Source organism: Physella acuta, unplaced genomic scaffold (assembly GCF_028476545.2).
Source record: "Physella acuta isolate Inbredline_101_S28 unplaced genomic scaffold, ASM2847654v3 ptg000670l, whole genome shotgun sequence".
NCBI classification, from domain to species: Eukaryota; Metazoa; Mollusca; class Gastropoda; family Physidae; genus Physella; species Physella acuta.
The window spans coordinates 271,529-394,737 of record NW_026732189.1 but is presented as its reverse complement, the minus strand read 5'-3'; the positions used below and the strand labels follow the sequence as shown (position 1 = coordinate 394,737).

Here is a 123,209-nt window from a genome sequence, read left to right as displayed (position 1 = left end):
AGAATTGCGTTTATTAACCCGTCATTTCTGGATGTATGAATGTATGAATGAATGGATGGATGGATGGATGGATGGATGGATGGATGGATGTGTGTCCGCAGCTTTAAGTCGTATCTCCTCCTCAACGAAGCAATATCGATGACTAGTTCCAAAAGCAATTATGTTAAGCAAGTTACGAGGATGAACATAGGCCATAAAAATTAAGGATTTCTTTCATGGATTTCCCGGAAAAGCCAAAAAACCTCGAAAAAAAGCAGTTTTCGGCCCATATCTCGGCAACCAGACCACTTAGCGACTTGAAACATGTACCAATCGATTCCTGCCATAATTTAGAACAATATTGCCGAAGAAAGTTTTCAAAAATATCCTTTCGTTCGGTCACAAATTTTTTTTTTAATTAATTAAAATTTGGACCGAATTAGTAAGCATATTGATCCAACCACACCACACGCGTCATCACGTTCAATAGCTGCGCCATCACGTTCAATGGCTGCGTCATCACATTCAGTAGGCGCGCAATGGTTTTTAGTCATGTAACTCTATTGTAAATAAAACATGTAAAATACTGGAAAAAAAATTAATAAAAAAACGTTTTAATAACTAATCAATGGTTTTACTAACCCTGCTCTTGATTTACGCTACGACAGAGCTATTTTTAGATAACATAAGGAAATTGCGCTTAAATGTCACTAGACTTTTTAATTAACTTGTTTTTTCGGTTGTCGTAAAAGGAATACATCACTTTTTAAATATTCGTTAGATTAACGTGATGGAAACGCATCACTTTTAAAATATTCGTTAGATCGGCGCTCAGAAAAACATCCGTTTTTTTCTAAACTTCACTTAGTGCATTGTTTCGAGTCATGCAGTGCAGACTGCGCATGCGTTACATCCCTGAATTCCGGGCACTTACGGTCAGCTGGATTAAATTAAAAAACTTTGCCGGATGGCTGGAGACTTAAGGCCGGGGCCGGACCCATACCGGTCTCCTTCTGCCGGGGTAGGGAGAGCTGTTCATTGTACGATACTCACAAAGCTGTTCATTGTACGATACTCACACAGCTGTTCATTGTACGATACTCACACAGCTGTTCACTGTACGATACTCACACAGCTGTTCATTGTACGATACTCACACAGCTGTTCATTGTACGATACTCACGCAGCTGTTCACTGTACGATACTCACACAGCTGTTCATTGTACGATACTCACACAGCTGTTCATTGTACGATACTCATACAGCTGTTCATTGTACGATACTCATACAGCTGTTCATTGTACGATACTCACACAGCTGTTCATTGTACGATACTCACACAGCTGTTCATTGTACGATACTCACACAGCTGTTCATTGTACGATACTCATACAGCTGTTCATTGTACGATACTCACACAGCTGTTCATTGTACGATACTCACACAGCTGTTCATTGTACGATACTCACACAGCTGTTCACTGTACGATACTCACACGGCTGTTCACTGTACGATACTCACACGGCTGTTCTTTATGAACAATTGTCTATACGTAATCTACATTCACATACATTTTATTTGTCCTTTTATAACACAAGCCTTGTCAAGAAATTAAAAAACTTTGACCTCATCAAAATGTCATCAATTTATGCAACCTCCCTCCGGCAACACAAATGTCAGGCTAATCATGCTGCACTTGTGTCGGATTAAAGGATATTCCATCTCAGTCTAATCTGTGCGGGGAAATAAATCACCTGACCGAGCATGCGGAAAATGGCCGCTAAGAAAGCTTTCAATTTTAATGAACGGTTAAAAGCAGATAAATGTAAAAAAGAAACGATTTTCTTTGAATGTTTTAAAATGTGTGTTGGGTGTATGGGATCACGTGGTAGTCTTTAAATCACAGGTCCTTAAGACAAGCAATTTACACGTAAATCAATTTGTCGATATCAAGCCCGTCCCGCCTTTCTACAATTAGGTTCATTATTTTTTTTTAAATCATAGAAGTACTTTGTTTTATACGGTTCTTGTAAAGAATGCTCGGCTTTCAACTGTGCTACTTTACCACATAGAATAGTTTTATTTGCAGATGACACTGGTATGGCTTTAGATGACCAATGCTGGGTCATCACGTGATTGGCAAGGCTTAAACTGACCCTAGAACTGTTTTAACTGAATCATGTTGAATTCAAACAGTTTTTTATACAATATTTAGTACAGCTAGAATCTCCTGTTCTGTTATTGATGGGAGAAATCACACAAGTGGTGATAGCTCAATAGTTTGAGATGACAGTTTACAGTACAAGTACCTACAGTACAATTGATACTACCACCTCGATTATTTGACTACTAGCATGGGCTGTCAATTTTCTCATGTTGTGTACGATTGTTTTGTGTGAAAAAAACTAAAGGAATCAACGCTACAATTCGACGTTATTGTGAAAATTAAAGGCAAAAATATTAGGTGTAATGTGACGCACAACAATGTAGGTAGGAGCTGTTAAAGTCGATCGTAATAAAGAAGGGTTAGAGTTTGGTTTAGTCTTAGGTTAGAAGAACGGGTTGTATTATGAATTTGGTTATGGTTTTAGCCCTTTAGAAAGAAAAGGCGAATGTATATAATATATGTTGTGTAAGCAGTGCGCTGAATCGACTTGTAAAAAGTAACATGAATTACAAAAAACCTAAGCAGCTGATAGATAATTGAAAAGATATGGTTAAATCTATGACTAAAGTATCTTAGAACAGTTTTTTATTTATACTTTTAAAATAATAAAATGTGATTTAAATGTTTGATTTTTTTCTTGATTTAAATAAAGTAGAAATACAAATAGTCAAAAAGGGACTACACTCTTACCCAGCATCTTGAGCACCGCCCTCCTCGCCCTCGACACGGCTGACTTTGACTGCTGGGTCTGTATGGAGAAGGTCGAGGACAGGGACGAACTGCGCAGGCGCATGCCGATGAGCAGGTACATCCCCGTGATGACGGCCATGGGGATGACGAAGAAGACGAAGGTGGAGATCTGGAACACGTAGTACATCCTCTGCTGCCACTGGGACGGGATGTTGCACACCACCGAGTCCCCGATGGGCTGCTGGTCCCGGGGGTCGTGCACGAAGGTGAAGACCCGGGTGTGGATGGGGTAAGGCAGGGCGCAGAGCGCGGCCAGGGTCCAGATGGTGATGATGCACTTGATGGCCCGGGACTGACGCGAGGACCGCTGCCCGCGGATGGGGTGGCAGATGGCGATGTAGCGCTCGACGGTGAAGCTGGTGATGGTCAGCACGGACGTGTAGGAGGTCGTCTCGATGATGAAGGCCTTGAAGATACAGAACGGCTCTCCGAAGTGCCAGGGGTAGGCCTCCCAGATGGAGTAGAGTTCTGGGGGCAGGGCTGGGGGTGGAGAAATGATGGGTTAGAGATGTGTTATGATGTGGGAGATAAGATGGGTTAGGGAGATGGTATGAGAGAAAAGATGGGTTAGAGATGGTGTTATGACGAGACAGATAAGATGGGTTGGAGAGATGGTATGAGAGAAAAGATGGGTTAGAGATGGTGTTATGACGAGAGAGATAAGATGGGTTAGGGAGATGGTATGAGAGAAAAGATGGGTTAGAGATGGTGTTATGACGAGACAGATAAGATGGGTTGGAGAGATGGTATGAGAGAAAAGATGGGTTAGAGATTGTAATGTCATGCTTTTAACATAATTAACTCACGGTGGCTTGAGGGAGATAACTATCTCTACCTGCAGTTTACCTAGGGGAGATAACTTTCTGAATATTTCTTTTAAACTAGGATGCATAACTCGCCACAGCCTATTTTTACTTTAGGAAGATAATTGTCTCATTAGTTTGTTCAAAACAGCGTGGATAACTCGCGATCATCTTTTACTGAAGGAGATAACTTGTCATTTAATTTAATTTGGTTAGGTAAATTTCCTCCAATCGCTTCCCTCGTCCTACTCAAAATTTGTCTCTTGCGTTTTTACGGTTCGACTTTTTGCACCAGACAAGATACCGAAGAAGAAACAATTCCGCCCTACTCTAGAGTGTTTTAAAATAATTCTGGTAATTAGTCCAGCATTTAATTACTCTAATTACACAAATATGTGTAAGTATGTTAACGCTGCTAGACGGTTGCTCAAATGCCATTAGCCTGAAATCCAATTGCCTCGTGTTAATAGCACACAAAATAATTATTTTCCAAATCAAATTTTTGACTTAATCAAATTTTATTTTTATTTAATAATGCGCATGCGTCTACATACAAAATTCAACAGACAACAAAAATGATGATTAATTTTTTTTGAATCAAATCACAGGTATATATTATATTCTTTGCTTTCTACATTTTCCTATCGACGTAATACAAATTTTGTTTGACTTTTTCTAAAACAGAACAAAAACAACAATCAAACGACATATAGTTGAGCAGTGTCTGTATGTCCGATAACACTTTACAAAAACATCAACAAAACATATACATAAGCAGTGTCCGTATGTCCCATACCACTTTACAAAAAACAACAACAAAAAACCAACAAGCAAACAACATATAGACTGTATGTCCCATATCACTGTCCCTACTCAACCAACTTTCCATTTTTTTACACTTAAAACAATTTCCATCAAGTTTTTTAAAAACCCTCTCTAATTACGTTGTATCTAACATTTGTTAAATAAATTCTCTAATCACCCAGATTAACCAGGTTTTTCCCCTCATGTTTTCCAAGTTTGATAAGTTGTTTACATTGCCAGCTAAACATCGAACCACACCAGACACCGATGTTTGGCTACATACATGCAAAAAAAAAAATATCAAAACACAAAAACTAAATTAAAATTTAATGGAACTAAACAACATCGTACCAGTTACATTCGGGAAATGTTGTGGTATAATTACATAACAAGAGTTCGCTGAAGTTTGAGACTGTCTGAGGTTTGTTTGTGGTTTTAGATTGAGTTCACGATACAATAGTTCACATTTTCTAGGTATCTACATGAAATAAAATGGCTGTTTTAGGCTTGGGCTATTTTAATAAACCAAAATAATGAAGTCAGTCATCAAAAACAACAGATCTGATCACTGATTTTTGATAGGGCAGTAATGGAATATTTGTATTGCCGACAGCATGGTAGCTACACACGTTTAAGATTCGTTTTTTTTTCTAGGTATAAAAAAATAAAATTGAGACATTATATTAGAGATCGTGGAATCATTATTAAACATAACGAGAGAAAGATAGATCAGAGAGAGAGAGAGAGAGAGGAAGAGAGAGGGAGAGAGAGATATAGAGAGAGAGGGAGAGAGAGGGAGAGATAGAGAAGGAGAGAGAGTGTGAGAGAAAGGGAGAGAGGGAGAGAGAGTGAGAGAGAGAAGATATTTTCATTTTGCTATGTGGAGTAAGGTGTTGGTAAACGTGAACATTTAAATCACAGCAATTTATTTATTTACTAAACAAAAAAATAATTATTTCATCTATTTATAATGTTAGCTTGAATCAGAACATTGCTTTAACTCACTGAAGGTAATATGACTGTCCCTTCTTGATAATAAAGATGTGAAACATTGAGACTTAACATTTATTTATTTTTAAAAGTTTGTTTACTGTTGATTAATTAGAGGTGAAATTATATACCATGAGAAGGGTGGTTTTATTGTCTACACATATTTTCGGCAACACTAAATGAGGTAGGGGTGGGTAAAATGTAACATTTTAAAATTATTTTATATGTACAAAATCAACATAATAAATAAAAACCGTTATGTTTCATGTTATTTTGATCTATAAATAATACACTGTAACAAAGTCCCCTACAAATCTTGTACATAACCAGAACACGAAACAACCATAAAACTCATTTTTTTCCAGCTTTGATTGATTTTTGTTACATGAGTAATTAGGGTTGAAAAATCCACTTATTGTCAAGGGGACGAGAACCATATGCCTGCCATATGCCTGTGTTCTAGCCATGCCCCCAGTAGTCTAGCCAATACAACAGTCTAGTTCAGCCATATGCCCGTGTTCTAGCCTTGCCCCCAGTAGTCTAGCCAATACAACAGTCTAGTTCAGCCATATGCCTGTGTTCTAGCCTTGCCCCTAGTAGTCTAGCCAATACAACAGTCTAGTTCAGCCATATGCCTGTTCTTGCCATGCCCCCAGTAGTCTAGCCAATACAACAGTCTAGTTCAGCCATATGCCCGTGATCTAGCCTTGCCCCCAGTAGTCTAGCCAATACAACAGTCTAGTTCAGCCATATGCCTGTGTTCTAGCCTTGCCCCTAGTAGTCTAGCCAATACAACAGTCTAGTTCAGCCATATGCCTGTGTTCTAGCCTTGCCCCTAGTAGTCTAGCCAATACAACAGTCTAGTTCAGCCATATGCCTGTTCTTGCCATGCCCCCAGTAGTCTAGCCAATACAACAGTCTAGTTCAGCCATATGTTCTAGCCATGCCACCAGTAGTCTAGCCAATACAACAGTCTAGTTCAGCCATATGTTCTAGCCATGCCACCAGTAGTCTAGCCAATACAACAGTCTAGTTCAGCCATATGCCCGTGTTCTAGCCTTGCCCCCAGTAGTCTAGCCAATACAACAGTCTAGTTCAGCCATATGCCTGTGTTCTAGCCTTGCCCCTAGTAGTCTAGCCAATACAACAGTCTAGTTCAGCCATATGCCTGTGTTCTAGCCATGCCCCCAGTAGTCTAGCTAATACAACAGTCTAGTTCAGCCATATGTTCTAGCCATGCCCCCAGTAGTCTAGCCAATACAACAGTCTAGTTCAGCCATATGTTCTAGCCATGCCCCCAGTAGTCTAGCCAAAACAACAGTCTAGTTCAGCCATATGCCTGTGTTCTAGCCATGCCCCCAGTAGTCTAGCTAATACAACAGTCTAGTTCAGCCATATGTTCTAGCCATGCCCCCAGTAGTCTAGCCAATACAACAGTCTAGTTCAGCCATATGTTCTAGCCATGCCCCCAGTAGTCTAGCCAATACAACAGTCTAGTTCAGCCATATGTTCTAGCCATGCCCCCAGTAGTCTAGCCAAAACAACAGTCTAGTTCAGCCATATGCCTGTGTTCTAGCCATGCCCCCAGTAGTCTAGCCAATACAACAGTCTAGTTCAGCCATATGTTCTAGCCATGCCCCCAGTAGTCTAGCCAATACCACAGTCTAGTTCAGCCATATGTTCTAGCCATGCCCCCAGTAGTCTAGCCAATACCACAGTCTAGTTCAGCCATATGCCTGTCTTCTAGCCATGCCCCAAGTAGTCTAGCCAATACAACAGTCTAGTTCAGCCATATGTTCTAGCCATGCCCCCAGTAGTCTAGCCAATACCACAGTCTAGTTCAGCCATATGCCTGTGTTCTAGCCATGCCCCCAGTAGTCTAGCCAATACCACAGTCTAGGTCAGCCATATGCCTGTGTTCTAGCAGGTGTCTAGCCAATACAACAGTCTAGTTCAGCCATATGCCTGTGTTCTAGCCATGCCCCCAGTAGTCTAGCCAATACAACAGTCTAGTTCAGCCATATGTTCTAGCCATGCCCCCAGTAGTCTAGCCAATACCACAGTCTAGTTCAGCCATATGCCTGTGTTCTAGCCATGCCCCCAGTAGTCTAGCCAATACCACAGTCTAGGTCAGCCATATGCCTGTGTTCTAGCAGGTGTCTAGCCAATACAACAGTCTAGTTCAGCCATATGCCTGTGTTCTAGCCATGCCCCCAGTAGTCTAGCCAATACAACAGTCTGATTCAGGGGAGGGAATGTGATATACTGGCCATAAAAGGGGAGAGAACTGGTAATGTAATGAACTTGTATAATTGGTCAGTATCGGCGATCGGATTTCTATGATAAAGCAAGCCTTGAGGGTGAGAGCTCCATATTTAGACGCGGGTTAGACATCGTTAATGAAATACGTAATCGTCCGGACTTTCGGTGTCCAGTAAAACATTTTTTTTATAAATATTCCAGCCTTGAAATTGTAGGGATGTAGTTAAAAATAGCTCTGACGTAAGGTTTACATTTTAATCAGCGTTTTAATATATTCATTAGGACAAGTCGGTTTTAAGTGATTTTTTTTCCAGAATGCTAATTGGAAGTAAGCTGACGTCAAGCATATCTTGTAAATTTTAATTAAATAAATAATTAGTAGGGAGGATGGATTACCGGAATGCAATTATTTTCTCTGGTACTAGAGAGATAGATAGAGAAAATGTGGTAGTGTCGTAGAGTGAACGAGTATAAACTACAACGTTTCAATACATTTATGTATTAGTCGTCATTAAGATAACCCTGAGTACACTCAGCTCTTTTAAGTACCTAACTTAATTTAAGAAAAGTAAAGCAGGTCCTGAATATAAGTGACCAAATTATACCATCGTACGCCGAGAGTATTTTTATTTAGTCTATTTTTTTTTACCTTTCTCAACAGTAAAAAAAGATAATACAATATAAAAAGTTGGATACAACAGAGAAAGACATGCATAATTTTTTGTTTTTAATTTTTTTTCTAAAAAAAAAATTATTCAGCAGAATATTTACTTCCAAACACCTAACTTCGGCTTGTGTATTATTTCTGAGATTACACCCAGCCTACGTGAAATTCATCTAAAAAACCGTGTTTAGTTATAGGAAATTCGGTATCTATTTTTAGAAACTAAACACGGACACCTCAAACTAAACTCATCTCACGTAACAGTCTGATAAGCAGAAAGTGATATCCGCAGTCAACATCACCTTCACACCCCCGGCCAACAGAATGAACTCGTCCGACTGTAACATATACTCTATAGGGAGACTCGAAGAGGAGGGGTGATATCATTTCTAAAAAATGGCACCAGCGTCCAGACGGACTCATTTCATCAATAACCATAGGCTGGGGGAGACAGATTTGAGAATGATGGGAGGTCACGATTTTAAAACAGGCTTGAGTCGGGAACTAAATTGGTGGGGGGGGGGGGGGGGGTATTGAGGTGGGGCGGGGTAGAGTCTAGCTTGAAAAGTGGTTAATCAAGTGGTTTTTTTTGTCGTTTAGGGTGGAGTGTGCTAGTGTGGTCTATGAGGGTGTCTGTGTGGTTGTGTGTGTGGTTGTGTGTGTGGTTGTTTGTGTGGTTGTTTGTGTGGTTGTCTGGATGGTTGTGTGGTTGTTTGTGTGGTTGTTTGTGTGGTTGTTTGTGAGGTGGTCTATGTGGCTGCTTATGTGGTTATCTGTGTGGCTCTTTGTGTGGTTGTCCTAGTGTGTGTCCGTGTGGTTGTCTGCGTGGTTGTCTGTGTTTTTGTATGATGAGTTACATCGTACCGTTATAAAGTCACGTGTTGCATTCTAAAAATATCTCAAATTTAGCGACAGTCTTAACATCGTTAGCTAACTTACTTTATAAAGATAATTATATATGTTATAGAAGCAAAGTATATTGATAGAAGTAAAGCATATTGATAGATGTACATCATATTAATAGAAGTAAAGCATATTGATAGAAGCAAAGTATATTGATAGAAGTAAAGCATATTGATAGAAGTAAAGCATATTGATAGATGTACAGCATATTGATAGAAGTAAAGCATATTGATTGAAGCAAAGTATATTGATAGAAGTAAAGCATATTGATAGAAGTAAAGTATATTGATAGAAGTAAAGTATATTAAAATTGACCCCACTCACTGCTATACAGCTTTTCATTTATCATTAGCGTCACAACTGTACTAAAAATATTTTCTGCAAACCCGCTACTTATTAACATAGCTAAAAACAAACCATTCCAAATAACAAACATTCTGAAACGTGATACACAAGGACATTGATATTATTTCAATCCGTGATATAACCATTACAATAGACGTGATGTAGAGCGATACCTACAGTTCCAGAAGCCGACCACAATCCTAGCAGACGACTCACGCCGTGAGTGATGCCACTTTTTGTTTGCTTTAGTAACCCATTTCCGGCCACCTCCTACAAAAAATGGCGTCTCCGACCCTCTCGATGAATATTTGATGACGAACATCACCGACACGACGAGAATTGATCTCAACACTCGCGTGTACACAGTCTACAACAAAGGGGAAGTGACGTCAGACCATTCATACTGAACACAATCAGAACAGTTATTAAAGGTTTGTATCGAAGATCTATCGCTCCTTCAGTTCTTGGAACTGATCTGTTATCTGGACTTTGCCATCTTTTAAAAATATTTTCCTAAGTCAGGAGCGTCTAGACGCAATTTAGATTTTTATGGACATAGATTAAGGAGGCAGAATAGTTTGTAAATTAGTAAGTTTCAGTCCCTGAAATTCTAGAAATATCCTAATGGCATTTAAAGTAAAACAAAATTAAAATAGCTTTTAAAAAAATAGAATTTAGCTTGAGATAGAAATGTAAAAATATCGTGCGTGACGAATTTGAGCATATTTCTGATGGGAGACATTAGGGTTTGTTCTAGAATTTTCGTTTTAAAGTCGCTCTGAGATTAATATTTTTTGTAAAATCTATTTTCAAGCGGAAAGTTCCCATCATAACATTTGATAAATATAGTAGGTGGATAAAATTGAACTTTAACCAATTGGTTATTTTCAGATATAATAAACTATACATCACATACCAAAGTAAGAGTCCTGTTCAGTTTTGTTTTTCAGTTGCAATATTTTAGTAACGTATTTTAAATTGGATTTACTGAAAATTTAAAAAGTGGTTTTGACTTACACCAATTTAAATTGTTGTGAAATAGACATGTTGAGTTTAGTATTGCAATAAAATCACATTATGACATTTGATATATTTTGTTTCTTATTTCGAGCAGTAACAGAATGATCAACATCGTGACTATTAATATAAGGGTGATACAATTAATATAAGGGTGATAAGATAAGTATAAGGGTAATACTATAAGCATAAAAAAGTGTATAAACATGTGTACAACCTATCGAATACATACCAGATACCAAACGTTTGAACACTTAATGTAATATATATATATATATATATATATATATATATATATATATATATATATATATATATATATATATATTATTTATATCAATAGAGAGAGAGAGAGAGAGAGAGAGAGAGAGAGAGGAACATAATTGAAAATAAACCGGGAGTGATCTCCCCTAAACTTTCTGGAATATTCTTATATAAAACAACAGGGGATGGGAACTCGGGCTATAGACATGATTTTTAATCCATTTTAAACACTTAAAGTTTTAAAAATAGAATAAAATCTCGTTCACAAAAGAATTGCACACCAAGTGAACGCCAAATAAAAAAGTGCATAATAGTGCGCAATATTATTAGTACTTTAAAAACTTGCATTAGTTTTTTGAGAAATCGAAAGTAGCGTAAATTACTACTTTCGGTCAACGGAAATTACTCAAAATTTAACAGAAGGTAGAGATTTAGATCTTTTACTTACATGTTAAATTTCATTTATCTATCTGAAATAGTACTCAAGTTATAGGCTTTTGAAAAATTCAAAGTAGAAAAAATACCACTTCCGGGTATCGGAAATCGCTCAAAAGTTGATACGGATCTACGATTTTGATAAAATACTTATATATGAAATTTCATCTACCTAGCTGTAACGGTACTAAAGTTATCGTGTTTACACACGGACAGACAGGCAGACAGACAGACACACAGACATACGGACAGAATTGCAAAGCCCAGTTTTTCAGACTGGATTACGCATAAAACCTCTTAATTTTGATAAATCTTAATTGATAGTTTTTGCCCGCTTAAAATACGTCCTCTTTACTTCGGATGTGATGAAGGACTCAGGTGTAATACGGTGAAAATTGTTAAAATTTCAAGTGATTTCTGTGCACGATTACAATACTTACTCTATACTTCGTGTATACGAGAAAGTAAAAACTCTGTTACCAAAGTTTGGCATGATCATTCACATTATATGTAGGGGTTTAAAATTAGGGATGATCGGTTATAAAAACTGAAACAGGTTTTTTTGTTTTTACACATTAAGTAGCCGAAGCAAATAAAAGGTGATAGGTCATTCTTAATTTATATTATGTCATTCAACAGCTATATACTCGGTTGTGAATTAAAAAGAAAATCGTAAAAAATCGATTCCAACTTGTAAACATTATTACTCATTTCCCCCAAATATGAAACATAAAGTTGCCATATTGAACCTGGAGAGCTACATTTTTTCCAACTTTAACTGGTGAGTTTGTAGAGCTGAGTACCCAAACATTAAGCACGCGACAATCGATCTACACAACCTTCCGCGGTTGTTCATAAAGGAAAGCCTCCATCCAACCGCGTCATATTAAACGTGAGTTTGTTTACTTTCATACACAGAAGATTTACAGAGCCAAACGTCAAGGTTATAACATGCCTAACACACAATTCAATATAATTGATTGTTGGATCAATTGTGAGCGTGCAGGATCAAAGATCGTGATTGTTATTTTTTTGCATTGTGGGATGGAGGTTAAAAGGCTGAACGTGTAGGGGTTTGGTTGGGACATGGTGGAGGTTGTTTGGTGACCGGGGATGTTTAATTAGGCGTGGCGTGGTTAGGTAAGGGGAACAAAACGTCATTGATTGGGGACGGTACCCGAGTATGCTGAGTCATATCTGTTGGCTCAGTGCGCCAGGGGTAGGTTAAAGGTGAGCAGCTGGGTCAACCAAGGTTACGAGAGGATGACATATTTTAAACTGTGGCTGACATGAGATAGGGTATAGGGGAATTCTGACATGAGGTGATGCAGAAGGGAGTCGTTATGATGAGCATTTTATGAAACAGCTGTAACGAGTAGGTCTTCATGGAACAGATGTAATGGGTAGGGCTACATGAAACAGCTTTACTGAGTAGGGCTACATGGAACGGCTGTAATGAGTAGAGCTACATGAAACAGCTGTAATGAGGGCTACATAGAACAGCTGTAATGAGTAGGGCTACAAGAAACAGCTGTAATGAGTAGGGCTAAATTAAACACCAGTAGTCGGTAGGGCTACAAGAAACATCTGTAATGAGTAGAGCTACATAGAACAGCTGTAATGAGTAAGGCTACATTAGCAGCTGTAATGGGTAGGGCTACAGTGAACAGATGTAATGAACAAAGCTACATAGAACAGCTGTAATCCGATGTATTGCTACAAGGGGTAGCTGTTATAAGCAGGGCTACAACTAGCATAGAACAGCCTCCATCAGCAGTGCTACATAGAACAACTAAAATCCACCCTTTAACTAGGTTAAGTACATCGTTTACTAATTACGCGATTAAATGACGATACAACTAATTTCATCGGTCGTCAAGTTTAAATGAAGTCACCACCAATCTATTAGTAATCGCGTTGACGCTACTAATTACGCATCTCATTATTTCAAACGAGTCACATTCGATTTTTTGGATGAGTTTTCTCACATCAGGTAAATGGATCAAATTTTCAGACGGTGTTGACAACGTTGGAAGCTTTTTACGCAACATTGACGTATGGTGCTTGTTTTTGTTTCTGTGACCTATTTGTGAACATGATTCCATTTCCCCAAACTCCACCACCAAAATAAAATTCCCCTCCCCCACCCTCACCTCCCCCCTCCCCCTGGACCAATCACATCAACTCGTGTAGTACCGTTTTGCATCAATTCCTACGGGCGTATATTTCTTCGGGCGACATTCGCCAGAACGATCTGCAACAAAACTACATCAGCGCCGCCCGGCCAATGCTGTCTCTGGAACCCTCCAGGTAATTGTCTGGTGCTGGCCTAGATCGACAACAAAAGTTCAACGCTCTGCTCTCTGCCAGTTCTGGTACTCCATTTCCATAACACACGCCATGATAGAATTTCTGAATAGTTTGGTTGCTGAGGACATGGGAGATAACTCGACAATTTGTCGGTCCTTTGTTGGTCCTTGGGTCCTTGCACTTTTGTGTCCGTGTACTTTCCCGGCATAGTGTCCGTGCACTTTCCCGCCATAGTGTCCGTGCACTTTCCCGTCATTGTGTCTTTCAACTTTCCCGTCATTGTGTCCGTGCACTTTCATTGTGTCCGTGCACTTTCATTGTGTCCGTGCACTTTCCCGTCAATGTGTCCGTATTTGCACTGTCCCGTTATTGTGTCCGTACACATTCATTGTGTCCGTGCACTTTCCCGTCAATGTGTCCGTCTTTGCACTGTCCCGTTATTGTGTCCGTGCACTTTCATTGTGTCCGTGCACTTTCCCGTCAATGTGTCCGTCTTTGCACTGTCCCGTTATTGTGTCCGTGCACTTTCTCGTTATTGTGTCTTTCAACTTTCCCGTCATTGTGTCTTTCAACTTTCCCGTTACTGTGTCCGTGCACTTCTCCATCATTTTGTCTGTGCACCCTCTAGGCCGTTGTCTCATTAGCCTTGTCCGGTCGTTCCACTTTCCGTAGTGCACTTTTCCTATGAGACATAACAGAAGTGGAAAAAATATTTCGCTAAACTGTAGACATTGAAGCCTGGGCTAATGGGAGTTTTAGAGAGCTGACTGGAGTCCAAAAAAATATTTCGCTAAACTGTAGACATTGAACCTAGGGCTAATGGGAGTTTTAGAGAGCTGCCTGGAGTCTAAAAAAATATTTCGGTAAAAAAAAATATTTCGCTAAACTGAAGACATTGAACCCAGGGCTAATGGGAGTTTTAGATAGCTGACTGGAGTCCAAAAAATATTTCGATAAACTGTAGACATTGAAGCCTGGGCTAATGGGAGTTTTAGAGAGCTGACTGGAGTACAAAAAAATATTTCGATACAAAAAAATATTTCGATAAACTGTAGACATTGAACCATGGGCTAATGGGAGTTTTAGAGAGCTGACTGGAGTCCAAAAAAATATTTCGCTAAACTGTAGACATTGAACCTAGGGCTAATGGGAGCTTTAGAGAGCTGACTGGAGTCCAAAAAAATATTTCGCTAAACTGTAGACATTGAACCATGGGCTAATGGGAGTTTTAGAGAGCTGACTGGAGTCCAAAAAAATATTTCGCTAAACTGTAGACATTGAACCTAGGGCTAATGGGAGTTTTAGAGAGCTGCCTGGAGTACAAAAAAATATTTCGATACAAAAAAATATTTCGCTAAACTGAAGACATTGAACCCAGGGCTAATGGGAGTTTTAGATAGCTGACTGGAGTCCAAAAAATATTTCGATAAACTGTAGACATTGAACCTAGGGCTACTGGGAGTTTTAAAGAGCTGACTGGAGTCCAGAATAAGATCTCAGCTTAAAGATTGTATTTTATTGAATAAATACCTGCCTGGGTGAACGTTTAATGTTGTATCTATGTTTTAATGTTGTATCTATGTTTTAATGTTGTATCTATGTTTTAATGTTGTATCTATGTTTTAATGTTGTATCTATGTTTTAATTTTGTATCCATATTTTAATGTTGTATCCATATTTTAATGTTGTATCCATCTTTTAATGTTGTATCCATATTTTAATGTTGTATCCATATTTTAATGTTGTATCCATATTTTAATGTTGTATCCATCTTTTAATGTTGTATCCATATTTTAATGTTGCATCCATATTTTAATGTTGTATCCATATTTTAATGTTGTATCCATCTTTTAATGTTGTATCCATATTTTAATGTTACATCCATATTTTAATGTTGTATCCATCTTTTTATGTTGTATCCATCTTTTTATGTTGTATCCATCTTTTAATGCCGCCGTCTTTAAAACAATAAAAATATACACTTGGACCTGGTGGTGAATGGTGTAGGTCAAGTATATTTACACATTTGATACATTCATAAAGTGTTCACCTGGATTATTATCTACTAATTAGTCGTGATGAAACGTATCTTACGAAAGATGGGAAAATCATGGGAAAATCATGGGAAAATCTCACTACCGGAGGTCCGGGCTTAACCCGAGAACCAATGATGACGAACTAAACCTAAACCAAACGTAAGATATCTGATATTTCAAAAACTCGATGCTAAATCTGGACGTTGACTTGCTGATATCACTATATTTCTTAGGGCGGAGTGAACAGTTGATACGGCTCTGATGACTGACAGTGAATAAAGAAGGAACGTTAATGTTGATATGCAAGTCAGAAAAAAGGATTTTTTGATAGTAAGTTGGACTTCAGAAATATAAAATTTACAATTACAGTAAAAAATAAGGATTACATTTGTTAAATACATCATCTTAATAAATTAGACGCATTTTATTGCGGGTTTTGTGAAATTAATTTCGCTTTAATTTTGAATTTTTAAAAAGTGTTTATTCATTTACCAAGATGGGTTTAGCTTGAGAAAGCAAAAAAAATACGGGATTAAATTTTTTTTTGAACAAATTAAATTTTTACTTTCATTTCCACCTTAGGCAACACTTAGCTAAATGGCATTGGGTTAACAGATTGTGTACAGAAAGACTTAATGACATTTGAAATGTCAACAGCTCTTTAACTTAGTGAAAGAATTCCGAACGACCTTGACATTTACCGATGCGGATTTTAATTAATGCCTACTGCACTCTATCCAGCTTGGCACGTCGCCTGGGGTGTTAAAACCTGGCCAGTGACGTCACTGATCGAACGTGAAGCGGGTTGGCAGGTAGTGTCAGAGTATCACTTTTGTGTTAGTATCACTTTTGTGTTAGTATCACTTTTGTGTTAGTATCACTTTTGTGTTAGTATCACTTTTGTGGTAGTATCACTTTTGTGTTAGTATCACTTTTGTGTCAGTATCTCTTTTGTGATAGAATAATATTTGTGTTAGTATCACTTTTGTGTTAGTATCACTTTTGTGATGGTGTCACTTTTGTGTTAGTATCACTTTTGTGTTAGTATCACTTTTGTGATGGTGTCACTTTTGTGTTAGTATCACTTTTGTGTCAGTATCTCTTTTGTGATAGTATAATATTTGTATTAGTATAACATTTGTGTTAGTATCACTTTTGTGTTAGTATCACTTTTGTGTTAGTATCACTTGTGTGTTAGTATCACTTGTGTTAGTATCACTTTTGTGCTAGTATCGCTTTTTGTGTTAGTATCACTTTTTGTGTTAGTAAAACCTTTGTGTTAGTATCATTTTTGTGTTAGTATCATTGTATTAGTATCACTTTTGTGTTAGTATCACTTTTTGTGGTAGTATCACTTTTTGTGTTAGTATCACTTGTGTTAGTATCACTTTTGTGCTAGTATCACTTTTTGTGTTAGTATTACTTTTTGTGTTAGTATCACTTTTGTGTTAGTATCACTTTTTGTGATAGTATAATATTTGTGTTAGTATCACTTTTGTGTTAGTATCACTTTTGTGTTAGTATCACTTTTGTGTCAGTCACTTTTGTGATAGAATAATATTTGTGTTAGTATCACTTGTGTTAGTATCACTTTTGTGCTAGTATCGCTTTTTGTGTTAGTATCACTTTTTGTGTTAGTAATACCTTTGTGTTAGTATCATTTTTGTGTTAGTATCACTTTTGTGTTAGTATCACTTTTTGTGGTAGTATAACTTTTTGTGTTAGTATCACTTGTGTTAGTATCACTTTAGTGCTAGTATCACTTTTTGTGTTAGTATCACTTTTTGTGTTAGTATCACTTTTGTGTTAGTATCACTTTTTGTGTTAGTATCTTTTTTGTGTCAGTATCTCTTTTGTGATAGTATAATATTTGTGTTAGTATCACTTTTGTGTTAGTATCAATTTTGTGCTAGTATCACTTTTGTGTCAGTATCTCTTTTGTGATAGAATAATATTTGTGTTAGTATCACTTTTGTGTCAGTATCTCTTTTGTGTCAGTATCTCTTTTGTGATAGTATAATATTTGTGTTAGTATCACTTTTGTGTTAGTATCAATTTTGTGATAGTATCACTTTTGTGTTAGTATCACTTTTGTGGTAGTATCACTGTTGTGTTAGTATCACTTTTGTGTCAGTATCTCTTTTGTGATAGAATAATATTTGTGTTAGTATCACTTTTGTGTTAGTATCACTTTTGTGTCAGTATCTCTTTTGTGATAGTATCACTTTTGTATTGGTATCACTTTTGTGTTAGCATCACTTTTGCGTTAGTATCACTTTTGTGATAGTATCACTTTTGTGTTAGTATCACTTTTGTGTTAGTATCACTTTTGTGATAGTATCACTTTTGTGTTAGTAGTGCTTCACTGTCTTTTATAAAGAACATAACTCTTCTCCACACTAAGTTTAAGTTGCTAAAGTAGACCTTTTAAAGAGATACAACCTAGAAATTATTAACCCAAAAATTGGTTATACGAACAAGTGCAATGGATGCTACAATGTCATAACTATACGTGATACAATGCAATATCTACACGCGTTGTAATATAATAAAACTACAGTGCTACAAAACAATAGCTACTTTGCTACAAATTTATAATTATTTATGAATCAATGCCATAATCTAATACTACTAAAACTCAAGTTTGTTTACATGTTTGAATATTTATTTGTTCCTTTTTTTGTTTGTTTGTTTGTTTGGCTGATCGACTATTGTGATATGTTCTACTCTATCTGGAGAGCTGTAAAATAGTATGTAGGTAGAGAATAATTTTTTAATGCAGACAGACTGTTAATCACAAATTTATTTAAAGACGTTAATTAATTTATTGATTTATTCAAACGTATATTAACCACAATTTTTTAAAAAGATTTGAAAAGCCACTAGACTCGACGGAAACAGTGACGTCACATGATGTGTTTATTTTTTTACATCGATAATGGCGGCCTATCGAAGAAGATTGTGTTCCCATTCCAATGTTTAACGCGTTCTAAAGCTAATTTTCTGTCGGCTTTAACTTTAACAATACGTCCGTTTGCTGTATTTATTACGTTCCAACACTTATATCAATTTTAAACTGTCTTTTTTCATTTAGTTTTACAATAAATTCCTCTAGATCTAAAGATCAGCTGTCGAAGGAAAGTTATGAATCTAGCCTAGATCTAGATCTAGCCTAGATCTAGGTCACTAGACTCAATGTAAATTCTAGATCTAGACTTAATGTAAATTCTACATCTAGAATCTATTTCAGGCCTTAATACATCTTGAATCTATTTCAGGCCTTAATTATTTTATATAAATCTTTGTTTGGCTAATTTAAGATAAAATTTAATTTGAAAGTTACTACTACTAGACTTAGATCTAGATTTATGCGCGTAAATCAAGTTGCATAAGGAGACTCAAAGTATAGTATAAAAATTCACTTGTGACGTCACGAGTAAATAGCTAAGTTGGTAGTGTAGCCGGCTCTCATGCGGGTGGCACAGGTTCTAGACCAATATGTCAATGATATTTTTTTTTTCAATTTTTTTTTTTTAGATGTGAATGATAAAGTTGCCTATCTGAACTTGGCAGGATACAGGGCAGGTAAAGTAGAGTTCATCTGTTTCTTTGTCCTAAGCATATGAAAGGATAGTGTGGTCAGATACATGCTCGGCTGGAATCGTTTTTTAAACGATAAAAACATGTTGTCTGAGACTTGGCGGGACACTGGGCAGGTGAAGTAGAGTTGAGTAGGTCACCTGTGACGTCAGTATGTGAAGGGATAGTCCGAAATCGGTGTTTTCAGTGTTTTAAAAGATAAAAAACATATTTTTGAATGTGGGGTCTGTTTTTTGTGACGATAAGTGACACTGCAATAGCGTAGCGAGGAGGGGGGGGGGGCGGGAGGGGAGGCGGGGGGGGGAGGGGAGGTGGAGGGGGGAAGGGGGGCGGGGGGAGGACATATGTTGGGGCGCCAAAATGGTTTGGAAAAATAAATTGAAAGTTTGAGGGGGGTTCAAATCGAAAGTTTGAGTGGGGGGGGGGGGTGCACATCAAAAGATTGAGGGGGGGGTTGCAAATCGAAATCTTGCGGGGGGGGGGGGGGAGGTTGAAATCGAAAAGTTTGTCCCCGGGCGCCGGGAAGGGTCGCTATGCCTCTGAGTGACAGACGTGATGTTTTTTGATGGATGACCCCCAGTTATCCAACGGATGACGGGTATTCTAGTTACACTTAAAACTCTTCTATATGTCGGAAAATACGGTGGGTATCTAGACGCTCCGATTTATTTAGTAAAGTTGACCCGCTTTCGAAGAGAATTAAATTACATCTATTTGGGCTCTGTATTATAAAAGGTGTTGAAAAGTACACTAATACCTACACCATGCGAAGTGTGGGGAAGTGAAAATGTCCATTTTTATAGTTGAGTAAAAAATACCAGACACAACTTAGTTACTGGACATTTCACAAGTCGACTGTTGTTGCTGCTGTGTGGATGTTACAGAAGTTCTAAAGTCTGATGTTGTCGTCATTATCTTAAAACATTACACAAGTTCTACAGTTTGGGAAAGTCGTTATTATCTTAACATTACAAAAGTTCTTTAGTCTGGTGAAGTCGTCACCATATGACCTTTACAAAAGTTCTCAAGTCGGAGGTTTTCGTTATGTCTGAACTTTATAACAGTTCTAAAGTTTAAGGTTCTCATAATGAAAGGCCGCGTTACTACAGTAGTTCAATAGCTGTAATTTAAGCAGACAGTCCCTTCACGGTTCAAACTTTACATTTCATCATGAAGCTAATTCACTGCAGATTAAAGATTAGTTTTTTTTTCTCCCGCCTTTCAACACTACAATCTTACAGCTAAAACTTTACTTTAAAAGTTTCTTTAAAAAGTTGACTTAAAAAATTAATCTAAAAATAAATCCCCCCCCCCCCCCCCCCCCGAAATCTGACTTTGAAGGCCACAAGCTGTTAGTTAGATTAAAACACAAAAACAACAACAGCCATGGTGTAGAAGTAGATCGTTGGATGTCAGTGGTAAGTGTAGTGGGTAGGTGAGGTAGAGTTTTGTATAGAGGATTATCACATCATGGAAAATGTCATATCCAGGCCAATGTCACATTCACGCAAACGTCACATTTAGGCAAATGTCACATCCTTGCTTAAGCAATATCATATCAACCCTACCATAACCTGACAATTCTTAAAACTACCAACCCTGGCATATCCTGACAATTCTTTAAACTACCAACCCTGTCATAACTGACAATTCTTATAACTACGAACCCTGTTATACCCTGGCGTACAACTAATTAGCTATGTTAAACTTGGCAGTATTAGCTCACCTAATCAAACCCACAACGGATGACAAATCAGTAACGAAACAGGTCAATTATCTGCACATATTACGTTGGCCATACAATATTGTTCTCTACAGAGATCTAATCAAACTAATGTGTCTATCAGGCGGGGCCGTTCGATACTAATTTGACCACGCCAAAAGCGGGTCATCGACCTAGGGGGAGGCCCACTTGCACTGGTCATTAGGTCATTACAGGAAGGTCATCAGTGAAAGACCTCGTCTTGTCCACACAATGTCCACACAATGTCCACACAATGTCCACACAATGTCCACACAATGTCCACACAATGTCCACACAATGTCCACACAATGTCCACACAATGTCCACACAATGTCCACACAATGTCCACACAATGTCCACACAATGTCCACACAATGAATACTTGCTGGCCGCTTTATGTGTCTCTGTTCGCAACAGGAGTGGCGGTTTTAAAAACACAAGACAACCTCAAGGACACAAAGAGTTAGGAGATAATGTATACCTGTCAGGAGTTAAACCCATGACCTATCAAAAGCTAACCCATGACCTAACAGGAGCTAAACCATGACCTATCTAAAGCAACCCATGACCTATCAGGAGCTAATCCTTGACCTATCAGGAGCTAACCTTTGACTCATCGGGAGCTAATCATTGACCCATCGGGAGCTAACCCTTGACTCATCGGGAGCTAACCCTTGAGCCATCGGGAGCTAACCCTTGACCCATCAGAAGCTAACCCTTCACCCAACGGGAGCTAACCTTTTGACGCATCATGAGCTAAGTGTTTGAAGCATTACCAACCATAAATAAAATACTTAAAAAAAAACTTTTTAAAAAACCACGTTTTTCTTGTGGACTAAAAAGTAGAAAATAACTATTTACATACATTTGATGACAAAAAACGTGGGTCGGGCAGATGGGTCGGGAAATTTGATGGTGAACGTACCCACGTTTTTTGTCATCAAATGTATGTAAATAGTTATTTTCTACTTTTTAGTCCACAAGAAAAACGTGGTTTTTTAAAAAGTTTTTTTTAAGTATTTTATTTTCTACTTTTTAGTCCACAAGAAAAACGTGGTTTTTTAAAAAGTTTTTTTTAAGTATTTTATTTTCTCCTTTTTAGTCCGTTGCTACACATGAAAAACGTGGTTTTTAAAAAAGTTTTTTATATAGTTTATTTTCTACTTTATCTAATGACTTGATTAAGTATGAATTGACTAAGTGTTTATAAATACACGGACTAAAAAAATCTTGAGCGACCAGGATTCGAACCTGGGTTGTCGCGGCCACAACGAGAAGTACTAACCACTATACGATCACGGCCAGCGCGCTCACATCGATTGGGGCCGAAGTAACTGTGTCGATAAGCCTCCAGTCTTGTCGGTATCTTTAGAAATCATGTCCTCAATTTTATGGTCCTTGGGGCGTAATTAAATTAAGCTAATTACGGTCTCTAATTGCTAGTTTTTATGATTGCATCTGAAATTGTTAGGCGAAAGTAGCATGCATGCCAAATTTCAGGTCTATAGAGCAATCAGAAGTGGGCTAATTTTCGATGTCAATTTTAACAACAAACACACGCGAAGCTGAGTTAATAAAAACGTGTTAAAAAAAACAGAAATAATATCTGAACGGCGGGACTAAAGAAATTCCCATAAACTGAACTAAATAAAATATTTTCACACAATTTCTAATTAACTGATTGACTTTAGCATAATGTCAATCCACATTTAATGACGCTCAAAATAGTATGTCTCATCACATTTCCACACACCAGTTACTATAAGGCCTGACAGGCGAACCAAATTTAGAAGGACTGTCTAGACAAATTTAATCATCCAAATTTCATATTGTTATTTAGGCATCATGTTTGATGTTTGATCTTTCCGTCAAATGTTTTTAAATCGACGATTCCATTCGTTACATCAACAGCTACTTTGGGCCTGATATTTACGTATGTCGATCATACCTGTGCAACCACAAATTTAGCTCAAAGCAGGAAACCTGGCAAGTTCTCTCATGGAGCTTAAAGAGCTAAAGGAAAAAATGCCGGTTAAATATCTGGAGATAGGAAGTGGTCAGAGATAGGAGGGAGAAGGGCAGCAACTGGGGGCATAAAGCGAGACATGAGAGATAGCAGGCAGAAGGGCAGCAACTGGGGGCAGATTGGGAGAAAAAATAATGATAATGTGATAATTGGACAATTGTGATGTGATTTTTAAGTAAACTGTGGTGTGATACTTGGAAATCTATCAACTGACAATAGTTCAATTTCGATGCGATAATAAGACCAATGTGCCATAATAACGTAGCTAGGGCCGGCGCTACCTTAATAAGTTTTGCATAGGGCGCTAAATAACCTTGCGCCGGCACTGAACATAGCAAGCTTGAAGGTTAGCATGATAAGTCATCACCTCAAATACCATAATTGCTAGAAGGTCAAGGTGAGTACGACTAGTCGTCAGTCCAAACACCAGGTCCTATACTGAGTACACGAACGTGAGTAGTGACAGACAACTCTCCTCACTTCTTCTAGCAGACGACTTCCGGTCTAGGAGGAAATGAGCCGAGTTGTATCCAAGGTCATCCTTCTTGAGAAAACGCCCTTTGATGGGAGAATCACGCATTAATTTAAGATAAGATAATTATGCCGAGGTCTAGGAAAAAAGTTTCCGCTTGGTTTCTTGGCCTTGGATTATGGATGTGAAAAAGAATCACCAGTACTCGCTAAGTCTCTTGAGATCTTACGTTATCGTCCGTGATTTAGTTATGCAATTGCGGTGGCGTCACAAGGTGGGTGACACTACCCCAGGGGGGGACACCAAAAGAAAAAATATAACTAATTTAAATGAAAATGTCAATTTCCGCCCAAGTTAGTTGCCTAATTTATTGAAGCTATTTAAAAATGGGGATGGGGGTGACACCACACTGCCAATAGCTTTAGTAAACTAAACATTAAGTCGTTGGCGGAGGGGGGGATAGACCTTCGGTTACTGTATCAAGGGTCATCAGACGTAGTTACGCCCCTTTACTAAGGGTCACCACGACGAATGGTAAATTATATCTCCCCCCCCCACCCCCACGTTTTTTGTTGGCACAAGATAAACAATGAACAAAAGGATGACCTAGATTTCAGATACTGCACTCAGTGACCTTTCTATATTAAAATATTTTTTTAACATTTTTTTTTTAAATTTTTTGTTTACAAATTTTGTGCCAGAAATTGTTTGAAGATCGAAGTTTAAGACAGTGACTGCTATTCATGTGTTGAAGCCATCGATCTCTTATGTGTGCATAACCTATTTAAATAATAGTGACTGAATGGAATAGCTAAAAAAATCGTTAGCTTAATCTTAATAAAATAAACCAAATAAACCAAATACTTTCAAAATAAACTAATTAATTATTGAAGCGTAGGATTTTGAAACCAAAACTTAAATTTGGTTTAAAAAGATTTGGGCTAATGGAGCCTTGACCTAGTTACCCTGACCAATAGAATGTATCCCTGCAGTGTTGTCATTATCTAGGTCATGAGAGCGTCTGTTTCTAGTATCATAGCACCGCGTGATACCCGCGCCCACTCACAGCATAATTTAGCAACAGTCCGATTTGTAGTGTTAACCTTTAAAAGGGTTTTTATGTATTTTTTGTTGGTACATAAAAGTGTCTTAAAGAATTCTAGTGGTGCTAGAACTAGAAATTAGCTGACCAGTGATGTGTACCTCTGTTGTTTACATCCAATCATTGCTAGAACTAGAAATTAGCTGACCAGTGATGTGTACATCTGTTGTTTACATCCAATCATTGCTAGAACTAGAAATTAGCTGACCAGTGATGTGTACATCTGTTGTTTACATCCAATCATTGCTAGAACTAGAAATTAGCTGACCAGTGATGTGTACATCTGTTGTTTACATCCAATAAGGCTGGACTCTAAGAGAGTTGCAATGTTTTGAGATTTATTTTGAGAGCAGTCATTTTTATTTTTCTTGTTTGTTCAGTTTATTTGATATTAATGAGTGATTTATATTCCACGTAACTAGATTATTTTAAAATAGAAAACCGAAAAGTATTTCTTTGACACGCAGTTTTGAAGAAGAAAAAACGAAACTGATTTGAAATGTTATTTTAAATCTAGCAGTGAACAACGAGCCACAAAAAAAAAGAAAAAAAAACCACGACCAAAAACGTTCAAGGCTACCGTAGGGTGTTTACATTGTAAATGTTGCCACGACGTAAAAATATTCGTGTTAGCTTCACTGCATTGGCAAATTTTATTACATACATTCTTCAAGTATTAAATTTCCTTAACCCTAAGTTTTTCTCTCAAGAAATGTTACCTACTCATACGAAAACGATTTTAAAAAAAGTCCTCTGTCAAATAATATTATTTCTCTAAGGAAATATGTCAGAGTCCAAATGATTTTTTAAATGTCTGTTCAGTTTTCTTGATAGTGCTATCAACAGAAAATAGCTCATTAAAAATGTTCTTTGATTTCATTAAGATTTCATTTACACAATGAAGTATATTTATATAATATTTGCTAACAGTACCACAATACTAAAACACAAAGAATAAATCCGAATTGTAAATGTATGTAAAACTCTGGAATTTCCCAAGCCAGTTTCGATTTGTCTTGTTGGATTAACTTTTCTCATTTGCGTCCCCTGACAGCGGTTCAAGTCGGGCTCTAAGATTAAAAGTATTGGGAAAAAATATTTTATACTTCTTTAAAATATCAAAAGGTGATTTATTGTTGGGTCATCGATTTTTTTACTGGAAGTTAAAAGAGGTGTGTGACGTATTGATGAAGAAGGTATAATGACATTCATTATGTGTTAAATTGAAATCTAGAATCTCGATGAAGACGAAATTGTAGCCTCAAATATCACCGTCTGATTTTGTTTAGGATGACTTGACATGACATAAATAAAACCTAGGCAGCTCAAATTTCTCGATGAAACGAATCCGAAGCTTCGTATTTCATTTTTTTTTGCTGACTTGACATAAAGCATGGCCAACCCATGCTCTTCACATAGATACACTCAGTGTATGTTAATACTAATACGTCAGTAATTCTGTTTTCAATATTTCACACATACATTCAGTGAATGGTAACTGACACATCATTAAGGTCGTATACTGCCATCAATATTTCACACAATATCGTATACAGCCATCAAAATTTCATACACTATCGTATACTTCCATTAATATTTCACATAATATCGTATACTGCCATTATACTATCGTATACTGCCATTAATATTTCACACAATATCGGATACTGAACAGAAACAGAATCAATATTTCACATAATATCGGTTACTACCATCAATATTTCACACACTATCGGAAATTCCCGCTTGCACCCTAAGAAGAAAGCTATGACACGAGACAAAGACACGAGTGCCATGCTACAAACGATGCCAGACGTGTCCTGGGTGAGCACTTGACTCACGAGCACATCCCTGTAACAAGTGTCAGACGCAAGTGCCAAAATTAGACCTGAAGTTTGAAGGCCTTGGTCGCCCACGCGCGGGTTATTTTTAAACTTTTTGATTGGGTTTTAAGTCCCCTTAGACAAATTGCCTTGACAATTACAGTAATTGTCCTCAAAATTTATTGGTATTTCTGTAGTCGACGCAATGGCGTATCGAAGATTGTTTTTTTTTTCAGGGATCGATACCTTAACCCCACCCATAACTCTAACCTTAGCACAATATTTAACTATACATTTGAATCTAACTTCCACCATAATCCTAATCCTAAGCCTAATCAGAACCCTAACTATAGCAACGATACCGTAAAAAAATCAATTGAATATTAGTTGACGCTAGCGGCTATAATAGAAGAACGTATTTACTTTAAAAGGGATTAAACTGAGGTTTAAAATTTACCATATAAAGATTTTTTTTCTCTTCGCTGAAACACACTCACTGTAATCAAGGCAAACAATCGAACGGTCTTGTCCTTTAGCCGGATCATTACCGCTGGCCGGTAAACCTGCCGGCATTTCGAATCCGGTTAACGATAAGGTTCAGTAACTCTTAGACGGCAACTGAAGGGGGAGGTAAGCGAGGCATAACCCTGGGTGACTGATGACGTTGGTGGAATGGGCAGGGGGGGGGGGGGAGTACAACATTGTTCTTGAAGGGTTTTAATGGGTCTACAGGCAAACAAATGATATCCTGGTAGTGGGGAAAGTGGGCGGAGATGGTGGTGGGGAGTGGGGGGGGGGGGGGGGGGGGGAAGGATCATTGTTAATGTTAGTCGGAAATAAAATGTACAACCAGTTGAAACTAATCCATACTTTAAGTCAAAGTCCACAACATTAGAACATACCGACCCACAATGATGGGACGGTGGAATGTGGGGCGTCGTGGTTGAACAGTAGATCGCGCGACTGCTACTCCAAATCTATCGAGTTCGAATCCCCGGGCTCGAGATTGTAGTCCCTGAGTCTACCCAGCTCTCATTGGTACCTGACTCACGTTAGCGAAATAGAGGCGGCTGGGCATAATGCTGAGGTCACAGAAACAGGCGAACTCTACTTCACCTACTGCACGAACAGTAAGGTATAGCGGGGACTTTTTACTTTATGTTAGCTAAAACAACTGAATACACAACATAAAGTAAACGGCAACCGTTTTTAAGGTGCAATCAACGAAGGGTTTTTTTTATTTGTTGTTTTTAATTATTTTTTTTTAATGTTCAGAAAAGTAGTTAAAGTTTTCAAATTATTAGAATAAAAGTTGATTTAAAGATAACGGTAGGTCATTTGTGTTTGAAAGTCGGCGTGGCGTGTTGAAAGGTGTGTAGACGGTTATATATGTTTAGAGAACAACCATGTCTTTTAACAAGGTTTGAAAAAAATAATCCTGAAAAATTTTCTCAAAAAAAAATAAACAATATTTTTTTTTAAAAGTGTCCAACTTGGCAATCCAATCAGATGATGATTTCTAATGGTGACATTTACCCCAAGTGTTGTAACTTCCGGTGGCCAGATTTTCGTAGAGAGACGATGTCTTGCTCATTTCGAGGCAATTCTCTCATTCCCAGCCCTATTCTATACAACTATATTGTGTAGCTCAAAACTAATTCAGTGTCTTCAAATGTCTTTAAGTCAGATAATTTAGTAACTTTAAGTGCCTTCTCGTGTTTCTTGTTCAATTATTTTCTTAAAACATATCTTGGCAATTGGGTTATTATGTTTAATTAAGGAGATCGAATGTAATTCCGGTTATTTTTTATCCGATAAAGTACGAACGGTTGTTTTTCCTGTCTGGACTAGACTAAGGATAATTAGGACAATCTTAACGTATAATTGATTTGTTCTAGTACTTCCTGTTATTTCTAATTACTTCTTTTGTCTTGTTCAAGAAACTGACTACAGGAAAAACAATTATTTTAAGACAAATTATGAATGTTCTTACTTTGTACATTAAGAACAAGTGCAGATGGAGCATGAGTTGTCCTGTGGTAGGTCAACCTCCCCCCCCCCCTCTCTCTCCCCCCCCCCCCCCCCCTCTCATGGTCTCATTAGGACACAATTGTTTCACTTAACCAATCAGATGGTTAAAGAGTTTATGAGCTCGTGTACGCATGCGCAACCGGCAACGTCCCAATATCCGGGTACACCCATTATTCATTGATTTTTTATCGAAAATATAAATGATTTATTTTGTTTCATAACGTCCATGAAAATAAAAACTAATTGAGAAATGTGTAAGGAGCAATTTAACCATTACATTTTTACTGTCAAGTGATGTAACTGTTGTTTTTTAAACTAAGAAATAGAATATAAAACTACTCGATAATAAACCAAAATTTTCTATTTGTTTCAGTTTTTGCGAGCTACCTAGTTGAACTCATAATATTGATCAGACAGCCTAACTTTAATTTTTAGCGAGCTACCTAGTTGAACTCATAATATAGATCAGACAGCCTAACTTTAATTTTTTGCGAGCTACCTAGTTGAACTCATAATATAGAGCAGACAGCCTAACTTTAATTTTTTGCGAGCTACCTAGTTGAACTCATAATATAGAGCAGACAGCCTAACTTTAATTTTTTGCGAGCTATCTAGTTGAACTAATATTATGGATCAGAGAACACAGCTTCAGATTTTTGCGAGCAACCTAGTTGAACTCATATTATGGATCAGAGAACACAGCTTTAGTTTTTAGCGAGCTATCTATTAGGAACTAACAGAGTGAGTCGGCTACTCGAAGATTATCACCGCGAGATCTAATTAACCGCTAATTAACCCTGTTTTACGCGAGTGATTAACCCTTTATTTACTGAATTATGTTCTGAATGAGATTTTTACTTAAACAATGGGTTACTATATTGCTTTTGGCACATTCAAAGCATATATCGAAGGAAATTTCATTTTATAAATTTTTAATGGCCCAAACAGATATTGGTACTTATAAGTACCGTCAGTAAACTAGGACATTTTTTTCAAAATTTTTTTTTTACAAAACAGGAACAAACGATACAATTTATTAACTAATAACATGGCAATCATTATAACAATCACTTTTTGTAATTTTCACACATGAATACAGCACAAAAGAATATTTTGAGTACGATTTTTACTGGATTTTCTATCGGAACACATCTTAGACCTCAAACACAGCAAAAGTAGTCGACATGTCATGCTCCCTCAATCTTGTCTGTGGTCTTTCTGGTGTAGCAACGGTTGCCGGAATGAACATGATTTTGCTGGAAGCTTCCAATAGCTAGTACAATGAGCCGCATTAACAAACAAAAGCCTAGTCATTCAGCACGCAACTACAAGTAATACTAGTATAATTGTACCCTACTAGAATGTTATGACAAGTCTACACTACAGTGCAAAGTTCATAAATAGAAGTGAGCTCAATGTGTTTAGGATAGCCGTAGTGGCCTACTCCTTTCTGTTTACTGATTAAAATTTACCATATTGATCTATACTATATGCAGAAGTATGGACTATTACTAGCCTACATGTATACATTACGTATATGCTAGTTGTTGTAGGCAAGACAGTTTAGTGCAGTAAATATAACTAACAAATTAAATCTTACAACTAGAACTAGGCTTTGGTATACAAATGAAGTAAACTAAACCTTGTAAACGAGCCTGCAACTGATACCTTTATTCTTGTTATTTTTTACTACTAGAAATTAACATGTAATTACAATATTTCTTAGGTAAACCATATGCTAAACTTCTTATAAATGTGTAAATATAATTTTTTGAGTACATTTCGATAATTAATTATCAAGACAATAATTATGTAACTCCACATAAAAAATCTGCCATTTTCTAAAAATCCTAAAAATATGACCGTGTGCCCTGACGGTACTTATAAGTCCACTTGTAAACATCGATCTAATACAAAGACAATTTGATAAAAATTGTATAACTAGAAGTTAAATGCGTTTGCCTGACTATTGAAGTTGCCAATAAAAAATATTTGGGGCTGAAAACTTGAAAAATAAGGTAAAACAAAGGGAAATCAAGAACGTATGTGAGAAATGTACAGAAAAATTGTGAACTACCGATATAGCAAGACATTGAAAATGGCGCCACACCAGTAATTTTAAAAAAACGTCGATCCATCCAACTACCGGCCACTCAGGGGAGATAATACTATTAATTACATCAATAATTTTTAAAATTTGTATTAAATTAAAAATAATACAGGCATCTAATTAAAGTGGTACTTATAAGTACCGTCAGTAGATAAAGGGTTAATGGAGTGTTTCGACCGTCGGGCTAGACGTAAAGATAGACAGGTAGGTGTTTTAACATAGAGGTGATGGGTTTTGTTATGTTTAATAACCGGTAGGTAGCAGTTAGACAGACAGGTAGTAGTTTTACAGGCAGAGTAAATATATCCAGTCTAACAGCACATCACAGAAAAATTCTGTTCGATGGTATATTAGTTTTTTGGCTAAATGCAAAGGTTGTGAATGTCAAATTTTGAGTTTAATTATGAAATGTCTTCTTTTTTTACTACACCGTGTGGAAGGTCTATTTGCCACATTATATTTTACTAAAAGCCTTATGAACTAATGGACCGTTTATAAACCTAAACATGTAGTCTATACACCTTCTTTGGACTGTATATTGTCACCTATGGACTGCCTTTGGACGAAATATGGAACATCTATGGGATGTCACTCAACATCTACGGTCATCTATCGACGTTATGGAACATCTACGGTCAACCAATGACCTATAACCGTCTATTTAATGATGTTAACTAGCAGACAAATTATTTGGTTAAGCAAGGTCCGAAAGATGACGTTATTTCTTTCGCACTGAAAGTCCTAATAGTAATATAACAGTCCCATTTTGTAACAGAAATCAGACAGCTTTGGTAAAATAGAATTCTTTCTTTCTCTCCCAACGAAAACGAGGTTTTGAAATGTTTGAGAATTTAATCTCCAACCCACCAGTTCAAACAGTTTTTCAAAGCGCGCGTTGATGGTCTACTGTACTTGAGACCTAGGGTTGGAGCGTCACTTTAGCAGCGAGGCGGGGTCGTTAACTCCAAGTTTTTGACGAACATTCACAGTCTAAGGGAAAAAATTGTTACCACTGTCTCTTATGTAGGACAGTTTTTACCAACTTGTCAGTCGGGGAAAGTTTTTTTTAAAGAAATCTTAGTGCAAGGGAGTTAACAAGTCTGGTGAGAAAAAAAATTAAACAACTTTAAACATTTAAAATTTAAATAATTTTGACACTCGAATACAATGTTTATTACAGACTTTTTTCTCCGTGGGTGGGGGGGGGGTCGGACACTGGTAAAAGAATACATATATTCTGCATAAATTCTAGTTCGTTCCGAGGTGGGGGGGGGGGGGGGGAAGACGTTCTACTTGAAAGAAACTCTGCACACAAATACACATTAACACGTGATAAAAAAGATCGCTCTAATATAATGTTGATTCACACCTGTGTTCTACATTTAACATTTTAGATCTATATAAAAGTGTAAAGGTGTAAAGGTGTAAAGGTGTAAATCTACATCCTACGTGACCAGAAAAGATCTTCGGGTTTGTTGAAGTCTCTGTTTCTTAATTGGTAAACAAGTGATTCATAATTTAGTGTGGAGAATTGGCTTCAAACTTCAACGCCTCCACACTTACGTATCGGCATCACAACATTATTCACACACACACAAAACATACGACATCACAACATTATTCACACACACAAAACATACGACATCACAACATTATTCACACACACAAAACATACGACATCACAACATTATTCACACACACAGACGCCTCACAACATCAGCCAGTTGAACATACACATCTCAACAAAATCAACACTTACAAACACATCACAACATCATCCACACGCTTAAACAACTTATAACATCACACCTCAGCCACATGCACCAACACCTCACAACATCACACACCCCCCCCTCCCCCTTTGAAGAGTTGTCTTGAAAAAATTCTGCTGGTAATGGTATAATCCAATGGTATAATCCAATGGTATAATCCAATGGTATAATCCAATGGTATAATCCAATGGTATAATCCAATGGTATAATCCAATGGTATAATCCAATGGTATAATCCAATGGTATAATCCAATGGTATAATCCAATGGTATAATCCAATGGTATAATCCAATGGTATAATCCAATGGTATAATCCAATGGTATAATCCAATGGTATAATCCAATGGTATAATCCAATGGTATAATCCAATGGTATAATCCAATGGTATAATCCAATGGTATAATCCAATGGTATAATCCAATGGTATAATCCAATGGTATAATCCAATGGTATAATCCAATGGTATAATCCAATGGTATAATTCATTCGGTTTACATAATAACATCAGAACACGGGTATTAAAAAACAAATACTTCTAGTTTTGCTATTGTCTTGTTTTTTTTACCTGGATCGAACAAGTAAAACATAGAACTATCTTGCTCGAGTAACTAGCCTTCAATTAACAGTCGCAGGTATTTGAATGTGTTGTGTGCTTAGTGAAGCGTGAAACGACTCCAGAAATCACGTGCTCCGTCAACCGTTGGATCGCTCAAACCTGTCAATACTCGCTCACACGCAACTACCTGACCTTGTTTCTTCTTCACGTGCCGATGTTAAGGCGATGGAATTTTTTGTAAAACAATGTGTAGAACTTGAGTTTTGTTTCTCAACAAACGATGCCAAGATTCCTAGTTATGTACCACACACCCGTTGAGCGTTGTGTTAGCCCATCTACTCTCACATCAGCTGTTACCAGTAACTGCATATTGTTGAGCAATGGCTGAAAGTTTCAAAAGCAATCGCCAGAATTGCAAATATTAAAAAAAACTGGCTGACATTTTATTTACAAGTAATTTATTTCAGCTTGATTAACCCTTGTACGTCTGGGAACATTTATTTCAGATTTCTGCACGTGAGTACGTATTGCGCAGTAGAGTTGCAGCATGCATCAGCTGTCAGTTTCATTGAATCCACATTTACATAGACCCGTCTGGCACAGCGGAGGAGCTGTCAATCAAACGACGGACCTCTTGGTGCTTGCCGCTTATAGACTGTCTTGTGCTTATACAGACTGTCCTTCAATTATACAGACTGTCCTTCAATTATACAGACTGTCCTTCGCTTATACAGACTGTCCTTCAATTATACAGACTGTCCTTCGCTTATAAAGACTGACCTTCGCTTATACAGTCAGTTGCCCGAGGTTTAAATCCTCCACTAGATGGACCGGGGTCTAGTCAAAAAGTTTAATTCCAATTATTTTGTTACTCTGTATAATAATATAATATAATAAGAAGACTGTAAGTAGAAAACAAAAGTAACATTTTTAAGGCTGTTTGAATAATGCTGCCCCCCATTGCATGAACTTTTAACAAAAATATTGCATAACTGTCACAACTGAGTTGAAGTCTATCTTTATATACCGCGACGACAAGACTTTGGTGTATATCGCAGAAAGAAAACAAATATTTGTAGACCAACACTATCACGTAGCGTGAAATAACTATAAGCGATAACCGTGTAACTAGGGACGCTTTTTTTTATAGTTATATAAATAGTAGTGCATTATTATATATCTAAAGAAAATAGTTTTCTCCATTTTAGTGCATTATAAAAATTTTTATTAAAAAGTTTTTTTATGAATTTTTTTTTAAATGGTACGAAATGTTACAATTAAAAAAAATGAAGAGTGGGAAAATAAATTTACTTTTCATATCTCACAAATTGAATCTTACATCATTCGCCTTTATTTTGGCAACTACAAAACTTAAAAAAATATTATTCGGGCAGATGTTGTAAAAAAAATGTTGAGACAATTATATCAAACTTATTTTACATTTTTTTTTAGGATCCTAGCTGTAGGCTGTAAGAATTTTAACATACTTTTATTAGTAAAAGAAAAATATGTAATTGAAAAAAAAATGGAAACAAGATTGAATGAAGGAAAATTGCAGTATACCAAGAAAGAAAATTAAAATGAAGGCGAGGGGGTGATGAGGAGGGAGCGAGATAAAAACAGGAAGTCAACCTTTATCAGCGTCAACCATTGTTTGATGACGTCAGTTGCAGGTTTATAGTGCAAGCTTTGGCGGCTGTACTTTTTTTTTAAATAATGGTCAATTTATTTTAAAGTAAATAACTTGTTTGTGTAATCCTTTTAATAACATCATATTTAAGTTACACATAAATCAATAGTATTACATTACATTACAGTTGTGTATTTTATGGTATTTAAACTGTCATTCTGCTTGCTAGTGTAATGCTATTTAATTCAATAAATTAAATCCGGTTCAAGTTATAGAAAATTATTTATCTTTGAAAAAAATCTGCTGAAATCTAGTTTAGACTGTCATGTCTGAGAGGGTACCTTTACAGTTACGTAACGTAACCGCCACTTTGAAATCACAGATCGTCTGCTCCCACCACGTGGGGCTAGTGACGTGCATGCACGTGAAAAGTTGAGTAAAAATTCCCCGTCATACATCGCACACAGTAAATCTACTCTCGGCAAGAAATAAAAACTCCACAGTACAAGATGGAAATCTATGAAAAGGTCATACCCGGGGCAACCCAATTTTTGTACCCCACAACCCGCCTTTCTGAAGACTTGATGAAATTTTCCAGAAGTTGAATGGGGGCAGTGTCAGAATTATATCCTCCCATGATCACACAGGGGACATTTCACAGGGGGAGAGATTTTATAGTGTACGACAGGACGCACTAAAAAGTCTGGGTAAAAACCAACTATTTGTTGGCCTTCTGCTCTAATATACGTGGTATTCTTGGCCGAATTCCTTCGATTCTAGAATATTGGGTAATCGATTCCAACATTTATGATTGATATGAGATGTTGTAGATCGGTTGTAGACCCTCGAAACTAGGTCAGTGGGGGGGGGGGGGTAGTGACGGTTGAATGTCAGAAGCTAATATCCGGGTCATAGATGTACCAATGAAATTAAGATATTATCACGTGATTAGCATCAATGGGGAGAACTGCGGCTGTTATCGCGAGAGATTTGATGGAACTAATTTCTAGAACGATTGCCAGATCAGGCGACAGACGGCAATCTTAATGAGACGTTTGTCTGGGGGATGTGGGGTCATTCACATGGCCAAATCGTGGGGCCAGTCAGATGGCCAAATCGTGGGGCCAGTCAGATGGCCAGATCGTGGGGCCAGTCAGATGGCCATATCGTGGGGTCAGTCAGATGGCCAGATCGTGGGGCCAGTCAGATGGCCAGATCGTGGGGCCAGTCAGATGGCCAGATCGTGGGGCCAGTCAGATGGCCAGATGGCCAGATAGTGGGGCCAGTCAGATGGCCAGACCGTGGGGCCAGTCAGATGGCCAGATCGTGGGGCCAGTCAGATGGCCAGATGGCCAGATAGTGGAACCAGTCAGATGGCCAGATGGCCAGATAGTGGGGTCAGTCAGATGGCCAGATAGTGGGGCCAGTCAGATGGCCAGATCATGGGGCCAGTCAGATGGCCAGACGGCCAGATAGTGGGGTCAGTCAGATGGCAGGTGGCCAGATAGTGGGGCCAGTCAGATGGCCAGATCATGGGGCCAGTCAGATGGCCAGATGGCCAGATAGTGGGGCCAGTCAGATGGCCAGATCGTGGGGCCAGTCAGATGGCCAGATCGTGGGGTCATTCACATGGCCAGATCGTGGGGTCAGTCAGATGGCCAGGTCAAGTAGCCAGTCAGATCATGGGGCCGTCAGATGGCCAAATCGTGGGGTCAGTCAGATGACCAGATCGTGGGGTCATTCAAATGGCCAGATCGTGGGGTCAGTCAGATGGCCAGATCGTGGGGCCAATCAGATGGCCCAATCGTGGGGCCAGTCAGATGGCCAGGTCAAGTGGCCCAAATCTAGGTCAAGTGCCAGAAATGGTAGTCAAGTCATTTAGACCTGAAGCTGGTATCACAGATTAGACCAAAGGACGGGAGCAAGAATCGAATACATTAGGTCAATCTATCTCTACTAGAATAATTAGGTCAATCTGCCTCCAATACTATAATTAAGTCAATCTGTCTCTAATAGAATAATTAGGTCAATATGTCTCTAATAGAAGACATCAGTTCAATATGTCTTTAATAGATTAACTCAAATTTATCCGTCTCTGATCTTATGTTCTTGATATGAGATACATTTTAGAGTTGTCTAATTATTTATTTATTTGTGTGAGACAAGTAGTGAAGAAATAACGTGGCTTCACAACGTGTTAGAAAAACTATGAGAAAGTTGACTTAATTTATCAGCTATAAACACAACGCTAACTGGGCAATGAGTCGACACATTTCCATAATAAACCTTTAATATCGCAACAAACTACATCGCCTTCACTGTAATAACTCCCCCTCATGAGAATTTAAATCTTTTTTTTTATCTAAAAATGACGCCAAGCCAATTTCCCTCGCACATTTTAACGAAAAACGTCTTTCAACAAAAACAAAATTACCTTGGGACTTTATCTTCTGAAATTACTTCCCACAATTCTACCAGAAACATCCATAAAGGTCTTCTTTCATTTGGCGAAATGTGTATCAGTACAACGTGCAGTTAATTTCATCAGACTGTTGTTTTTGTAAAGAAATTAAATTACCCTTTCTATTTTTATATTCTATGTCACACAAACAAAACGATACACTATCGTGAATATTAAATTCTACTCTCTATTTCATGCAATAGCTCTGTCTTGACAATATACAAATAGTGTTCATGTTTTCAAAACGAAAATTGTTTCACCTAAACCTGGCTATTTATAGTCACATGACGTCATGACTTGCACTTAGCGCTAGTTAATTAGTTAAAGAAGCCGAAGAAACTTAGATACAAAATGACTTGTAAATTAGCTTTTTATCAATGAGTCTTTCAGCGTGTAAGTTGCACTTACCTCTAAGGTGAGATGTATTAAGTATCTTCAAGGACTCTGTTTGATATTGGGTGTTTTTTAAAGTAGGAATTTGCCCGAATAAATAGACACCGATATAAAGAGGACTTTGATCTGAGGAGGTATAATCTCGAAGACAGGTAAATACGCCGGATACATTTTCAGGGAGATGTATCGTATGAGCAGATACATTTCCAGAGAGATGTATCGTATAAGCAGATACATTTCCAGAAATGTATCGTATAAGCAGATACATTTTCAGAGAGATGTATCGTATGAGCAGATACATTTTCAGAGAGATGTATCGTATGAGCTGATACATTTTCAATGCGATATATCGTATGAGCAGATACATTTTCACAGAGATGCATCCTATGAGCAGATATATTTTCAGAGAGATGTATTCTATGAGCAGATACATTTTCAGAGAGATGTATCGTATGAGCAGATACATTTCAGAGAGACGTATCGTATGAGCAGATACATTTCAGAAAGAAAAAATCACATGGTTAGGCACGTATTAATTCCTGCAGACACAATTGCAGACGAAATCAAAGACTATAGTATATACATAACCACATACAAAATCAGATACAATATCACAGAAAATATCAACGAAGAAATTATTGGATAAAATCATCTCTAACACTACAGACATAATTACGTAAATATCAGAGGGCTTAACTAAGAAACGTCACACGTAAATTCACGCGCTAATCATATAAACAATGGTCCAGTTACTGTAAGTACTCTAATCTCAAGTCCATGCCCACTTCTCAACTTAAAACGTCAAACGTTTTTACACGGCTTGTCTATTATACATGTACATAATTTAACTACCACCCATAACACAAACCTTAAAGCTTTACATAACTTTAAAATAAATTTTAAAAAATTGAACCGTTAAAATTGTCAAGAAGACTTAGAAAAAAACAGGGGGAGGTGATGAAAGGTAAAATACAGTCTGAAAGAACTTAACGACCCACTGTTAGCTCGCTTGACCAGCCGACTGAAAATAAAATATCTTTTGAAGCTAATGAGCAGGGGACACAGCCATTCTATGTTCAAAGATGGTTTTTGAAAAACTGGGTTTTTAGATTAAATGCGGATATTTCTGTAGAGTTTTGAGTCGTGTATAGCGTGCTTCCCTGACGTAATCCATATAGGATTAAGCTTACGTTGTATTTATAAACAAAGTTTCATCTGAAGTTCTTAAGTGGATATTTCACTCAACGTTGCTAGGCAATGACGTCATTTTCAAACAGACAAAATACATTCAATTAAAACATCACCACCTTCCCATATTAAAAATAACCCACCATATCAAACATCACCGTGTTTAAAAAACCCACCAATATTATCTTATATATGGTGGTACGTAGACAGTAGGTGGAACTATGAGGTTATCTAGCACAGCGGTTCTAAACTTGTAGTTCATGTGCCCCGGAGGTTATTAGCAGACCATTAGAGAGTACAAAAACGAGTACAAAAACAAATGAAGTGTAAATATGGAAATTATAATGAACTCTTTGAAGTCGTTTTGTTTTTACTTCAAATTTTAGCAAAGTATTAGACGAAGGCAGTGGCGGAACTAGAAAAAATGGGCCACCCCGCAAAAAATTTTTTTGGGCCCCCCATATATATATATATATATATATATATATATATATATATATATATATATATATATATATATATATATATATATATATATATATATATATAAAACAAGGTTCGCTCTCAATTTAAAAAAAAGTCCATCTGGTACACGAATAAATCAGAGGTTTTCCAACACACGAGCTGGCCCCTTTCTAAATCTAGTCCAACACACCAAACTGAGGCTTTCATCAAAACGTTACTAACCGTGTGCCCTGTTTTCCAGAAGTTGAATTAAATGTTAACAATGTCGACAGTTCATTTCTTGGATCTTAGGGCGCGGGTTTGTCCACACTACCAACTAGACACGCCAAGGCATGCTGTAAATCCCTCGGCGACGGCCCAGGTGTCAGGGAGTCACGGGGCTCTTGGAGCTACCGGTTACATTACTGCACGGGTGATGGGTGTGACACATTGTTTCTTCCGGCAGAGCTCCCCCCCCCTCCCCTCCCCCGAAAACAGTCTACCCTGGAAGAAACATTGGTGCGAGACCTAATTAGATTTAGTCATCGAGTGTAGATCTAGTAGCGAGACTTATTCCTAGTGTTGTGGGAACTTTTAAACGACTGTCTGTGGGGGCCAACTTGCTCATATGTGATGCGCTCAGGATGACACTGACGCCAGTTGTATTCAAGTAGTAACCTCATCCGCTTATGCAGGATCACGGGGCGCTAAATCACATATTTCCGTTAGGATTCCCCACTCCAATATGTACAAATGTTAGGCCTATGACAGAAACCTTTGCGGGGCTGTACTCAACAGCTTCCCAAGTTTTCATGGCGATTGGGTGAATGATGCAGTAATGCATAATAATAATAGAGAGAAAAATGTTTTTCACATGTACAACTGTATGTGGCCAGGTCACGCGTTGGATAACCTTCTGATTTAGGGGAGGGGGGATTAACAAAAAGCCAGACCCTCACACACCCCCACCTCAATGACTATTAATAATGTTCAATTAATTCTAAACGTTCTAATTAATTTCTAAATAATTATATAAAAAATAATCTTACCTGCCCTGTTTTGTGAATTAGATGTGCCTAATACTATGAAAGTAAATTAATATGTGTTGACTAGATCTAGTGCTGTCTAGTGTCTGACAAAATGTGCTGAAGTGGTGAATCGTACGGTTAGGAAGTAGTTCATAAACGATACATTGATCTACTCGATACTTGTGAGGTTGAGAAAGAGGGATGGGATAGGGGTCGGCTCGGGAAAAAAAACTTGAAAGGGACAACAAAACGCCTTGATCTATGTACGCCAGCATCGCCCATTGTAAAACTTACTCAGGGGAGATAATTTGAAGTATAGGCCTTAAAAGTTTACTGTATTTCTTGTAAAATCAAAAACAAGTAAACGTATATAAAACTGAAGTTTCTAGTATTATATTATTTTTTTTTTAAATTATTTGTACGATACAAGATAGTACAGGATACAAATTCAACCACTATCACAAACACATATTAACATTGAAAAATGTACAATGGATTTCGGGTCCCCTACCAATGCCGCAAGTAAGCACCGCGCATCATGAAAGTATTGAAAACCCACTTCATATGTAGCGGCTTTTCGTGCTATGGACTTTGTTGTTTTTTTAAAAAGAATTTTGCCGGCGACAGCGTGTGTTTGATTGTAGGGAAATAGAACTCGGCCTTGACGATGGTTAAAAAATACAACTATAAATAACTGTTTTAAATATGTAAAGAATTTGTCGACAATTTTTTAACCCCCTTTTTGGTCCCCATCCCCTGCCCCATCTGCCACAGTATACTTTGGAGGATCGGTCAAATAGTTACGTGTCCTCTATTTAGCTATCAAAGGGAGGGGGGGGGGGGCAACGAGTCAAAGAAGTCATTCAAAATTTGAAGAGTTGCCTATATTTTACACTGTAGTTTGTGTAATGGATTTTATCTTTTGCGGAAGAGCGTGGTATAGTGACTGTAAAATATAGATAATCGTACCGCAGCTACAGTGTTTTTCTTTTACAAACCAAATATTAAGGCAAAAATTAAATTCAAAATTTAAAAAAAAATAATTTTGGTCAGCCGTGGGCCCCTAAACGGCCTTCCCCCCCCCCCCCCCCCCGCGCATTGCGGGGTCTGGCGGGACTGTAGTTCCGCCCCTGTTCATCAGGTAAATGAACAACTACTGACTAGTGGCTTTAACAAAATGTGCAGAAGTGGTCAGTTTACAGTACATAGACGGTTCGTTAATCTATGCATTACATCTTATTGTAAGAGTAAGGGTGTGGTGAGGGGTAGAAGTGAGGGGTAGGGGGAGGGGGGGGGAGAGAGTTGGGAAGGGAAGGGGACAAGAAAGCGCCGATAAACATCTACATCAATAGTGCCGACTTTTTCCGATCGTCTAGAAGACCAGGATAGTCGCCTCGCCGCAACATTTCCCCAGCCCGATTTCAAAGCGTACCGGCACAGTCAAATTTCAGATGCTTCGTCTTTGAAGTTATCTATATGTCTGGCGGTCTCTCGAGCTATAGTCAGTGCATTTTTCTCAAAGACGTTTGCCGACTATCGTGTTTGTTTGTAACTGTAGAAGAAAGATAACTCGACCTCCACCTAATTTTTTTTTTTTTTTATTTTTTTTTTTTAAATTTAGCCAGGATTTTTGGGCCCCTAATTGGTCTGGGCCCCCCCGCATTGCGGGGTCTGGCGGCACTGTAGTTCCGCCCCTGGACGAAGGCCTAAAGTAAGCTGGCGGATAAGATTTAATACATAAAGGAAATAAGCTGAAGTAAATTGTTTGATTATATAATGACTTGCGGAGTTAGAGAGTGAGGATTCGTGTAATACGGTAGGGTCTTTCGTGGGTCGGGTCATGTTGAGATAGAGTGAACGGAAGCTCAGCGGTGTTGTTAAAAAACGCCAGGATTTCTCGTACATTTAACTCTTTTTCGGGAGGTACATGGGGAATATAGCTTTAGCAGCAGCTACAGTTAGAAAAGGTATACATCTTTATAGTAAACAGATTTTGCATATTTATTTATATAATTCCTATTGAGCAGACCTTTCTATTACACTGTCTTAAGATGAATATGTCGTTTTAGGCAATAGAAAACGCATATAATCGGTTCTTGCTGGAAGGATTTACTACAATAAACCATCTATGTAAAAATCAGTCAATCATTCAATAGACTATATCGTCTATGTCAGCTACATAAAACCATTCACTTTTTACGTAAGGCCGGCCTAGTCGGTCCCGTAATGTTAACTCCAAGATTGCAGAAGGCAATTTGGAAGGGACCATAACTCTTGCAACACAACAGGAAGTGAAGCCAGGATTTATTAGAGTAGAAATATTGCCAGGACATAGTGAGGTTCTGGATGGTAAGATTTACGGCTGAGTCGGGCTCAAGCCGTGGAGCGGCTGTCTGCTGAAGCTTGACGTCAAGAATTGATCGGGTGGCGCCAGAACTAAGGTTAATGCAGAAGCCGGTGGTAAGGTTAGTATAGGAGTTGGGGGTAGGTTAGTATAGGATCCGGGGTTGTGTTGTGGAAGATGGAGTAGAGGCAACGGTGAGGAGGGGGGGGGGGGGGCTACAATTGATGGACTACAACGGGCTACAACCTAATGAACGTGATGAAGCGTGTATAATAGTGCGGAATAGTTTCATGAGACAGCCTACTAATTTAAACAAAATTTTAATTAGTTATTAAAAGATTAATAAGGCAACCAATTAAGTCAAATTTAATGTGATGTTGCATTATCTTCATGTCTTGACCCACGTACCAACTATGAACCGAATCTGTCAGAAGTGCCCAAATTTTCGCTCGGGCGTTTCGATCTAGACAGAGACAGTAAGTTAAATAAAAGCTTGTAAAAACCAATAACACCTAGCAAAGTAGACTCTTGCAGTTATTTTCGTTACAAAGTTCCCCATTCATAACTGATGCCCCCCCCCCATCCACTTACATCAATTACTTGCAATTGATGAACAAAAGTTATGGTTACAAGTTTTAATCGAAACCACATCGGTCTGTGTGGTTGTTTTTTGTGTGTGTGGTAATTTCTGAAAATTGTCGGATAGCTTTTTCGTGTCATTCTGTATAATTGGAGCGTCCAGACCAGCGAAGACCATTATCATAAAGCCATTTTGTCGAGGACCCTATCGGTACAGAGATCGATCTACATGATGTAATCACGGTCTAATCTATGAACTGTATCGATTAACCAACGGTTGATATTCATTTGGTGGGATTATTCATTCAATAGTAAAGCAAGACACAAACCAGATGCATATAAACTCATACTACTTTTAATTAGGTAGAGTAAGATTTTTGCTGAGCATTGCATTGGGAAAAACCGAGAAATTCAAATGACGTCATTTAAATTTTAAAACCTTAAAAATTATTTAAAGCCATGGGATTTGAGGAATATATTAAAACTAGAATATTTTATTTTTTTATTTTTAGAGTAATGCAAATTTCATGTTTCTGATAATCTGCTAATCCCAACATAAATTTTCATTTTTTTTTTCTGTCATGACGGTGATGTTGACTCTACTACGTGTGGCTTGGTGCTAGGTGCTGGGTGCTGAGTGCTGGGATCTGGGGTGTACGTGTGAGAATGTGAGGTGAAAGAAAGGAACGGATGGGAGGGGGATATCTAGGCTCAGTAGCTTAAGACTGTGTATTTTAAATTATGCTGCTTCAGAATCGAGAGGATGCTGACTTAATATCTAACATAAATTTAGTATTGAAATTATTATACTATATAAGATAGTAGACAATTCGACTCGCATAATGTAGGCTTATATAATACTACTGATAAATGCTTCATTACATCCACGGAGGACGAGGGGGGGGGGGGGGGTTGGGGTGAAGAATAACCCTATATCTCCCGAGTTCAGCGTAACTATAAGACAACATATTCACCTCAACGCTTGCATTAACTGAGATAATAAAAAAAATATCTTATCTACATTCCTTCACTTTCGTTATCTTTCATTTTTAAACCCTTCGTTTTCTGATTTCAAACGACTAAGTAAAAAAAAAAGCAAAGTTCGTTTCAGGGACATCATGTAGCTATTTCAGCTTATTATACAGATTTTGGAATTTAGAAAATAAATAAAACGTTTTAAGAAAATAAAATGCTACTTTTCTAGACGCAACTAAGGGAAGGTAACCATCATGGAGAATATCAATCAAGCGGCGTAACTCTTACTCGGCATGTTTACTTACTCTTGCATACCAAATAAATAACGTCTGAGAGATGTCTCCTATTCAGACGATCAATGGAGAAGCATGTCAGGCTATGTTGAGAAGGAATTTCCCGCCGATTAAACAAATACAAGTTCACGTGAGTGAGATATTTCCTGTTGGCAGAAAAAAAGGGTTTCTGCACAGTAACGAAGGGAAGAATTGTATAACGATGTACGGCAAGCCGGTGTCAGAATGTCGACTTTGTTATTTCTTTAAAGTGGTTGGTAGTGCTATAAGGTTTTGTATGGAACATCGTTTTGGTCATATTTGTTTTGATCCACTTTTCGATTAAGTTACAGTAAAATATTCAGCTACTTAATATTAAATTTTGTTATGCTTCCTCTTACAAGGGGTAATAGTAATACCAGTGAATATAATCACAGATGTTTAGAATATTCAAATTTTTGTAATAAGTTCTGATAAGGCTAAACGAAGATAGCTGTTTTTAAAGTAGAATGAAAATGAAATTGAAATAACTTTTTTTTTAAAAATGATTTCAATTCAATTTTAGAAAGTAAATTTCGATATTGTGAGGAAGAGCTGATTGTTTAAAAACATATGAAAGATAATGAGAGACCTTCAGTAGACCTACTGACAAATGATAGTTAAGAGTTTGTTTTAAGTTTTCTGGTTGTGTTGGTGGTGGTGGTGGGTTATTCCCATTAGAATAATTTATGTGCACTTTAGTGTGTATTTGTGTGGTTGTTTGTGGTATGATGCTGATTAGTGTATTTGTGTGGTTGTTTGTGTGTATAATGCTGTTTAGTGTATTTGTGTGAAAATGTGTGTATATTTGTGTGTGTAGGTTATCATTGTATCATTGGCTGATCATAGACAAGCGAAAAATGACCGTTTTCACTCGTTGTGTTTGTGTGTGTGAATAATTATTTACGTGATTCTTTATTTGTACTAAAATATTCAAAGTTCGGTGCTAAAATGCCATTACCTTTTCTCAAAACCCCGAACAACTACCTCCATAAGACGATGGTATAGATTAGGACTAATGACCAGATTTGTGGTAATGGTTGGTGACGTCACTAGTCGGCATTAGTTGACCCTATTAGTGGAAATACCTTATGACGTCAAAAACATTGGCTGCTCACTAATAGGTTTCTTACGACAGTCGCACGAGAGATCTTTCTCCGCCCGAGAGATCTTTCTCCGCCCGAGAGATCTTTCTCCGCCCGAGAGATCTTTCTCCGCCTCGAGAGATCTTTCTCCACCCCAAAGATCTTTCTCCGCCCCAAAGATCTTTCTCCGCCCCAAAGATCTTTCTCCGCCCCAAAGATCTTTCTCCGCCCCAAAGATCTTTCTCCGCCCCAAAGATCTTTCTCCGCCCCAAAGATCTATCTCCGCCCCAAAGATCTATCTCCGCCCCAAAGATCTTTCTCCGCCCCAAAGATCTTTCTCCGCCCCAAAGATCTTTCTCCGCCCCAAAGATCTTTCTCCGCCCCAAAGATCTTTCTCCGCCCCAAAGATCTTTCTCCGCCCCAAAGATCTTTCTCCGCCCCAAAGATCTTTCTCCGCCCCAAAGATCTATCTCCGCCCCAAAGATCTATCTCCGCCCCAAAGATCTTTCTCCGCCCCAAAGATCTTTCTCCGCCCCAAAGATCTTTCTCCGCCCCAAAGATCTATCTCCGCCCCAAAGATCTTTCTCCGCCCCAAAGATCTTTCTCCGCCCCAAAGATCTATCTCCGCCCCAAAGATCTTTCTCCGCCCCAAAGATCTTTCTCCGCCCCAAAGATCTTTCTCCGCCCCAAAGATCTATCTCCGCCCCAAAGATCTTTCTCCGCCCCAAAGATCTATCTCCGCCCCAAAGATCTTTCTCCGCCCCAAAGATCTTTCTCCGCCCCAAAGATCTATCTCCGCCCCAAAGATCTATCTCCGCCCCAAAGATCTTTCCCCGCCCCAAAGATCTATCTCCGCCCCAAAGATCTTTCTCCGCCCCAAAGATCTTTCTCCGCCCCAAAGATCTATCTCCGCCCGAAAGATCTTTCTCCGCCCCAAAGATCTTTCTCCGCCCCAAAGATCTATCTCCGCCCCAAAGATCTTTCTCCGCCCCAAAGATCTTTCTCCGCCCCAAAGATCTATCTCCGCCCGAAAGATCTTTCTCCGCCCCAAAGATCTTTCTCCGCCCAGCCTTGCTGCCACCCTAACGAGCTCCAGACTACACATAGTGACGTAGTTGAGTGTTTGAGTGTCGCGCCGTGCCTGGAAATCACGTGATCTACACACACGTTCACACAGGAACTACATCGAGTTTTCCAGGAGAAGAGTGGCTGGTGGCGACTGTTACCATGGTTACAGTAAACACACGAAATGCGAGAAGGACTAAGTTAACTCCGCGTTTCAGTCCTAGATTCTATTTGTGATAGATAAAGTAGAGCTCACCTGTTTATCTAGCTACGTTTATGAACTGATTTGTCCAACATTCTTGAATTTTTTTCGATTGGAGTAAATCAGTGTTGTGTGGACCCAGAGAATTTTATTTGAGGACAGATTCAAACCTCAATTCAAGAACATTAAGACTGCAGCATCTTGCTCTAGCTTTTGGCCACACAGCTTGTACATTATCCAATGTCTGGTACCATTTAGCGATCTCTGCCAAACCTTTCGTCTGACACTAAAGTAGTTCTGGGACTGCTGCCGTGAATGTGGGTCTTTGTCACCATGACCTCGCCAGGGATTAGCTTACCCCACGTCACGAGCCCATCTGTTGTTGTCTGCTGAATGTAACCCTATGAGTGGTGTTAACCTTCTGAGGTTACTCGAACTGAGATCAAACAGGACGTGACGTCACATGATGGTCACGTGAGGTGGCCACGAGTTTAACACAAAGGGGGGGGGGATATTACCGATTTGTTTTTTATTATTCTGAACTATAAATAAAGCAAATAATTTAAAAAAAATATAGAATCCGCAACGCGTAATGTTGAACGGTATTTGCTTCAGGGGCGGAACTACAGTGCCGCCAGACCCCGCATTGCGGGGGGGCCCGGGACGTTTAGGGGCCCGCAGCCGACCATAATCAATTTTTTTACAGTTTAAAAAAAAATCTTCTTGCATTTTTGACTTGATGGATGTTTTGTAAAAAGAATACTGCAGCTGCTGTTTGATTATCTTTATTCTATAGACACCATCTCGAGTCCTCTTTCTCCTACAATCAAACATGCTGTTGTCGGCAAAATTATTTTGAAAATAAATCCATCGCGTGAAAGATACGCAAACGTTCAAACCACTTCCATGACTTATTTCCCTTTTTTTAAATAGTCAAATATGTGTGCTCTTAAGCACTATTAATAGATTTGCATTAAACAAATAAAAAGCAATTACTTCTCTTAATTATTATTTTAAAAAATACATAATAAAGAATAACAAAGCATAAAACAGAAATGTATTTAAAACTAATAATATAAATACAAAAAAACATAAAAATAAACATAGGGCGAGAAACCATTACACATACACAGCTTTCATGCTTCATATTATTTCGACTGACTTCTTCTAGTACGGCATTATAGCAAACATATTAAAACGGAGATTTTCGAAACAGACTAGATCTAATTGGGTGTTGCAGTAATACTTTGCTATATAACATGCTATTTTTCAAAAAATTATATAAATTAATTGGCAAGCGCTAAAATTATGTTTTAGCTGTCAAAAATTAAAACAAAATATTAAGTATCGATTTTTACGTGTTTTGAATTTTTTAATTCAAGATAAACTATTGAAATATTTTTTTGAAATAATTAATAATATTAATTCATTAATCCATTCCAAGTTTTGGAAAAACTTCCGCCAGGGAGAGATTAAATTTTCCAAACTAAATGAATTTTTGTTATCATGATTCCCATTGATAAAAAAAACATGGCGGCTGCTTGTTTCTTGACTTCGCTTCAACATTTTAAACTCATCATGAACTCCCAATATGCAACAAATATACACAATTTCAAGTCTATTGTGTACGTACGGTTGGGAAGTAATGTATTTGCATTCAATTCTGACTGAAAAGTTTTGTGGCGGTAAGTAAATTAATTATTTTTTAAAGTTAATGTAAGACCTAGCAAGCCTAGCCCCAGGGGACATTACTCCTACTGAACGATTTGGTAAACAGTAAACAGTAGTAAACACTTATCTAGACCGTCTAGTTCGATGACAGAATATTACCAAAAAAATAGATCTAGATCTAAAATCTAAATCTACCTGATCCTTAATATATAATATCTGTAGGCCTATATCTACTTTATTACTTTATTAACTATACTGATCCAGGTAAAATCACGATATAGCGTCGGAAATTATTGGGTAATGTTCGTTGAGTTTCGGTAACATTCGTTACTGTAAACCATAGTTTATTTGACCGGTGAAATAAAAATAAAGTCAAGTGCATTAAATTAATGTTTTAACTTAATTTACAGTTTAATTGACAGAAAATTAATAACAGATAGAAAATCTAAATATTATTAATAAACTCGAGTGTAGTAATTAATTTTTTTTTTTTTAAGAAACAGAAAAAACCTGCAGAAGATTTGCGACAACCAGCTCTTGTTCTGTTAGTAAATAAGACGATTAGATTAACTAAAGTTAAAAATAGTAAGAATAACTAGAATAATGTTTAGTAGCAGCAATAATTAGCACATACACTTAAAATAATTAGAAATACAAAATAATTAGCAAAACAGTATTTAAAATGCAACTAAAATCAATCCTTGCACATTTTAAAACATTATGTATTAAAAATAATATGGCGCCAAATAAATGATGGTTTACAGTATTTCCGGTGGTTTCCGGAACGGCTCGACAGACTACGCCATGGTTTTACTGTTTTTTACTGCTGTACAGTTCCGGAATAATAACCGACGCTATATCGTGATTTTACCCTGATCCATCTAAATAAAAAGTGACAGTACACTTCAGTACACAGTGATTAGATTTAGATTTTAGAATCTACTAGATGATTCTAGATCTAGAATCTAACTAGTCTAGCTAGATTGAATTCTAGTTCTAGATTTTAGATTCTAGTGTAAGTGTGTGTTTGTAGAGTAGAGAGCTAGTTGTAAGTTATCTAATCTATCTAGTTACTCTAGTCTAGTACTACCTATCTCAGTCTGTCTAGTCTAGTGGGGTCTAAGCTAAGGCAAGGCCTAAAAGGTGTGTAGAGTTGTAAATGTAGACTGTAGAGTTCACTAGTGTAATAGAGAGTGACTGTAGCATTGCTAGTGTCAGTGTGAGTTGTAGTAACAATCTACACAGTAATTTAGAAATTTTGTCTAGGCAGAGTCTAGGACTTTGTGTCAGTAAATATTGTAACATACACTTATTACTCTAGCCCACAATCTAGATCTAATATGGAATGTAGCAAAATGTATCTATATCCACTTATTTAGTAGGCCTTGTACCCTGATTATTAGATCTAGAGTTTAGATTTAGTAATAGAATCTAGGCTTAATGTTCAATATATATTGACCTAAAGTAGTTATAGATTTAATGGCTAGTTTTAGATTCAATTTTATTTAAAATTTTGATTATGTATAAAATGTAAACTATAATTATAAGAGAAAATTCTGAGTAGAAATATTGTGTGAACATCTATTTTTCAGATTACCTGAATTAAATCAGTGCATATAGACCTCTAGAAAGAAGCCTACACAAGTTCCAGGAAATACAAGATGAAGAGTATAAGTTGCCATTATGAAGGGATAATGTAGTCAGCACTATGCCCAGCCACTTTTTTTGCTTTCCCCAATGTCAAGTACCCATCAGAGCTGAGTGTTCTCAGGTACGTCCTACAGGGCACAGACACAAGTCCAAACCGAGATCAGAACTCGAGACTTTTGGGCTAGCAGCCAAACGCTCTAATATTCAGCCACGCCATCCCATAAGTGTAAATACATTAATCATCCCTATTTCAAGTGACATAACTAACTGGTCCTTTACAATAAATGACATAACATTTTCAATTTTCTAATTATTTATTTAAAATGTTTAACATATAAATGAAACTATTTCAATTTCATATGGCTTAATTATTACATCATCATAAACAAATAATAAAATAATACATACATGTAACAATTTAAATTCTTGGGAAAATCAAGATTACTTTCTCAAAGTTGACTGTGATCATGTAAAATGAAAAAAGGTGATATTCAATTAGCTATTTATTCTTCAGTTTTGCTTTTTTCCACAATATTGACAGGATTGCATTGTTCTTATTATTGTGAAAAGCAAACAGACTAATCTTAACAATATTATTATATATATCTAATATACATTGATTATTAATTTAATAAATGTGTACCTTGCACAACCTGATCACACATAAACCATACAATTTACATAGTGAAAAGATTTTATTTTTGTCATCCTTTGTTAAATGTACATGAAAGAATAGATCATTGTGTATTATATATACTTATAATACTTACATATTAAATTTAATAAGTATAATAGTTTGAAATATATAATTACAGACATGATGAACCATAAATATTTTATATTTCATTCCCAGGTAAATGGAACTTCATGAAAATTGAAGAAAAATTAATAACAAGTAAATGAACATTGTGTTATGGGTTGCTGCAATCACCACTTTAATGGAATTTTTCAAGGACAATTTAAATGTAGTAAAGAAATAGGGATGCCACTACAAATCTGGTGATGTCTTTTATATCTACACAAAGGAATCAGTTACTAGCTTGTGCAAGCATGAAAAAAAACATGTATAATGTAAATGTAACTGTAAGTATTCATATATATATATATATATATATATAAACATCTTAAAATGTACAGTAAATTAAGTGAATAAATTATTACACTCCAAAATTGTAATTGAGTGTTTTTGGAATGTTTAATAGTTTTGTTTCTTTTCAGTTACATTTGAACAAAGCTATGAAAGTAACATTTCTTCATGTGAATGTCCCGGAGGAGCTAACAGGTGTTCACAGACTGCTGTACAGTTTTGCCTTGTTTATTCACCAAGAAACCCCATTTACAACTTATGAAAATGCTGTTTAGGATCTGCTTTTGGTTTCTCAACGCCAGAAAGACAAGATGAAGAGTATAAGTTGCCATTATTTTAAGATATTTTATTTTAGAATATACTGATTTTGAGATAATTTTGATTTTGATGAAATTGATTGTTTAAAAAAAATCAATGTTTAAAATAAAGTCCAAATAAATAAAATATATTAGATAACATTAGGCCAATGAAACAAAACCCTCATATTTGCCATAATTATTTATATCAAACAACATAATTAAAATACTAATGTATGTAAAATTAGTTAATTGCATACAATTTTCTTTACCACATTGACAATTTGTATTTATGATGAAATTATAAGCTCATAATTATATCAAAATAATAATAAAATCACAGTACATAAGTATTACAGTAACTTTCATTGAGCAATAATATTTAACTTAGTGCATCTGTCATACATTAATCAACTGTTTTTTTTTAAATTAATATAATTTATTTCAGCAGATTCTTGTATATTATCAAAAATTATGAATACAAAAATATTCCCATATAAATAATTGTATGTAATGTTCAGATTAATACAATGCATTATATATGTAGTTCAAATGTACACCATGTATTCATGTATGTTTAATTATGCATTTGTTTAAATTGCCACCAGTGATACATACATGAAGCCTAATATATATATATATATAGGCCTATATATATATATATATATATATATATATATATATATATATATATATATATATATATATATATGTGTGTGTGTGTGTGTGTTTGTACAAAGTTAAAACATTATTTTTGTATTAGAGGAGTTTGTAGATTAACAAGACAAGCAATTAATTGAAACACAATATCTATGTGTGTTCTCATCTCGTGGGGTATGCATGTTAATATTTTAAAAACTTTAATGCGCTGAATTGCACGCTCTACATGTATCCTACATCTTGCAATACTTTTTGTACATTTTATCTCATTCTCTGTAAATTGGGGATTACTTAAAAAAGGAGGGATATTTACAGACACACCTGGGGGAAGTATATTTTGAATCAAAAATCCTTTATCGGCTAAAATTAAATCTCCTGGTTGAAAATACCTTATTACACCTGATTTGAGAAAAATTTGTTTATCTGATAATGATCCAAGAAGCATATTTGAAACAAATGAGATGTAGCCATTAGGGCAGATGCCAATTAACACCTTAAATGTGTTTTTAGATTTATAAGAGGAATATGTTGCTCTTTGCTTATCCATCTCTTTTGGGATTTCAATTTGTACTTCTGTGCAGTCAACTACCATTCTACAATTGGGATATTCTGAAAAGCTTGAAGGTGCAGCTTTTCTTACTTTATTCATACTAGGGTATGTTTTCATTAAAATATTTTTAAATAACAATTCATGCATTAAGTATGTAAATGTAAGAAAAATGTTACGTATAGTATTAATGCTGCAATTAAAAAAGAGATGACAAATGAAGATATGTGTAGTCTTGTCTTAGTTTCATTAATGTGATAAAAATCTGATCCTCTAAGGATATGGTGTTAAAATTAACTTTCCAGCCACAGTAATAATGAATGTTATCTGTAAAACGGCGAACAAGGTTACACAAAACCATAAACATATCTTTTGAATAAATACCAGTTTCCATTTTAAGTATAGATTCTGTCACATTAAGCCAACTATAAATAGGTTTTTTCAATAATTCAGATTGGAGTACTTTAATTTCTACCTTAGCTGACTCTAAAGATTTTTGAAGCATTGCATTTTGAGCTAGAAGAGACCTTTGATCAAATTTCCATTCTACTTCTTTATTACTGAAGGTAGAATTTAAAGATGGCACTGGCAAAGTATGAATAGGTATATTTTCAGATATACATGAAGATGTGTCATTAAATGGAAAATTAACAATGCATTGATAATTATTTTCATTTTGACAATATGGTGGTAGGCTTACATTTTTTTAAAATGAAGATGGATTTACAAAATTAGGGCAAATTTTCAATTTCTTTTAACTTAGATGTTTTAATGCTTGCAACACATAAACTGGAGGGAGTATGAAGTGATGTTGAAGACATTGTGGATGTATTGGAAATACAATGTAAAATGTCAGTAGCAGATGCATTGAAAAGCGGTAATAAATTAGATTTTATAGAGCTAGAAGGTACATCTTCAGGTTGGAACATCAATAAGGAAACTGGACAATTCTTCTTCTCCCCATTTATAAAAATACTTAAAAAAAACTTTTTAAAAAACCACGTTTTTCTTGTGGACTAAAAAGTAGAAAATAACTATTTACATACATTTGATGACAAAAAACGTGGGTACGTTCACCATCAAATTTCCCGACCCATCTGCCCGACCCACGTTTTTTGTCATCAAATGTATGTAAATAGTTATTTTCTACTTTTTAGTCCACAAGAAAAACGTGGTTTTTTAAAAAGTTTTTTTTAAGTATTTTATTTTCTCCTTTTTAGTCCGTTGCTACACATGAAAAACGTGGTTTTTAAAAAAGTTTTTTATATAGTTTATTTTCTACTTTATCTAATGACTTGATTAAGTATGAATTGACTAAGTGTTTATAAATACACGGACTAAAAAAATCTTGAGCGACCAGGATTCGAACCTGGGTTGTCGCGGCCACAACGCGAAGTACTAACCACTATACGATCACGGCCAGCGCGCTCACATCGATTGGGGCCGAAGTAACTGTGTCAACAAGCCTCCAGTCTTGTCGGTATCTTTAGAAATCATGTCCTCAATTTTATGGTCCTTTGGGCGTAATTAAATTAAGCTAATTACGGTCTCTAATTGCTAGTTTTTATGATTGCATCTGAAATTGTTAGGCGAAAGTAGCATGCATGCCAAATTTCAGGTCTCTAGAGCAATCAGAAGTGGGCTAATTTTCGATGTCAATTTTAACAACAAACAAATCCACACATCCACAAACGCGAAGCTGAGTTAAGAATAAAATACTCAAAAAAAACTTTTTAAAAAACCACGTTTTTCTTGTGGACTAAAAAGTAGAAAATAAATTTTTCTTTTGTGCTTCCTCGAGCTGTGCAGATTCTTGTGATGACTGACAAAAAACGTGGGTACGTTCACCATCAAATTTCCCGACCCATCTGCTGACCCACGTTTTTTGTCAGCCATCACAAGAATCTGCACAGCTCGAGGAAGCACAAAAGAAAAATTTATTTTCTACTTTTTAGTCCACAAGAAAAACGTGGTTTTTTAAAAAGTTTTTTTTGAGTATTTTATTTTCTCCTTTTTAGTCCGTTGCTACACATGAAAAACGTGTTTTTTAAAAAAGTTTTTTATATAGTTCATTTTCTACTTTATCTAATGACTTGATTAAGTATGACTTGACTAAGTGTTTATAAATACACGGACTAAAAATCTTGAGCGACCAGGATTCGAACCTGGGTTGTTGCGGCCACAACGCGAAGTACTAACCACTATACGATCACGGCCAGCGCGTTCACATCGATTGGGGTCGAAGTAACTGTGTCAATAGGCCTCCAGTCTTGTCGGTATCTTTAGAAATCATGTCCTCAATTTTATGGTCCTTGGGGCGTAATTAAATTAAGCTAATTACGGTCTCTAATTGCTAGTTTTTATGATTGCATCTGAAATTGTTAGGCGAAAGTAGCCTACATGCCAAATTTCAGATCTCTAGAGCAATCAGAAGTGGGCTAATTTTCAATGTCAATTTTAACAACAAACATCCAAACAAACAAACAAACGCGAAGCTGAGTTAAGAAAAACGTGTTAAAAACGTGTTAAAATGGCAGGAACACACTCTTGAAAATTTCGTAGGTTCTCTGTCAGGTCGACTAAATAAACATAATTTACATTCATTAACATTTGTTTAAAGCAAAGTCAATCTAATAATTTTATGAAAATTAGTAGAATATTGACATTTTACATAAAATCAACGAAGTTAATGGTTTTGACATTAGGGGTCATCCATTCATGTTGTCCACAATTTTTTTTGGATTTTGGACCCCGACCCCCCCTCCCCGTCCACAAAAATCCACTTATTTTCCTTATATAAGTCCACACGCGTCCGCAAAAGTCAATTTTTTTCTGACCCCCCCCCCCCCCCCCGCGTGAGGACGTTATAAATTGATGACCCCTCAATGTAAATAAATTCAGATGAACATCCCATGATACTCATGAGATAGAAATGGAAAGCCAAGAGAACCTGATAACTGACATCCACTTGTTTCTTAAATCAGGATTTTTACTAGCAGAAGGAAAACGAAAAAAATGACAGCCGTTTTTGCGAGTTCTATGTTTGCATCCCTCAGCGAAACACAAAACCATATTTTATAATATCTATAGTAGAATATATATAGTAGAATATATATAGTAGAATCTAACAGTCTATATTTTTAAGTCTAATTACTAATTATTAGTAATTATTCGACTACTGTGTTAGAATCTAATTTTAAAATAATGGGTCTTTGTTAATTTCAATAGCTAGCTTTCTCAATTAATCAGCAGTAGACTTTAAAGTTAGAATTTGATTGCTTTATTCACTAGCTGCTTGAGTGTCTTCCTAACATTAATGTACAAAAATTTAGATCTAAACTTTGGTCTAGTTTAAAGAGAACTTAGATCTAGATCTATTTCGATATCTTAGATCTGCAAACAAACGGTTTGTTATTGTGTTCAAAGTTTAAAAAAAAAGCGGAAGTAACTTTCTGGTTTTCTTGGCCAAAATAATAAAAATATTCAGATTTGGTTTAAAAAAACGCCAACCGGCAGGACTCCATTTGGACTCCACTGCAACAGCCTATAGCATTCACACAAATGAAGTGGTGTAACTTGTTTTTACTTTTTAATAAAAACTAGGTATTTTTTAATTTTACGTATATATATATATATATATATATATATATATATATATATATATATATATATATATATATATATATATATATATATATGGGGCCCAAAAAAATTCTATGCGGGGTGGCCCTTTTTTTCTAGTTCCGCCACTGATTTGCTTACAAGGTTCAGGTATCAATCACGCTGGAGATATCACGTGATTCCCGACTTGTAGATCACAGAACTCTGGACAGGGCGGTCTTTGAACAACAACGGAAACTTGAAGTCAGATGATTATTTTTAAACATGCCGTGCTAAATATACAACTTGGATTATTTAAAGCTAATCAAAATATCCACACCTCAAAGGATAAGTCCCAATCTTTTTATCTTTCTTATATGTTCAAAGTTCGCGTCAGATGTTATAAATTTTAAGAACAAAAGTGTGCAAATATCCTGTATCCTGTAACACCTGCAAGTGCAGGTGGGCTAAAATTATAAGAACTTGTATGTGATATATCAGATCCTTGAGACATTTCGAAGAGATAAACGCAAATCTGTGTTAATGCAATCAGTTGGATCCAAAGAATAAGCTACAAATATAACTTTTCAACCATTATAGTTAGGGATTAAAAACGTGAAAAAATAAATTAAAATCCCTTCAAGTCAAATAAAAACTAGGGAAGGGAGTGGCCTAGCGGTAGAGCGCTAGACTACTAACCCGCGTTCATATCAGTATACCGTCCCTGAGTTCACCCAGCTGAGATGGGTACCTAACTCACGATAGGGAAAGTAAAGGCGGCTGGGCATAGTGCTGACCACACTATCCCTATATATGCAGAGGCCACAGAAACGAGTGAACTCTACTTTAGTTGGCCTATAGAAAGGTTTGAAAGGAAACTTTGTGTTTTATGCAAATAAAACACCTAGACTTTGTTTTTTCTTACACGATTATTTTAGTAGTTGCCACGTTAAGACATTTAGTTTACTTGTCTCCCTTATTGTTAGCTATGTGTGCCCGTCCCCCCCCCCCCCCCACCCAACGGTCCTTCCACCGCTAATATAAGTCCTCTAAAATAACCATCCGTGCAGTACCGAAGAAAATTATTGTTCGCAAAAATAAAAAAAATTTAACCTGAGGAGCAACTCGACCAGACCAATTTAGGATATAATTGGCCAGACCTCTCAGCCCCTATAATTTTTACGCAATATGACACGCCCATTTTGAGTGGAAATCTCACTGTCTAAAGCTTTATTTAAGATGACGCACCCGATCGTGTAGAGAGAAGTCTCTTCAACCTTTATCCAAGTGTTTGGGGCTAGAAGTCGATATCTAACTATGACGCTGTATATATTTTTTTAAACTTTAATTCATACTTTTCGGTAGTAGTCATTTTTAGACATTTGGTTTACGGGTCTCAACATTTAGTCTAGCGTGAATCACTAATTGGACCCTGACACCACCCAGGGTACACCCATCACCAGTCTGGAACTACTATCTCAGTTTGAAATCTCTAATTAGCTTCGTACAACTAGTATCATAGCCAGCTTCGTACCACTAGTATCGATACCCTAGTAGTATCGTGTAAATAGCTTCGTACCACTGGTATCCTTGCCCCCGCTATATCGTGTAAATAGCTTCGTACCACTAGTATCATTGCCTCAGTAGTATTGTGTAAATAGCTTCGTACCACTAGTATCATTGGCTCAGTAGTATCGTGTAAATAGCTCCGTACCACTGGTATCGATACCCTAGTAGTATCGTTTAAATAGCTTCGTACACCTGGTATCATTACCAAGTATCGTGTACATGGTATCGTATCACCTGAAAATAAAACTTCCAGCCATTGTTTTCAATCAAATCCGTACAAATCTCCAGACTAGGATCATCTTTCCTCACGATCACAAATCTTTCAGGAATCAGGGACAGGAGGCAGATCCCCCCCCCCCCCCACCCCATCATCCATTGCGCAATCCTCTACAAAAATGAAAGGTGTTTTAGCCTAAAACCCCTCGCCCAGCGTTATCTAAATACGTCGCGTCACTAGTCTATGGATACATTCACCAGCCTGCGAGTTACATAGGGCAGACACGTAACTCCATTCACACACAGAATCATGACGTAGTTTACACAGTAGAGGCACTTTGTCTTCCATGCGATTTGGGCGCTAGTATGACGTCATAGCCACAGAAGAAAAGCACAAATATTTCATTCACATGTTTCGCCCACTACACAGAGATGCATATGACCCTAGCTTTACCTTCCCATAGAGTGTAATTTAACAAAGTGGCCAATAGTTAAAGTTTGTAATAAATGCAAGCCAAGCTTGTGAATACAATGTTTACAAATGTAGAGTTTGTGTGATCGACAGTACTCAAGGCTGAAGCCAGCAACCGACGCTTGTATGGTATTTATGTCTAGATTGATTACATCTCATCTAATATTTATGGGACAGGAATGGTCTAAATGTCAGACATTTTATCATTAGGATACAACATTCAGACCTTGGCACATTGTATCTTGATACAATATTGACAGCTGGATACAACATTCACATCCAGATACTACATTCGAAAATAGCTACAACTCAAATAATCTCCATAGCAGCACTGAGAATTTGGTTGACGATACCTTAGCACATGTAACGCTACTAGAAGAAATTCTCCACGCACGTGATCTTGGCCAAGTTTAAAATGTTAAACTCTGAAACTCACGTTTGTAACTATAATGGTGCGCGTGTCACTTGGTATTTAGTACTCGCCTGTTTGTACGCTCTAGATTACTTCAAAGCTCTAGGCGCAACTAGTAAATGCATGTGGTAAGGACAGAATTCGCGTCTTAAACAGCAAAATAGATAATGTAAGGATGTAAGGAACATCTTAATCAGCAAAATAGATAATGTAAGGAACATCTTAATCAGCAGAATAGATAATGTAAGGAACATCTTAACCAACAAAATAGATAATGTAAGGAACATCTTAACCACAAAAAAGATAAATAAAGAACATCTTAACCAGCAGAATAGATAATGTAAGGAACATCTTAATCAGCAGAATAGATAATGTAAGAAACATCTTAATCAGCAGAATAGATAATGTAAGGAACATCTTAATCAGCAGAATAGATAATGTAAGAAACATCTTAATCAGCAAAATAGATAATGTAAGGAACATCTTAATCAGTAAAATCGATAATGTAAGGATGTAAGGAACATCTTAACCAGCATAATAGATAATGTAAGGAACATCTTAATCAGCAATATCGATAATGTAAGGATGTAAGGAACATCTTAAATAGCATAATAGATAATGTAAGGAACATCTTAACCAGCAAAATAGATAATGTATAGAACATCATTTAAAAAAACGAGTGAGATAATGTAAAGAAAAATCTGTAGACAACTTGGAACAGAAGTTTTTGGCCCTGTTATCGCCCACTAGATTGGCACTCGTACAAATGACGCCATACTTCAAGTTGAAAATGAGCCTGGAAAACATTTTCTGGCAGTGAAAAAAAACAAGTAAAAAGTGTTTTTAGAGATGTGTTAACTGGTAATTTTTTATTTTCAAATGGGAGTCTAGTGCTTTGAGGGTAGATGTTGCAACATACTTACTGGGCAACATAGCTACAGCTGTCTACACGATCACATACTTTATAAACTAAATTTAAACTCAATTCTTATGAGATTGCTAGATTTTCTAACAATTATTTAGGAGGGTGACACCTGGCAAAAAAGTTCAAAATGTACAGAAGAAAAATGCTTTTTGCCAAATCCATTCATGATTAAATAAAGTTTAATAGTCTTGCAAGTACAAATCGATAATTATTACAAGGGGGCGTGGCTGACACCATGATGTTACCGCACTAACTATGGAGAAAACAACTGTATTATTAACAGACTAAAGATAAACATTGTTACTATTAAGTCGGCAGTGATTTAAGCTTATAACACATACATGTACGCGTATGCGGCATATATTTAAATTATAGACCTATGTAGGCCTGTTACAAATATATATATATATATATATATATATATATATATATATATATATATATATATATATATATATATATATATATATATATATATATATATATATACAGAGAGAGAGAGAGAGATTTAATGAGGGCATGGCCTGTACTGGAAGAATGTATTTGAAAAGAAATATAAGGTTAACAGCTTTTAATGGTTTGCGTGGGAAGCGTGGTAAAAAAAAAACGAATAGCTAACACAGTGTCGTAATATTTTGTTCAGATTTTTTTTAAATGAAAGAACGATAAGCGCCGAGGGAGTTAAGGAACCTGATATTGTAGTTACTTAATTAGACAAAAGTATGGTTACTGTTACTATGTCAGAAATGAGCGTCATCTAGTTTTCAGGACGGTGGTAAGTGAGAGTCAATGACTCTCCGACTGAGAGTCAATGACTCTTGGACTTATTACGTTCGTAAACGTCAAGCCCTACACGCACTGTAATCAAATCAATCCTTAATGTCGCCTTCTATCCAGATGATGTCATACAGTTGAGAAAAAAAAAGGATTTATTGAATTTGTGGGTGGATGGAATCTTATAAAGCTCTTTAATCATCAGAGAAAATTGCAACATGCGAGTTTATGTCAATATAAGTGGTTGGCTTTATTTTACGTTCTTTTTTTTTTAGTTTCGTTGTTTACAATTTAACTGGCAAAAATAACTTTTTATTGCGCTATTTAACTACTTCATTGAACCACCCCTGCCTACAAATTATATATTTCTTGAAAATGATTTACGTACTTTATGCCTATAACTCAATTACTTATTAAATATCAATGTATTGCTTGTTGATTAGTTTCATTGCTTCGTTCCTTTTATTTTATCTTGTAGGTCAAACACAGCTCACCTGAATAATATATGTTGACTGACAGAAGTATTCATGGCTAGAACCAATACAAATATTTTCTGCGATTGTGGCTAGAACCAATACAAATATTTATGGCTATCTTTGTTCTTGATAGCACCCAACAAACAAATTTTACTCACAGACTCTGCCCAACAAAACGATTGGTCTAAAACAATTCCATGTGAGTAGCCTATGAACTTTTCAAGTACCTGGGACATTCGCAATAAAATTATCTCCCTTTTGCCGCCATAACAGCAGAAGCCAGATTTTGTTGTGTCGTGAACAAAAGTTGTGAGACTGTGATAAACTAAAAGCCGGAAACAGAATTACGTCAAACATCAAGTTAGCAGTGAGTGTGATGTAAACTAATAGACGAAGAACAACTTTTTAAAAAAAATATTCGCTTAAAATAATCGTTAACCCTTAAATAATGGGCGGAGACTCGTCCATCATTACATTTATTTTAGTGTTTATTGTAGTTGTCTGCCCATTTTAACATAAGAGTGTAAATTATGTATTAGATCATGCACATTTATAAATATGGTGTAAAGTTAGCGTATTACCGTGAGTACATCTTCTGGGCTATTATTAATATGTATCTAGAACGATGTGTTTTTTTAATGTGCCACATGTATGTATGTTATATGTGCCTAGCATGTTTTAAGTACTACACGTATGCTGTATGAGCCAAGTATCTTGTATGTCCTTTGACCTTTGTGCACTCAAGACTATATAAATACAGATTATATATATATATATATATATATATATATATATATATATATATATATATATATATATATATATATATATATGCAGCAAATCGTGATGCACACAGATAATATAATATTCTTGTGAAATACAATGACTGCAATGCCTGTCGAAAGTATTTTTAGACACTGAATGTTTAATGACCGCAACACAATAAATAAACAGTGCAGACTATTGTTAGTAAATAATAAATGCATGCTATATTTAGACACTCTGCTCACAAGCTTAATGCCTGTGCTGTCTATAGCCGGGTCAAAAACTGTAATATGATATTACCGTTTTGCTGTTGACAAAATATAAGCTCTGTTTATAAACCAAAAAGATCTCTTAATTTTGTCATTGATCTTTTTGTAAGAAGTTGAATGTACAAACAACATTCATTACACAACATTTAAACTGTATTTTTCATTATCAATAGGCCTGTTTTCGTAAGTATTTCTTCACAGTGTAGCTTACCAGTTTTAAAAATTAGTTCCTGAAAATGTTAACATTTAGGATTCATGAAATGTGATGAAATAAAATCTCTATTGAAGGATGGCGTAATGAACAACTAAGTAAAAAAAACAAAAACAACACAATACTGACGTCACGGGAGCTAGTTAAAATAAACGTTGATAACAGAAAAGATAACAGGATGGCCAGATAAACTAAACACTAACGCAGTAGAAGGATGCGTTGCCAAGTAAGCTGCTGGTTTGGCGAATAAAATGCATGGATTTATAAATTAAGAATGACAGGCGATATAATTAATTGTCCCAAAGCTTACGGTCAAAAGATTAATGCTGGTGTGTTTGTGTAATCTGTCACAACTGTTTATGTACTACGACCTCCACGTTAACTGTTATGTTCTATGATCATCGCCCCCCCCCCCCACCATAACTGTTAAGTTCTATGCACCCCACATAAATGTTATGTTGATCTCAATTAACTGTTTGTGCTCCTCGAACCCTTTCCGTATGTATGCCCTACGATGCCATCTAACTTGTTTACTTTCTACAACACCCGTCTATTGAATATACGACCCCCGCCCAGCCTTTATATATTCTACAACCCCCGCCTAGCCTTTATATATTTAACAACCCCCGCCTAGCCTGTATTTTGTTTTGAAGACCCCCACCCTACCTCCCCTACACCAAACCTGTTTACCTTCTACGACCCCCGCCTACCAATTTTCATGTTCTGCGATCCCCACCTTATCTGCCTCTATTCAAAGACCCCCCCCCCACCACCCTCACCAAACCACTGTACGTTCTACGAATCAAGCCTAATCTCTATATGTTCTACGATCCCCATCTTATCTGCCTATATCAACGACCCTCCCCCTCTCCATCGCCGAACCTTTTTACGTTCTACGACCCCCCGCCCAACTAGTCACCGTGGCGACCGAAGGGACCCCTGGTGGGAGAGTCACCCTCACCAACCAATCGTCAGGAGACAACAAAAATCAGCTTATCCCTCTCCCCCACCCCCTCCCCCTGTCCCCGAGGAAATCTCTGTTTTCCAGCACCACCAAAACAATTAGAGCCGTGTTGATGACACGGAGTACTGTTGTCATAACTTTCTTCGTCGTAAACAGCCTGACAAATGGAGTGAGAGGGGAAAGGTGCCAACTTGTTTCTCGTCTCAGAAATTATTGATTGTCACAACTCACACAAAAAAATAACTGACGAATGATTTTTGAGGTTTGATTGAAGTTTTCATCATAAAAAAATCTACTATTTGTTCTCTAGATTTGTTGCTGTACGAATCTCTTAAATAAAATAATGTTTAAAATGAAAACAAAAGTATCAGTATTTTACTGATTTTATATACTTTTTTGACAATATGTAGAATATAAGTAAACATTTAGACACTTAACGCGAACATTTTTATAAAACTACTTAAAATTGTATAAATGATAGAAAGACCAAATCAAAATTAACAGAAGTTTTTAAATTTAAAACAAATGAACAGTACTATGATCTGATAGAAAGCCAAGAGAAAAATAACTCTTGAACATGAAGCCAGCGCTATAGATAGTACATCTTACGAAAAGAAAACTACCTATATTTGTTTTAAGACTCGCCATACAACAGAGTGAAAAACACATTAGGAACAGAAAACTACCTTAATTCCTTCAAAATACTCGCCAAACAACAAAACAAGTACACCTAATGAACAAAAAAAAAAGTAATTTTTTTTCTCAATCCTTAAAGTAAGAACACCATACGATGAGAAAAACCCCCAAAAATCTTCAGAAGACTCAATAAACAACAAATGAGAACACCATTGAAATGAGAAAACCCCCTTAAAATTTCCAAAAGACTCATCAAATAACAAAATTATAACACCATACGATGAGAAAACCCCCATAAATTTTTTTTCCAAAAGACTCGCCAAACAACAAAATGAAAACACCATACGATGAGAAAACCCCATCAAAATCTCCAAAAGACTGACCAAGCAACAAAATAGAACACTATACGATGAGAAAACCCCCTTAAAATTTCCAAAAAGACTCGCCAAACAACAAAATAAGAACACCATACGATGAGAAAACCCCCTTAAAATTTCCAAAAGACTCACCAAACAACAAAATGATAATACCATACGATGAGAAAACCCCCTTAAAATTTCCAAAAGACTCGCCAAACAACAAAATACGAACACCATATGATGAGAAAACCCCCTTAAAATTTCCAAAAGACTCGCCAAACAACAAAATAAGAACACCATACGATGAGAAAACCCCCTTAAAATTTCCAAAAGACTCACCAAACAGAAGCGTGAGTACATCAGAGACGGCCAGGCTGAAGAGGTAGTAGTTGGTCACCGTCCGCATGTAGGCGTTCCGGGCGATGACGATGCAGGTGCAGACGTTGCCGATGACGCCGGTGAGGAAGATGATGCTGTAGACGATCATCAGGACGACGACGGAGAGCATCTCCTTGCGCTTGGCGCCAAACAACTCCAGCAGGACCTTGCCGACGTCGTACGACTGGTAGGTCATGTTGTCCTGACCTGACCAGTTCAAGGACAAACCCGATGTGTTGGTGACCTTGGGGAGGTACAAGTGTTCTATATCCATCATGGTTTACCCCGGGTGGACTTAGAAGCCCGTCTACACTTGTAGATTTAGACTGAGCGGGGGTTTAGAAAGTTCCAAACGAGGCGGCATGATTGGTGTAGATTATCGTCTAGACGAATGTGCATCGCCTGTAGTCTACAGCATAAGCCTTGAGCTAGTTAACTCCATTCAGAATCTAATCACGTTCTGCGATGCCGAGCCCACATTTTAACAAGAGATTATCTTTCTTTAAAAATACAATCATGTCGAGAGATCAATTCAGCAGTGGCACCTACCCTCGTTACCGTGGTAACCAAGAAAGCTTCATGGCGTTGTTTTTTAAATCCAAAATGGCCGTTGGCTAAAATGGAATTTAATCAGTACACGTCGAATATCTGAAAAATGAGATGTGAAAAATAGATAAAATATATGATATTGAAAAAAAAATTGAACATTGCTTTCAGGATAAAATTTTAAAAATGAAAAGTGAAATAAAGCACACATTTATATCTGGAAAAAAAAACCCCATGATGATTGCTAAAAATAATGCAGAGAGAAAAACAGAAGCTCTAATGGGTGCAATTAGTTTAATTTATGTTTAATGGGAGTGGTACTCTGTGATTATACATTAGCTATACATTAGACATTTTTTTCTTTTTAAAGCGATATAAAACATATGATCATCGAAAAATGCAACTTGAGGAATTTACTTTTAATTTAACTTGATACAAGTAATATTCGTTATGTTTCCTAACGCACCACAAGTTATTTAAATCCCATTCGAAATTAGTTATACGGCTTATTTTAATTTCATATAGATCTAGTGTAAAATGAGTTATTTGAATATCCCACGATGCGACCAATCGTTTCCTGTGTGTATTCATTAACTCGATAAATTAACATGTTTATAAAATCTAGATACCCACTTGGTACTGCTCACTGGCAGATTTCTAAATATAGCTTGCACTTAACACCTCTCGACATATGTAAAACATTAACTTTCTCCAACATAATTTTTTTTTAGTTAAAAATTTGATGATCGCATAAAATAAGATTAATACGCGTATGATATAGCCTTTATTACAGTCTCATGTGTCAGAACTACTTTTAACTTGATTCTAAATTTGAAAGATGCCTTTCAAATCTTGTAATATGTAACACGAAATAATTATCTGGATATCCGAATATTTTTTAAATAAGTAAAAAAAAGTTTTATTCGATTCACTTTACTCAAGTAATTGATCGAAGGGAAAAAAAAATTCCTAGACGTTTTAAAATCCAATCCATAAAACTTGGAGTGTGAGCAGGTGGTGTTAGCTGGGTGTGAGTGGATGTTCAGCATGCACGAGAGGCTGATGATGGTGTGTGGGCTGGTGGTACAGATGACACAAGACAATACCGTAACAATACTGGGTGGGGTACGGTAATAATACAGAGTAAACGTGGGGTACAGTTACAGGGTACAGAGCGATAAATAGCGTGGGCTGGTAGCTTAGATAGAAGGCTGAACACAACGTAACAATGGTAAGTGGGATGGTGGTATAGATGATTGAGTACATGGCGACAGTATTGTGTTGGATGGGGTAACACTACAGTGTAATGTCACAGAGAATAGCGCAATGGTATTGTGTGGGATGGTAGAATAGAATGCTTAGCACGTCGAAACAATGACAAGTGGAGAGAGGGTATAGACGACAGAATACAAGTATCTATGCTGTATTGGATAGGATAATGTTACAGAAAGTAGCGAAATGATACTGTGTGGGTTGCTACAATAGGAGGCTGAGCACATAGTGACAATGCTGTGTCGGATAGGGTAACACTTAAATGTAATGTTGAGTTACAGCGAATAAAGCAACAGTGGGATTGATGTTCAGGTTAACTGTCAGAGTGTAATATTACTGTTTTATGCTGGTGGTTGATTTAGTCATTGAAGTCAAGTACCTACAGAGATAAGTTGGTGTCAATGTGATAGCGTGTGGTATCAAAGTGATGAGATGTGGTAGTATTTCTCTGTTTGCAGCATCATCACAACAACACGCACTGACCACGCCACACGAACTGACCACACAACATGAGCTGACCACACCACACGAACTGACCTCAACACACCAACTGGCCACACCACACGAACTAACCACCTACCACCCACTGACCACCCATCACATGACTAACATAACGAGACGTGTAACAACTTCAGCAGATTGGTGCTCACGATCGAGTCATGCCCTCTGTATTTAAACAGCTGTCTGTGTGAGCCTGGGTCAGTAAGTGCACGGCCTCATGTGGTCGTGGGGTGGTCAGTCGAGATCACTTAGAGTGGTCAATGTAAACAGGTGCGAGGTAGTTAGTCGAGATCACAGTGGTCAGTGTAAACTGGTGCAGGGAGGTTACCAATTTCCAAGAGAGACAAGTGACGTTCAGCTGTGGTCAATAGTCTATGACGACACTGATGTAAACACCGGGTCTATTTAAAGAAAGGGAGGGCGTCACGCGGAAGATAAAGTGATGTAGGACCATGAGAAATGGGAATAGTTTGCGTGACGAGTTGCTATTGTAATAAATCAAATGTTTAAAGATATTGATCAGATCACATAACGAACGTATGTGTCTCTGTAGCGTCCATATGTTACACAACCAGAGTAGCTCGTGTGGTTTCGTCGTGTAAAATATAATCTAAGATGTTATACAATCTCGTATATGATGTCAGGCCTTTACAGATGTGACACCGGGATAAAGCGTATATAACATATAATGTATTACAAGTACGAGGTCACACAAACAACCACATTATGACGTCACACAACTGCATGTGCGACATCACTCAACCATACTAGGATGCCATACACCCACACTGTAACGCCACACAACCACACTACCTCGTCAAACGGCCACGTTATGACGTCATACAACCACAATGTGACGTCACTCTTCCATACATTGCATGTATCCACGAACCCACACAGCTGATCCCCCACACGTCACCACACCTGCCAACAGTTGGGAGCAGGCCAGGCATCACTGGTTGATCCAAGGCGCGCCTGACTGCCTGCAGATCACCCAGTGCACATAGAGCAGGTGAGTTTATTATCTAAAGCCTCCGCCCAGACTGTCAGAATGGTTGCTTCACACAGTGTTGTTATATTCTAGTCCCAGCAACCTTCAGATGTCAGCCTTAAACTTAAAGCTAGCTAAAATACAAGACTGAGACGGATATATATATATATATATATATATATATATATATATTTATTTATTTATTTATTTATTTATTTATTTATTTATTTATTTATTTATTTATTTATTTATTTATATATGTATGTATATGTGTGTGTGTACATCAATAGTTTTTCTCTAGCTAATCCCTACCCATCCACCAATTAAACGTCTATTATTTTTATGTCTGCTCTATCGATGATAAGGTTGCAGATTTTAACCCGCTTCTTCAAACAAATTGATACCCTTGATGTATGAATGATGGCGTGTGTGTCCCCTCCCCGTCCCCCTCCCCCACGAACCATGGGCCATCAATCGATGGCCAGTGTTGAACCAGTACAGAAAGGCCACGGGATTGTATTCTTAATTACACCCTCGTCTTGAGTGCAGCGATGCTATGTCCGCGCCAATCAGTTTTCTACGTCACTAGATCATCGAAGCAGTACAACATCACACAATCAAGTAAGTCAATATCATTTCGTTAGAACTTTTGCTTCGTGTAAACAAAACTCCAACCAGTCACCAGTCAGCTAAAGTCGGGGCCAGAGGCGTAGCGAGGGGGGCGAGGGTGCGAATCGCACTGGGTGACACCATTTAGGGGGGTGACACCAAGGCAAAAAATAGCAAAATATATAGAGAAAAACTTGAAGGGGGTGTGCAAATCAAAAGTTTGATGGTGGGGGGGGGGGGGGTTCCAATCCAAAACTTGAGGGGGGGGGTGCAAATCGAAAGTTTGAGGGGGGGGGTGCAAATCGAAAATTTGAAAGTTTGTCCCCGGGAAGGGTCGCTACGCATCTGGGGGGGGGGGGGGGGAAATGACACCATTAAGTGCCGCACCGGGTGACACCCGACCTCGCTACGCCACTGGTCGGGGTTAATAAGTACTAGCAGAGCTACTTGAGTTATTGTCTTAGTTACGTCTAGCCTCTGCCTCCCACGGTTATATTATATAACACAAATGTTATATAACATCTGTTGTGGTCGTCTATCTAAATGTATTATACGGGGTAACCGTAAGGTTAATGAAATACATTTTTCTCTTGTATCATATTAGCATTTTCCCTCGAGATTATGAGTAACTTAAAAATACCAACTCTAAACTGAAATATTATATTACCGACTTAATTATTAATAATGGTTGTTGTTTTATTAAATAACTATATTTTTAATTTCGACTAATTTGCTTCCATTTTAATAGTGCAAATATTTTTACTAATTAACTGTATTTTAATTTCGACTAATTTGCTTCCATTTTAATAGTGCAAATATTTTTTTCTCGAATATTAGGTTTCACGTTACATTAAAAACTACAAATAACAGAAATGTTCTTTTCCGAAAATAAATTTAATTGTACCAGTACTCAAGTAAATGTATTGGTCCCAAGAGTGCGAAGATTTTTTTAAAATTCCCGAACCACATTAGCCAACTTTGGGAGTACGGAAATTTCCGGCAGACCCATCTGGGACATTTAGGAATTTAATGGCTTGATGGTATCTAGGTGTTTTAATGAATAATAAAAAATAATGAAAATAAGTTTAACTGTATTGACTGTCTATTTGATGCGGAACTTGTATTTCTGAATGTCTCGGTTCTCAATCCCTCTCTTTATATATATATATATATATATATATATATATATATATATATATATATATATATATATATATACATATATATATATATATATATATATATATATATATATATATATATATATATATATATATATATATATATATATATATATTTACTTATTTATTTATTTATTTATTTATTTATATTTATATAAATCATTTCGCTGAGTTTAAGTTTCTGTCGGAGTATTGTAAATCTTTTTATTGTCTATGTAAATTATTCAAGATTTTTTTTTTTATAAAAAACGTTTTAATAACAAGCTTTTATATAATAATGCATTAAAAATGAAGAAAATAAATTATACACTACTATTTAAATAACTGTAAAGAAAAGCGTGGGTCACTTTAGTATCCTATTGGATACCTTTACGGATATTTAGGAAGAGACCCACGCTTTTCTTTATAGTTATTTAAATAGTAGTGTATAATTTATGTTCTTCTTTTTTAGTGCATTATTACATAAAAGCTTGTTATTAACACGTTTTTTTATGAATTTTTTTTTTAGTACATGTTTTATGTACACTAGAGTTGCATGACTAAAAACCATTTTAGTTTCTGATGGACAAGTGGCTGTTGTGATGTTAGTAGACAGTCAGTGTAAGGGCTCGCACCAGACGATTACGTCTGCGCACAAGACGGTTACGTCTGCGCACCAGACGATTACGTCTGCGCACCAGACGACCAAGATTGCACGCCATTCGCTGATGGATCACCGTGGAAAAAACAAACAGACGAATGATTGTATCCCCTGAATTATTTTAGCGCTATCATTCCATCCCATCTAATCAGGTTGGCGAGTAATTAAACATGGCCAACGATTTGCTCTACTTCTAGAAATTATTATTAATTAGTTCCACGTGCAAAATGTGCTTGGCTAATAACAAAAAAATTGTTCTTTGAACACTTAAAGTTAGTGAAAAAATATTTTTAACATCAATCAGTATTTTTTTTTAGAGAGGAAGTTGTATAAGAAATTACTTACTTTCAAATTAAAAAAAAAACCTCCTAAACATTCAGGATTACAAGCTTGCACTTCAAAGGAAAAAAAACGTGTAAAACTCCATGTTATGTTGAGCGAAATTGGCGTCCCTTAAAAATATTTGGCATCAGTTTTAAAAGAAGAAATCGACATGTAACCGCTTGCTCTGTGCCAACACAGTTATTTCCCTTGATTAGAAATTGCCTCACAGCAGATAACAAATTTAAACAAAAATTAAAATCCAAGACTTTCAAGAAAGTTAATTTCACTGCTCTAATGCACACGTTTTACTGTTATCTTTCCATTATTGTTTATTTATATCACAAAACATGTTTTAGAGATAAACTTTAAATCCTGTCTTTAGAAATGCTCCTTACATTTTAAATCCCTTAGCGATCGCTCTAGTCACTAGCTTTAACAAAATCAGTCCATACATCTCTCGTCAAATACAACACGCAATTATCGATTGATTGATTACATCAAACAAAAAACCACTTCACAATCATGTGGTAGGTCGCTGCAGTTTTCCCCCTTGTTCTGTTGTTTATTGTTTTTTTCTTAACGATTTAACCATTCACTATAAACAAGGGATACAACTCAACGTCAATGATATCTTTTGATTATCTTTCCTTTTAGGACGATGTTATTTTTTTTTTCGTGAATATAGCGGTGATTGTTGACGCTCTGAATTTTTAACCAGTCAGTTGACACGTGTACAATCAGTACACAATTTTTATAATATATTGGACAGACAGTTTAATATTTCATGGACTAGTCAGTTGATTTATTCCCCGCACCACGTCAGGCCTGGAGACAGCCGTTAAACATAAATATTCAAACGGTTGTATTTAAATCTAAGTGGAAACTAAAAACTGTTAAGGGGAAAAGTTGGTCGTTAAGAAGGACGCCCTGATGATTACAAATGTGATTACAAATGTTGATTAATCAGGATTTTATGGTAGTGTGAATTGTTGGTGTGGCGAGATATTAAAAGTTTATTTTATAACATATTTGGTTTAACTGTTGGGGTGATTCTGTTGCAGTATTTACAGTCAGGGGGCGGGGGGGGGGGGGGGAGAAATAGATTTTATTTTGTACAGTAAAGTGGGCGGAGTCGAATCTGGACCAAGCACTGATCTTGGAAGGTCAGTCATGTTATCTATTATAGGACTACATGCACTGAAGTCAGATTAATATATAAATCAGTAAAGTCAGGTTTCCTATTTATATCAGTACACGTATTGAAGTCAGAATAATGTATACATCTGTTAAGTCAGGTTTTAATATACACGCATTTAAAGTCCAAGATTGGTAACAGGTATAGTATTAAGTCTAGGTCGGTGTGTTTTTGTTATGCTAAGTGTTATGTCTAAGTAATTCGAATGTTAATTTGTATTTCAATACATTATTTTTCAAACAGATATTTTAATTTGTTTTTGTTAAGTAATATTGCAGTCAGCATTTTGTAAAATGTTATTTCCTATTTAAAAAAAAATGTATTAAAAGTTGGTATGTTTACATCAAGCAGGTGCTAACAAGTACACAAAAAGTGCATGGGCGTTAAGTTAACCAGGTGTACGCACCAGGTGTACAAAACACGGGCAGGTACCAGGTGTACAAAACACATGAGTACAACAGCTACATGAAGATTAAAAAAACAGGTACACAGAGCGACAGAACATGTGTACAGAGGCGTACACAGATGTTAGAAGCTGATAAACATAGACATACTAGATCTATAAAATTTTGATCTTGTACATTAGGTGTACACATTAGGTGTACACGACCGGTGTGTGTAGCAGGTGTGTGTAGCACGAGTACACAATAGGTGTGTAAGGGAGTCTGTGATAACTAAAGATGCCCAACAGATGGAGAGAATGGTAAAATCAGATGTATACAACAAGGTATACACATACAGAAAGTCGATACAAAACAGAAACTACTTTCCTTAACAATTTGTAAACTTAGAGTACCTAAGGGCTTTCCTGCAATCGTGTGATTGATGACGTCACTTAGAGTCCACTGAATAACATATCCATCTTATAACACATCTAATTTCATACGAATTCATCTCCCTACCAATCCACTCACGCACGAATATAAATCCACTTACCTACGAATACGAATACATCTCCATGCGAATCCACCTTCCAACGAATCCAAAACCAGAAAATCCATATCATCACTAACCTACCAACGAATACACCTATACACCTCTCAATGAAAACACCTCTCAAGGAAAACACCTCTAAACGAATACACCTCTCAATGTACCCTACTAAGCACGAACATCCATAAAATTTCTATCAGCTGGGGGGGGGGGTGTTGCACAAAGCATGATCAACATACCTTCATTAACCACTAATCACATAATCCCATTCTAATAACGAAAACATTTCGCCCACGGCGACTAGGAATAAACCACTTCACGTCGACTTTAAAAACTCGATACCAAAACTAGTTCACACAATTTTTTTAACCGTGGGTGCAGTGAGGTTCACTGACGTGTGACCGTAAAGGTGAGAGAAATCAATCAGGTGTGAACACAATGGGCACCGGGCAACAGGTGGAGCTGTATGCCTTGTGCTGCACTAATTGTTTCACGCGCATAATGCTGCATCAATTGGTTGGCGTACATTGTGCTGCATCAATTGGTTGGCGTACATTGTGCTGCATCAATTGGTTGGCGTACATTGTGCTGCATCAATTGTTTGACGTACATTATCATGCACCGTTCTCTGTGTACTATGGTGCACCGTTTGCCGTGTACTATAGTGCACAAATTATTTGACGTACATTATGATGCACAGTTTGCCGTGCACTATCAATAGTTTGCCGTATATTATCGTGCACCAACATTTTGACCTGCATTATGGTTCGCCGTTTGCTGTTGACTGAAGTGTATCAGTTGTTTCCTAACATTGTAGTGTATCAACTGTTTCCTAACATTGTAGTGTATCAATTGTTTCCTTACATTGTAGTGTATCAACTGTTTCCCTTACATTGTAGTGCACCAATTGTTTCCTTACATTGTAGTGTATCAATTGTTTCCTTACATTGTAGTGTATCAACTGTTTCCTTACATTGTAGTGTATCAATTGTTTCCTTACATTGTAGTGTATCAATTGTTTCCTTACATTGTAGTGTATCAACTGTTTCCCTTACATTGTAGTGCACCAATTGTTTCCTAACATTGTAGTGCACCAATTGTTTCCCTTACATTGTAGTGCACCAATTGTTTCCTTACATTGTAGTGTATTAATTGTTTTCCTACATTGTGGTACTACCTGTTTTGAGAGAAAAGGCGCAGCCAAATTCAAATCTGCTCTATAGTGCAACCATTCATCGATATACACCGTGGTGCCACTATTTTTCTACGTGAATTGTGGTGCAAAAAAAAAACAATAAATAAGAAAAATTGTACTAAGCATCCTAAAAGACAGACTATTGTTATACGACTACTCGTATTTCGATCTTTGGACTGTTAACTTGACGGTGATCGATTCACTGATCAGTACCGATCATCCATATAAATTGCCATGCCGCTGTTTTCTATCATATAGATATACAAAATAACACGTTAAACTAAATATTTTAAAAATATCTCGCACCGCTCTTAAAATAAAGACATGTCATTCATGCTTTTAAAATATCTAACTTTTCTTGTGTCAAGACATGTAACTGACTTCATAATGAGTCTACGATAGTTCACGGTCCAGTGTGCAAAGTGCGTCTGACGGATGACGGGAGTCACGTGATGCAATCTGATTGGTTTAATGCCATGTAGCCTGGACCAATCGCATTCTTCGGATATCGACCTTTCTTACATTTTTTCTACACAATTCAAACCTCTATCTCCCTTAACTCCTTACACAAACCTCTACCCCCCCACCCTTAACCCCTTCCACAAACCTGTATCCCCATCCCTTCCACAAACCTCTACCCCCACCCCCTCCCTGCACTACTTGTCAGCAGGACAAAACCTGTATGAAACCAATTCCATCTAATACGCCATCTCCACCTCACCCCACCCCGGCCTACAGATTACATAATTGAAACATCGACCTAATCTTTTAACAGAAAATAATTAGTGTCGGATTTCTTCGAAAAAAAAATCAGTGCAATAAAGGGACATAATTAGCATGGATGATATAAGTAATCATGGTTGGCATAATGGCATCATTTAAAGACAATCAAGGAGGCCATTAATTTAGATTCGGCGGTCTTTCTCAACCCTTAATATCCAAAACTTAAGTTTACATGTCATCAAAAGGCCATCATCTATTATAATCTACCACAGGTCTAAATTTACCTTTAATTTAAAAAAAAAACAAAAAAAACCACAATCATAGTTTTACAATGCCAAAAAGCCATAAAATAAAATAAAAAATCCAAGATCTCAAATGTAACAATCTTATTTTACACTCCATCAAAAACCCGTGACCCGAAAGCCGAGAGTCGTAATATCACCCCACCCCCCAATCGCCCGGGGGAAGAGATTTGTCTGGGCACCATTTTTTTCGATTAACGGATTTTCCCAAATCCTGAAATTTATCCCGTGAAGAAGCGAGTGCAATAGAGGTCAAGGCTAGTATTCCCGGTAAACATTCAACAGCTGTATTGGTTGGTAAATTGTGGGAGATCTCTTTTTTCTAGAGATCTGTAACATGATCATATGGCAACGTCCTGCTACCTACTTGATCCTACAAGACAGCTTCGTGCATTACTTTCTTTGGTAGCGGCACATTCAGCTTATAACATGTTATATTATATCAAGTACATAGGTTGCTATTCTTTATAAACGCGAAGTTAGAACATCGAACGGAAGCTATCGTATAGGAACTCTAGCGAGACAGTCACTATTATGATTGTTTCTAACATCCATTAATTGCATTAACGATTGTACAATAATGAGTAACCCCATGCTGGTAAACAGGTTATATTAGCATCTCATTAAGAAAAAAGTAATGAGGGTGATGTCCAACATACCTGACGTAGTTACCTGTGTAAAGGTGCCGTTGTTGTGTGTGAGCTGATATATCTGTAGGCTAGGATTACATGTGTGAGTTGATATATCTGTAGGCTAGGATTACATGTGTGAGTTGATATATCTGTAGGCTGGGATTACATGTGTGAGTTGATATATCTGTAGGCTAGGATTACATGTGTGAGTTGATATATCTGTAGGCTAGGATTACATGTGTGAGTTGATATATCTGTAGGCTAGGATTAGATGTGTGAGTTGATATATCTGTAGGTTAGGATTAGATGTGTGAGTTGATATATCTGTAGGCTAGGATTAGATGTGTGAGTTGATATATCTGTAGGCTAGGATTAGATATGTGAGTTGATATATTTGTAGGCTAGGATTAGATGTGTGAGTTGATATATCTGTAGGTTAGGATTAGATGTGTGAGTTGATATATCTGTAGGCTAGGATTAGATGTGTGAGTTGATATATCTGTAGGCTAGGATTAGATGTGTGAGTTGATATATATGTAGGTTAGGATTAGATATGTGAGTTGATATATCTGTAGGTTAGGATTAGATATGTGAGTTGATATATCTGTAGGTTAGGATTAGATATGTGAGTTGATATATCTGTAGGTTAGGATTAGATGTGTGAGTTGATATATCTGTAGGCTAGGATTAGATATGTGAGTTGATATATCTGTAGGCTAGGATTACATGTGTGAGTAGCTGTTATATCTGTAGGCTAGGATTAGATGTGTGAGTTGATATATCTGTAGGTTAGTATTAGATGTGTGAGTTGATATATCTGTAGCCTAGTATTAAATTTCACCTTCCCGCTATAATTCACGCAACTGCTCAATAGCTAGCACAGGTGTTGTACGAAGCCTTGCATTAGAAACACGACTACCTATTCCATAGCCGTCAGGCAAAGCTTCACTGAAAAACTCAATGTGTACAAAATTATCATCAACCGTTGCAATTCACCTAAGTAAACAAATCCATATATGTTTCAAAGCTCGTTACATCCATCTACAACATAGGCTGACGTCTTATCAGATTGTAAGTAAACATACACGTATAAATTGGTAATGATCGATACACTAAAATCGAACGATAGAAAATGAACCGTCCACAATGACACGCAAACACTACATTTCACCGACGGTTATAAAATATGGCGGAGTGTTGTACAATTAGAAAACTCATTGGCATAAGAGCTCTTGTTGATATTGATTCCCCACAATTGCCGCTAAGATCAAAGACTCTGAGCCGACAGAGACTAGTTCGGTGGGAGGGTGGGGGGGGGGGGGGGGTTGAATGTTTCATCAACAAATGTCGCCTGAATATAGACAGCACTGATCGTTTTTTCTGGAAACTTTGAAACCCGATGCACTTCGAGATACTCCGTGTGGATAACAATGGTATTTAAATATTAATGAAATTTCGCGTTGATATACTTGGGGAGATTTGACACAAAAAAAACTTACATTTTAAAATATTAATGTCGTTTTAAGAGATCGGAGTGGGGGATAAATTCAAGACTTTGTTTGGTTGTACCGTGTTGTATGTCTGGGTTAACAGTATAAACATGTCAGCTAGGTTTAACCCTGACGTGTAACCTGGGTGAGGGGTGGGGCTTGTAGCGACAACATTATGGGCTGGCAGGACGTGGAGCATGTGGGAACCTGCAGACAGGTGGTAGGTACCTAGCAGGTACGTGAGGTGAAAAGCTGCAGTCATGGGTGGGGGGGAGGGGGCAAAACTTAGTCATGGGGGAACGGTGGAAACATGCATTCAGTCATTGGGGGGGGGGGTGAAAACCTGAAGTCATGGGGGGGGGGGGGGGTAAACAGGTAACTTCTAGCTTGAACAAGATAACACGATGCAACACAATCACTCACGCGAGCGGCCTTGTGTCTTCACGTGAAGGACGGAAATGCTAAACACAACATATGGTAGCAGGTCTAAACACAACATATGGTAGCTGGTCTAAACACAACATATGGTAGCAGGTCTAAACACAACATATGGTAGCAGGTCTAAACACAACATATGGTAGCTGGTCTAAACACAACATATGGTAGCAGGTCTAAACACAACATATGGTAGCAGGTCTAAACACAACATATGGTAGCAGGTATAAACACAACATATGGTAGCAGGTCTAAACACAACATATGGTAGCAGGTATAAACACAACATATGGTAGCAGGTCTAAACACAACATATGGTAGAAGGTCATAACACAACATATGGTAGCAGGTATAAACACAACATATGGTAGCAGGTCTAAGCACAACATATGGTAGCAGGTATAAACACAACATATGGTAGCAGGCCTAAACACAATATACAGTAGGTCTAAACACAAATTATTGTGCACGTTTAAATACAATATACAGCCGTAATACCTAGCGCGTGTGGTACCGGTATTTTCTGGAGTTTTCTCCCATTTAACCAGCTAGCAGAAGTTTACCACATCGAGGCATGCCTGGTTAATTTGGGGGCTGGGACCTTTGAACCAGGAACATTTTCTCTGAATCTATACTAAGCCAACCCATAGCAGCACTGTCTAACACATTATACGACAGCATGTCTCAAGATCACCTATGGAAACTACTTTAACACATGCGTTCTTGTCTGATTCATATAATAATTGAAAATAAAAACAAACAATAACTTTCATCTTTGAAAAGGCTACATACATAGTCATATAACTAGTTGCGTGTAATAAATTGGTAGAATTTATAAGATACGTAATAAAAAAATGTTTTTTCTTGAGCGGCTTTCTCCGTCACTGACCATCTATAAGACCCAAATCGCCAATAGCTATCTCCACAACCCAATTTCCTATCTTAATTTCTAGAGCCGTCAAATGGCCCATAACCTGACTGTATCGGGGAGAAAGAGATCAATAGTTGTACGAGACAGGAAACACTCCCAGAAATCCCTGCAGTTCTGCATGCCAATACCCAGACAAGGCTGAGCTGACGGCCAATCACACAGGCCCGATGTCGGTAAAATTGTTGGCCATCAAATATCTATTTACATGAGGGTTTACGGTCACAAGTGACGTCAGAATAACCAATTCTTCTCGGATTGTTTCTGTTACATAAACATGAGATATTTGTCACATTTTATGGCATACAGCAAGTAATTGTAGTCTGAGTTGTTTCTGTTTGTTTGTTCAAAATTATTTACGTCCTCTGTAATGTTCACTTAAGTTGCTGACATTGCGTGACATTAATTTAATCAAATCGTAACTCGGCGCAAGTGTTTTGTGGTGGGCTGATGGTATCTAGGGTGGGCTGATGGTATCTAAGGTGGGCTGATGGTATCCAAATAATGTGGTAATCTTAAGTTATTCAAATTGTGTGGTAGTCTGATGGTATTCAGGTTGTGAGGTAATTATGATGGTATTTGAGGTAATCTGATGGTATTCAGGGTAGTCTGGTGGTACCCAGTTTGTGTGGTAGTCTAAAGTTATCCAGATTGTGTGGAAGTCTGATGGTATCCATGTTGTGTGGTATGAAGGTACCAGGTTGTGATGGTATTTGAGGTAGTCTGATGGTATCCAAACTGTGTGGTAAACTTAAGTTATTCCCCCTCAAACAAGTCTTGGCTTATAACCAAAACTCTACATGTTGTATTTGGCAAGTAACCAGCTTCTACCTACAGCCCAGACTTCTGATGCTACTTACAAACATTCGTATCACATTTCGATACAACGCGACACTGAATTAACTGAAGGTAAAACGAAAGAGGTGAAGTGTATTAACCAGAGCAAGCTTTGATGGCGTGCCTCTCTGTACATTGTCCTGGTGCTCTGATTGTACAACGTTAGTGTGGCCATGTGTACATGATCAAGTAGAGATGTACATTGTCCTGGTCCTTTAATCAAGTAGAGATGTGCATTGTCCTGATGCTTTAATCAAGTAGAGATGTACATTGTCCTGATGCTTTAATCAAGTAGAGATGTGCATTGTCCTGATGCTTTAATCAAGTAGAGATGTACATTATCCTGATGCTTTAATCAAGTAGAGATGTGCATTGTCCTGATGCTTTAATCAAGTAGAGATGTACATTGTCCTGATGCTTTAATCAAGTAGAGATGTGCATTGTCCTGATGCTTTAATCAAGTAGAGATTTGTCCTGATGCTTTAATCAAGTAGAGATGTACATTGTCCTGATGCTTTAATCAAGTAGAGATGTGCATTGTCCTGATGCTTTAATCGTAGAGATGTACATTGTCCTGATGCTTTAATCAAGTAGAGATGTACATTGTCCTGATGCTTTAATCAAGTAGAGATGTGCATTGTCCTGGTCCTTTAATCAAGTAGAGATGTACATTGTCCTGATACTTTAATCAAGTAGAGATGTACATTGTCCTGATGCTTTAATCAAGTAGAGGTGTACATTGTCCTGGTCCTTTAATCAAGTAGAGATGTACATTGTCCTGATGCTTTAATCAAGTAGAAATGTACAGTGTCCTGATGCTTTAATCAAGTAGAGATGTACATTGTCCTGATGTTTTAATCAAGTAGAGATGTACAGTGTCCTGATGCTTTAATCAAGTAGAGATGTACATTGTCCTGATGCTTTAATCAAGTAGAGATGTACATTGTCTTGGGTCTATGATTCTTACCTTCTGTGTCTTGTCGTGAATTTAAATATTTTCGAATGGTCTAAAACTAGCGAGCGTTGTTGCATATCGATAAATGCTAAAGTACTAAGTGTAAAGAAATCAAATTTTGATAATTTTGTTAATGCTTTATAGGCTACATGGTACGTCTATGCAATTATCTGTAAAGAGAATGAAGTAAGACAACGGAAATTCCCGTTGTCAAGACACGTCTCTGTTGCACCAGTAAATTGCACGTCGTTTCACTAATAAAACCGATACTGAAATGGCTAAATAAAGTAAGGGGCGTAAGCAGGGTCTAACCGACTCTTTATCATCCAAGAACACAACTGATCCATGACCACTATATAACATAATTACTCTTAACCCTACTCGCACCCTCGAGAAAAAGAAATTCCTTCCTAATTTAGTCTTTTAGACACCCCGTTCTCCCGGGACGCCCGGGGTGCTGATCACGTTCAAGCCATTCATTAAACTGTGTAGAGCACTAAAGGGGGGTGATAAAAGCCCATTGGGGCGTCGCGGCCATTATTTCCAATCAGGTGTTATTAAGATAACACCCCTGTAGAAAAAAAAAAGTTGAGTTCATGAACTTCCATCTCACTCCATTATCACCCTCTTTATGCTATATTTACCTAATTGTTTTTTCAGATTATTTAATGCGCTTCTAGTTAGGTTCACGCTAAAAGCGGATTTCTTGAGGGTTTTTTTAGCCCTTTTTTTTCGTCTGATTTTCTTTTCAGTTTTTCGTGCTGACCGGTCGTGTTTATTGTGTTAATAGATCAAGTGGTGTTTAACTAGTTCAATAGCACATTTTGCACTGAAATTCAGCATTTCAAAGACATTCGTGTCTAATTAGTTCACGGTTATCACACTTTTTTATGTGCTAAGCAAGTTCAAGGTCACAACTCAATGTGTAATATGCAAGTTCAAGGGCAGAGAAAATCTATTCGCTTCAAATCATCAATCCGATCAGTTCTTTTACGTTCGAATAACTCAAGAACATCAATGATTTTGCGTTTTTTCATCTCAAGGTTATAAAAATGTCAGTTTCAACAATTCAGGTTTGTTCATGAATGGATGTTGTTGTAGAGGGGGGGGGGGGGGGGAAGATCTCCTACCTCAACGTATTTTAATTCTTCAAAGCCGTCAGTAAATGTTCCTTGATCTGAAACCGGAGAGGCAATGTCAATGCCGTCAGTAAATGTTACCTGATCTAAAACCGGAGCGGCAACGTTAAAAGCGTTTTGAACGTTTATTTTTTTCCTGATGTACAGCGGCTTAGGTCAAGGAGCCATTTACCGCTGTTCCTTTTTAAAGTTTATTAAAGGCTAAACTGCTCATGTGGAGCCCAGGGCCGCTCATTGTCCAACAACTTACAGCTTACATATGATGAAAGGAGAGTTAATCCCCCGACATCCTTGAGAGATTATACTTAAAGCACCGGCCTGGGGGTGATAGGATTATACAACTTTTCACACCCACACTTAATCCTATTATTGATGTGATTTTATGATTCACAACGATATTTGACACCCACACCCTAACCCTACCATCCGTGTTATTTTACGATTACATAAAATAATTTCACACCCATACTTAAGCTTACCAGCCGTGTGATTTTGTGATTACGCAACAACATTTCACACCCACACTTTAACCCTACCGTCAATGTGATTTTATGATTACGCAACAACATTTCACACCCACACTTAACCCCACGCCCACCCAGCCAACGCCCACACCCCATAAACCACAAAAGCCAATATAATTTAATTTGTCTGACCATTTGCTTCCAGCGTTTTATTAATAATATTTGTTGCAGGGTTATTAAAAAACACGAATCATAAAATTTATTTTGATATCCTTTTTTTTTTTTGGCTTTTCCTGTTCGTGAGTTTGGTGTAAGCAGATTGATAAGGGGTTGGGTGGAGGGGGGGGGTGAGACATGTTTAAACTTTGAAGACAACAAAAACCTAAACAATATTTTACGCAGGCCTGATCATCCATCTTCTAGCTCCAGCAGCGTGTAGTACAAATGTTATGTCTTTTTTACAGACTATGCGTAAATCTCTGAAATTAAACTTTTGAACAGGAAATTTGTAACATTAGGGACATTGCAAGTTGATGGGGTAAAGCTGATAAAACGCTGAAAAAAGGACCTATGCTCCTCAAGGAAACAAAAGGAATTATGTAAGGTTTGATAATTACAACCAGTGTAGACTTCATAAAAGGCATCACATAAAAAGCTGCAAATTTGATTTATTAGCATGGAAATTATGGTGGGTGGTTTGGCGGTCTCGATACAATAATAAAAAAAACATAGCTATAATAAATATTTCATGCTTTTAGAGATGAAACTAAAACATAAAGTAATTTTGATATTGTTTATGAAAATTTTGGCTTGTAATAATTATAAAAATAAGACAAATATAATTAAGTACATTTTTAAACAGGTTGTAATCCAAATTGTACTTATCCAACACTTTACTATTTCGGTTATAAGTGTGTAATGATTTGGGTATAGAGGTCACAGCGACATTCGACATTAAGAATGTTACAAGGACATCAGATGTTCTAGAGGTTATATCGACATTTAACGTTATAGAGTTTACACGGACATAGGACGCAGAGGTGTAGCGAGGGGGGGGGGGGGGCGGGGGGTGTGCGGACCGCACCGGGTAACACTATTTAGGGGGGTGACACCAAGGCAAAAAATAGCAAAATATATATAGAAAAATGAAAATTCCATTTTATTAAGTGATTAATTCGAATGTTAAATAGCCTTTCAAGAGGTGGAAATCGAAAGTTTGAGGGGGGGGGGGGGGGGGGCGCAAATCGAAAGTTTGAGGGGGGGGCGCAAATCGAAAATTGAAATTTTGTCCCCGGGATGGGTCGCTACGCCTCTCGGGGGTGACACCATTAAGTGCCGCACCGGGTGACACCCAACCTCGCTACGCTACTGATAGGACGTAAAGGAGGCTACAATGATATTTTACATTATGGAGGTTACAACGACATGAGATGTAATGGGGGTTACAACGACATGAGATGTAATGGGGGTTACAACGACATGAGATGTAATGGGGGTTATAACGACATGAGATGTAATCGATGTTATAAAGACATGAGATGTAAGGGAGGTTATAATGACATGAGATGTAATGGAGGTTATAACGACATGAGATGTAAAAGAGGTTATAACGACATGACATGTAATGGAGGTTATAACGACATGAGATGTAATGGAGGTTATAACGACATGAGATGTAATGGAGGTTATAACGACATGAGATGTAAAAGAGGTTATAACGACATGACATGTAATGGAGGTTATAACGACATGAGATGTAATGGAGGTTATAATGACATGAGATGTAATGGAGGTTATAACGACATGAGATGTAAAAGAGGTTATAACGACATGACATGTAATGGAGGTTATAACGACATGAGATGTAATGGAGGTTATAACGACATGAGATGTAATGGAGGTTATAACGACATGACATGTAATGGAGGTTATAACGACATGAGATGTAATGTAGGTTATAACGACATGAGATGTAATGGGGGTTTTAACGACATGAGATGTAATGGAGGTTATAACGACATGAGATGTAATGGAGGTTATAACGACATGAGATGTAATGGAGGTTATAACGACATGACATGTAATGGAGGTTATAACGACATGAGATGTAATGTAGGTTATAACGACATGAGATGTAATGGGGGTTATAACGACATGAGATGTAATGGAGTTTATAACGACATGAGATGTAATGGAGGTTATAACGACATGAGATGTAATGGAGGTTATAACGACATGAGATGTAATGGAGGTTATAACGACATGAGATGTAATACAGGTTATAACGACATGAGATGTAATGGATGTAATGGGGGTTATAACGACAAGAGAAGTAATGGAGGTTACAACGACATGAGATGTAATGGAGGTTATAACGACATGAGATGTAATGGATGTAATGGAGGTTATAACGACATGAGAAGTAATGGAGGTTATAACGACATGAGATGTAATACAGGTTATAACGACATGAGATGTAATGGAGGTTATAACGACATGAGATGTAATGGAGGTTATAACGACATGAGAAGTAATGGAGGTTATAACGACATCTGATGTAATGGAGGTTACAACGACATGACATGTAATGGAGGTTATAACGACATGAGATGTAATACAGGTTATAACGACATGAGATGTAATTGATGTTACAACGACATGAGATGTAATGGAGGTTATAACGACATTTGACTCTATGGAGGTTATAACGACATTTTACGTTATGGAGATTATAACGACATGATATGTAATGGAGGTTATAACGACATGAGATGTAATGGAGGTTACAACGACATAAGATGTAATGGAGGTTATAACGACACCAGACGACAAAATACACCCCACACATCCAGCAAATTGCCATGGACGGCAGACGACATCTAAAAATAGCTCGAGTCAGACAGGCCGTCGCCATTTTGCCCAATGCACTTCTGCGACGCGTCAAGTCAGAGAATAACTTTCTTTCGGTGAAACTTGGGCCGTTTCTTGTATACTGCGGTAGTCTTTCGATGAACAATCAAAGATTAATTACATTTCTCCTAACTAATTAACACCTACCACGCTAAACATTTGAAGACGAGATCAATGTTTAATTAAGTAATGTTAAATTAATTATTTCCTTTTTCGTCGAGGTCTGTTAACTTTCTTTTTTTCACCATCTGAGCTCTGTTAACTTTCTTTTGTAGAAATTTAGGGGAAATAATGATGCACGGAACACAACAATGGAGTTGCTTTCTCATTAATCTAGCACACAGAACAGGCCCGGGCTAAATGATAAAAACCACGACATGCTCTTTAAAAGTGGCGGGAATATCAGCATCACGAACGCCAAGGACGAGCACGCAATGAGGGGAGATAACCCTTCATTCAGGCCAGGGGAGACAAGAATGGGCTCTTTTTCTAGAAAATTCATCATGCGAAAGCAAAAGTGGGAGGTCTTTAAATTTAAAAAAAAAAATCAAAATAACTTTTTAAAAATATTTTATGCTTCGCTTTAAGGTCTTTAATTTGTGTTAAAAAATATAACAGCGCAATCATTATTGATTGAATACACGTGTTTGTATAAAAAAAAATATCGGTGCGCTGGAGTTGCTGTCCATTATAGGATGTTAAATATTTTATCAAAACATTAAAGCCTTATAATAGCTTATTTGAATTTAGATTTACAACGTCTCATTAACACCCAGCTATGGGCACATGCAGCTATTCAACAGACTTAACGTTAAGCCTAAGGTTAAGTGGTCGGGTGATAGATTTCACGACAGCAAATCAGAGAGTCGCCATTTCGTAATCCAGTAGACCCGAGGAGATGAATGAAACAGCAAACACTAACTAAAGAAAAGGAATAGAAGAAAAAAAATGGAAATAATTTGTTATATCTCTGAAGTGTCTACTGTAACTGATTCAGCCCCCCCCCCCTCTCTCTCTTCCACAGACTTATCCGTGAGAACGTCACCAGATGTGGCGTGCAACTCACAAATGACTTTGTTGGCACCAGCACTTTGCTGTGCGGGGAAACTTTGATTAAATTCTGGCGACTGGCTTAACAAATGTACACACCATCAAGACATTCGCAAAGAGAACCGGTTCTACTTTTTGAATATCCCTGTAAGGGTTGTTTCTTTTTCCTGCAGGAGATTCAAACATCGGATATAAATGCTGCTAAAACTTGCGACATCCGATAGAAATTTTGGTACATGACGCCATTATTACAAGTGTGCTATATTATCTGAGATAGAAATAGAGCTACATGTCATTTGCTAAGACCTGTGTCATTTGATATGTGGTTTTTGTCATTCGATAGGCTACGTGTAATTTGATGTAACCTGCGCTACGTGTTATTTGTTAAACGCCATGTTATATATGTTATTTGATAGAAATATAGCTACGTGTCATCTTTGATGTCTAGTAGACGACCTAACCCCATGAACTCTTACTGTGAGTTCTATATCGAGTTTTCCTATAACCCCAGCATGTGCCACAGATTTAAAAAAAAAAAAAAATTCTGCTAACGTTGCAAAATGTATCTATTGTGTAATCAATAAGGCTGAAAAATGTGCATTGACTGTGCAATTCTTCTGAATAGCTGCACATTTAAACATATTTCGAATATGGTCAGTTTTTGTTTTTCAATATCCTTTTCTCTAGTCTACTTTCATACCCATTGCATCTGGCAGCTGTTGGGGAACTCTATCATGGGTTCCAAACTCGTGACTTTCAAGCTGGCGAACGCGCTCTGTCGCTTGACCACGCCTTTACTAGCCTTAACAAAATAGTTTATCTGTTGAAGGAGCTTAAAACCGCACATAAAGATTGTCATTGTAACCTAACGTGAAGTGCAGAGGCGTAGCGAGAGGGTGGGTACAAATGTCCCTGGGCGCCGACCCTAGGGGGCGCCAAAATGGGTTGGAAAAAAAATTAAAAGCTCATTTTAGCTGCAGTTTTGCATTATAAATATAGAAAAATATATGGGGAGGGGGGGGGGAGCAACTTGAAAGTTTGTCCCCGGGCGCCGGGAAGGGTCCCTACGCCTCTGGTGACGTGTGTAAGGCGCTAAATATTTAATACAAATAATTGAAAATATATTTTAGCTAAGACTTCGCTAGTTATCGAATTCTTTGAGTTGGGGCAGAATATGTATTCAGCGTCATGCGAATGATGCGTTATCCCCATGGTGTTAAGTTTATCCCAGTCAAGACAACAGCCCCTTTGTTCATGTCAAGACAACAGCCCCTTTGTTCATGTCAAGACAACAGCCCCTTTGTTCCTGTCAAGACAACAGCCCCTTTGTTCATGTCAAGACAACAGCCCCTTTGTTCCTGTCAAGTCAACAGCCCCTTTGTTTCTGTCAAGACAACAGCCCCTTTATCCCAGTCAAGACAACAGCCCCTTTATCCCAGTCAAGACAACAGCCCCTTTATCCCAGTCAAGACAACAGCCCCTTTATCCCTGTCAAGACAACAGCCCCTTTGTTCATGTCAAGACAACAGTCCCTTTGTACCTGTCAAGTCAACAGCCCCTTTGTTTCTGTCAAGACAACAGCCCCTTTATCCCAGTCAAGACAACAGCCCCTTTATCCCAGTCAAGACAACAGCCCCTTTATCCCAGTCAAGACAACAGCCCCTTTATCCCAGTCAAGACAACAGCCCCTTTGTCCCTGTCTAGAATAAATTGATGGACAAGGAAGTATTTTCTGGGAGCGTAATTGGCTTGGCATCCTGGATTATTAAAGAAATCCTGAATTTGCATATCTGGGATTAAATAGATACGAGACTTCTGATTTACAAAAAAAAAATTGTTTTGGAAACACAAGCAATGGTATCAGACACCAAAATAATAGTTTGATTGCTGGTAGCTTTATGGGAATGGTTTTGTACGAAATTTAACCCTACAAACAAAATGGTTTCGCTGCTGGAAGCCGATCTTTACATTAGAATGCGGAAACAAATGTAAAATTCAATTGGCTTCATAATCATTTTAAATCCTTATGTAAGTAGATTAATTCATGTATACAAAAAGGTTTAACTTTCTTAACATTATGTATCCAGGATCTGAATCTAAAATTGTAAAGATTTAAGTTGAGAGGAAGATAAGTTTTCAAAGTGTACGGAATGTTCCCTTTTCTCTTGAAAAACCGAAGTCTTCGGGTGTTTTTTTCCGGTGACCCCATAACACAGGTGCCGTAAATGATTAACCCAACTTCCGGCTGGGTTTGTCAGCGTGGTGCAAGCTTTCTTTTGTATCCCGCAGTTTCGTACATGGGGAACGACAGGTGAAAATACCTGTCTCACTGTTTCGCTAATCCAATAACAGGTGCTATAAATAGATCAAGTGCCGTAATCGACGGCACAGGTCAAGTGCTGGAGTGCCAGAGAGAGGGAGAGAGAGATGGAGGAAGAGAGAGAGAGAGGGAGAGAGAGGGAGGGAGGAAGATAGAAAGAGAGGGAGAGCGAAACAGAGAGAGGGAGGGAGGGAGAGAGAGGGAGAGAGAGAGGGAGAGAGAGAGGGAGGGAGAGAGAGAGAGGGAGGGAGAGAGAGAGAGGGAGGGAGAGAGAGAGAGGGAGGGAGAGAGAGAGGGGGGGGGGAGAGAGAGGGAGAGCGAGAGACAGAGAGGGAGAGAGGGAGAGAGAGAGTTGGAGAGTTAGCAATAAGAGAGGCATAACAGAGTGAGAGAATTGGAGCTCAAGAGCAAAATACGAGTAAAAAAAGGTGGACAAAGGTATGTGAGAGTAAGGGATAGTAAGAGTGGAAAATTAGAAATGGAAGAGAGGTGAGAGGAAAACACGCCAACGGGAGTGATTAATACACTGTAAAGCAAATGGAAAGAGGGATATAGCTAATTACTGAGAGGGTACGTCAGAAATAGATTTATTAGAAGAAATGGGAGGAAAGGATTGAGAATAGTTACAAGGCAGAGGAAATAAATAGGCGGAGGGGCGAGTAAAGAAGTGAGAAGGAAGTTGATACTGACATCTGCTTAGTTGAAAACGTTATTGAGAGTCTGAGGTAGGTAGAACACGGAACATTCCGTCAAGTTCTAGATATTGTGGAGTAGGGAACACGGAACAGTCCGTCAAATTCTAGATATTGTGGAGTAGGGTAGAACACGGAACAGTCAAGTTCCTGATATTGTGGAGTAGGGAACACGGAACAGTCCGTCAAGTTCTAGATATTGTGGAGTAGGGTAGAACACGGAACAGTCAAGTTCCTGATATTGTGGAGTAGGGAACACGGAACAGTCCGTCAAATTCCAGATATTGTGGAGTAGGGAACACGGAACAGTCCGTCAAGTTCCAGATATTGTGGAGTAGGGAACACGGAACAGTCCGACAAGTTTCAGATATTGTGGAGTAGGGAACACGGAACAGTCCGTCAAGTTTCAGATATTGTGGAGTAGGGAACACGGAACAGTCCGTCAAGTTCCAGATATTGTGGAGTAGGGAACACGGAACAGTCCGACAAGTTCCAGATATTGTGGAGTAGGGAACACGGAACAGTCCGTCAAGTTCCAGATATTGTGGAGTAGGGTAGAACACGGAACAGTCAGTCAAGTCCAGATATTATGGAGTAGGGAACACGGAACAGTCCGTCAAGTTACAGATATTATGGAGTAGGGTAGAACAAGGAACAGTCAGTCAAGTTCCAGATATTGTGGAGTAGGGAACACGGAACAGTCCGTCAAGCTCCAGATATTATGGAGTAGGGTAGAACACGGAACAGTCCGTCAAGTTCCAGATTTTGTGGAGTAGGGTACACGGAACAGTCCGTCAAGTTCCAGATATTGTGGAGTAGGGTAGAACACGGAACAGTCAGTCAAGTCCAGATATTATGGAGTAGGGAACACGGAACAGTCCGTCAAGTTACAGATATTATGGAGTAGGGTAGAACAAGGAACAGTCAGTCAAGTTCCAGATATTGTGGAGTAGGGAACACGGAACAGTCCGTCAAGTTCCAGATATTGTGGAGTAGGGAACACGGAACAGTCAAGTTCCAGATATTGTGGAGTAGGGTAGAACACGGAACAGTCAGTCAAGTCCAGATATTATGGAGTAGGGTAGAACACGGAACAGTCCGTCAAGTTCCAGATATTATGGAGTAGGGCACACGGAACAGTCCGTCAAGTTCCAGATATTATGGAGTAGGGTAGAACACGGAACAGTCAGTCAAGTTCCAGATATTATGGAGTAGGGTAGAACACGGAACAGTCCGTCAAGTTCCAGATTTTGTAGCTGGTCTAAGACATTTTTGTGGCGTCGTGAAGACGGGAATTGTTTAGAACTGAGGCGGAACTGTGGCTCACGTTGTGCATTATGTTTTAATAAATGTTTATAGATTGTTTAGATCCTGGGGAGTGCCTATGTATAAGGCTGATTCTAAAAATGTATAACAAGGCAATAACTATCCGTACAATTAAACCGATAAATGATATTTCTAGTTTAAAATGATTGGGTCTATGACCAATTCCCGAAAGACACTTTACCGAATGTCGTTTGCCCGAAGGTCGTTTGCCCGAATGGACACTTGCCCAAATGCGAAAAATGCCCGAATGGACACTTGCCCGAATGCGACAAATGCCCGAATGGACACTTGTCCGAATGCGACAAATGCCCGAATGGGAAAACGTCCGACTCCCAATATGAATACATCGACTCTATTGGTATGAGATCTTAATGAGAAGTACATTTTGAATGAGAATTGATATTTCTAGAGCAGAAGTCAAACATTTTTGTAAAAAGTAAAACATAACTGGATTCTTAACAGAAACAAAAAAAAAACCTCTTTGTACAAGTTAACAAACGTTTATTTTCCCCACCCCCTCCCCCACCACACCAGTTCCAATAACGTAAACAATGGTATCAATCTCTCGATTGTAGACACGATTGATCGATTATCGCAGCGAGTGCCAATAGCAGTGGACCTAATTGATTTTTATTCATCAATCTCTAAATGCAATATTTGAACTGGTTATACGATCACTGATGAAAAAGTATATTAATACCAGAATTTCTTCATTGAAGGGAGGTTCTACAGTTGTGTGATGTGTGGGTTATGTGTATGTACGCGCTATATGTTACAAGTGTTATATGTATGTGGGTGCTATCTGTATATAGACCAGGTATAACAAGGTTTATTAAATATTTGTCCGGACATCAGAAATCGATCACCATGAGTGAACAAATATAGGCCTATAGACAAATTATCGATTGGAATGCTGTTATTTAGCACGGTGAAACTGATACTTTAATATCTGCACATTTTTATTTTAATTTTCTCGTTTTCTATCTCGGGTGGATTTAATCACAGGTGAAGTAGAATCCGTCTTTTCATGGCACCTGAAGGGATGAGATTGTCAACGCTATGTCCAGCCGACTTTATAAAACGTGAGTGAGAACTAGATGGACTCAGGGACGTCCTACAGTCATACGAGTCCGGGATTCGAACTGAAGACTTTCCAGTTAGTGTTTGAGCGCTCTACCACTTGACTTCCCCGCCTCTGGTTCTAGCATGGTCCCAGCTATAGCCGGTATCGCCTTTATCTCATACCCTTATAGACATCCCATCTCCAAGAGGAGCCTCGAACCCAGCCTGTCATATGCGCGCAGGTGTTATAATCTCGCCAGTCAGTTGGTCTGTGTGTGCGGGGATTAACGGCTAACCCGCCGGACAAGTGACGTCCAGACGGAGATAATCCCGGCAAACTGACCAAGGCAAAGTCTGCTGAGTGGATTAGCTCCCGTCTTGGTGACGTGGTGGACAAATCAATAAGGGATATCGACCCGTCACTCACTGATGACATTTTATTTTTTTACAGTTGACTGTCCCGGTGGGGAGGGGGGGGGGGTGGTAGAGGGGGTGGGGGAAGTGTGGGGTTTATGAAAAATATTTTTTTATCGGGGAAGATACTTTACACAGTGTACCAAAACAAAAGTGTTAAAAAAAGATACCAGTAAAAGTGTAAATATGTATAGAATTTAAAAATTAAACATATTACAGTTAAATATTAGACCTATGCATTAGATAAAATGAATTAAAATATAAAGAAAATTGATATTTCTAATCGATAAGAAAGCTTTTTCCTTACTTTATAGAAAAATCAGGTGTACGCACACACAAACACACTCACACACTAAATTTTCCGGGGTGGGGGAGGGAGGAGAAGGGATAATGGTAAAAGTATATATTTTCTATATAAATTCTATTTCGTTCGGGGAGGGGGGGTGGAGCAGAGATGCCTATTAGCACGTGAGAAAAAAAGATCGCTCTAAAATAATGTTGTATCACACCTCTGTTCTACATTTAACATTTTAGATCTATATTAAGGTGTAAAGGTGTAAAGTTGTAAAGGTGTAAATCTACATCCCACGTGACCAGAAGATATCTTCTGGTTTGTTGACCTCTCTGTTTCTTAATTGGTAAACAAGTGATTCATAATTTAGTGTGGAGAATTGGCTTCGAACTTTAACGCCCCAACACGTATGCGCCGGCATTACAGCATCAGCCACACGCACAAACACTTAAAAATATCAGCCACACACACCAACATCTCATAGCACCAGCCACACGCACCAACATCTCATAGCACCAGCCACACGCACAAACATCCCATAGCACCAGCCACACGCACCAACATCTCATAGCACCAGCCACACGCACCAACATCTCATAGCACCAGCCACACGCACAAACATCCCATAGCACCAGCCACATGCACCAACATCTCATAGCACCAGCCACACGCACCAACATCTCATAGCACCAGCCACACGCACCAACATCTCATAGCACCAGCCACACGCACCAACATCTCATAGCACCAGCCACACGCACAAACATCCCATAGCACCAGCCACATGCACCAACATCTCATAGCACCAGCCACACGCACCAACATCTCATAGCACCAGCCACACGCACCAACATCTCATAGCACCAGCCACACGCACAAACATCCCATAGCACCAGCCACATGCACCAACATCTCATAGCACCAGCCACACGCACCAACATCTCATAGCACCAGCCACACGCACCAACATCTCATAGCACCAGCCACACGCACCAACATCTCATAGCACCAGCCACACGCACAAACATCCCATAGCACCAGCCACATGCACCAACATCTCATAGCACCAGCCACACGCACCAACATCTCATAGCACCAGCCACACGCACCAACATCTCATAGCACCAGCCACACGCACAAACATCCCATAGCACCAGCCACATGCACCAACATCTCATAGCACCAGCCACACGCACCAACATCTCATAGCACCAGCCACACGCACCAACATCTCATAGCACCAGCCACATGCACCAACATCTCATAGCACCAGCCACATGCACCAACATCTCATAGCACCAGCCACACGCACCAACATCTCATAGCACCAGCCACATGCACCAACATCTCATAGCACCAGCCACATGCACCAACATCTCATAGCACCAGCCACACACACCAACATCTCATAGCACCAGCCACACGCACCAACATCTCATAGCACCAGCCACACGCACAAACATCTCATAGCACCAGCCACATGCACCAATATCTCATAGCACCAGCCACACGCACCAACATCTCATAGCACCAGCCACATGCACCAACATCTCATAGCACCAGCCACATGCACCAACATCTCATAGCACCAGCCACATGCACCAACATCTCATAGCACCAGCCACACGCACCAACATCTCATAGCACCAGCCACACACACCAACATCTCATAGCACCAGCCACACGCACAAACATCTCATAGCACCAGCCACACGCACCAACATCCCATAGCACCAGCCACACGCACAAACATCCCATAGCACCAGCCACATGCACCAACATCTCATAGCACCAGCCACACGCACCAACATCTCATAGCACCAGCCACACGCACCAACATCTCATAGCACCAGCCACACGCACAAACATCCCATAGCACCAGCCACATGCACCAACATCTCATAGCACCAGCCACACGCACCAACATCTCATAGCACCAGCCACACGCACCAACATCTCATAGCACCAGCCACACGCACAAACATCCCATAGCACCAGCCACATGCACCAACATCTCATAGCACCAGCCACACGCACCAACATCTCATAGCACCAGCCACACGCACCAACATCTCATAGCACCAGCCACACGCACAAACATCCCATAGCACCAGCCACATGCACCAACATCTCATAGCACCAGCCACACGCACCAACATCTCATAGCACCAGCCACACGCACAAAAACCTCACAATATCAGCCACAAACACCTACGTCGCACAACATCTTTGTTTAGCTACATTTCCCAAAAGTAAGATAGTAAACTCACGAAAACTGACGTGCTCCTACCATACACTGGTACAGCAACAACAAACTCACCTACCATACATTGGTACAGTAACAACAAACTCACGTGCACCTACCATACACTGGTACAGCAACAACAAACTCACGTGCACCTACCATACACTGGTACAGCAACAACAAACTCGCCTACCATACACTGGCACAGCAACAACAAACTCACCTATCATACACTGGTACAGTAACAACAAACTCACGTGCACCTACAATACACTGGTACAGCAACAACAAACTCACCTACCATACACTGGTACAGTAACAACAAACTCACGTGCACCTACAATACACTGGTACAGCAACAACAAACTCACCTACCATACACTAGTACAGCAACAACAACAAACTCACGTGCACCTACAATACACTGGTACATCAACAACTAACTCACCTACCATACACTGGTACAGCAACAACAACAAACTCACGTGCACCTACAATACACTGGTACATCAACAACTAACTCACCTACCATACACTGGTACAGCAACAACAACAAACTCACGTGCACCTACAATACACTGGTACAGCAACAACAAACTCACCTACCATACACTGGTACAGCAACAATAACAAACTCACGTGTACCTACAATACACTGGTACATCAACAACTAACTCACCTACCATACACTGGTACAGCAACAACAACAAACTCACGTGCACCTACAATACACTGGTACAGCAACAACAAACTCACCTACCATACACTGGTACAGCAACAATAACAAACTCACGTGTACCTACAATACACTGGTACAGCAACAACAAACTCACCTACCATACACTGGTACAGCAACAACAACAAACTCACGTGCACCTACAATACACTGGTACAGCAACAACAAACTCACCTACCATACACTGGTACAGCAATAACAACAAACTCACGTGCACCTACAATACACTGGTACAGCAACAACAAACTCACCTACCATACACTGGTACAGCAACAACAACAAACTCACGTGCACCTACAATACACTGGTACAGCAACAACAAACTCACGTGCACCTACATTACACTGGTACAGCAACAACAAACTCACCTACCATACACTGGTACAGCAACAACAACAAACTCACGTGCACCTACAATACACTGGTACAGCAACAACAAACTCACCTACCATACACTGGTAAAGCAACAACAACAAACTCACGTGCACCTACAATACACTGGTACAGCAACAACAAACTCACCTACCATACACTGGTACAGCAACAACAACAAACTCACGTGCACCTACAATACACTGGTACAGCAACAACAAACTCACCTACCATACACTGGTACAACAACAACAACGAACTCACGTGCACCTACCACACACTGGTAAAACAACAACAATCTCATCCTTGCACACAGTACCAAGAGGACACCTGTAAAACATCCCGCGAACCAGTCCTCATTAAACTAAATTTATCTCCCCACACATACCCCTCTGCACATACACATACCTCCCCACACATCCCCACCTTAACACCCACCCCTACCTCCCCAGCACATTTCACTGACTGTCCCCACACCACAACGCCATCACCACACTTGATCCTCATGCAGCAGAAATGTCTTGTTGATACAGCATACAATATTTATTTTGGTCATGCCACAAAATTAGCAAGATGGCTCAATGCATGTGTTAATATTTGCCGATCCCGCTAACGTGCATACCCCTATCTCTCTACTTCTACTCTCCCATCTCTCTATATTTCTCCTATCTTTCTATCTTTCTCCTAACTCTCTGTCTTTATCCTATCTCTTTCTCCTATATCTCTATCTTTCTCCTATCTCTGTCTCCTATCTCTCTATCTTTCTCCTATCTCTCTATCTTTCTCCAATCTCTTTCTTCTATCTCTCTATCTTTCTCCTATCTCTCTATCTTTCTCCTATCTCTTTCTCCTATCTCTCTATCTTTCTCCTATCTCTCTATCTTTCTCCTACCTCTTTCTCCTATCTCTCTATCTTTCTCCTAACTCTCTTTCTCCTATCTCTTTCTTCTATCTCTCTATCTTTCTCCTATCTCTCTATCTTTCTCCTATCTCTTTCTCCTATCTCTCTATCTTTCTCCTATCTCTCTATCTCTCTCCTTTCTCCCTCTCCCTCCCATAACTCAGTCTCTCTCTATTTCTTTTTCCGTTTGTCTTTACGTTTAAGCTCTCCCTCTCTTTCGCACATAATTTTTGTGATAGTAAATTGCGAGAATAATCTATAATAATAGTTTCGCTGTCTATCTATCTATCTATCTATCTATCTATCTATCTATCTATCTATCTATCTATCTATCTATCTATCTATCTATCTATCTATCTATCTATCTATCTATCTATCTATCTATCTATCTATCTATCTGTCTGACAAGAACGCTCTAGAGAAAAGACAAGCAATTTAAAAACATGCATAGTAATTCGAAAAACGAAGTATGACGTCGACACATTTAGCGCACAGAGTAGAAAATAATCTCAAACCCAGAGAGTGCACACAGTTATATGACGTCATTGATTATCGAGTAAACATTCAATACAAAGGCAATTTGGTCTAATTTAAGTGGTTTGCGTGAAGAGTTTCTTGCATACAATTCTTCGGGTAGGGGCGAAGCCCCACCCCCCGCGTAAGAACGTCTGAGCCCCTCCCCCTCCCCAACTCAAAAGAAATTTCCTCATCGATACTCTATAATAAAATTAATGTGTCTAATCTAAAAAGTGGTTTTCTTGCAATGGGACGGTAGACATGTTTTTTTTTTGGGGGGGGGGGGGGGGGGGGTGGAGGGGTGGGGGGGTGTGTGGGGGGGGGTGTGGGGGTGGTGTGTGGGGGGTGGGGGTGGTGTGTGGGGGGTGGGTTGGTTTCAGTGTTTCTTTCAGACTTTTTCCTCCCCGGAGAGGGGTGGGGGTACTTGAAATTTTCGGGGGCGGGGGTAGAATTTTCTGGGAGGGGGCGGACACTGGAAAAAGTATATAATTATATTTCGTTGAATGGGACGGTAGACATGGTTTTTTTTTTTGGGGGGGGGGGGGCGGTGGAGGGGGGGGGGGTTGGAGGGGTGGGGGGTGGGGGTGGGGGGCGGTGTGTGGAGGGGGTGGTGTGTGTGGGGGGTGGGGGTGGGGGGTGGGGATGGTGTGTGGGGGTGGGAGTGGTGTGTGGTGGGGGGTGGGGGTGGTGTCTGGGGGTCGGGGGGGTGGGGGTGGGGGTGGTGTGTGGGGGGTGGGTTGGTTTTAGTTTAGAGAAAAGAGACAGCACTATCAGCCTAGCGCCCGTTGTACCCTTCCTCAACGGGCCATTTTTCTCGTCTATAATAATAGTTTCGCTGTCTGTCTATCTATCTATCTATCTATCTATCTATCTATCTATCTATCTATCTATCTATCTATCTATCTATCTATCTATCTATCTATCTATCTATCTATCTATCTATCTATCTATCTATCTATCTATCTATCTATCTATCTATCTATCTATCTATCTATCTGTCTGACAAGAACGCTCTAGAGAAAAGACAAGCAATTTAAAAACATGCATAGTATTTCGAAAAACGAAGTATGACGTCGACACATTTAGCGCACAGAGTAGAAAATAATCTCAAACCCAGAGAGTGCACACAGTTATATGACGTCATTGATTATCGAGTAAACATTCAATACAAAGGCAAATTTGTCTAATCTAAGTGGTTTGCGTGAAGAGTTTCTTTCATACAATTCTTCGGGTAGGGGCGAAGCCCCACCCCCGCGTAAGAACGTCTGAGCCCCCCCCCCCCCCTCGGGGAGGGGGCGGACAATGGAAAAAGTATATAATTATATTTCGTTGAATGGGACGGTAGACATGTTTTTTTGGGGGGGTGGGGGGGTGGTGGTGTGTGTGTGTGGGGGGGTGGGGGGTGGGGGGTGGGGGGTGGTGTGTGGGGGTGGGGGGTGGTGTGTGTGGGGGGTGGGGTGGTTTTAGTTTAGACTTTTTCCTCCCCGGAGAGGGGTGGGGGGTACTTGAAATTTTCGGGGGCGGGGGTAGAATTTTCGGGGAGGGGGCGGACACTGGAAAAAGTATATAATTATATTTCGTTGAATGGGACGGTATACATGTTTTTTGGGGTGTGGGGGGTGTGGGGGGGTGTGGGGGGTGGGGGTGGTGTGTGTGTGGGTGGGGGGTGGTGTGTGTGGGGTGTGGGGTGGGTGGGGGGGGTGTGGGGGGTGGTTTTAGTTTAGAGAAAAGAGACAGCACTATCAGCCTAGCGCCCGGTGTATCCTTCCTCAACGGGCCATTTTTCTCGTCATTAATATTTTCAAAGTGATATTGTCATAAAATTGATGAAAATAAAGTTTCTATTTTCATTTGTATTTACCTGTAGTGAGGTTATGTTTTTTTTTTTGGTGAAAAAAAAATATTTTAAAATCTCAATTTTCTGCGGTCGTATTTACCAAAAAAAAATGTATTATTTTTCCTTTAGGATTTCAATTAAATTTTTAATTAAAAAAATTCAAAATAACATATTTAGCTGTTCCACTTATACATTCAGCAACCGACATAAAAAAAATATAAAAATAAAAATATACAGTTTTTATATATGAGATATTACAAAGCTTAAGCTTTACTAAACAAAAGAGAAAATGAAAACTTACCCTAATCCAACTTAATCCTAATCCGATACTCAAAGTTCTTCGTGTTGCCTCAGTAGATGTAAACTCCAAAACTAACTTTTCACAAGTCAGCTAAAATTGTTTCACCTCAGCTCCGCTACCTCATCAACTCTGCTTATCTCTACGTCTTGGACTCAACACTACCACACTTTACAACCCGCGCAGAATTATCTCCCATGCCAAGCTGCCCTTGTGTCCATTCTCTGACATTTTAATTAACAATCAGCAAATTGCTCCACTCATTAGTCCCCAGCTTTTATTTACATTTATTTACAACTCCAACAAAAGAAAAAAATACCAGGATCCACTGCAGTGAGCGCTTTACTCTGTCATTAGTTTCACCCTCGCGAGGTTCTCGTGCGCGCGTGCTCTGCTCGCGACCAGTTCGAGCGCTCACACTTCAAAGGCCCGTGAAATATTTTTTTTCACCCATTTTTTTTTCACGCGCCGAGCGGTGCAGTTACGGTCTGACTGTGGTGCGGGTGTTACGTGAACTGTGGTGAGGGTGTTACGTGAACCGGGTCGTAATCGTGCTCAGACGTGCTCTGTCTAAACGGTGTTGGGGGTCTTAGGGTCTACTTTAAGTACAGATTGCATAGGGGTCACAGAAACTACTTAGTACAGTTTTTATAGGGGTCACAGAAACTACTTAGTACAGTTTTTATAGGGGTCACATAGACTACTTAATACAGTTTTTATAGGGGTCACAGACTACTTAGTACAGTTTTTATAGGGGTCACAGAGATACTTAGTACAGTTTTTATAGGGGTCACATAGACTACTTAATACAGTTTTTATAGGGGTCACAGACTACTTAGTACAGTTTTTATAGGGGTCACAGAGATACTTAGTACAGTTTGTGGGGGCACAGAGACTATTTAGTACTGTTTTTATGGGGGTCACAGAGAGACTTAGTACAGTTTGTGGGGTCACATAGATACTTAGTACAGTTTTTATGGGGGTCACAGAGATACTTAGTACAGTTTGTTGGGGGGCACAGAGATACTTAGTACAGTTTTGTGGGGGTCACAGAGATACTTAGTACAGTTTGTGGGGTCACATAGATACTTAGTACAGTTTGTTGGGGGTCACAGAGATACTTAGTACAGTTTGTTGGGGGTCACAGAGATACTTAGTACAGTTTGTGGGGTCACATAGATACTTAGTACAGTTTTATAGGGGTCACAGAGATATTTAGTACAGTTTGTATAAGGGTCACAGAGACTACTTAGTACAGTTTGTGGGGTCACAGAGACTACTTAGTACAGTTTTTATAGGGGTCACAGAGACTACTTAGTACAGTTTTTATAGGGGTCACAGAGATACTTAGTACAGTTTTTATAGGGGTCACAGAGATACTTAGTACAGTTTTTATAGGGGTCACAGAGATACTTAGTACAGTTTTTATAGGGGTCACAGAGATACTTAGTACAGTTTTTATAGGGGTCACAGAGATACTTAGTACAGTTTTTATAGGGGTCACAGAGATACTTAGTACAGTTTTTATAGGGGTCACAGAGATACTTAGTACAGTTTTTATAGGGGTCACAGAGATACTTAGTACAGCTTTCATAGGGGTCACAGAGATACTTAGTACAGTTTTTATAGGGGTCACAGAGATACTTAGTACAGTTTTTATAGGGGTCACAGAGATACTTAGTACAGCTTTCATAGGGGTCACAGAGATACTTAGTACAGTTTTATAGGGGTCACAGAGATACTTAGTACAGTTTTTATAACAGTATCTATGGAGGTCACAGAGACTATTTAGTACAGTTTTTATGGCGGTCACAGAGACTACTTAGTACGATTTGATTAGGGGTCACACAGACAGCCAAGTATATTGTCGTGCATGACGTTTGTCTGCCCCGTACATATTTTATAACAAACATGCGACAGACTGTCTACACTAAATGTCCTGGGGGAGGGGGGGGGAGAGATAGTGTTGATAGTTCTGATGATGTAGTAGATAATGAGCGTTGACGTGTTTTATATTGCAAGTGGTATATAGGGGATATGTCTGATCCGTTTTCATAAACCTAAAGATGTAGCTTATGTATATGAACTCTACTACATCTGCCCATTAGATCGCAAGGTCTGAATAATAATATTTACTTTAATTTAAAGCTGTAGCTGTATACAGAATTACGCGTGGTAATGTTATAGCTGTATACCATTTATTTATGGTAAAGCCGTGTACATAGTTATACAGAGTAATGTTATAAAGGGGCATGTAGTAAAACTATAGCTGTGAGAGATCGTCTACTCTATATCACAAGTAACTTCTTCAGCACAGTAAAATATATGACGTTCACTGGATCAAAAGTCATTTTCATTAATCACCTAAGATAATCTGTTTTAATTAAACTAACTAACTAAACAATTTGTCAACATTTTAGTTCTACTCTTCATAAATCACCAACCTTATAACACAATTTGTGAACATTTTAGTTCAACTCTTCATAAATCACCAACCTAATAACACAATTTGTGAACATTTTAGTTCAACTCTTCATAAATCACCAACCTAATAACACAATTTGTGAACATTTTAGTTCTACTCTTCATAAATCACCAACCTTATAACACAATTTGTGAACATTTTAGTTCTACTCTTCATAAATCACCAACCTTATAACACAATTTGTGAACATTTTAGTTCAACTCTTCATAAATCACCAACCTAATAACACAATTTGTGAACATTTTAGTTCTACTCTTCATAAATCACCAACCTAATAACACAATTTGTGAACATTTTAGTTCAACTCTTCATAAATCACCAACCTAATAACACAATTTGTGAACATTTTAGTTCAACTCTTCATAAATCACCAACCTAATAACACAATTTGTGAACATTTTAGTTCAACTCTTCATAAATCACCAACCTAATAACACAATTTGTGAACATTTTAGTTCTACTCTTCATAAATCACCAACCTTATAACAAAATTTGTGAACATTTTAGTTCAACCCTTCATAAATCTACGCCCACCCTCTCATTAAAGTTTTCATTACAGAATGTCTAGTTAATTACTGGTCATTCGATTAAATTACTTTCTAGAGCTTAATATTTTTAATGAAGTAGACAGACGGCTTAATACTTAATCGTGTTAATTAGTAATGAGATGTCTGTTAAAACTACTGAAAGATGATTTCGAAAAATCCGCATTTGTAACCATTTTTTTTTTATCTCCCTTAATGATCTTAGGACAAATGATCTCAGGACAAATGATCTCAGGACAAATGATCTCAGGACTAATGATCGCTTGACAAATGATCTCTGGACAAATTATTTCAGGACAAATGATCTTAGGATAGATGATTTCTAGGACAAATTATATCAGGGTAAAAAGATCTCAGGACAAATTATATCAGGGTAAAAAGATCTCAGGACAAATGATCTCAGACAAAATATTCCAGATAAAATATCCCAGACAAAATCTCAAGACAATCTCACGACAAATGATCTCAAGGAAAAAAGATCTCAGGACAAATGATCTCACCTGGATCCACCTCATATACAACATGAACATCTCACCTGTATTTACCTGTACCACAACATGAACACCTCACCTCGACCTACCTCACTATGAACATGAACATCTCACCTGTATTTACCTGCAGCACGGCATGCACATGACCCCCAGGTACTCGACTCACCAAATTGAGTCCCGAACAACAAGTGACACGTGACCCGCTTACAGGTTAGTGCCGTAACCTTACCTGTGGACACCAGGTAACCTCACGTGCACGTGTACTCACTATCCTAGCAGCTCAAACTGGCTTCATGTTTCACGATAACCTTCTCAAATATTTATACTTCCAAATGTTGGAGTTTTTGCCAGGAGATGGGAACATCCTTGTTTTTGGCGCTGGATTCTCTGCTTCCTTTCGTTTTTTTTTTACAAGACAACTTGAGCGTGTTTAGCCAGGAGCATTTCAAATTGAAGAATTATTCTAGATATGACCGAGTTTTACAATCGCTGAAAATAAAGAACATGGCTTTAATAGTGTCGATATAAAAAAGTGCAGACATATATTATATATATATATTAGTGTACTAGATTAGTGTTACATATTTTGCGAAAGTACTATAAGTTAATAAATATAATTGAGATCTTGCCAATGTACATAAACAGATAAAGTATGAGATAACAACAACAAAAAAAAAACCGACAAGACAAGCTACGCTGAAAGCTTTAGAAGATCTCGATATATCAATGGATTAACCCGACCAGTCGCAGTGACAGCAACGAATAATAAATGCGTTCATCTGTTCAGCGGTAGCTGTAGCTAGGTCCCTCAGTAACACCTTCCCCTACCCCTCACGACCATCCCCCCCCCCTTCATGTTGTTGGTGCTAAACGTATTCACCATTGACCGACTAGTCAAGTGTGAGCTCCAGTCCGTACGGTCGGTAAAGCTTTTAGGAAAATGAAATTGTTGGCCAGATGTACTCTACTTCGTTCACCCCCCCCTACTCTCCACCACTTGATTATTTTGTGTTTTCAGACACATGAATATCTTTGAACAAGCTGGATGTTTAATTCATGTTTGCTGCTCATTCATAGCCAAAGCGATCTATTAGGCTACAAGAAAATTAAAATTATAGAACTGCTTTTTCCAGGCAGAAATTAAATTCTCTTTGAGTTTTCTCTTTACATAAAAAGAGACCTTCATTTTGGAAATGAACAAAAAATTTAAATGAAACGCACACTCACTAAACTACACACACACACACACACATAATGAAAAACATTACCTTACCACACCGAATATTCGCCTATGTCTGCAATGCCGTCGCCATAGAAACCAACTACAGGACAGTCCAGGTAACCCAGTTCCACTCTACCTAGGCGGTCTGTGGTCAACTTCTAATGGTGTCTGGTTTGAGAACTTCTATTAATGTCTAATTTCTGTAGTGAACTACTAATGGTGTCTGATTTCAGTGGTGTCTGATTTCTGTGGTGTCTGATTTCTGTGGTGTCTAACTTCTCACAGTGCTCTAACTGATCATGTAAAAAAAATCCCCGTCGTCCTTTGCTCTTGGGTGTCTGATTGATGATTGTCGTGAATGTCTGACTGGTGATTGCCGTGAATGTCTGATTGATGATTGTAGCGAGCCGCATGCGAAGTTCAATCTCAGGTCACTGCGACCTTGATGAACCAACCGAACTGTTAAATAATTAATCACGGTTAAATTTATAGCCCTCTTAACACGGCAAATTGTTGGATGGGATTCAAATTGGATGTTATTAGGCTGACAGCATAATGTTGTTTAGGTTTTTTAGAAATAGCAGACTGGGTCTAAGGTTAGGTGAACTAACGATGGTGAGTATAAAAACACGTGACTTTAAACACGGACAGGGTCTAAGGTTAGGTGAACTTAGGGAAGTGAGTATAAATAAACATGAATTTAAACACGGACAGGGTCTAAGATAGGTGAACTAACGAGGGTGAGTATAAAAACACGTGACTTTAAACACGGACAGGGTCTAAGGTTAGGTGAACTTACGGAAGTGTGTAGGCCTATAACATCACTTAAAAACAAGACACATAGGCTTAAAATAATTCGCAAACTTGCTGATCAACATCTGTTTCCAAGACAGATGGAGCAGATGAGGTAGAGTTCATCTATTTCATCTATCTCGGCACATAAATGGATGGTGTGACTAGCCGCCGTTATTTCAGTGATGTGAGTCAGGTACCCATTAGAGATGGGTGGATCAGGGGTGGGTGGATTAGAGGTGGGTGGACTCAGTCACGACCAGTGAACTCGAGCCCGGGATTTGAACGCGAGATGTTTGGGTCAGCACCCGTGCACTTAAACAATCTACATCACCCCTTAAAAGTTTAATGTAAGAACCCCCCTACCCCCTGCCCCTTCGTACTTTTGTTCTATACACCCTATCCTCGTCGAATTTTAATCGCCTCCTTCCCCTTGTATTCTACACGCCCCTATTATCGTTCAATTTTAGACGCCCTAGTGACATTTAATTTTCTAGACGCCACATTTTCCTCCAATTTTAGACGTTTTCATCTCTCAAACACCACAAGGAAAGAAAGGACAAAACAATTATTGTGATGAGCTGTTGTAGATTATGACGTATTAGAAATCAAGATGGCCGCCGGCGGGGAGCGGATGTGGCTGCTATCTGATCGAGAAATTCAGCATGAGCTACAGGTAGTGAAAAAAATTATCTCTCTGCTGATTACTTATGTATATGTTTGTATGGAGAGATTTCTGAGTGCAAGTCTGGGCTAAACGTTTAACCTCGATGTATAAACAGGGGCTATTAAATATGTCTGGGTTAAACGTTTAGCTCGGATTTATTTTTTTTATACACCACTACAAACAAATTCCTGCACTTAGAAAGTAGGGCGAGTTATAATTACCGGAACCAGTGCTAGGAGGTAAATAAGAGCAAGTTCTCGTGTGATCTCCACACATAGGTTGGCTGTAAACCACCAGGGTTCAAATCTTGGTACACACAGGTCGGCGTGGTCGGGTCGATAAGGTAATGGTTGTTGAACCAAAAAGTCCTGAGTTCGAATCCTTGGGCAGATGAGGCTCTATAGTTGGGGATAGCCACTCTTCTAGGAGAGAAAACTCCAAAATCAAACAACTGCTGCCTTGTAGTTTGTTCTTGGTTGGACAAAGGCTATGGAAGCAAATCCTATATGGCGCATAACACGTTGACTTGTAGAACTTAATTGTGTTAGGGGGAATATCTTCCTACACTAGATATAAGCACGAAGAAAAAGAAAAGAAGGTACACATAGGAGTATGCGTGGTCAAGCGATAGCGTGAGATGGCTTGTGTTAAAAGATTCGAGGTTAAGTCGATTTTTTATTAACTAGACTTTGGCTGGCTAAAATCATACACTACTAAATTTGAAGGTGAAAATCATATCAACAGCGACAAATCTAGCTAAAGCATAAAATGTAGTTTATAAAAAAAATTGTCAAAGAAACCCGTGAAATAAAATAATATCCTATTTCCACATTAAGTTTTTATTGGTGAATTTTAGCGTGGTAGCTACAGATTAGGTCAAGTCTTTTACATCTCCTCGATATTAAGAATTTTATAAGTATACAAATTGTGTATCTGAACAACTATTTTATATAGCCATAGCAAGTAACATACACATAGTTTGCAATGCAAGCAAGATTGCAGATAAACAAATCTACTTAGAGAACAATTACTGCCCCTGGCAAATAAAAATAACATGGCGGTTTAAAAACTATAATATTCTACTTCAATCGAGATGAAAATTACGATCTATCAAAAGGGAGACAATGTTATGTGATGGCAATGATTACTAGTCGATAGATTTATTGTATTAGGGGGTGGGGGTGGGATGGGGTAGGGAAGGAGGGGGGGTGGGGAAGGAGGGGGGGGGTAATGCAGTAGAAGCCAAACAACGAAGCGGGTCAACAGACGATAACGAATGGAAGTTTTTCACGCATGAGCAAACCTAATAGAAAATCGGCCCTCGGTCGGTGGGTGGGTGGTTTCTTGGGTGGTTTCTTGGGTGGTTTCTTGGGTGGTTTCTTGGGTGGTTTCTTGGGTGGTTTCTTGGGTGGTTTGGGTGGTTTCTTGGGTGGTTTCTTGGGTGGTTTCTTGGGTGGTTTCTTGGGTGGTTTCTTGGGTGGTTTCTTGGGTGGTTTCTTGGGTGGTTTCTTCGATGGTTTCTTGGGTGGTTTCTTGGGTGGTTTCTTGGGTGGTTTCTTGGGTGGTTTCTTGGGTGGTTTCTTGGGTGGTTTCTTGGGTGGTTTCTTGGGTGGTTTCTTGGGTGTTTTTTTTGGGTGGTTTTCTCGTTGAATTAGCGGCCTCATGTTCACGTCTGACTCTGCGTCTTAGTGAAGTCTGACTCTGCTTCAAGATTGAAGACTTCTCTCTACGACATATTGATGTTGTCTATGTGTCACATACATGTCTACCATCCAGCTGTTTAGCGATCAACTCCTGACTCATTTGTGACTCCAGCCCCGAATAACCTGTGACTCTAGCCCAAAATGACCAGTGACTCTAGACCTGAATAACCTGTGACTCTAGCCCAAAATGACCTGTGACTCTAGACCTGAATAACCTGTGACTCTAGCCCAAAATAACCTGTGACTCTAGACCTGAATAACCTGTGACTCTAGCCCAAAATAACCTGTGACTCTAGACCTGAATAACCTGTGACTCTAGCCCAAAATAACCTGTGACTCTAGACCTGAATAACCTGTGACTCTAGCCCAAAATAACCTGTGACTCTAGACCTGAATAACCTGTGACTCTAGACCTGAATAACCCGTGACCCGAGCTCTAAGTACTTCGCTAATAACCCATGTATTTGAATGGTAGCTGTTCAATATCTCAATACACATCCCCTTCTCTTATTTCTTTTTGTAAGACATTCGAATGTTCTTTATTCTAATTAGCTGGATGCAAGCTACCTTCTAGTAACGTCGTTAGCGGCAAATGATGAGTTCACGACAAGCTGAAATATAAAAAAGCCGGTAAATAAATATACGATTACAACTAAGGGGCTTTATAAACATACATAGAGTTACAGGAAGGAAATATATCTCAGCCTGGATTCAACACGCCACACAGATTGTGGATAATTACATCGTTATCCATCAGTAAAAAATGGATTATAAAATTAACATTTTATAACGTGCCTTGATGAAGACAGCTGTAATTAATTTTTTGTGTAGATCCAAGTTTTTAAAGAATAATTAAAATAACTTGGAGAGATTAATCTGGATTTAACACAAGTCTTTCATTAAACTATCGTTAGAAAATTATGGAGATTCCTGGGTTTAACATATCATTAAACGACCATTAGATAATTCTTGACATTCATATCGTTTTTTTTAAAAACGTGTTTCTTTCTTTTATTATAAAATTTTATTTCTTATAAATTAAATATATATATAGATAATATTCATGTTTAAAATGTTATATTTTCTAAAAGATGTAGGCTTATCTTTAAAACGTTTCGTCTAGGGTCGCTAACAGCTCTCAATAGATGTGAAATATTTTATAAATCTTAAAGCTGACAAAACTTTTGATTACATTTCTGACATAGTCACCAACACACAATTCCATCTCAATTGTTCTGTTCTGAGTTTCGCACCGTTGTACACAATATCCACTACGTTCCTACGCTCTGATATAATCTCCACTACGTTCCTACACTCTAATATAATCTCCACTACGTTCCTACACACTGATATAATCTCCACTACGTTCCTACACTCGGATATAATCTCCACTACGTTCCTACACTCGGATATAATCTCCACTACGTTCCTACACTCGGATATAATCTCCACTACGTTCCTACACACTGATATAATCTCCACTACGTTCCTACACTCTGATATAATCTACACTACGTTCCTACACTCTAATATAATCTCCACTACGTTCCTACACACTGATATAATCTCCACTACGTTCCTACACACTGATATAATCTCCACTACGTTCCTACACTCTAATATAATCTCCACTACGTTCCTACACTCGGATATAATCTCCACTACGTTCCTACACACTGATATAATCCCCACTACGTTCCTACACTCTAATATAATCTCCACTACGTTCCTACACACTGATATAATCTCCACTACGTTCCTACACACTGATATAATCTCCACTACGTTCCTACACACTAATATAATCTCCACTACGTTCCTACACACTAATATAATCTCCACTACGTTCCTACACACTGATATAATCTCCACTACGTTCCTACACTCGGATATAATCTCCACTACGTTCCTACACACTGATATAATCTCCACTACGTTCCTACACACTGATATAATCTCCACTACGTTCCTACACTCTGATATAATCTCCACTACGTTCCTACACTCTGATATAATCTCCACTACGTTCCTACACTCTGATATAATCTCCACTACGTTCCTACACTCTTATTTTAAATTATTTTCTCCGACTGATAGATCCGCACCTCAATGTTTGGCTTCCATTAAGTTCCAGGGTATCTAGACCTGCAATATGTTCTTCTACTTCAGGGGTCTCCAAACTTTTCAGTCCGAGGGCCGCATTACCTATCAAATTTCAGTTCGGGGGCCAGTTTCCTCCAGCCATGTCTTTGATTTTTCTGGGCAAAGTTCTTCAGCCATCACCAACAAACGTTTTTTTCCGTGGTCAAAATGATCTCTGCGGGCCTGATGAGAGGACCTCGAGGGCCGCATCCGGCCCGCGGGCCGTAGTTTGGAGACCCCTGTTCTACTTGGATGCTATTGTGTTAGTAGTCTGTTTGTTGTCTTTCCTAATGTATTTATATTTCTCTGGTTTCAGGAAATAGTAGGTGAGTTGGGTAAAAGACCCTGCAGCACCCTAAATAGACACTTTCTGAAAACGATTTAAGTAGAGCTGTTTTATTTTTACAAATTTGAGTGCATCTAACTAACAGATGAAGTAGATCATTTTAAAGTTTATGTCCCTAGAAATAGATTATCTTGGTTTTGATAATCTGTGATTTGATTATCAAATACTTAGATTTGAAGATATCGACTACTGTGGAAATGATTAAAAAAACGAAAAGATGTTTTAAACCTAGAATTTCAGAAGGTCACTCGCACTTCTGTTGATGTCAACAACAGCCTGTTCTGCCATATGATTATGTTGATGTCAACAACAGCCTGTCCTGTCATATGATTAAGTTGATGTCAACAACAGCCTGTCCTGTCATATGATTATGTTGATGTCAACAACAGCCTGTTCTGCCATATGATTATGTTGATGTCAACAACAGCCTGTCCTGTCATATGATTATGTTGATGTCAATAACAGCCTGTCCTGCCATATGATTATGTTGATGTCAACAACAGTCTGTTCTGCCATATGATTATGTTGATGTCAACAACAGTCTGTTCTGCCATATGATTTATCTGCCGGTCCAGGTCTCAGAAATCACGTGATCACACATGACCATTTCCTGTTTACATTATCTGCCTGAGTTCATCGTGAGCCACTTCCAGAGTAGCGTGACCTAAATATTTCTAAAAATATCTTTTTTAATCAGGCGCCAGACGCCGTGTAAAGATGACCTACTTAATTAGGCGCGTGACACCGTTCTATGGGCTCTCGTCGTGCTAATCGTGCCAGGAAACTCAGCGCATTTTTTTATTAACCGCAGAAACAAACAAAAACATCTGGCCACAGATGTTATTTTCTCATTCCTGCCCCATAATCGACAGAATAATAGTTTTACTCTGTGTGTGTGTGTGTATGTTTGGGGGGGGGGGTAATAAAATACATTTAAAAAATTGTTAAGAATTCATTAGTCATAATACCAACTAAGTTTGTAGTTTGATGTTAAAAGCAAATTAACTGCTATAATACGGGCAATGTTAACTTAAGAAAATGATAACACTACATCTGTATAATTACAAATTAAATTTTAAAAATTCATAATAGCAATAATAAATCTTTATGAGTTATGCGGGCGGGGCAGAGGCCTAAGCGGTTTGCAAAAAGGGAACTATCTAAAACATGTCTTCAGAAGTTTGATCCAACGTTCATTGACCCCGTTACTTCAAGATAAAACGGTATCCTGAAAATATTCCCAGAAATATTTTTAATTCCCCATTTTCCCAACTTGAAGAGCGGGCGTTAAGTTTGAGTTGAATTAGTTTAGCATGGCTAGTGTGGTACCTGCGAGCGTTAAGTTTGAGTTGAATTAGTTTAGCATGGCTAGTGTGGTACCTGTTAAGCTGGTGGGTTTAATGCTGGGCAGGGGAGATCACCAAGTACTAAAATAGTTTCCCGACTAAAATTAGAGTTTAAGGGGCTGGTTATGAAGACAGGGAGATAAATCTTGTAATAATTTTAATCAAGGCGAGTTATGGTAAAGCTAATAATGGTTGCACTCTTGGGTCTAGGTTGTGTGTGTGGGGGGGGGGGGGAGGGATGGGTGGGTGGGGGGCGTCAAATTTAATTTTAGGATGGCACAGATTTGTACACTGAAGTTATGAGATTGCCAGTCTAACGATCAGCGCCGAAAATGACGAGTCTACAATTTGTTTGAGTATAACGAATCAGCATTTTAACTCTATTTTTGATGGTACCTAAAATGACACTTTGAATAAAGAGCTAGTAGTAGTAGCATAAGTAGCATAATAAGTAGTTGAGTGGTATCAGCAACTACTTTCAGGCTTATTGCCTGTCTTACCAATGATATTACTTATTGTTTTAATGATTGTATTAATGTCACACATACTTCCATTGATTATCGTCATGGCTTTACAATTTTCCGGACATTTTAAAACTTCTGCATTTTCAAAAAAAAAGTTTGTGTGAAAATCAGATACACTATTCCAATCCATGTTTAGTACCTTACACATTACTTATTGCAGTTACAGTTGTTAACTTGATGTTTGTCGTTTCTCTATCGTACCTTCATCTGATAACTATTCCAGACCATGTTTTGTGCCCTACACATTATCTATCACTCTTGCAGTCGTTGACATTACATTACTTTGACGTTTCTTCACAATACCTTTATCTGATAACTATTCCAGTCCATGTTTTGTGCCCCAGAAATTTCAGTTGCTAACTTGATGTTTGATGTTTCCCTACCGTACCTTCACTCATAGACTTAGACCTGCTGTGATTTATGTTTAAACTACCGAGCACAGCCTGGCATTAGAAGTAAATATTCCTGTATTTTGATGTCATTGTTTGTACCCAAGACCCACGAGGCCGCCACAGAAATCTCCCTCTGCTTATGTCGGTCTCCGGCAATTTAAATATATACAGCTCATATTGTCCAACATATACGGGTAATTTTATCTAACTCGTTTTCCTACTTCCTTTGTTTTTGACGCTAAACTTGACACTGGATGAAATCAGATGATTGCTAATACAAAATTAAAGATATCAATGCCAAATTTAAGATCGTTGGTCTGCATTGTGAACACGCAGCTTTGGTGACCTTTTGACCTAACATGACCTATTTAAACAAGGCCTTGATCTGTCCCCAATAGTTTCACTAAATCAGTGTGCCAATTATTTTTATCATAAAAGTTAATATTCTACAGGCACCGCTTTATCTCAAGGAACAGTTCTTTAAAAACTGGAAAAAAAATAATAAATTTCTCAAAAAAAAAAAAAAGATAATGAAGAAAGCGCGCGCTAAGAGACCAATCAATTTTTTTTAAAATAATCAGTTTGACCTAATTACATCAACGTAAATAAAGAAGCTTGTTGGCAACGTGAAAGCACGTGGAATTTTATCAGCTCCTGAAATTTTTTATTCATTTTCTTTTTTCTAATGAGAAATTTCCACCCACACCCACACCAACATCCCTCCCACACCCCCACAACCCCATATTTACACCCACACCCACATCCCTCCCACACACTTACACCCACACCCACATCCCACACCCCTACCCCCACCCTCGACAATCATCTGATTACGTGATTTGACATCCTTACAATAGCAATTGTTCTGGTGGGTTTCGTCCACTCTATTTTACTGTCATGTCATGAGCTCGATTAATCCAAGTCATTTCTTAAGGATCTGTCAGTATTTAAGATTCATTGACTGACATTCCTTGAATAAAATGAAAATGTTGCTATTCCGTAAAAGTGTAATGCCATTTAACAAAATGAAACTAAAGTAGAATTTCCTTTAACTATGTCTGTGCCGCTCATTATTAATGAAGAGGTTTGTTCCATACAGCGCTACAAGCAGTGTTTCTTCCAGACTTTTTCTCCGGGGGTGCACTTGAAATTTTTCGGGGGGGGGGGGGGGCGGACAACAATTTTCCGGGGCGTGGGGGGGGGGGGTGGCGGACACTGACTAAAGTATATATTTTCTCTATAAATGCCATTTCGTTCCGGGGGGGGGGGGAGGGGGGTGGGGCGGTAGACTTTCTTAGGGGGGGGGGGAGAGGCGATGCCGCCGCCCCCCCCCCCCCCCGAAGAGATGCTTGGAAGAAGCTCTGGCGACAAGCGGCTTTTTTCAAACTAGAATACTCCACCCACTTTCTATAACACATAACCCCCTTACCACACACTTTCTGCAACACAATCTCCACACCATCCAACTTCTAAAACACAACCCCCACACCACCCACCTTCTTCTTCACAATCACCACACTGCACACCTTCTACACACAACCCCCACACCACCCACCTTCTTCTTCCCAATCACCACACTGCACACCTTCTACACACAATCCCTACACCACCCATCTTTCTCCCCAAACAAATATTACACCCATTTTCCCTTCCCCCCGCCTATCTTACAGAACCCCACCTATTTACCCCACCCATCTATCCCTTCCCCCAGACGTTTAATTCTGTCACGTGATAACTTACACTTTGTTTCAATTTGACGCCTAATGTAGACGATTATTCACTCTGTTCTATTCAATTAACAAGCAAAAAATCCCTGTTCTATAGAACAGACAGACGAGAATTATCTTGATCTATAGTAGCACCATCTTCTATAATCTATAACCTAATTGTCTTGTGTCTACTCCTATGGTCTGCCTCTGTAACCGAAGTATCTGCCTATATTATCTGCAACTGTATCCTATCTATCTATATTGTTTATGCTGCCTGCTAATACATTTCAATAAAAACAAACTGATCATTTAATTATATTTGTAACATAGGAGTCTGCTACATTACCACCTTGTCTTCCATCAATTTTTAATTTACCAACCCCTACAGCAACAACCCTCCCCCCCCCCCCACCAGCCGTAACCACCCACACAAACCCCCACACACACCCCCACACAAACGCCAGCAATCTCGCCTCATCCTTTCATCATTAAAGACATCGGCTAGACAAGCCTTGTTTTAATATTATTCCACGTCAATAGCCTCTAAAAATACATGCGAGAAAAGAAACTAGGGGAACTAACCAGAAAATTACCGTCCACTTTGATTCCCTCCCTTTGATCATTTTTTTTTTCTTCTCCGTCTATAAAAAAACTCTAAATGCTGGTTTAAAAAATAAATAACATCCAACCTACAGCCGCAGCAATAATTTCACAGCCATACAATTTTTTCAAGATTAGCTAGTTGTCATGTTGTCAGTTGACAAAAATAATTTGAAGATTCAATTTATTTCAACAACAAATTAATACGTTCAAGTTCCATAGAATTTGATGCAGACAGTCTAAATATTAAAGTAAGTAACTTAAGTCTACTGGGTTAAGTGAAATAGAGTTCACCTGTTTCTTTTACTAATCGATTAACAAGCGGTTGGCGTGTGGTTCAGTGTGGACTCACGAGAGTTGTTTCATAAGAGGCTGGCCAGTATAATTTTATTTACATTTAGGAACACTTAGATGACTTGTCTTGTTGCTTATTTGACTTGTGGTGTGGTTGCCTTCTGACCCCAGGAGTGACCAATGGGTATTAAACTACTTCTCAGATCACCTGTTTTGTTTGGACATCTTGTGACTTGTTAACTGACCTTTTGCATTCTAACTACTTATTTCACTTGTTATTTGACTTCATTATTAGCCGTTAGTATATTTCACCTGTTGTTATATACATTTGTTGTAAGACTAGTTTTTCTTAAACCACTTTTGCTACACCACATTCCAGCTGTTATCACATTAAGCCCACCACAAAAAGCCCAGCATATAAATCAACTCTATACTCTGTCGTAATCATTACATGTAGCTATATTCAAAGCCTGCACTAAAACTTTTCCCGAATTATTTTCTCTATGACTTGCCGTTTTAATTATAAACGAAGTAGCTTTAGGTTAATACAGTCTAGGGTTCTTTTACTACCCCATCGCTCTAGCAGTTATTACTTTCGTTTAAAAAAAAACGTCTTCCTACTTTATTTAAGTGCCGTCCTCAGACTACTGCAAGAAACCATAAAAATGTAGCAAACTCTTCGGTTATCTCCCCTGTCTAGAGTTTAGAAATTTAAATAAGGCCGGCAAATGGAAATGTGTCGTGAGATAAACGTCTTCTCTGCTCGTGTGGAGGACAGTGTCTGGTCCATTGACGTCCTGTTGGGTAGCGAGTAATGCTGACCAGTTAGTGGACGTTAGGGTGATGAGTTAATGGGGTCAGGCTGACATTTGAGATTACCATAATTAGCTTGAAAATATGGAAACAAAGAGGTATGTGTGTGTAGGGGACGACAGAGTTAGGGAGTTTCGTCATGGTACAGGGTACTCGTCTAGTGGTAGCACAAGCTTACTAACCCAGTTGGGTTGAGTTCGGTACCTGGGTAACACGTAGTCATTCTGAACTATTGGTATCAATTACCCAAAATAATTGTAGAGATAAGTGGAACTGAGTTTAAAGTATCCTTTGGGGACTAATGTGTCTTTGGAGCTGGCAAGATGGGTGCCAGAAATAATGGGTTCAACATCAGGTTGATTGGGTTCAGAGAAATGATGGCTTAAGGGGGCAGTATCACCCAGAAATTTGAAAATTGACGAAAAAATTTGCCAAAAAAAAACTATTATACATACACACATAAATCTTTTACCATAATAGTAAATAGCAAGGAGCTATAATACAGCACATAAAAGAAAGTTAACGTATGATGCAAACATTTTTTATAAATAATTTTACCTAAAAATGTTTAATAAGTAATTTTTGGCTGCGGTTTTCTAACATTTAGGCCCTTCCTTCCGAAAATACTCTAGGAGATGCATCACAGGGTTGCCTATGTCCGGGACTAGGAGATATCCATTGTGACTGATTTTGAAAATTTTAGAATTTTTCAAAGTCAGACCCAAAATAATTGAACTTTGAAATTTTCTAAAAAATTTATCTCTAAATAGAATACTATTATCTTAGTCCCGGACGTAGCCATTAACGCAAGGAAGGTTTATACCAAATTTTAAGTACTTTACTTATGGTTTCGAAAAAATGTTTGCCAAAAATTAAAAATGTGATAAAATATTAACAAAATAATTTTTTGACAATTTATTGCCATACATATACCCTACAATTTATATACTGTATTATAGCAGAAGAAACGTTACTATCGCTGTAAAAATTTGACATGTGTATGTCAAATAGTTTTTTTTTGGTGATAGTTTTTGTTTCCCTCCCCTAGTCTGGGTGATACTGCCCCCTTAAGCTAGATGTAGCCTAGGGTTCATGTCTGTATAACAGAGAGGGTCAGTTCGCAACGAACAGATCACTGCACAAATTAACGGTCAGGGTATTTCAGAAATGTCAAGAATTAAGACCTTAAAACTACCGTTTCAACGTAACATCTATCACACAACAAACTCACCAAAAAATAAAAAGACGGGCCAGACATCTCTCAGCTTAAATTGCAGTCTATTACAACATTTTTTTTTAAACCTGTACAAAAAAACTGTCTAGAAACACTGGCGAGCCCACATTAGACTACTACCCACACTTTATCCTTATTAATATGTAACAAACCTCGGATTGTATAATCTCAACTTCCCGCGATCCGCTTTTAATCTGGTTTTAAATTTAAAAAAAACAACAACCCACATTTAAAACCATTATCGGCAAACGATGAGATTAACCTCATTAAAAACTACACTACAAATTGTAGGTCAAATCTAGACATGATCTAACCTTACAGCTGAAGTAAAAGATAGACTCTGGCAATATGTTATTAAGTCATATATTTGGCTTCAAATCCCCGAAAAGATTTCACATGTACTCTTATAGATAGAGTGTTCTGTCGAAATACCCCGACAAAATTCGACCTTCTCCTCTGTGCACTAGAAGCCTCAGCTCAACGAACAATATTTGTATTTCAGCTCAGACTGAGTACCGGCATAAATTGGCCGAGGAAATAATTCCCAATCGCCCGTCAGAGCCAGACTTTCAGACGGTTTTTCTTGGTCCGTCTAACGCGGCCCTAAAGCTGGCCCAGCGCCGTCAAAATGAGGTGCATAAAATGTATGAGCAGCGACGTCATCTTGTCATTGGTTTAATCATCTTTACCCCAGCTGCCTTGCGCGCGGAACGGGAAATTGTTTGTTTGATGTCAGAGATGGCGATGTTTGTGTGTGTGTGTGTGTGTGTGTGTTGGGAGTGTGTTTTGTGTGTTTTCCTCTAGACTTCCTGTCACGTGTTGTCTGTTATTTTGATTTTCCTAACTTAATAAAAAAATTAAATTATTGAAACGAATTATTTTTATCCTACACAGTTTTAAGAAACTACTCCCTAATTTTTTTCACACAAAGTTATATCCAAAAAGAATTTTACGTTGTAGACTATATAATACCTGTACTAATTACACTACAAGTTTTCAAATGTAAGACATCAAGTTTAGAATTTTAGAAGCGCATTCGACTGTTATATCAAACCTCAGCATTTTATTGTTCCCTTACTTTTAACTTACAGTATATTTTAACAATATCTACATGGTCGTACTCTGCTATTGAACACAACATATCTTTTTAATTAACTCGTTTAGCATCTTTGTAATTAATCATAAGAACAGTATTTCAATCAGATTGTTTGCTAAAGATGTGTATGGGATTTGAAACATCCATGAGGTATGTATAATTATAAGAAACGTTACTGCATATTTTGTCTATTTAAATTAAATTATGCTTTACTTTTTTTTTTGGAAAATTCCAAGTATCCAAAGATACTTTTAGGCATAATTTGTAGGGGGATGGGGTGGTGGACGGAAGTAAAGCAAGTCTACTACCCCATAGGACAAAAAAAATATGTAAAATATGTTAATGTATATATATATATAAAGGGATTCTATTTCTAACAATTACTTGAGTTTTGTGATGTGTTGTTTTTTTCAACCACAAGATATGGTATACATTTCGGCGACGCTGCCATACCACTGATGTCATGTGATCACGTGGTGCCCTGACGGCCACGTGACCTGGGAGACCATAAGAAATCACACGTGCTGAGTACACCAGCACTGACGTCATTACAAAACGTCGCAAGTCAGTCAATAAAGGGCGGATAATTAACCCAGTAAAGGGCAGACAACCCGGCTTGCTTCTACTCCCCTGTATGTGAACAGCTGAGTCAGCTGTCACCCCAGCTGTTGTGTTGTAATGTTTGGTGTTTTTAACTTTTTAACGGAAGATTACTTTCTGTAACGATTTATTTTATCAGAAAAAACATCACACGTATCGATAAACCTCACTAAAACAGCCAAGCATAGGCGGACGTAAATAAATCAAACAAACAGTTCATACTCAACTTATACACTATATATATATATATATATATATATATATATATATATATATATATATATATATATATATATATATATATATATATAATCTACATATACAAGTATTTATATGAAAGAAAGAAAGAACGAAAGAAAGAAAAAAAAAAGAAAACATAAAGAAAACGAAAAGAAAACGTAAAGGAGATGAAAAGAAAACGAAAGGAAAGAAGAAAAAATAATAAAGAAAAATAAAGCGTGTTAGTACATCGAAAGCATTTTTATGCAACCACGTCATTTATTTAAATGTACCAAATGTCATGATGTCATATAGATTAGTCTGGTCATTTGAGAGTTAGGTCAGACGTCACTTAATCAAGCTAGTCTAGCCAGCCGTCACAACACAAAATATTGCAGTAAATTACTGAGTAATGGAAACTTTCCATTTTTTTAAAATGTCAGTTCTAAGGGAAATCACTCATTGGTGGTACACTTGTGTGGATAAGAAAAAGTTAGTTCTGTGGCAGATATCAGGAAGTAATGTTGGAGGGTTCATTAGGTCATGTGGCAAGCTTCATTAGGTCATGTGTCAGGCAACATTAGGTTATATGGCAGGCAAACATTATGTCATATAGCAGGCAATACTAGGTCATGTGGCAGGCAACATTAGGTCATGTGGCAGGCATCATTAGGTCATATAGCAGGCAACATTAGGTCATATGGCAGGCAACATTAGGTCATATAGCAGGCAACATAAGGTCATATGGCAGGCAACATAAGGTCATATGGCAGGCAACATAAGGTCATATGGCAGGCAACATAAGGTCATATGGCAGGCAACATAAGGTCATATGGCAGGCAACATTAGGTCATATAACAGGCAACATAAGGTCATATGGCAGACAACATAAGGTCATATGGCAGGCAACATAAGGTCATGCGGCAGGTATCAGGACTGCTTCTGATTGGGAACATTATGTGGCTGGGCTCATTTTGTCACGTGGAAGAGAACATCAAGTCACGTGGTAGGGAACGTTCTGTCGTGACGTAGCTAATATAAAGTCATGCTGTAGGGAAACGGTTATGTGGCAGGGAACGACAAATCTTGTGTCAGGGAACATTATGTAAGGTGTCAGGGAACATTACGTAAGACGTCAGGGAACATTACGTAAGGCGTCAGGGGACATTATATAAGGTGTCAGGGAACATTACATAAGGTGTCAGGTAACATTACATAAGGTGTCAGGGAACATCACATAAGGTGTCAGGTAACATTACATAAGGTGTCAGGGAACATCACATAAGGTGTCAGGTAACATTACATAAGGTGTCAGGGAACATTACATAAGGTGTCAGGAAACATTATGTAAGGTGTCAGGGAACATTACGTAAGGCGTCAGGGAACAGTATGTAAGGTGTCAGGGAACATTACATAAGGTGTCAGGGAACATTACATAAGGTGTCAGGGAACATTACATAAGGTGTCAGGTAACATTACATAAGGTGTCAGGGAACATTACATAAGGTGTCAGGAAACATTATGTAAGGTGTCAGGGAACATTACGTAAGGCGTCAGGTAACATTACATAAGGTGTCAGGGAACATTACGTAAGGTGTCAGGGAACATTACATAAGGTGTCAGGTAACATTACATAAGGTGTCAGGTAACATTACATAAGGTGTCAGGGAACATTACGTAAGGTGTCAGGGAACATTACGTAAGGTGTCAGGGAACAGTATGTAAGGTGTCAGGGAACATTATGTAAGGTGTCAGGGAACATGAAGTCTTACAGTGGGGCTCACGACGCCATATGACAGGGAAAAAAAAGTTAGTCTATTATTCCTGGTTCGATTTCAGCCCAGAATGTTTCACGTGGAGGGTGAGTTGAGGATGAGCGTTATATCCAGCCGCTTCCACTACCCCAGCCACATCCCAGGTACCCGTTAGAGCTGAGTACACTCAGGGACAAGCATTGGACCTCTGCTTAAAAAAAAGAATAATAAAACAAGCACAAAAATATTTTTAAATATAGGAAACAAGTTGTAGGCCTACACAGTTTAATTGTGTACTTTAACAGCACTATAAAACTAAATCAAACATGGAATTGTTTACATCCTGTGTTTACACCGATGTGTTTTGTAGATCTCACTTCCTCAACAGTAATTGTCGCCCTTTGGACTGAAATAACTTTTATTAAGTTTCTAAACTACATTTCATAGTCTTTTGAAGTTAATTGTCGCCCTTTAGACTGAAATAGCTTTTATTAAGTTTTAAAACTACATTTCCCAGTCTTTTAAAGTTGATTATATTTTGTTATCAGATGTCCCCCACGATGTTTGCATGAACAAAATTGATGTTCTCCTGCTGTAGTTCATTTTCAAGGTCTTCTCGTGCAAATATTCACAGTGTGTTAAAGTACACATCCTTCATTAGACCAGGGTTGTCAAATTTTGTTAGGGTCACGGGATGTATGTACAACGAGAGTCAAGCTATCGAAGGGGTTAATGTATCGAATTCATTGAAGTGATGCAACAAAAGTATGAATATTTAAAATTATAATATATATATATGTGTGTGTGTATGTATAATTTTTTATAATTTTTTAAATGAATATGTATGTCTTGTTTGTGTGTATTAATTTTATTTTTAAAAAAAGTATTTTCAATGTAAGGGGTGTACTTACCTATAAAAACCTGACAAGATTGAATATTTCTATTAGCTAAACAAGGCTTACCTTGCTTTCTCATTGGTGTCAAAAGTAAAATTGGAATTATCGTGTCGTATTTAACCCTGCGTGATATCTCAATTATTGCATTACTTGGGTTTCAAAACGCCACAAAATAAAGATTGTGTTAAGATTTGTCTTACTTTAATTTGCGTAGGGATATACTGATTATATATTCATGTCGTGGGAATATTGCAACAAAATTAAAATTACTATAGTTTGACAATCGTTAAAAGATTATTGATTAGTTTATAGGCATTATTGATGTCCTTTGGTTAAGATACCATATCACATTTTCTTTAGCAACGGTGCAGAAAAAAAATTGTTGAGCTCTACAATACAACATGTGTAATGCTACAGAAAATATATCTTCTAATTTAAGTTTAGTCGGCTCTAGGACTGGGGTGGTCTGTGAGCGATTATTCCACGTCAAGTTTGTTCTGGCTCCAGTATGCCTACCGTCAGAGGTGGAAATAGGCATTAGCTATGCTTGGGCCGACCATCAGCGCTAGGCCTGGGTCCAAACATCCACGCAGTTTCTTCCAGGCACCCCCCCCCCCCCCGATCGAAATGGAATTTATATAGAAAATATATAGTTTTAACAATGTCCGTCGCCCCGGAAACTTTAGTCCGCCACTTCAAGCAGAGTTTCTTCCAGGCATCTCTTCGGGGGGGCAAAGCCCCCCCGAAAAATTTTTACCGCCCCCCCCCCCCGAACGAAATGAAATTTATATAATTTATATAGAAAATATATACTTTTAACAGTGTCCGCCCACCCGAAGAAAGTTTACCGCCCCCCCCCCCCGAAGATTTCAAGTGCCCCCCCCCCCCGGGAGAAAAAAGTCTGGAAGAAACACTGCATCCACGCGTGTCCGGAATTAAGATATCAGTATCTCAACTTTTATTATTTCATAATTGATTTAATCAGTTAGGCATGATGAATTTCGCAAAGAAACGCAAGAATTTAACGGGTTTTTTTTTTGTAACGATTTCATCCTTTCGTGGACAGTGCTTTAAATAACATGAGCAGAATCATTTATACCTGCTTTTTACGCTTTTAAAAACAATTTGATTCAATTAAAAATGTTATCTGAACATCAACATTTATGCCACTTTTTATTTTTCATGAAGCGCGTGGCCCCTTCAAAAACTGCCCCCTCCACCATTGCCGCCCCCAATCACCGCTCCCGCCCTCATTGGAATCATATTATGCTGTAACAGCTATCTAAAGCCATGAACTAGAAACACAACAATAAATACATTTTATTTACATGTCTGTGTTTACATATCTATGAAAAAGTCTCAAGAAAATGTTTTTATTTCAAGCGAGTTGAACGTTTGAGTGAACGGTGTCAATGGCCGCCTGTGCATATCCTCCGACCACAGGTACAGAGAGTAAGGTCTGTACTGATATCCTCCACCCCCTCCCCAATGGCCAGACATCTTGCATGACCAGCATGCCACGCCCCGTTGATCAGATGACATAATCCGACCTGGCATTGTGACGTCAAGCTGACAAACGCGAGCGTGTACTTCTGCGATACTGGAGTATAGCTGTCAGTGTCGGCGCTACTGACAGGCTCTAGACGTCTGTGGGTCCCTTAGTAAAGTATGTCTGTGGCGGCGCTACTGAAAGGTTCTAGCAGCGTGTTCAGACCCCCCCCCCCCCCCCCGGGTAGTTGATGTTCGATGGCTGGAAACAGAAACCCATCAAAGAGAGAAAACTCCAAAACTGCGACATTGTAGCTTGTTGTTGAATAGACAAAAGCTATGGAAGCAAATTCAGAAAGAAAAGCAGGCTGAAATAGGAGTCGGCGGGCCAAATGACACATATCATGTTGGCACGTAATACTTAATTTGGTTGGAGGAAATCTGGACTAAAATTAGAATTGAGAACGAAAAAAAAATGAAAGAAAAAAACAATAGAGCCAATCTTTGTGACGTTAGTGATAGGCTATTAGACCGAGTTTTGTTACACTTGTGACAAGTTTTGTGACACTAGTGACAAGTTTTGTGACACTAGTGACAAGCTATTAGACCCATTTTGTGACACTTGTGACAAGTTTTGTGACACTTGTGAATCTTGTGACACTAGTGACAGGCTATTAGACCAATCTTTGTGACACTAGTGACAAGTTTTGTGACACTAGTGACATGCTATTAGATCAAGTGTTGTGACACTAGTGACAAGCTATTAGACCAATCTTTGTGACACTAGTGACAAGCTATTAGACCCATTTTGTGACACTTGTGACAAGTTTTGTGACACTTGTGAATCTTGTGACACTAGTGACAGGCTATTAGACCAATCTTTGTGACACTAGTGACACGTTTTGTGACACTAGTGACATGCTATTAGATCAAGTGTTGTGACACTAGTGACAAGCTATTAGACCAATCTTTGTGACACT

The 123,209-nt window shown here is 38.2% G+C and overlaps 1 protein-coding gene and 1 long non-coding RNA gene across 3 annotated transcripts; one reads left to right on the top strand and one right to left on the bottom strand.

The window, feature by feature from the left end:
• Positions 1–2,836: 2,836 nt before the first annotated feature.
• LOC131949038 (pyrokinin-1 receptor-like) lies at positions 2,837–64,885 on the bottom strand (the record flags this gene model as incomplete). The annotated part of the gene is made up of 2 exons (XM_059310807.1): positions 64,570–64,885; positions 2,837–3,376 (listed from the first exon to the last, which is right to left on the bottom strand). Coding segments are annotated over exons 1-2 (856 nt in total), but the record flags the coding sequence as incomplete, so codon positions are not given.
• On the top strand, positions 48,190–52,660 carry LOC131949039 (uncharacterized). Of its 2 annotated transcripts, XR_009388108.1 has the most exons (4): positions 48,190–48,356; positions 49,935–50,113; positions 50,846–51,075; positions 51,211–52,660. It is a non-coding gene; the product is annotated as an uncharacterized LOC131949039 (long non-coding RNA). The 2 variants fall into 2 exon arrangements; XR_009388107.1 differs by lacking the exon at positions 48,190–48,356 and having other exon boundaries at positions 49,667–50,113.
• Positions 64,886–123,209: the final 58,324 nt, after the last annotated feature.